At 31.8% G+C, this 126,860-nt stretch overlaps 2 protein-coding genes and 1 long non-coding RNA gene across 7 annotated transcripts; 1 reads left to right on the forward strand and 2 right to left on the reverse strand.

The window, feature by feature from the left end:
* Nucleotides 1–51,955: 51,955 nt before the first annotated feature.
* On the reverse strand, nucleotides 51,956–74,824 carry LOC146997622 (ASNSD1 upstream open reading frame protein-like). Of its 3 annotated transcripts, XR_015040725.1 has the most exons (5): nucleotides 74,652–74,824; nucleotides 58,144–58,197; nucleotides 54,904–54,979; nucleotides 52,352–52,482; nucleotides 51,956–52,093 (listed from the first exon to the last, which is right to left on the reverse strand). XR_015040725.1 is itself a non-coding variant. In XM_085815269.1 (4 exons), the coding sequence occupies exons 1-4, from the start codon at nucleotides 74,676–74,678 to the stop codon at nucleotides 52,041–52,043; spliced, it is 210 nt and encodes a 69-aa protein (XP_085671395.1). In that variant the 5' UTR covers nucleotides 74,679–74,824; the 3' UTR covers nucleotides 51,956–52,040. The 3 variants fall into 3 exon arrangements, 1 of the variants encoding a protein (XP_085671395.1); XM_085815269.1 differs by lacking the exon at nucleotides 52,352–52,482; XR_015040724.1 differs by lacking the exons at nucleotides 51,956–52,093; nucleotides 52,352–52,482; nucleotides 74,652–74,824 and adding an exon at nucleotides 74,092–74,578 and having other exon boundaries at nucleotides 54,900–54,979.
* Nucleotides 74,825–74,884: 60 nt separating this feature from the next.
* On the forward strand, nucleotides 74,885–106,886 carry Ogg1 (8-oxoguanine DNA glycosylase). Of its 3 annotated transcripts, none has more exons than XM_085815266.1 (8): nucleotides 74,885–75,019; nucleotides 87,872–87,953; nucleotides 90,485–90,877; nucleotides 91,067–91,349; nucleotides 94,484–94,628; nucleotides 99,993–100,042; nucleotides 103,290–103,381; nucleotides 103,666–106,886. In XM_085815266.1, the coding sequence occupies exons 2-7, from the start codon at nucleotides 87,880–87,882 to the stop codon at nucleotides 103,344–103,346; spliced, it is 1,002 nt and encodes a 333-aa protein (XP_085671392.1). In that variant the 5' UTR covers nucleotides 74,885–75,019; nucleotides 87,872–87,879; the 3' UTR covers nucleotides 103,347–103,381; nucleotides 103,666–106,886. The 3 variants fall into 3 exon arrangements, with proteins under 3 accessions (XP_085671392.1, XP_085671393.1, XP_085671394.1); XM_085815267.1 differs by having other exon boundaries at nucleotides 75,018–75,156; XM_085815268.1 differs by lacking the exon at nucleotides 74,885–75,019 and adding an exon at nucleotides 75,167–76,764.
* Nucleotides 79,732–121,614, reverse strand: LOC146997623 (uncharacterized). Its single transcript, XR_015040726.1, has 4 exons — nucleotides 121,534–121,614; nucleotides 92,855–92,980; nucleotides 83,951–84,026; nucleotides 79,732–79,838 (listed from the first exon to the last, which is right to left on the reverse strand). It is a non-coding gene; the product is annotated as an uncharacterized LOC146997623 (long non-coding RNA).
* Nucleotides 121,615–126,860: the final 5,246 nt, after the last annotated feature.

A 126,860-nucleotide genomic window follows, 5' to 3' on the forward strand; every position in this document is an offset into this window, starting at 1 on the left:
TGAGAAATATAAGAAATACAGCTGAATAAACAATAAAACCCACTTTGCTCCTTTTACTTACTCGATAACTTTGCATCTCCCTTTTTCTTCCTAATTTTCTATAAACCTATTCCAAATAATAATAGTAGAAAGTATAAAAGAATTCAAAAAAATTTTATTTCAGCTGGTTTCTTGAAATATAGTCATTCAGCCTGGATCATAAATGGATGCTACTTTACTAACAAATAAACTAACTCTAAATCCATTTCCTCTATTTTTTAAATAATTTAGTCTAAAGTCTAACTATTATTATCTCCTTACTATGGCCATAGTACGTAATGTATATAATGTAAATAATATAAGACCATGTTCCTTTTCGTTTCTAAATTTGTATTTGATTTGATTTGTATTTAGTATTTGATAGCATTTGATTTGTTTTAAGTTACTTATTGCAATTATTGCTTAGGTTGTTTGTTATTGTAATGTTTATTATTACATTGATGCCTTAGTGTAAGTTTGGCTTCCTGTCCAGGGATTGTACTGTCCGGGACGTGCAGTCCCGGACAGGAAGGAAGGGGACAGTGTTACGGATTTTGTATTTAGTCAGCTATTTTTGTAGAATTGTAAATAAAATTGTTTTATATCGCCGTCCAAGGCAGCACGAGCCATATTTTAAGAGAAAGCTACGCCGAAAAAGTAAAAATACAGATACATCTGCATTTAACATTTAATAACTAGATATCTCGTAATTTACATTTAAATTGAATAAATGTAATTGACTACTATGTTAACTGAAACCGTAATTCTACTCTTCTGCTTTCTAGAAATCTCGAGAAGCAAAAGAAATTACTAGAACTCTCTCGCGACCGATTAAATGCTTTAAAAAGCCGGAGAGAGACATCTCAGTTCAGTTATTGTTTAGTTAACTAATGTTATTATTGTTAATCGGATTAGCTTTCTCTCTGCTGTGGATTGCGTTCTATTTGACATTTTTGCTAGTTTAAAGTATAACTACTGATGATATTGCGATATTGTACGAATATCTCTGAGGAAAAATCCAGCGTTTTGTTATATTTCTTGTGATAAGAATAAATTTTATTAACCTTTTTTCGGACTTGTGCATTCAATCTATTATGAACGCAACATTACGATATAAGAACCTCTTTCACATCGCATATAGTATTCAAAGTTAAATTCCAAAAGATTCTCAAAATTCTGCGACTGATTTTCCACTTCGGCGTAAGGTTTCTACTACACGCTCAACAATTTTTATTTTTTACCATAAATATATATACTTTAAAATAGAATATAAATATTTTATTTATTTATTATGCTAATTACATGTATTGTTACATAAAAGAGAGACACTGAAAACATTCATTCATTATTTTTACAGCAGTTTGTTAAATTAATAAATTAAGAATAGTAAAATCTGTCGCAGATTAATGTTCAAATTTTCCTTTCGTCAAAAGAAACTTCTTTTTCTTTTGTCCTTCTTCAAAGAAGTTCATGCTGATTTATTAACCCAAAAGGGACGTTATAGTCTCGAACCGCCATTTTGCGTTGCATCACTATAAACAGCGTATCACTTTTCAAATTGTTGCCACCGAATATTATCGACCTATATTATATTTTAAAAAAATAAATAATGAAGAACCTGCATAAATGTATGTATGTTTCTATGTTTCTCTCACTGCGAAAAAACAATATCTAGAACCATCAAATTTTGAATAACGTAGTCTGTTGAAAGTCAATAAAGATATCGCCTTAAATTTATCTTTTGTGTAATGGCAACAAAATATTTACTTTATTTTTGAATTTTTTCATGGCAGTTGAATAAAGATCTGAGCCTGTTTTAGTTCCGTTTCTTATTTAATTTAGCCCAACACCGTAGTATTTAAAACATGCGAAGTGAAATTTTATTATTTTACGGCTATTTCGCCACATTTTGGCACTCGAACAGTGGACTTTTAAATAAATATAAGTCTTAATTTGAACTAAAATGTTAGGTTCGAATCTGATTCGAACTCCGCACTAAGATTTTGGAACGGCAAGCATTACGTCCGGTTTTTCACCCGAGAATATAATATACTTAGTGATCTGCTAAGATGTGAAGTTAAAGATAAAGGTGAATTTTGGGACAATTTGAATCTTTTACTGTAAAATTCGGAAAATCTCAATTCTATGGATGGCAAGATATATCAAGACCTGCTTGTGAAAGAAAATACAACAGAAGGCAAAATTGAAGAGGAACTGATTAAGACAGATGAGTATACTCTTAAATTTTATAAAATTAGACAATAAGTTCAGCCTTTAGATAAATGTGAAAATGATTCTAGAAAGCCTCAAGTTCGATTGCCTAAAATTGAATTACAGAAATATGATGGGAAGTTTAAAGGTTGGACCGGGTTTTGGGCTCAATTTTCCAAAATTCATAATGATGAATCTCTTACGGCTAAGGATAAATTTGATTATTTATTTCGATGCGTGAAACTAAATTCATTAGCTTATAAGTGATTAGAAGGTCCACTCCCTCAAAAGAGAATTATGGAAAAGCTAAAGAGTTTAAAGTCTAGATGCAGCAAAGAAGAATTTTTAATCGAATATTATGTTAGAAAACTCTTTAGTATTACAAAATCTAATGGGGACACCCTTCCTTGTATGGCCTATCAAATTATAAGCATTTTTTGCTGCATTTCATTTAAACTTATTCCCTCGAATTTCATTAAAGATATATTTCGCATTCAGTTAACTCAGTTCTCACTTCGCGGCAAAGCAAAAATCCATAAAAACTCAAAACATCTTCATTAAAAAATGTAAAATGCAGAGAAACATAAAACACCAAACCTAATTATACAGTTAAAAAAAAGACAATTTTTACAAATAAAATTAGAGTTTTGTAACAGCTTTAATATCGTTATTAATCTCTCGTGCATTTGAAATAGATGAATAATAAATAATGTACTTACTGGCAATATTGAAATGCAGGCTCGAGAGCTGCATGCATTTTCTCGCCCGAAGCATGTAATTATTTTTTTTTTTTAAATAAGTTTATAGAATATGTTTTCTCTTTTTGTTTTGTATGTCGCCATTTTTTCAGTGTTAAATAAAAGTTACTGCTGTGTTCCATCATTGAAGTTTCTTCATATCGCCGAAGAAGTATTACAGTCTTAATTATTCTGGAGGCACCGACCGAGATCGAATAATCGTGCGTATTTTTATTTTATTAGTTCATCACTGAACATAATATTAGTGATACCAGATTATTACTTCCTGTTCATAAAGAATTGCTTTATTTTATTAGTTCATCACTGAACATAATATTAGTGATACCAGATTATTACTTCCTGTTCATATAGAATTGCTTTATTTTATTAGTTCATCACTGAACGCAATATTAGTGATACCAGATTATTACTTCCTGTTCATATAGAATTGCTTTATTTTATTAGTTCATCACTGAACGCAATATTAGTGATACCAGATTATTACTTCCTGTTAATAATAAATTGTCTTATTTTATTACCGTATTTGATATTATATTTAATATTCATTTTAGTTATCCATACGGTAGATATATATATTGCTCTATGTTATTATTCTTATTTTAATCACAATTAATGTGGTAGAGAGAATGAACTTCATATAATTTAAATATTTCATTTTTGAGCTATTTTGAGGAAATATAGGAACACAGTGTTCGTTAATTTTAAACATAGAAACAATGTCTTACTTAGGAAGAGCTCGTAAGGAAGATTTTCAAAATCTCGCAGCTGAACTGGGAGTTCATGTGACTGCAGATTTGAAAATAGTTGATTTAAAACAGAAAATTGTTGAAAGTAGAGATTATGACGAAGTCTTCGTCAAAGGAGTTTTAGACACAATAATAGAAGAACGGAGAGAGAGGGAGGAAAGGGAAAGAGAAGAAAGGAAAGAGAAGGAGGAAAGAGAAGAACGGAAAGAGAGGGAGGAAAGAGAAGAACGGAAAGAGAGGGAGGAAAGAGAAGAACGTAGGAGACAGGAAGAAGCAGAAGAGCGGAGAAGGAACGCACAGTATGAATTAGAGAGATTAAGACTTGAAGCAGAGACAAAGTCTCAAAATACCGGACAGATCCGGCCGAAAACGGAGCTGCGTCACCTTATGCAGAAATTCGATGACAAGAAAGGAGATATCAGTCTATATTTGCTATTGTTTGAAAGGCAAGCAGAATGGGCTAAAATTGGTAAAGAAGAATTTGTATCTCATTTACTAGGACTACTTCCTTACGAAGTAACCCAGTTAATAGCTAGAGAACCCTCCGATAAAGCCAAAGACTATGAACACGTGAAAAATTTATTGTTAAGACGGTTTAAACTAAGCCCGGAAAAGTTTAGGCAGAAATTTATGAAACATCAAAAAAGTACCGAATCCACATGGGTGGATTTCAATTATGAAATAGAAAATTACTGCAAAGAATGGGTGACTGGTCTAGGAGTTAAGACTTTTGATCAGTTGCTAGATTTGATGGTGCTTGACCAACTTAAACGTCGAGTTCCTCCCGAAATTCGAGATCATTTTCTTGATGAATGGGTAGAGATGATTTCATCTAAAAAATTAGCTGAAAGACTTGATGCCTATGAAAACGTTTGCGGAAACTTTCAAAAAAGGCCTGTAGTGAATCGGCAGAAAGAAAGATACAATGTACTAACTCAAGGTAAATTGTGTTCAGATAATAAAAATAAAATTGAAAAAAAAAAATTGTTATCAGGATTTAATTCGCAAAGCTGGTTTCATAGACCTAGAAGTCCACGTCCAGATGATAAATATGAAAAACGAAAAACGCCACAATGCTATCAGTGTGGGTCCTATCAACATTTAAGACTCCAATGTCCAAAACTTAAGAATAGTACTGAATCTCCTGCTAATCTTAACAGAATTAGTGCAAAACCAGAGGATAAATTTCTATTACCTTATACTAGTATGGGTTACGTAAATGGTCATAAAATTCCTATATTAAGGGATTCAGGTGCTAGTATTGATATAGTTTGTCGCAAATACATCACGCCAGAAATGCTGACAGGTGAAAATGTGTGGGTGCAACAGCCATTAGATTTGAATCCAACCTGTTTACCATTGGCTGAGATCGAACTAAATTGCGATCTTGGGCGAGTAATAACTAAGGCTGCCATTATTAGAAATGAACTCGACAAAGGAAGGTATTTATTAGGCAATCGAACTTTTGCACTGTTGAATAAACAAGGAAAGGAACCTGATAGTTGTCCTCACCAGGTTAATGCTGTCTCTACTAGAGCTCAAAAGAAAAGAGAAATAGCCGAAGAGAAGATCTTGGAACCGATGAAGGAAGAAAATAAAGCATCCAGAGATGTTTTTGAAGAAGAAGAAAATTTACCGGAGCTAAATTCGGAAGATGAAACTCTCATGAAACTGGTAAACATTGACTCAGAAGAAATTGCACAACTTCAGCTTGCTGATAAGGAACTGTCTAAAATCATCCAAGAAGTTAAAGAAGGTACATGCAAAAATGAGAACTATAGTCTGACAGGAAAAGAACTTTTAGTTAAAAAAACGACGGATAAAATGGGCTTTGAAAGACAGCTTGTCGTTATACCTGAAAAACTCAAGCCGTCAATTATAAAGATGTGCCACGAAGGAACTTCTGGTCATTTGGGTGTCAAAAAGACCAAAGACAGACTTGCTAGATATTTTTACTGGACGAGGTGTTACAAAGAAACTGAAGATTTTGTAAGAACCTGTGATGCTTGTCAGCGCGCTGGAAAAGGAAATGACAAAAAGAAGGCTCCAATGACATTAGTACCAGTAATTTCCGAAATATTCACTAAAATAAATGTCGATGCCGTTGGTCCGCTACCTATTTCAAAGACTGGAAAAAAATATATTATTACAGCTCTGTGTATGTCGTCCAAATATCCAGATGCTGTAGCGGTGACAGACATTTCTTCGCCATCTGTGATTGATGCTTTCTTACAGATTTTCAGTCGTATGGGTTTCCCAAAAGTGATCCAAACAGATCAGGGGACCTCTTTCGTCAGTGCTTTGACAAAGGAATTTTTGGAGCGTTTCGGCATTAAACATGTAAGAAGCTCTGTGTATCATCCGCAGAGTAATCCCGTTGAGCGATTCCATAGAACGCTAAAAAGGGTGTTAAGAGTCGTATGTATAGGAGCGACTTCGGATTGGGAGAATTATCTACCATCAGTTCTTCTTGCTCTCAGAACAGTCACACACGAAAGCACTGGTTTTACACCAGCAGAATTAGTTCATGGCAAAAACCTACGAACGCCAGTCACTTTACTTTATGAGCAGTGGCTAGAACCGATTGAAGAAAGTAATAATGTTGTCAGTTATGTTTTCGAACTTATTAATCGAATGAAGAAATGCCAAGAACTTGCCGTGGAAAACATGAAAGAAGCTCAACAACGGAGGAAAACATGGTACGATCGAAACGCAGTGAAAAGAGAATTTGCTAGAGGAGATTTAGTTCTTGTTTTATCAACGAATCGTCAAAATAAACTAGAAGTACAGTGGAAAGGACCTGTAAAAATAGAGCAGAAAATTTCAGAAACCAATTATATTGTAAGTTTCGAGGAACAAAATGAGCCAAATCAAGTATATCACATTAACATGCTTAAACCATATTACAAAAGATCAGAAATGATTAATATGATAACTGAAGTGGAAGGAGACTTAGAAATGGACATTCCTCGTTTACCTTCCAATCCAAGTATATTAAATTTCTCGGACATCATAGAGGAGAATTAACTCGAGAAAAGGTTGAAATCTGAGCAAATAGAAGATTTACGAAAGATTTTATGGAAATATTCTGGTTGTTTTTCAAATAATCCTGGACTAACAAACTTAGTTTGTCACGATATTGAGCTATTAAATAACGAACCAATACAAATAAAGCCATACAGACTTTCACCCCGACAGACTGAAATTCTCAAAAGGGAAATACAGAAAATGCTCGATCTTAAAATTATAGAGCCGGGAGAATCGGACTATACATCTCCCATGATTTTGTTAGAATCTTCATCAAAGGATCCTCGGCCATGTATTGATTATCGTAAACTCAATGCTGTTACTAAAACTGAATACTATCCTTTGCCTAATATTGAAGAACGTATCGAAACTGTAGCAAAAGCAAAATATATTACCCTATTAGATTTATCTAGAGGCTACTGGCAAATTCCGTTAACAGAAAGAGCCCAAAGATATGCAACATTTGTAACTAGTTTTGGAAGTTTCAGGCCTCTACGTTTACCCTTTGGATTAAAAAATGCCCCATATTTTTTTAGCAAAGTTATGACTAAAGTCCTGGCTGGATGCGAAGGTTTCGCTGTACCATACCTGGATGACATTGCCATTTACTCAGAAAACTGGGAAGAGCACCTTAAAAACTTAACTTCTGTTCTAGAAAGAATACAGAAAGCAAATTTACGACTAAAACCATCAAAATGTAAATTTGCACAAGATCAAGTGAGATACCTAAGCCATGTTGTGGGACAAGGACAACGAACCCCGGATGAAGTAAAGATCCTGGCTGTAAAGGAGTATCCTACACCTAAAACCAAAACAGAAGTACGTGCTTTCTTAGGACTGGTAGGGTATTATCGCCAGTACATACCGAGATTTTCAGAAATTGCTTCACCCCTCACGGACGCTTTGAAGGGGGTAACAAAAAAAGGAAATATACAATGGTCTGAAATATGTGACAAAGCTTTTAAAATTTTAAAAGAGTTGCTATGCAAGAAACCAATTCTGTATGCTCCCGATTTTGATAAAAGGTTTATTATACAAACCGATGCCTCAGACAATGGCATGGGTATAGTACTATGCCAATTAGATGGTGAACATCCTATCTTGTATATAAGCAAAAAATTTACTAAGTTTGAAAAGAATTATTGTACTACTGAAAAGGAGTGCGCTGCTATCATCTACGCTATCAAGAAACTGCATTTTTATCTGGATGGTCAGCAAGAATTCTTGATTCAAACTGATCATAACCCTTTGGTCTGGCTACAATCCAACGCCAAATGTAACTCTAGATTGATGCGCTGGGCACTCTCATTACAACCTTATAATTTTAAGGTCATTCATCGCAAAGGAACTTTGCACAAGAACGTAGATGTTCTGAGTAGAATTAAGTAATATAAATATATAATAAGAGTATATACTAATATAATAAGAGTATGTAACCATGTCTAGAATTTATTTTATTATTTAATGTATGCTCAACTGATGTATTTGAACGATCTCCATTTCTTTTTTTTTGTAAATGTGGTGTAAAAGTATTTGTTTAAAACTTTAAATTTTTGACCTGAAATTTGGAAACTTATGAGAGAAGTTACCTTTTCTCTTTAAGCAAATGAGCAAGCCGAGCTTATTAAACTGTCAAATTTTACAGAACTTTTCCCTTCGGAAAAAGTCTCTCCGTTGGGAGAGAGGTTGTAACAGCTTTAATATCGTTATTAATCTCTCGTGCATTTGAAATAGATGAATAATAAATAATGTACAGATTACTGGCAATATTGAAATGCAGGCTCGAGAGCTGCATGCATTTTCTCGCACGAAGCATGTAATTATTTTTTTTTTAAATAAGTTTATAGAATATGTTTTCTCTTCTTGTTTTGTATGTCGCCATTTTTTCAGTGTTAAATAAAAGTTATTGCTGTGTTCTATCATTGGAGTTTCTTCATATCGCCGAAGAAGTATCACAGTTTCTACCCAAAAATAAGTAATTCAGCCAGCGGGTAAGAAGGCATATTTTTCGGTGCACAAAACTTAGTTTACTTTTGGTCCCGCTCGGAAAAAAGACGATGAAGGTGCAGAAACTGACTTAAATTACTATTCTACTGAGTTTCAAATGTTAACAAATGGCTGTTCCTTAGGCTTAACTCGCCAATTAAACCTTTAAATTATTGATAATTCTACAAATATTGCATGCAGATTAACTTAAAGACATAAAAACCTTAAATGGAACATAAAAGCCGCAAAATTCAATCTTTTTTAAAACAAAAAATGCACTATTTACCAACATATAAGAATAAAAACTAAGCTAATCGAGCGAGTAACAGAGTGGCTAGCTTTTTAACATTCCTCTTACTTATAAAAAATATATACATATATATACATGGTGTGATTCAAAAGTTTCAAGACTTACCTCAGAACTAGAAATTTATTGGACATTTAAGTACAGCGGACTAAAACTCTTCAAAATATGACCCTTCAGCATCAACACAGCGCTGCCAGCGCGTATTCCACTGTTCGCAGCTCTTCTGGAAGGCCTCGGGCGTCATGCTGTCAAGAGCTCTCGTCGAAGCCTGCTGGATGGAGTCGAATCACTTCCCTTTTAGGCCTGTCTTGATTCGGGGGGGGAAGAGGAAAAAGTCACTTGGAACCAAGTAGAGGCTGCGGCAGTGTTGTCACGTTGAATTTGACCAAAACTTCGGTGGCGGCGCGACGTGTGAGCGGGCACGTTGTTGTGGTGGAGAATTCAATTGCCCTTGATCGCCGGGCGGATGCGGCGGACTCGATCCCTCAAGCGGCGGAGCACTCCAGCGTAAAAGTCATCTGTGACAGTATGTCCACGAGCAACAAACGCCTTGTGAAACACTCTTTTACCATCCAAAAAAAGCAATCAACATGCACTTCACACGCGACTTTCTCATGCGAACTTTCTTGGGCTTCGGCGACGAAGCAGTGTGCCATTCTGAGCTTTGATGCTTCGACTTAGGATCGTACTCGTAGACCCAGGTCTCATCACCAATAATCACTTTCTCCAGAAGGTTCAGATCAACATTCAACCGCTGGAGCATTTCCTGGGAAACAGTCATGCGCTGTTTCTTCTGATCCTCCGACAAAACTTTTGGCACCAGTTTGGCACACACTTTTCCCATCATCAAATTCTCCGTCACAATCCTCCACACCGTACTCTGACTGAGTCCCAGTTCATCGGCAATTAATCTAGTACCAAGACGACGGTCACTGATAAAAGTTCCCACACTCTATCCACATTTTGATCCGTTCGGCTTGATGATGGCCTCCCAGAGCGGTCGTCGTCTTCAACATTTCCGCGGCCATCTTTGAAACGTTTGTGCCACTTGAAACGAAAACCATTGCACGGGACATGGCTTCTTCCTTAAAGGCCTCTTGAATCATGCCGAGAGTCTCCGTGGCGATTTTGTTCAGTCGCACGCAAAACTTAATCGCATAACGTTGCTCCAAGTGCTACTCCATTGCTCCAAGTGCTGCTCCAAGACGCACTCAAGCTGAAGGTGATGCGCATTTTCCAGTGTTCCGGTGGTGTTGGTGTGTTGAGTTATGGCAAAGCACACGAGGGCTATCTGCCTAAGGGAAGGGATGTCTTTGTGGAGGAATTCCTAAGGAAAATGGCTCGTATATACGTTACACATGGAGAAAACCACGAAAACGCCCATGCAGCCAGCCCGTTCGCGGGATTCGCACCTCGGACCGAACTACCAGTGTTCAGCGACTTTACCACTCGGCCGCTGGTGGGCTTCCAGAGGCAAGTGCCGCAGCGTCAGTTCGTTCCCTGAGACCCTCCACTACTTCCTCCACGCGGCGGAAACGGTCCGTGCGCGCTTCCCTACTCAGAAATGAACCAGTCTTGAAACTTCTGATTCACACCCTGTATATATACATATATATATAATTACAAAACAATTCTTTTGAAAACAAAACACAAACATTCCTAGTATTTTCGGGCATTAAGCTGCAGAAAAATTATGATTAAAGACATAAAGTAAGAAATTTAGAACTAATATTTCACAAAGACCAGAAATTGAAATTCATAATTAATAAATTTCAAATAATCATATCGGCCGATTGCAACCGAAAAGGGAAGTGCAAAACTACATGTTATAGCAGTCCTATATACAAAATTTCCACGTTCTGAAGCTACTCGTTTTTGCGTTATGCGAGGTACATACATAAGCACGTATGTACGAAAGTTAGTACAGACGTCACACACAAAAAAAAAAAAAAAAAAAATCTCCTCTGAATCCATTTTACAATCCGCTTTGGGAAAGAGTTATTTATTCCGTCCTTACACATAGATGCCACACAAAAACATCGTTAAATTGCATTCAATAGCGGTCAAAATGTATATTTTCGTTGAGGTATGATACTCGAAATTTTTCGCGATTACAATACTTCCTTTACTTCGTACAAGGAATTAAAATGAAATGCACGAAATCTGCGTTTCTGTTATATGATAGTTTAGAAGCTCAACTGAGAGCATTAGACTCTTTGCGTGTGACAAAAAGATAAGTTCTCAGCTATGCTATTTCGTTTAGTCGAATCGGCGCTGAAATAACATTTTTAACTTAAAATCGCTATCGTATTTCTAATAATATTTCTATCATAAATATTTCGGATTGCATTGCAGAATTACTTAACTTTTTAAGACTTCAAGCAGAAAGTGAGGAAAGTTTAAAACTTAGAAAATGTTACTTTAATGACGAAACAAAAAGTAATTTGAGAATTAACAGCAAAAGATATTCCAACGTCTGCTGCCTTAATTTCAACAGAGAATCATATAATTAAAGAAAGATTTTGCATCTTTTGTGATAGAAAAAATCATAATTCACAAGACTGCACTGCAGTGCTGATTACTTAATTTGTGAACGCAATAATGCACAAGACTAAAGAAAGGTGCTTGTTTTAGATATCTAAGAGCAGGCTATATGCGCTCAAAATGTCGAGGTTCTGTAGGACGCGTCTTATGTAAAGGTCAGTATTACTCCATAAAGTTTCCAAAATTAAAAGCAGTGAAAACCATAAAACGTCACGGAATGAAACTGAATCAGAAGTAGTTAAAACTTTATCTATTTCATCCAAGTATTCGATTTCGTATTTACAAACTCTGATTGCACATGTTGCTGCTGATAATAAAACATATCTGGTGAGAGTATTATGTGATTTAGGGCTGTCAGAAAAGGTATATTAAGAATTCATGAGCAAAAGAATGTAATTTGATGGCACACGACAAGGTAACGTTATCGCAAATTTTGTTTGGTGGTAAGAGAATTGCGTTTTTACCATATGATGTGTACAAAACTATTATCAGGTACTGATTCTCAGACTACTTTTGAATTTGACGTCATCGGATCTGATCAAATTTGCACTAGCGTACCAAAATTCAGAAATGAGGTTTATCAAATTCTTAAAAGTAAAGATATTGAAATAAGTGATTATTTCAGAGGTCGGCAACCTTTTTTGGCCGCGGGTCAAAATCAACCAAAATGCGAGTATTAAAGAGACGTTTGGGTCAGAGATATTTTCGTATTAAAACAGCATTTTAGTAAATAATAAGATATATTTTATTAAGAAAATAATTACAAACATAGTTGAATAACTTTATTTATAAACTTTCTCTGCGATATCAATGGCTCCCCTGATGTTGAACTTGTGACGTCAATTTAGTCAAGTCTGGTTTATAGTTAGTCGTTTTAAATCGAACACAAACATCTGAATTTTCAATAGTTAACCTGCTTCTGTTTTTGCTTAAAATAAATTTCATTTGTGAAAATATTTGCTCACATTTATAAGTGGACCCGAATGTGGACAAAATGGCAAAGGCAATTTTTTTTTAATGATGAAAACCTCGTAGGAAGTGATGCCCAACATGTTGATATCATGAGAAAATGATTATCTTCTGTATTTTCCAAATCGTTCCACAATTTCTTGAATTTATGCGTCCATAATGTTGAACTTTTAAAATCAATCATTTCTAAACTAAAATTGTCAATTCTTAGATATTCAAAATACTGCAAATTTATAATATTTTCTTCTATTTCATCGGGCTTTATTATAAATGTAAACATTTCTCCATGTTTCTTAAGACTTTGAAACAGACTTTCCATATTCACTTTTAATGACCGAAATCCAAGTTTCGAACATATTTAGATTGCGTTCATCGATATCTTCTTTTTCATGTTCCCTTTTTTAGCAAGGGAAAGAAATGAAATTTTTTAGTTTTTATGTCAGTTTCAAATAATAACAATTTTGAAGTAAAACTCTTATATTCCTCATACATTTTCAAAACTGTGTGGTTATTTCCTTGGAGTCGTACGTTGAAATCATTATAATGGTTCATTATGTCTGTTAAGAACAAAAGTTTTAAAAACCACTGTTTATCATTGAGTTCGAGATCATTTTCACCGATTTCGTGAAGAGATATTTATATATCATCAAAACACTCTACAAATCTATTAAGAACTTTGCCCCGACTTAACCATCGTATTTCAGAATGTAATAACAAATCTCCATATTTCGATTCAATTTCCTCCAAAAAAGCTTTAAAGCGTCTGTTTATTAATGCTGATCGCGCTATTATCATGTTTACGATCTTAACAACTTTTTCCATTATATCCTTTAAGTTGTTGTGTAGATGCCTTTGCAAATAAATTTTCTTCTTGTATGATACAATGAAACGATAAAAGTGAACGGCCAAGTTCATTTTCTATTACTTTTACAAATCCAACAGTTTTTCCTCTCATACTTGGAGCACCGCCAGTTGTTATAGAAAACAATTTACATTTTAAATCCAATACTTGCCCATTTTTGAAAATTTGTAAACTCTTGTACTTGGCGAAAAATATCAGTGCCTTTGGTGGTGTCATTCATTGAAGCAAGAACGCATAGTTTTTCATTGACATTCGAGCTATTTATTGATGCAAATCTAATAATTATTGCAAGCCTACCAATACTATTTATGTCGGTACTTTCGTCAACTGCAATGCTAATTATGTCACAAGATAACAAATCATTTTTGACCTGTTCATCAATATTCTTGGCCATATCTTACACGCGACGCTGGACTGTTCTAGCTGACAATGGCATTTCTTTGATTCTCTCAATTATTTGTTTTTTATTTGCGAAGTCATTAAATAAGTGTTCGGAACAATTTATGAATGCGTTTTTCAAAAACTCGCCGTCTGTAAATGGTTTTCCGTTGGTACCAATGCTAAGAGCTACAACAAAGCTGGCAAACGTAGCGTGATTGTTGCTTGTAACAAAACTCTGAATTTTAAGAATTTATTTTGTTTTCCAAAATTTAATACACGTTTAGCAATGTATTCAGATTTATTTTCATTTGCCCTTTCACTCACATCTTTATGTTTTGAAGAAAAGTGCCGCTCAATATTATAAGTCCTTGGCGGTAATTATATCTGTACATAAAATACATATCAATTTGTCACCATTTTCGATACACCCATACTTTTCTGTCCACACATCTTGATATAATCTCTTTTTTGCTTTTTGTTTGTTCGCGGTAATTTTTTTAAATAATAATATTTATTTCACTAGGTCACTAGGTCAATATTATTGTGCTACTGTACTACATGTGCTATAACTATAACTGACATACAACTGAGATAACGACGCGCGCGTCCAGGAATGGTACAATTTGTTCAGACAATTTCGCTGCATTCCGCATACTATCGGCCGATTTCATATCCAGTCAGGCGGAGGTGGAGCTTTAACTGATATTTTTATATGTTATACTGGATTCAAATTTGGTACGTTCATAACTTTGCGACAAAAAGTTTTTGGGAAAAAGAAAAAAATGTTTGTATATCTTATATTTTATTTTTGGAACTAAAGTGGGTCACTTGAAATTACCAAATGGGTCATTCGGTGACCCACGGGTCATAGGTTGCCGACCTCTGGATTATTTTATAAGGTCGCAATTAATAATTTAATTTATAAGGTGGCTGCCTCCCGCCTTCTTGGCATGCCTTCGTGGTGTAGTGATCTGCACGCTCAGCGCGTAATTGAAAGGTTCGAGGTTAGATTCCCGGCGAAAGCGTTACATATTTTTTATCTTTCCTGCTTCCAAAATACTTAATGTCTCTACAGTGGCGCCCGAACTAAAAGGATGTTGGATGATGATTTTCCTCAACCAGGATTTGGCGATTGGGTCTCCTAAAAACCCTAGTCGCCCTTTAAAAGGCGAGTATATAAGGTATTTCTCCCGCCTTCTTGGCATGCCTTCGTGATGTAGTGGTCTGCACGCTCAGCGCGTAATTGAGAGGTTCGATTCCCGGCGAAGGCGTTGCATATTTTTCATCTTTCCTGCTTCCAAAATACCTAATGGCTCTACAATTTAAAAGATAATCAATATTTGGAAGACATCCTAGTATTATTAGGTGCTGATGCTTGGGCGAGAATTGTAACACCTGATGTGGTTTCTCTTGAAAAGAACTTAGGACCATTGTAGGATGGACTCTTTTAGGCAGTAGTTACGACTCAACTTCTGTTTTTTCCAATTTGCTTATTTCTATGATATGCTCAGCTGAAACATCGAAATTCTGGAAGTTAGAAACACTGGGCATTTCAAATCCTGTGGAAATAACTGCAGAGGATGAAAAAGATAAAGAAGTCGTCAAATTTTTTTAGAATACTACTAAACGAAAGGAAGGTTCTGGTCGTTATGTAGGTACGGCTTCTACGGATTGATGATTGTGTCCTTCGTTACAATTTAATCGAAATGCTTCTGAAGAAAAAACTACACAATACAACGAAGAGATTGAGGAAATGTAACAAATTTCAAGACTACGAAGATGTAATTAAAGACTGGTGGAAAATGGGAATAGTTGAAAATTACCGGAAATAAACGTTCATGAAAGGTCTCATTACTTAGCACACCGAGCTGTTTTTATAGAATGTAGCACGAAACTTAGGCTGGTATTTGATGCATCAAACAAAGATGAAAATGGAGCTTCTCTGAACAACTGTCTGTGGAAGTTGGGCAAAATTTAATAGATTTAATTCCGATAGTTTTAACTAATTTTAGAACTTGCGTAGTTGCTTTATCTTCAGATACAGAAAAGGCCTTTCTACATACTGAAATTAATCCAGCATATAGAGATTTCCAACGTTTCCTGTGGAGGGGAATAGAAATTATTGTTCACTTTTGGAACCTGCACAGCAGTTTTTTGGTGTTTGGTGCTCCCCATTTCTTCTTTCAGCATGCATAAATCACTTTTTAGAAAATCCACCTGAACATTTAAGCAAGATCGCAAAAACGTCACGAGGCATGTTCTACATGGGTAATTGTCTTACTGGTGTTCTGAAGAGGAAGAAATTGAATAATACATTAATGAAGCTAAAGAACTGACGTCTTCAGCTGGGTTCAACCTTTGAACTTGGAAAAGTAGTTTAGATTTAAATGAAGGTCAAGGAAATGTGTTATGTCTTCAGTAATACCGCCCATCGGATGAAGTGGGATGCCGAGTTGCATCTTGGACTGAAGCTACCACAAGACGAATCTTACTTTCATGCATTCCGAAATTTCCTGATCATATATATTCCCTCACCAGCCCTTCTTATTCCAAAGATTATTTTGCAGAAGACTTGGAAATTAAAGTCTGACTGGGACTAAGGATTACCGGTAGATATTCAGAAAGAATTCAGTAAGTGGGCTACAGAAATAAATTTTTTTAATGACTGTCGAATCCCAAGAAGAATCTTAATTAAGTCTACAAACTCCTTACACATCTTCTGTTATGCAAGCAAATTAGCGTATGGTGCATGTTTGTTTCTAAGAACAGAAGAAAATGAAGTTTTCTTGAGTCTAGTCCTCGCAAAGTTTAGACTTGCACCTTTGAAAGAGATTACTTTACCACGGTTGGAATTGATGGCTGCACTTCTGGGTGTAATGTTATATCAGTTGACTGTTAAAAGTTCGAACAGTATAAATATGAAAACTTTTTTCCGGTCAGATTCTTCAGTGTTTTGGGCGTGGCTAAAGAAGCGAAATAATTGGTCTGTTTTTGTAGAAAACAGAGTCAAAGAGATTCAAGATTACAGCAAAGCAGGATGTTGGAAACATATACCAGGCATCTTAAGCCATGCTGATTTATTGTCAAGAGGATGCTATCCATTGCATCTTCTTAAATTTCAGTGGTGGACACGACCTGAATTTCTGAAGAAACCTCCAAAAACTTGGCCAAATGATCATGATTTTGATATGGAAGAAATCAATAGAGAACGACGTCGAACTGTCATTTCGGCGAAGAATTCAACCGTTGAAACCATTCTAGCTAAACTTGTATCCAGATTTTCGATGTATCCTATAGTTATAAGAACTATTGCTTGAATATTAAGATTTCAACGCACTTACTTGAAAACTGAAAATCGTCGGGATAATACATCTGTTGAAGAATTCGAGAAAGCAGAAAAAACTATTTTGCCTTACACAGAAAGGTGGTTTTGATGAATAATGAAGGAAGACTGATCTGAAAAATCTTCAGGTTTTCGTTGATAAAAACGATATTTTGAGAATGAAATCTCTTTTAGATTCTCCGGATTTACAGGAACACACATTCCCTATAGTGTTACCTTCGAAAAATATAATTGTGGAAAGAATGATTGAGCAATTGCACTTAGAATATAAACATCCTGAAATACAAACACTTCTAATGATTCTGAGAGAAAGTTTGTATTATCAAAGGTAGGAAAACTGTTCGTTCTGTAGTAAAAAGATGAATCACATCCCAGAGACACGCAGTTAAGGCCTTAGAAGTACTTCTTCCTCCTTTACCTGAAGACAGAACGAAAATGGTGAAAACGTTCCAAGTGATAGTAGTCGATCTCGCCGGCCCAGTTTTCTTGAAATAGAATTTAAAAGCTTTTCACTTGTGAACTGTTTAGAGCTGTTCAGCTTGAATTAATCACTTTCATGAGCACAAACACCTTTATACATGCGTTTAGACGTTTTATTTCACGAAAAGGTCGATTTGAAGTCGTATATTTGGACAACGGTTGGCATTTCAAAGTTTTAAATAAAGCTACGAATCATCTGGATTGGACTGATATCGAACAGAAATGTATTTTAATAAAAATAAAATGAAAATTCAGTTCTTTCATAGCGTCATGGTGGGAGGGATTTTGGTAAAGGCTAATAAGAATTTTAAAAGACCTTCTCCGAAAAATTTTGAGACACGCTTGTTAGGATATGAAGAGTTCCTAACGCTTCTGTGTGACTGTGAAAGTTTAATGAACAACAGACCTTTGACATACCAGCCCGAGGAAGGTGGTGATTTGACATCTTCAATATCCTATATGCTTTTACAAAGCTAGCTGGTAACAAAGTATATGATCTACATGAAATCCATTCTGTGTGATAGTAGTAGTACTTTGTAGTAGTGGTACTAAAGGTTTTCAATTTTTGTTTACATGGGTACGCGTTATTCAAAAGGTGTAAAGTCGCTCTCCTAGAGTTGTACTTAGGCCAGTTAAGCGCCTCTTCTCTCTTGAACTTACTAGACAGTTAACTTCCTTTCACAACGAGTCATGTAGAAAACAACCAAATTTCTCAAATCTAACAAAACCATCAAAAGACTCAATCTACACCCTTTAAAGAACAGGTATTAAAGACTTTTAGAAAAACTCGTCTTGGTAGAGAAATGCATCTTCCACAAAAACTAAATTTGTAAACTTTATTGATAATCTAGAATTTTGTGAGCTTTATTGGTAATTTAAAAACTTCGTGAACTTTATTTGTAGTTTAGAACTTTTTAAGTTGAATTTAATGTTGCAAAATTCCCATTTTTCAAGGAGGGGAGAATGTTGTAAATGAATAATGGTATCCTCGTAAATTTATCTTTTGTGTAATGACAACAAAATGTTTTACTTTACTTTTGAATTTTTTCATGGCAGTTGAATAAAAATGTGAACCTGTTCAAGCTCCCACTCTTTTTTTTATTTATTTATTTAATTTAGCTAAACACCGTAGCATTTAAACTTGCGAAAAGGAATTTTATTATTTTAGAGATATTTCGCCACACATATATTTACTATATTTTAACCTTTATTGTATTACGCCTGTTTAACCTTCTGAAAAATATGAAGCTGTAAAATTTGAAGTACTTTATCCCATCTGGTTCATCAAGTTTCAGGAAAAACTAAAGTTTCCGCAAAGCCTTTTTATTTATTGTTGGAAATTTTTTAACTAAAATCGAAATACTTATTTACCTTTAAATGCATTATACAAACAATCTTTTCCTACATTTGCTGTTCCTCTCATTTTACTAAAAATATCATAAATAGTTTACAGACAATAGACTAAAAGCTAAAACTGTATGCTTTACAATAAATTTCAGAACGTATTATCGCTGATAATACTATAAGAACAGCCTTCGGAATAAAAACTGAATTATATCCAATGTTAGACATTTGCTCCTACAAACGAAATAAAATTTTAATTCAAAATAAAGAAAAGGTATCAATCGTTAAAGGCAACAGATTATTTTGGAAGGATACCTTCAGTATATTTTTTATATGTGTATAGTTTTAACATTATAAATATGAAATATATAAGTATTCCATTCTCTGCTTTTTAATAATAGATATGCATTTTAACTACACCTGTAATTTGTTTTCCATGACTAAAATTTATTATGTTTCTCCTCCACTGAACTATGCACAAATACGCAACAATTACCTAGTTAAAATAGCTCGTTTCTATAAAATTTATTTAACTCGCAAGTTTAAATAAATTTTATTCAAAGTTTGAAATTATTTTTACAGCCGAATTACGAATTTAAAAAAATTAAATCGTAGGGTATTTGCATATCAAACATAGCAGAAAAGAGCTTTAAGTTTAGTTAATTATTGTCACATTAGATGGCAGCACTAAATTCAAGTTACCAAAGCGAATTAATGTTTCTAAACCGGGCCGAAATTCGCATAATATAGCTTTCAGACCGGCGCGATCCGAAACTGTTTTGTCCCTTCTTTGACATTTTCCAAATGAGAAAAGTCGTTAGTCCCCTCCATGGATGCCTTTCCTACCTTCATGATGGATGCAGTAAAATTTACGTTTGTCGGACGCTGTCCCATAGTAGATAGGTTGCTAGATTTGCGATTTTTTCGATGATTATTTTGCTTTCATTTAAATGAAGTTCTAAATAAATAGGATATAACTAAACTTCTAATAAACTGGATATCCATCCAGGGCACTATTAAGTTAGAACAAATGTATGCAATGTTTATATTTCATTTACTATTCCTGATCAATCTCGGCAATAATTTGTGAATTTTATAACTTTGTTTCCACACTTCATTTACTATATTCGCATATTTTCGTATTAGAAATTAGAAAACGAAAACGAAATTTTACAAAATATAATAAATACGAACTAGCTTTGTAGGTCTGCAGGCTGGAATGCGATTTTTAATAACATATTTTCATTAACAAAATAATGGTAATGACTAATTTAATGAAATAATAATAATAAATTCGTTAATAATATTTATTACTATTAGATGATTAGAATGAGATTCAATACAATAAGATTTTGAGATGAACTTATAAATAATAAAGCTTAAGCAATAATAAAGCTTTACACAACAATAACAGAGCTTTAAATCTGCTTTTTTCCATAATTTTGTTATTATAATATAAAAAAGAAAATCAGAGATACATTGGTTGCGTTTCATCATTTAACTTTAACAAATAAAGTCAAAAGTCGTTAATCCGGACTCGTCGGGACTTCGGCGATTCCGGATTATAGATCATCAGTTTAAATCTGGTAAGATGGCATGCAGAAATTATAAAATTAAAAATATGAAACCGTAATTTATGAAATAAAGACCAATTATGATCTAAAGGGTATCAAAATTTACAAAAAAAAGCTTAATATTTATTTGTTTACTTTATTAAACTAATGATGAGGAATTTGATTTAAATCATATCAAAGACGGAGTACATCGAGATGAAATGCTACATTTAGTAAGGAATTATAAGCCAAATAAAATAAAAACATCTGCCCTGACGATAAGGATACTGCTGACAGATCAACTTTCAATTCATTGCTCGCCGCAGCGTTAAAGATAAACAAAGTTTAGATAAACAAACATTAAAATTTAGATAAACAAAGGATATGCCTTTATCCATTTTTTGCAGCAATTCCACTTTTTGTTTAATGGACTTCGAAACATACTTTCGCTTTGTAGATCCTTTACATATTAGTAAATATATATCAGAAATTCTATTTGACATAATCGAAAGTTCAAGCTTACTTTTATAAAATTGCTCTAACAGTCTGCAAAAAATAATAAGCCGGATCCAATTCGAAGATTAAGGAACAATGCAATCTGCAACATTAACTGAATTAGATAATTTTAGCTTAGCTTATACCATCCGTTATACATTAAACGCGCATTGGTAAACGTATTTTGCGCATGCGCACATGCATATTCGCAGCCGTAAAGGTCTTACGAGCATCCGTCAACGCGACGCATGCGCAGAAATTTTGTATCTTTGAGGTCCGGATTATGGGTGTCTGAATTAACGACTTTTGACTGTATTACATTGGACTATCGGACAAAGGAGGTATATCTTTAACGAGAGTTGTAAAATTCTTTGTAAAATTGGCTTTTGTTTATGTTAGCAAAGAAAAAAAATCTGTGACCTATATATGCAATCATCAAAAGTATTTTTCAGAACAGTTTTAAATGCTCATGAAGAAATTATACGTCAGTTTCCTTTCATAGGCAGAAATTTCGTCTAAAACCATAGTTATATCCAAAGGTTGAAGTCTATTGCATTTTCAACGAATATTCTATTTGCACATAATATATTTTCTAATTTCTTTCAGAAAGAGTAATTTTTCACGTTTTCAACAGAATAAGGACATACTGGGTGTTGACACTTACAATGTAGTAAATGTGTTTTTCATATTTCTTCCAGTAATGAAAGCAATTACCCTGGAATATTTTCAAAGCAAAATTAAGAAAACTGTCTGCGCCAAATTTTGCATAAAGTATCTCCTCGTGTATTTTTATTTAAAGTGTGAAATTTTCTCCTTGAAAAATAAAAAATCATGAACGGAGCAAAGGTAACTCATGAGAAATAGCTTTGAAATGCAATAATTCCATCATAATATGAAATAGTGGTGAAAAATGCAATACAGTTTATTTATTCACAAATAATCCCCTCATATGCCTAATTTATGTACTGTCGATTGAGAAATATAGGTTAGTAAATTAAACCAGTTATTTCAATACTTTTTCTTTATAAATTTTTTTACGGGCCCTTCAGTAGAGCGGTAAAGGTGGCTGAACACTTGTAGCTCACTCGGGTTTGAATCCCAGCTAAAGGGTTGGATTCATGGTTTTTGTGTAACATAAATACAGGACAGCTTCCCTTAGAAAGTCCTCCGCGAAGACATCCCTCCCCTTATACAATAATTACTTACCTTATACAGTGCTTTGATGTAATTCAGTAAGCGAACAAAATTAATCCAATCAAACCCGAAGAATGGGTTGATTACATGTGGAATTTTCCACCAGGAACGAAAATGCGAGCAATTTTCTCTTAAAAAAGGTTTACACGAAAGCCTCCATCTCCTTAAGCAGATAGCATTTGTGTGCTTTTCCATAATCCAATCCTAATTCTCATACATTTAATGGTAAGTTGACATACACCTTATTACAAATAAAATAACAACCTTTTTTAAAGATAATTTTTTTTATTATTATTAACTTGTCTGAATTCCCTTTATCTCTTGAGGAGTATAAGAATTTCAGCAAATAAAACTGGCCAAAATTTTATACAATGTAACTGATGTTTTGATTCAATTTAGAAGTAATGTGAGCTTTACTGATATTTAAATACTTTTTAGCAGATCTCATCCTAAAGGAGAGCCTAAAGATAAATTGAATTTATTTAATTTTCAATCAATGAAAATCATTGAAAGCAATCATTGAATGAATGAAAATCACAAAAACTAATTTGCATACAATTGTCTCTTATTTATCTCCTGATAAATCAGACAAAATTGCCTACATAATTGAAGCACTTTGAATGAGTTAGCAGTGCTTAAGGGTTTTATGCACTCCAAAAAAAAAGTTCAAAATAAAATCTTATTATTCATAAGTATAAAAAGGAAGTAAATGATAAAAGCGGTTTTACCTATTTTCTAGAAGGGCATTAAATCTAAAATATTAATCTATTCTTATTTGCTACGATTAAAAAGCATTAAATCTGGTAAGCTTAAACAGCATGCAAATCGCTGATGTCTTAATCATAGCAAAATTTAGTACTAAAAAAGTTAGCACTAAAATTATGAGAGAGTGCTCTAACGTTTGAGAAAGAGATGGCCTCTATTTGATTTTCAAGTACAGTAAGACCCCGCTTAACGCTGTTTCGGTTTAGCGCTCTTTTATTTCAACCCGGGGATTCCACGAAATCGCTCGCAGCATACGGGGATTCCCCGAAATATTATGCAGCGATAGGTTTCAAATACATTTCCGAAAGAGTGTACTTGTATTTCTTGTTTGGTGCGGTATTGTACAGACATATTTTGAAGGGGTAAATGTGGAAGATGTCGAAGAAATAATTCAAGAAGCAGCGGCTAGTCTTTCTAATGATGAGCTCAAGGAATTAACTGAACAAGAAGAAAACTAAAATGTTGACAGCAGTGATTCAGAAGAAGAGCAAAAAGAACTTTCGATGGCGTTTGTAAAAAGGAGTTTGTCTACCATAACTGAAATAATGGATCAATTCATTGAAAATGATCCGAATTTTGACAGGAGCTCAAAAGTAAGGCGTGGTGTTAGAGATGCTCTATCCGTTTATGAAGAACTTTTATGAGAACAACGCAAAAGAAAAAGGCAGACAACATTAGATGCTTTTGTCACAAAAAGGCAGAACACTGAAAACGCGGAAGGCTAACTAAATATGACTGACTTAGAATTTTATTTTTTTTTTTTTTTTTTTAAGAATTTTTTAAGAATATTCATAAGAATAATATTTTTTAAGAATATTCGTTTTGTTATTTATATTTTGTTTTTATTTTTGCAAGAAATAATAATGTGGTATTAATTTGGGCTTTAAGAAATAAATGTTTGGTTTTATTTTTATTAAAAAAATTAAAACTTTTTAAATTTAATACCTAACCAATTTCCTAGCCATCTTTCCCTAACCCCAATATTTACATGTAAAGATAGCCTCGTTTAGCGCTGTTTCGCATTACGCTCTACTTTGATGGAACGTATCCCCCGCGTTAAGCGGGGTCTTACTGTATATTGGCGCGAGACGAAACCTGCGGTTTTGGCAGGGATAAATAGAAGGGCTAGCTCATTTCTTTGTTCGACTCCTCGCCGACGCAAGCCTAATGGGGGGACGAAACAGGCAATAATCTGACGTCACTGTGATGCCACCTGTCCTGATTTCCCGCGTTAAAAACAGTAGTTTCATTGAGCTGCGAGACGATTTTCTAGAGGTTACATAACCCAAATTAATTTTAATAATATATATATCTAAGACACAATAGCACGCCGAATAAATACTAATTCAGAAGTCAAACAACAAAAATCAGCGTTATATTTACAAAATTTTCACAGGACTAGTTTCGATGGTTTTACCGAACCACCATCTTCAGCTGCAAAACCGCAAATGAACCAGATAAAAATCTTCCCATTGTAAACATCAAGCCAATAGTTAATATTTCTAATGTTAGTCTTTCAGAAGAACAAGAGAGAATTCTAAAATATAATTTTAACTTCTCACAAACCTGTAAACCCTCGGTTCCAAAGATTTTGGCTCCTATCGAAAAAGCTTTCAAGTTCAGTAAAGTTTCAGATTCACAGAAAGAAATGATTAGGCATCTTATCGCTCATAATGTGAAATTCAATAATTAACCTTTGAAACCAAATCTAACTGCGAGAGAAAGAGCTACATTGCGTGAAATTCATTCTAACCCGGATATTATTATTTCAAAGGCCGACAAAGGTGGCCAGATAGTCGTCATCGATAGGAACACTTACATCGATGGTGTCACTAAACTCTTAAACGAAGGACCATATAATCCGATCCCTAAAGATCCTTCACCTTCGGACTTGTCAAAAATAAAAACTGCGATCAAATCTTCGCAAATCATTTCAGGCAACTTAAAACATTCACTTATCCCATCTGTTGCGAATTGTGCCAGATTATATGCTCTTCCCAAAATTCATAAAAGTGGTATTTCTTTCCGCCCTATTGTATCAAATTTAGGTACTGCCTCGTATCCATTAGCTAAATATTTAGTTTCTAGATTTTCAACTCTATTAGACAATAACATTTACACCATAAAAAATTCAACAGAGTTTGTAAAAAAAGTTAAAAACATTTCTCCTAGTAATTTACTCATTGTTTCTTTTGATGTAAAATCATTATTCACCAATGTCCCAGTGGAGGGTGCATTAAGATGTCTAGAAACCAGACTTCGCGAATTTCATTTCTCTTGCATCGAAATTGATGAGCTAATTTCTCTCACTCAACTCTGTTTGAAACAAACACATTTTGTTTTCCAAAATAAATATTACAAGCAAACTGAGGGATTAGCCATGGGAAGCCCCCTCAGTCCCATCCTGGCTGATATCTACATGCATTATTATGAATCAAAATTGTTTGAAACTTTAAACTTCCCGGCATGGTTCCGCTACGTAGACGATACTTTTACTCTGTTTGAAGGTAATAAAGATGATTTAAATAAAGTTCTTTCAACAATGAATTCTATTGATCCTGCTATTCAGTTCACTTTTGAACTTGAGACTTGCAATTCTCTTCCGTTTCTCGACATTCTGGTCACACGTAACACATCCAACTTCAGTACTACGGTTTACCGTAAACCTTCATCGCTTTGCCTTCCACCACACTTTAAATCATGTCATCCGACTAAACAAAAGTTAGCTTCATTTTATTCCTATGTTTTCCGTGCTCTTCAAGTTTGCTCCTCCAAACTAGCCCTTGATGAAGAACTAAATTATTTAAAAGCAATAGCTTTTGACAGGGGCTTTCCACCCAACATTATTAACACTTTGACTGCCATGGCTATCATATGTGATATCCAGTGATATTTCCGTTGAGACACTGGCTATCCGATATGATAGCCATGGTGTTTCAACACTTCAGGCCATGGCTATCAAATATGTTATCAGTTACATGAAAATCGTATTGGAGCTTGATCGTTGGGCGCCCTACGATGTGTTAGGTATACGTGGTTTGCGCAAATTGGTATATGTGACGACTTTATGAGCTAAGTTTTATGAAAAATTAAATATTTGGAACATGCAACAAAAAAGGGAATATATATAAATAGAGTATGTGATAAATATATATAAAATATATTATAAATACATATATTTGCAATTTGTGAAAGTAAAAAGAATATAAATACATCATGTTATTGCCTTTATTTCAGGATAAAGTTACATTCAGTGTTTAGCATTGAAGCAATTACGACACATTTGAGGCTGGTCAGGACAATTGTCACAGTATGTGGAAATTAGCTTTGCTTTTCTTCTGGCTTGTTCACGACCCTCTGTCTTAGAAATATTGATATAGCATATATGGCATTTACGTCGTACCTTTTTACCATTTTCATGGATCCTATCAATCAGGTGGTGCGTTTTTTTACTTGTTTGCTCATTACGATCAGGATCTATAGCCATACCAAGCAACTGGAAAACTAATCTCTCTCTAAATTTACGAATTTTCATTTTGGATTTTGTTACATGTCGATATACAACCCATGCGTTAACTACTGCAACGCCTAACAACAATTCTAATCCTAGTTTTCTGTACCACTTAACACCTTTTCTTAGTGTTGTGGCATAAGCCCCCATCTGATCTGACAAATCTATGCCAGCTTTGCCTTTATTGTATGCCAATATGGCTTCAGGTTTTTCTAAAGCCCTTCGATATTGTCTATTTGTTTTTGTGCTGGTAGATGGTTGTTCAGATAATAAGTTGGTTGAGGGTATGACTGCAAATTGATTTGCGCTGGTTGATGGCATGCTTGTAGAAGGCTTTGGCTTGTTGAAGTAGTTGCAGCATGTTGATTTGTATTTTTCCTTTGCTCCATTTGCAATGCTCGTTTTTTCCTAGGTGCAACTGAAACAAATATAGGTGCATGTTTTGTGCTCAATATCCGAACATCACGGGTGTCCTTCCATTTTAACACAACAATGCCATTCTCGTCTTCTCTGGAAATCATTTCTCCTTTCTTTAAGTTTGCTTGGAGGACTTCCTTTGGGATATCTTTTTTATTTGCTCTTAGTGTTCCAACAACATGCGTTTTTTTTTTATCTAGCAAACACTTTGCCAAATCATAACTAGTATAAAAATTGTCTATATAGAGAGTTCTGCCTTGATTGAGAAGTAATTCCGCTAGTTCCAAACACACACTTTTTGCTAATCCGGTTTCACGCTCTCCAGATGCAGACTTTCCAGTATAGACTTTAAGACCCCATGTATATCCATCAACTGAACACAGCTTGAACAGTTTGACTCCATAACGATGGGATTTATTTGGAATATATTGCCTGAAAATTAGGCGCCCTCTCCATGGAACAAGAGTTTCATCTATAACGAAATCTTCTCCCGGGTAAAATAGGGCTTTGAACTTTTGTTGTAGCATGTCAACTAGGTGCTATATTTTTCGCAGCCTGTTACTGGTATCGCTCGTTTCATTGTTATCAAAATGAAGCATAGTTAGTAATATCTGAAAACGATTTCGTGACATTATCGCACGTGGAATTGTCATGTTGTAGACTCCATTTTGTGACCAATAGTCTTCCAAACGACCTAGTGGTACCAAACCCATCCACATCATCAATCCTAAGAATTTTTTTCATTTCTTCATGATTTGTTTCATTCCACCGATTTATCCTGGAATGCTTCAATTTTGGTTGTGATGAAATAATTTGCCCTGCATATCTGTTTGTTTCAACAACAATGTGGTTAATGATCTCTTCATCAACAAGTAGTAAAAATATATCCAATGGTGTGCTTTGTTGTGAAATGTCTGATTGCAAACCATGCTTTCCGATAAACTCAAACACTTTTTGTCTGCCCACATATTCTGTCCATCCATCGGTGGTGATTATATTATTCTCCTGGTCATAACTGTCGGGTAGGTCTGTCAAATCCTCAAATTCTTCATCAGATACCACAGCTTGAATAACGTCTTCAATAACATTATCAATATCATCGTCCATATCAGTTTCGTCAGATGAGCTTTCAGGGGAATATGCAGGATCCGCGTCAGAATCAAATAAATCAAAGTCTTCATCATCCCATGAATCATAGCATCTCATAGCCGCAGCTTCAATTTCTTCCAAAGTTAACTTTCTCTTGCTCATTGTAATAAAAATTCAAATAATTCTAACCTAAACAAAGTAATAGAAATAAAATCATATAAATAAAATAATAAAAAAAACCTGAAACTATAATCTTTTAAGCTCATTCTTTCATATATTTGAATTTAAGATATTCTACTATAGAAACATAAATCTAAATAAAAAAGTTTATTGATAAATGACGAATTTAGCTGGCTATCAAATAAGATAGCCATGGCCACGCATGGAAGAATTTACACTAACTTTCGTGGTGTGCTTTGGCTATCATTTTTGGTAGCCAGGATGAAAATCTCCCCATGTGTTACAAAATGAGTCAGATTGAAAAATATTGTTTTTATATATAGTTTTATGTTGAAAAAAATACAAATTACACAAAAAAAAAGTTTGGCCCCGTGGTGAACATTTGCAATTTTGGCTTGACAGTCAAAGTGTTAAGCAAGCAGTTAAAAAATTCTCATCTCAACACGCTAAAAGGCACACTCTTGTTTTAGGAGATTATAAAAATTCTGTTGTCATTCCCTTCTTTCCATCAATTAGCTATAAAGTTGCACATATTTTGCAGAAATTTAACTTTCGGGTTGTTTATCTCCCATCAATAAAATACCGAGTTCCATACTCAAGGACCCCATTCCGGATATGAATTCCTGGGGTATTTATAGGATTCCTTGCCAGTGTGGTTTAATTTACATTGGCCAAACTAAGAGAGTCTTAAAATTTCGCGTCAAGGAACATGAGGCATATGTTAGAAAAAAGGAAACACAGAAGTCTTCTGTTGCTCATCATTGTTGGTCCGAAAACCACACTTTCAGTTTTTCTGCTGACAAAATTATTCAAAAAACATCTTCCATTGGAGAACTGGATTTTCTAGAGGCATTTCACATTCATAAAAATCTTTCTGTTCTAGTTAACGATACTAATTCCAATCCAAATTTGCCTTCGGCCTTTAAAGAAATTATGCTTTAGTTCTGGTTTCACCAACAGATGGCGCCACTTGCTTATTCTTGTCCAGGCTTTCTTATCTTATCTAATCATTATTTCCTATCTGGTTCATTTGCGGTTTTGCAGCTGAAGATGGTGGTTCGGTAAAACCATCGAAACTAGTCCTGTGAAAATTTTGTAAATATAACGCTGATTTTTGTTGTTTGACTTCTGAATTAGAATATATATATCTGTTTTCTAATAATGTATATATTTAAAATAATTTATTTCCTAAACAGTATTGATTAATTGATTATATTATCTCCTAAGTTTAATTAAAGTAGAATTATTTTAAAAGTGTGCATCCATACTGGTAAGTTATATTTTGAAAGATGTTTTGAAGTAATTTGAAAGCAAAATGTTAATAATGTTTTAACGGGGACTGGAGTTAAATCATCACGAAGAATAATATTACAATTGTAAAAGTAAAAATTAAAACATGTAATTATTGTCATTGATCGGAAATTAGTTGACTTTTCAAGGGGAACAAACCAACTCCCGTTCAATGATCAATAATTGATAAAAATACGTAAATATGAAAGTGTTTCGTCTTTACTCGAGTTATAAGTTAAAGCCAAACCGGCAATTCTAGTCAGGCCAAATATTTCCACGAATAGTTGTTACTCAAAGAACTTATTCTCATGAAGCATTTTAGTAAATTCAATTTGGAGTAAAAATCAATTACTGTAGAGAAATCCTGTAAAACTCGAGTAACCGTCCCCGACACTATCATCTTTATGTATTTGAGTACTATATTATTTGTAGAAATTAAACATTGGAAATTGTCATTATGAAATTGAAATCAAAGTAAAGTTGAAATAAACATAGAAGATTATAAAAAAGATAAATAATGCAAACTTTGTAAAAACAAATCAAAGAGAACATAAAAATAATATAAAAATAAAATAGAAAATAATATAAATAAGATCAGTGAATGTACATGAAGATATAAAGGCCAGAAAGGTATTAAGTAACTTACATTCTTTCTAGTGGGGGAGTTGGCAATGTGTTCTCTTCGTGTCTGACTCAGAAGTGTAGGGTGTCCGAAAATTCTTAGCGGCAGTAGGGGCTTTGAATTATATCAGTCGGTAAGACTTGGGTGAAGAAATTTATGGTAGTGGGTGGGACTTGGAATTCTTGAGGGATGTATTTTGTGGAGTTCTTATCTGAGAGAGACCGTCTGTTAAGATTTTTTTAAAAATACTAGTGAATGGAAATTAATTAATTTCTGGCTAATTGTCGTGTCGAAATGATTAAGAATTTAAGAAAGGAAAAAGGCATTTTCGCTGTCCAAGAGCTAGTAGACAGTCTAAAGGCAGGAAATAGGCCCATTTTTTTAGTAACAGCACAGTAACAGTATATGTCTGAAGACAATTAGCTTTTTACAATATATACAATTGAGTAATATTAACAATACAATATATACAATTGAGTAATATTTTCTAAGGATATTATTTTGTTCTTCAAATTATCAATATATTCTTGTTTATCTTTACACTTAGGGCACTCAGGGATATTGTCCCATTGTCACTTGTGAGTTTTATTTCAAAATGATCCACATTTGATTTATTATTGTCAGCTTCAATTAGCATGAAATACAATATCTCTTCCTTTCGTATTTCTATAAGTGTTACGGCACGTTGCAACAGCACAAGAAGCCATATTACATAAAGGATACTTTAAATATAGAATTTAAAAGGAAAACTGACTAAAACTATATATACACAAATTATTTTAAATATTTGCATTATTAGAAAACAAATATGTATGATTAAAATTAATTTGGGATATGCGATCTCCAGAAAATCGTCTCGCAACTGAATGAAACTACAGTTTTAAAGGCGCGAAATCAGAGCAGGTGCAACAAAGATACGTCAGATTACTTCCGGTTCCCCCCCCTCTATGAGACTCGCGTCGGCGAGGAGTCGAACAAAGGAATGACCTAGCCCTTCTATTTATCCCTGCTGATTTCCCGCGTTTAAAACAGTAGTTTCATTGAGCTGCGAGACGATTTTCTAGAGGTTACATATCCCAAATTAATTTTAATAATATATATATATGTTTTCTAATAATGTATATATTTAAAATAATTTATATATATGTAATTTTAGTCAGTTTTTATTTTAAATTCTATTTTGTAAAGTATCGTTTACGTAATATGGCTTTTTGCGCTGCAGTAACGTGCCGTAGCACTTACAGAAGTATGAAAGGATGAGATATTTTATTTCATGGGACCAAAGGATCCAAATGAGAGTTTGCTTTTGACGAAAGAATGGATACACAAATGTCAAAGAGAAGATTCTATTAATGTGAAGAGCGGAAAAATCTGCAGCGAACATTTTCTGTGCAGTGTTTATGAAGATGATATGAAAAATCTCTTGTTTGGATAGCCACAAAAAGAAACTGTTGAAATGGAATGCTGTGCCGAAAGTAAATGATGATGACAATAATAAATCGAAATTGATGATGACAATAATAAATAAAATTTTAATGATTTTGAAATAAAACTCACAAATGAAAATGTAGATCATCCTGAATGTTTAAGGATAAACAAGAAAGCATTGATAATTTGAAGAACAAAATAATATCCTTAGAAAATTGTATTAAATTGTATTAAAATATTGAAAAATAGAGAAAAGAAAAATTTTAGAATGTTTGTTCAGCGACAAAGAAGATGGACGACATCTAGACAGAAATTGGTATCAGAAATTAAAATCTCAAATAGCGAAATTTGGGGGGGGGGAGCACAAATCGGAGAATTTGGAAAAATGTCTAAAGCCTATTTTTATAAAGACGCAGATTAATGCATTACTGAAAAAGAAGAAAAAAAAAAAATCAGGTGGACTAGTGAAAATATTTCACGTTGCATTGTCATAAGAGCTCTGTCATCCTAAAGCTATGATTTTTGGAAAGAAAAAAAATTAAGAAAAAAATTGGAATATCTTTACCTAGTATTATCAAATTAAAGAAATGGTGTTTTTTTTTTTTTTTAGTGTTTTCTAAATTTTAGTGTAGTCCAAGAATTCAAAGTAATGTTCTTACTCTAAAGAAGGAAAGAGGCGAATATTTGTATTGTGTAGAAAAAATATGCGTTTTCAGTTTCGACGAAATGCATATATATTGAAAACTCTGCTATGTCTCTAAACTGGACTAAGTTGGTTCTTTTCAAAATGTGCAGTTTGTTATAATCATAGGTCTCATTTCGCGCTCTGCCTCAAATTACTGAGAAACCGCGTTTTAGATAGAGGATTAGTTTTAGAAGATGTAACTGTTTTAAATTTTGATATTATTAAAGAGGTTTTAAATAGAGATTGAGAAGAAATCAAATTGTGTCACAAACTAAAACCAAATTATTTAATGGTCAAGGGAAACGAGAGACAAAAAGTCGCTCCAGAGAAAACATTATTTTCAAAAAGTACCGCAAAAGGTATACTCTACCCCACAGGAAATCAGAAAGCATCTGACTTCTATGAGTTAATCGATAATATCTTCGGTATTATGAATAGTACCAAAATAGTACCAACAAGAATAACAAGTATTTAACAAACTAATTTTGTTAAGTACTTGTTAAAAGTTATTCTTATTGTATCCTATGTAACTAATTATTGATTAGATTTTGTGCTAGATTAGCATTCTAGATAAAATATAATAGTATAAAACATCAAAGTAATTGGCATAAAAAGACCTGCTTCCTTTACTCACACTTTTGAAAAATTAAATAACTGTTTTAGGTACTCTGAATAAAGCTATTTTGTCAAAATTAAGGTAACAATCTTATATACATTTATTTAATTGTAATATAGATATAAGTATAAATTACAAAATTATTTTAAAAATATCTATTATATTGAATCGGAAGAGAATTATAACAATGTAAAATTTACAATTAGGCAAAAAATCAAACGTAGGTTAGCAGAAATGTTGCCATATATGTCATATATGTTTAAACCTATGTCAATGTAAAGTTGTTTTTTGAGTAAATTTAAATAGCTGCTATTATAGTTATCTTAGAAGCAGTATAAAAATTCCTTGAGTTAGCATGCAAATAAAGAAATGATTAGAAATAAACGTGCATTAAATAAAAAAACCTGCAAATAAAAATGAAAAAAAAAAAAAAACCACGGAACTTTATGTTAAAAGAGTAGCACATTTTATCTATTATTTTAAAATTGAGTAAGCATTATTAAATTTTTTAATGGTTCAGTCTAAAATGCATAAAGCAGTAACATTGCCTCTTCCAAATTATAGCTATCTTTCACACACAGCTAGCTCATTTTAAACGCTGGTTCAAAAACGCTAATTTCCAAGCTGTGAATTATATTGGCGCGCTCAGTGTCATCATGGCTACGTCATCACTTCTCACTTTCTGCTTCAGGGGGAAAAGCTCTATGAGTTAGCCCTTCTCTTCTAAGTCCTGGGTTTTTGCCAAAATGTAGCTAAACTGATAAGAAGAGGGAAACAATGCGTAGCCAGCGGCTATTCTGAACAGCGACAATAGACCACCCAGAGATCTACAGATAGGCAATTCTCTAAAATAGGTAGGGGAGATGGCTGGTACGATAGTTGTACCACAGCTGCCATTAAAGAAAGTCGTTTTCCTGGTACAACTGCTGTACCGACGGCTTCAGAAAGTTAATGCACTTATTAGATGTATCTTAAAATTTTGATCACATCTATCTAAAATAAAAAATGCAGACTGGCGATTTTAAAAACTGATTTTAACCAAACTATAGAAATAAATTACTTATGTAAAAATTAAATCAATAAATAAGTCAATACCACTTTATCGACTGAAGAAATTTCGAACATTAGCTCCAATTTTACTAATTTTTATCTGAAGAGTATAGATTTTCGTTCAAATCCTCAAGCAAAAAAATTCAATTTTTATTTAGTGAGAAACCAGATTAAATTAGGCTTCACCAGCAGTATGGAATTATATCTCACTAACAAAACAATTGAAGGACATAAGATGTTCACTCATTTATCAGTTTCCTTTCAAACTGACTGACTGGACAATTTTTCTACTTTTACATTTTCTCCTGAGGCAATTTTTCTGAATGATTTTAAATTTAGAAACACTGAATACGTTTACAAAATTATTATATTCAGGGCCTTATTAAGCCAGCCTGTGGCTCTACGCACACCGCCTTTCCAAAGACTCATCAATGTTTGTTTATTAAAATGAAAATCAAGAACTAGCTTGTATGCATTATGAATCATAAACCACCTGTACAGCCCATTGACTTCTAAAATCAACTCCCCCCAAATGATTTACGACTTTTAATTTGTATACAAGTGCAAGTTTAGAAGAACGTTAAATTCTGTTGTAGGGTGAAATTCTAATAAACAAATAAACATCCTTTTCGGATAATTTTCTCTTACCTTGGTGATTAACCTTTTCCCGGGGGCTGGGACATACATACCGGGGGCTGGGACATGTATGTGTCCCGTACTAAGGATACAGCAACTGGGGGCTCGGGACAGTTTGCCGTTGGTGGCAGGGGTAGAAATTCTAGCGCTTGAGGCTTGATGACTATTTTACAACACCCGGCAGACTGCGTTCTTTTGTGGGTTTTAAATTGTCTGTGTTTTTAAACCCACATGGCTTGTTTGCAAATTCGGTATCTTCCAAGAAATATTTTGTTGAGAGGAGAAAATAAAAAGAACAGTTTGCTACTTCGATTCTCACGCATTTGCGTTTTCAGGTCTTTTCCTGTACAAATATCAAAGAAATTTTATTTTCGGAAGATCGGCTGCTAAAATTCTTCGGAAATTATTTTAAAACCTTGAATGTATTTAAAATTGCATAATTTTTTCAGTTATTTCTAGTTAAATTCTTTTTAATTTGGTTTCAATTCGAATTTGAAACTGTCTTCGTTTCATTCTTTTAATAAGTGTTTTTATCACTTTATTCCAATTTTTAGTATAAGGCAGTGTAGTAATATAAATGTTTCAGGTAATGAAAATTCTAAATGACATGCATTCCACGACTATCGCTTACTTGAGTGAAATTTTAGTTTGTTATGTTCTAAATGATAACTAGCGGCCGAGCGAATAATATTTCTTTAACTAAATGAAATACGCATTTTTATTAAAGCAGTTATTATAGAACATTTTCTAATTCAAAATTTAAAAAAAATTCAAAACTTATTAATTTATCTTTTGTTATATGATTTGGGTCTATGTCATATCTGTATCAATTTGTTAAGAAATTAGATATGTTAGTTTAGGTTAATTGAATATGGGAAAGCACACGAAGTCTGCCTACCTAAAGGCAAGCATGCCTTCATGGAGAACTTTTAGGAGAAATTGGCTCGTAATCACATAGGGGAAACAACGAAAACCAACCATGCAGCCAGCTCAATCGCCTGACGTCGAACCTATGTCTAACTACCAGCAATCAACGGCCTTAACCTCTCAGTAACTTGTAGTGTTCAGAAAGTAATTAATTTTATGTAAGAATCGTGTTTTGAAGGGAATCAACAAGATATTGGAATACTAAGCGTGTATACAGGAATTCAGATGTGTACTACTTTTTTAGTTCCCTGAATTTAATCCTCAGTGCGAATCCTCATTAATATTCATTAACTCAGTACAAATCTTCATTCCCAGCTTTACTACTTCCATAGAAAGCAACAGTAAATAGCTTGAGATCTGAAAATTTTCGCATAACAGTTTGATACCTCAAATGCGATTTTAGCATTCTGAAAATGTAAATCATAAAAAACTGAAGAAATATTTCGCCATTCGACAAAGATGTTTACATTTTGAAATTTCAATGCGTACCTGTATATACAATTTTGCATTCAAAGAAAAAAATGGAGTAGCAATATAAATCATCGAACAACCGTTCCCTTTCTATTCTAAGGTAAAAGTAGTATCTTATATCTCTAAGTGATAAAACTAAATTTTTGAACACATTAAAACTCAACAAAGATTTTATTTTCTAAAGCTCAAGGGTCTGCATCTGCATTTCTTTCTTGAACCAAAAACTATGAAGCGATTAAAAAAATTAAACATCTTATATCCCTGATGTAAAAGCAGATCAACTCTGGGACCGCTATTTTCAATGCCACATGGGAAAAATAAATAAAAAAAATTCTTGACTCATGCATTGTAAATTTTTCTTAGTGCATTGTTCAATAATAATTTAGTGCAGTACAAACGCAGTGAGCAAATTCTATTTCTCCAGGAATGAATATTACCAGAGGTGTAAAAGTATTAACACTCATTTTGGAATCCGAAAATGCTTTTTAAATGGCACTTGTAATAAATAAACTCTTTTTAATTTGCTCTTCAACATCAGAATAATAATACTATTAAAAATGAAAATGCATATATTCTTTGAAGGAAATGTTTGAATATATTAAATCACTGAATTTTCGATACGATGACAAGTGAATATATTGACTACTTCGCTAGTTTTTAGTACATAATATAGGTGCACATTTAAAAAACTATTTTAATCGTAAAATGGAACACTTTTTAGAACAAAATTTCTAATTATAGCATACATTTCATTTGAAGGTAAAATAATGCTCTTTTTTTTTTCGGGGGGGGGGGGGGGAACTGTATTCATTTAACTGCAGTGTGAAAGTGATTAGAGTACATCCCGCATTCTAACGCCTTGAGCGTTGGAACTAGATTGAAAGGAAATCCTGAGCGTTTGCCTGCCTGCCGACAAAAGAGCACTAATCACCCACTCGTTAAGGACTCGATTTGATAATTTTTACCCCTTTCCATAACTGCTGAGCCAAGAGCCCCCAGTGAAGGTACACAACTGTTTTTCGAGCCCACGGGAAAAGGTTAATTCAACAGGACAAAATTCTCTTTCCTGTGCATACAGATATAAGCATCAATTGTGTGCTAATACATTAAATATACTGCTATCCTGATAACAAATACATCATTAACATGAGCACCAACAATTTGGCTTCTTCTGAATTATGATATATCCAGCCATTTATGCACTGTAATTCTCCATATTTAATATCAGTATCTCTCATGCTGTTGAAAATTAAACTTTTCTCTTTGCTGCGGATGATAAAATTTAAAATCATTACGAGTCCTAAAGTAATTAATTTTATGTAAGAATCGTGTTTTGAAGGGAATCAACAAGATATTGGAATACTAAGCGTGTATACAGGAATTCAGATGTGTACTACTTTTTTAGTTCCCTGAATTTAATCCTCAGTGCGAATCCTCATTAATATTCATTAACTCAGTACAAATCTTCATTCCCAGCTTTACTACTTCCATAGAAAGCAACAGTAAATAGCTTGAGATCTGAAAATTTTCGCATAACAGTTTGATACCTCAAATGCGATTTTAGCATTCTGAAAATGTAAATCATAAAAAACTGAAGAAATATTTCGCCATTCGACAAAGATGTTTACATTTTGAAATTTCAATGCGTACCTGTATATACAATTTTGCATTCAAAGAAAAAAATGGAGTAGCAATATAAATCATCGAACAACCGTTCCCTTTCTATTCTAAGGTAAAAGTAGTATCTTATATCTCTAAGTGATAAAACTAAATTTTTGAACACATTAAAACTCAACAAAGATTTTATTTTCTAAAGCTCAAGGGTCTGCATCTGCATTTCTTTCTTGAACCAAAAACTATGAAGCGATTAAAAAAATTAAACATCTTATATCCCTGATGTAAAAGCAGATCAACTCTGGGACCGCTATTTTCAATGCCACATGGGAAAAATAAATAAAAAAAATTCTTGACTCATGCATTGTAAATTTTTCTTAGTGCATTGTTCAATAATAATTTAGTGCAGTACAAACGCAGTGAGCAAATTCTATTTCTCCAGGAATGAATATTACCAGAGGTGTAAAAGTATTAACACTCATTTTGGAATCCGAAAATGCTTTTTAAATGGCACTTGTAATAAATAAACTCTTTTTAATTTGCTCTTCAACATCAGAATAATAATACTATTAAAAATGAAAATGCATATATTCTTTGAAGGAAATGTTTGAATATATTAAATCACTGAATTTTCGATACGATGACAAGTGAATATATTGACTACTTCGCTAGTTTTTAGTACATAATATAGGTGCACATTTAAAAAACTATTTTAATCGTAAAATGGAACACTTTTTAGAACAAAATTTCTAATTATAGCATACATTTCATTTGAAGGTAAAATAATGCTCTTTTTTTTTTCGGGGGGGGGGGGGGGGGGAACTGTATTCATTTAACTGCAGTGTGAAAGTGATTAGAGTACATCCCGCATTCTAACGCCTTGAGCGTTGGAACTAGATTGAAAGGAAATCCTGAGCGTTTGCCTGCCTGCCGACAAAAGAGCACTAATCACCCACTCGTTAAGGACTCGATTTGATAATTTTTACCCCTTTCCATAACTGCTGAGCCAAGAGCCCCCAGTGAAGGTACACAACTGTTTTTCGAGCCCACGGGAAAAGGTTAATTCAACAGGACAAAATTCTCTTTCCTGTGCATACAGATATAAGCATCAATTGTGTGCTAATACATTAAATATACTGCTATCCTGATAACAAATACATCATTAACATGAGCACCAACAATTTGGCTTCTTCTGAATTATGATATATCCAGCCATTTATGCACTGTAATTCTCCATATTTAATATCAGTATCTCTCATGCTGTTGAAAATTAAACTTTTCTCTTTGCTGCGGATGATAAAATTTAAAATCATTACGAGTCCTAAAGTAATTAATTTTATGTAAGAATCGTGTTTTGAAGGGAATCAACAAGATATTGGAATACTAAGCGTGTATACAGGAATTCAGATGTGTACTACTTTTTTAGTTCCCTGAATTTAATCCTCAGTGCGAATCCTCATTAATATTCATTAACTCAGTACAAATCTTCATTCCCAGCTTTACTACTTCCATAGAAAGCAACAGTAAATAGCTTGAGATCTGAAAATTTTCGCATAACAGTTTGATACCTCAAATGCGATTTTAGCATTCTGAAAATGTAAATCATAAAAAACTGAAGAAATATTTCGCCATTCGACAAAGATGTTTACATTTTGAAATTTCAATGCGTACCTGTATATACAATTTTGCATTCAAAGAAAAAAATGGAGTAGCAATATAAATCATCGAACAACCGTTCCCTTTCTATTCTAAGGTAAAAGTAGTATCTTATATCTCTAAGTGATAAAACTAAATTTTTGAACACATTAAAACTCAACAAAGATTTTATTTTCTAAAGCTCAAGGGTCTGCATCTGCATTTCTTTCTTGAACCAAAAACTATGAAGCGATTAAAAAAATTAAACATCTTATATCCCTGATGTAAAAGCAGATCAACTCTGGGACCGCTATTTTCAATGCCACATGGGAAAAATAAATAAAAAAAATTCTTGACTCATGCATTGTAAATTTTTCTTAGTGCATTGTTCAATAATAATTTAGTGCAGTACAAACGCAGTGAGCAAATTCTATTTCTCCAGGAATGAATATTACCAGAGGTGTAAAAGTATTAACACTCATTTTGGAATCCGAAAATGCTTTTTAAATGGCACTTGTAATAAATAAACTCTTTTTAATTTGCTCTTCAACATCAGAATAATAATACTATTAAAAATGAAAATGCATATATTCTTTGAAGGAAATGTTTGAATATATTAAATCACTGAATTTTCGATACGATGACAAGTGAATATATTGACTACTTCGCTAGTTTTTAGTACATAATATAGGTGCACATTTAAAAAACTATTTTAATCGTAAAATGGAACACTTTTTAGAACAAAATTTCTAATTATAGCATACATTTCATTTGAAGGTAAAATAATGCTCTTTTTTTTTTCGGGGGGGGGGGGAACTGTATTCATTTAACTGCAGTGTGAAAGTGATTAGAGTACATCCCGCATTCTAACGCCTTGAGCGTTGGAACTAGATTGAAAGGAAATCCTGAGCGTTTGCCTGCCTGCCGACAAAAGAGCACTAATCACCCACTCGTTAAGGACTCGATTTGATAATTTTTACCCCTTTCCATAACTGCTGAGCCAAGAGCCCCCAGTGAAGGTACACAACTGTTTTTCGAGCCCACGGGAAAAGGTTAATTCAACAGGACAAAATTCTCTTTCCTGTGCATACAGATATAAGCATCAATTGTGTGCTAATACATTAAATATACTGCTATCCTGATAACAAATACATCATTAACATGAGCACCAACAATTTGGCTTCTTCTGAATTATGATATATCCAGCCATTTATGCACTGTAATTCTCCATATTTAATATCAGTATCTCTCATGCTGTTGAAAATTAAACTTTTCTCTTTGCTGCGGATGATAAAATTTAAAATCATTACGAGTCCTAAAGTAATTAATTTTATGTAAGAATCGTGTTTTGAAGGGAATCAACAAGATATTGGAATACTAAGCGTGTATACAGGAATTCAGATGTGTACTACTTTTTTAGTTCCCTGAATTTAATCCTCAGTGCGAATCCTCATTAATATTCATTAACTCAGTACAAATCTTCATTCCCAGCTTTACTACTTCCATAGAAAGCAACAGTAAATAGCTTGAGATCTGAAAATTTTCGCATAACAGTTTGATACCTCAAATGCGATTTTAGCATTCTGAAAATGTAAATCATAAAAAACTGAAGAAATATTTCGCCATTCGACAAAGATGTTTACATTTTGAAATTTCAATGCGTACCTGTATATACAATTTTGCATTCAAAGAAAAAAATGGAGTAGCAATATAAATCATCGAACAACCGTTCCCTTTCTATTCTAAGGTAAAAGTAGTATCTTATATCTCTAAGTGATAAAACTAAATTTTTGAACACATTAAAACTCAACAAAGATTTTATTTTCTAAAGCTCAAGGGTCTGCATCTGCATTTCTTTCTTGAACCAAAAACTATGAAGCGATTAAAAAAATTAAACATCTTATATCCCTGATGTAAAAGCAGATCAACTCTGGGACCGCTATTTTCAATGCCACATGGGAAAAATAAATAAAAAAAATTCTTGACTCATGCATTGTAAATTTTTCTTAGTGCATTGTTCAATAATAATTTAGTGCAGTACAAACGCAGTGAGCAAATTCTATTTCTCCAGGAATGAATATTACCAGAGGTGTAAAAGTATTAACACTCATTTTGGAATCCGAAAATGCTTTTTAAATGGCACTTGTAATAAATAAACTCTTTTTAATTTGCTCTTCAACATCAGAATAATAATACTATTAAAAATGAAAATGCATATATTCTTTGAAGGAAATGTTTGAATATATTAAATCACTGAATTTTCGATACGATGACAAGTGAATATATTGACTACTTCGCTAGTTTTTAGTACATAATATAGGTGCACATTTAAAAAACTATTTTAATCGTAAAATGGAACACTTTTTAGAACAAAATTTCTAATTATAGCATACATTTCATTTGAAGGTAAAATAATGCTCTTTTTTTTTTCGGGGGGGGGGGGGAACTGTATTCATTTAACTGCAGTGTGAAAGTGATTAGAGTACATCCCGCATTCTAACGCCTTGAGCGTTGGAACTAGATTGAAAGGAAATCCTGAGCGTTTGCCTGCCTGCCGACAAAAGAGCACTAATCACCCACTCGTTAAGGACTCGATTTGATAATTTTTACCCCTTTCCATAACTGCTGAGCCAAGAGCCCCCAGTGAAGGTACACAACTGTTTTTCGAGCCCACGGGAAAAGGTTAATTCAACAGGACAAAATTCTCTTTCCTGTGCATACAGATATAAGCATCAATTGTGTGCTAATACATTAAATATACTGCTATCCTGATAACAAATACATCATTAACATGAGCACCAACAATTTGGCTTCTTCTGAATTATGATATATCCAGCCATTTATGCACTGTAATTCTCCATATTTAATATCAGTATCTCTCATGCTGTTGAAAATTAAACTTTTCTCTTTGCTGCGGATGATAAAATTTAAAATCATTACGAGTCCTAAACATACCACATATACAGGTTTGAAATTAGGAATGCTACATTAACCAAGTCATCCCACTTACAAAGTCACAGTTTTCAAATCCTAAGTGTATTTCAGTATTTATCCCATACAGTTCTGAAATATCTGTTCCACTTTCAGGATCACTCCAGTTAACAAAGCCAACATATCTACTAAGTTCAGAGTTTATGCACTTTTTAGGAAATCTTCCTACAAGTGAAACCATTGCTAACTTACTGTTGTCTAGGTTAAACTACCAGCATTCAACACCTTATCCACTTATATGCAGATGGCCCAGAGGGTAACTCTAGAATGCTAATTTAGAGTTTATAAATATACAGAAAGAATGTGACATGTATGGATACAAAAGATTTACACCACACATTTTTATTTCCTTGTGTGAAATTCTATTATTGCAAAAGCAAAAGGAAAGGAAGCATTATTAATGAAAAAAATTTTGGATATCATATTTCAATTGAATTTTTTGATAATTCCTGAATCCATTTGCATGACATTTGTATGTATAGACAGAATAAAGGACTCCTTTTTTTGAAAATGGATTGTAAAATGAATTCAAAATAGTTTTAAAAGGGATTTGGGGGGGGAACTACTGAATGTATGTATCCCAAAAACAATAATCCAGAGAATGTGGAAATTTTGTATATGGGACTGCTATAATGCAGGTAGCCTTCCTACAACACAACATCCTGTAACACGATTTTGTTACAACACGAATCATAAATTGCGAGAACCCTCCTACAATACAGCATCCTATAACAGGGTTTCACTCTAACACAATAAGAAAATTGCCCAAGCAAGCCCAAAAAAACTTAACGAACTCTGCACGAAGTTTTTTCATATTGAGCAAAGCACCAACATAGTCCACTTTGTAGACAGTAACCGAAATATAGGCCAGATTTGCAGGGTCTCAAAAAGTAACTCTGACCCAAATATTGGTCAGAGAAATTCTGCCTGCCTCACCCTTAAGGGTGCTGGGATAGTCATGGTCCGACAACCTTCCCTGCCACTCGTCCGATGACCTTTGCCCTTGTCTGTTATTTGAAAATTAACAAAGGCAATCCCCTAAAGGAAGGGTTTCAAAAGAGTAGTAGTTTCACATTGAAATGTAAAACTAAAAAAGTCATAATAAGTCCTCCACAAAGACATCCCTCCCTTAAGGCAGATAGCCCTCGAGTGCTTTGCTGTAATCTAATAAACCAAGCCAAACCAAACCACTATTGTAGACAATGAATGACATGAAGTCACAATAAGAACTCCAAAACACACAACCTGAACGTTCAGGTTCCAAAATTCAAATCCTCATCTATGTCGCCTGACAACAAAAGTGTTTCACCCTGCTGGTTGTCAGTCTGCATGGAACCACAGTGTGTTAAAGAATAACTTTTTTGCATTAAGAGATTAAGTTTCAGTCCCAAAATATGTCCGATAAAGATAAATAAACAATGTTTAAGAGAAAATTTACTTCTTTATAAGTAAAGATACAAATCTTGGATTGCCTTTTAAAAGGAGAAAAGGCATCTTACATTGGAAAAAATCTTAATTTGAATGAAGCAACAGTCCAGACTATTAATAAAAATGAAAAAGAAATAAGAAGGGCAGTTGCTGCAGGATCTTTGACATCCACAAAACCTACAGCTCGTCCCCGGGTGCCAATAATTGAAAAGATGGAAAAGGCACTCAGCATTTGGATTGATGATTGTTGTCAAAAAGGAATACCACTGAATCGTAATATCATTCAACCAAAAGCACTCAAAATTTATAAGCACCTTAAAGAACATGGAGAATCCTCTGTCAACCCAGATTTTGTGGCAACTAAAGGTTGGTTCAAAATTTTCAAAAAGCATTTTGCCATTCATAGCATAACAATCCAAGAAGAATTAGCATCGGCTGATTACGAAGCTTCTAGGATGTTTCTGGAAAAAAATTCAAAATACAGAACAGCAGAGCTACACAGCAGATCAAGTTTTCAATGTTGATAAAACTGGGCTGTGGTGGAAAAAAATGCCCAGTAGGACCTTTATATCGAAAAAAGAAAAAAACTACACCCGGATTTAATGCATCTAAAGATCGTCTGATACTGCTTTCGTGCAGTAACATGTCAGGGGAATTTATGACAAAACCCTTAATAGTTTACAGATCTTTAAATCCTCGTGCACTTAATGGTGTAAATAAAAACACCTTACCGGTATATTAGAAAGCAAATCCAGAGTTTGGGTAACTGGAAATTTATTTAAAGACTGGTTTTTAATTTGTTTTGTGCCAGACATTTAATGTTATTTACAGCAGAAAAATATGAGCTTCAAGGCACTAGTACTATTAGATAATGCTCCATGTCACTCAGAAGATTTGTATCATCCCAACATGAAAATACTGTTCCTACCACCTAACACTACTTCGTTACTCCAACCACTGGATCAAGGTAATATTTATACCTTTAAAGCATACAGTAGAAAGTCTGAAATCCAAACGTCCATTATCTGGACTTCAAAGTCGCAAACTTTTTTTTTTTTTTTTTTTTTTTTTGTATGCTTTACCCATGCGCATTTGATTTTTCCTTCCAAAAATAAAACATGTGGAGATTTTTACTTAAAAATTCCGATTCTTAATTTCCCTTAGGCACTAAATAAAATACCTCGTTATGGAAAAACAATCATGTAGGCATAAATTTGTGAGATTAATAATCTGGCTCCATAGTTGAGTATCTGCTTGGCATACATTTCAAACGTTCCATTCAGTTTACCACTGTTCGCCAGGCTTACGCTGTTCCCCATGCTTGCCGAAACATTCACTTAATTTATATCCCTGACGAATCATTATTTATTATTATATTTTGCTTTCATCACCGCATGTTTATCAATACATGACAGTTTCAGTAATAACTCATGCAGTGATGTCTAAACTTTTTTTTTTTATATTAGTAATTGAATAACAAGATTATGGCAATCTTTTATGCTAACATTACACTTGGCGTTGATTATAGATTTTTAAATGCTCTAAGAAATGTTGACAGGAAAAATTCAACAAAAATTTTTTTTCATATTCTAAAAATAGATTTTCTTAATGAAACTCATAGGATAAAAGATTACATTTAGTGCTATTTTAATTAAAAATAACTGATATGTTATTCACCATAAACCCAGAAGCTGAGGCAGAACATGTCAGCACTGAACAGCAGAATTTAGGGAAGATGAAATTGGAATTTAGGGGAGCACCGAGTGGAAAAATTAAGGGATGAGAAGTTTTTTAAGATTTAGGATGAATGCAAAGTTTAGGTGCGGTGAAAATTTAGAACTTAGGAAGATGCTTTGTAGCAGAATTTAGGACCCGTAGAGACTGAACTATGCGGTATTTAGCATTGGCCCTAGATAAAGTGTTAAGATATATGGGAGCTTATTTATTCAGGACTCAGATGAGTTTTAAGCATGTGCAAGAAATAAATGTAGTTATAGTAAATAACTAAACTAATACAATTCAGGCTTAATTCAGTACACAATAGCAGAAAGACAAAATTTAGCAAAACAACTTAGCTTTCGTCGCCAGTCTTGTGATACACAGCCAATATTGTATAACAGACACTATTACGCTCAGCTAAAATTATGTTTACTGATTCTAAGGCATTTCAGTTAATGTAGCGGACTGCACTGCTCCCTAATCTTTTAGTTTGATCCAGCTTATTATTTTTTCCAGACTGTTATTATTACGGCAATTTCATAAAAACTAAGCTTGAATTTTCGATTATGTCGAAAAGAGTTCCTAATTCTGGAGCTGCCAAAGGATCTACAAAGTGAAATCATGTTTTGATATCCATTAAACAAAAAGTGAAATTGCTGCAAAAAAATGGATAAAGGCATATCTGTCTCAAAATTATATGAGGAGTATGGCATTGGAAAGTCAACTGTATATGACATAAGAAAAAGGAACTTTTTGAATTTTTTGTGGAAGCAACTTAAACAACTTACATTGAAAGAAATGTTTAATAAAATAAACAAATAAATATTAAGCTTTTTTTTTTTTTTTTTTTTTTTTTTTTTTTTTTGTAAATTTTGATACCCTTTAGATCATAAATGTTCTTTATTTCATAAATTACAATTTCATATGTTTAATTAAATAATTTATGCATGCCATCTTACCAGATTTAAAGTGATGGTCCGAAAAAATGCAAAATCCGAAATCCGGATCCTACGAGTCTATATTTCGGACTTTGTACTACTGTATTACAAAAGAATAGCATCACTGTGGATTTTACACGTAATCAACTCAAAATGAATTAATGCAATGGAAGCTTGGAAAACCTTTTCAATCTTTTCATTGTCACTGAAAGAACTGAAAACATCAACGTTACACACGTGTTAAAAGAAGATATAGCCCTCTTCAGTTGAAATAGAAATCGTGAGTCAATCGTCAGAAAATGAAATTGGTGGCAAATTAGAACTTGCTAAGTGAATCAAGTTATATATGTAACTGTAACTGTATCTATTATTATATTTAATCATAACTGTAAATGAGTAATGTAGAATAAACGATGTTTGTGTACATCTTGTAATCATCACTGAGCACCTACCCAACACATATAAAATACAACACATGGTGCAGCCTGTTGTTGATTAAAAAAGAAAATCTTTCTTGAAGAACCAAGCAGCCTCCCTAATGATGTTCTAAACAAAAACATCATGGGAAGTTGTTTACCATGAAATCGAAACTTATATCCCTGGTAAGTGCGTTGTTTATTTTTATTGGAAGTGGCTAAAAATAGGTATATATATAAACTATTTAAAGTCCTAAATTAAATATGGATGGATTAAAGCCACCAAGTAATCTAAGTTTCGAAGGAAATTTAAGCGAAAATTGGAAGAAATGGAAACAAAAATTCCAAATTTATATGTTAGCTTCTGGTGGTATTACTAAATCACCTGAAATTAAAGTAGCTATTTTATTGCATATTATTGGTGAAGAAGCACTTGAAAAATTTAATACTTTTAATTTAAGTGAAGAAGATAAGAAAGATGTTGACAAAGTAATTGAAGCTTTCGAAAATTTTTGCATACCGAAAGCAAACGAAAGTGTTGATAGACATATATTTTTCTGTCGAACACAACATGTAGGTGAATCGTCTGTTGATTTCTTAACCGATTTAAAGAAATTAAGTAGCAGCTGTGGATTTGGAGAATTAAAAGATAGTTTAATAAGAGATAGAATAGTAAGTGGAATTCTAAATAAAAATCTCAAAGATAGATTATTAAGGGAAGATCAGTTAACATTGGAGAAATGTATTAAAATGTGTAAAGCTTCTGTATTAGCAGAACTTCAGCTGAAAACTTTAACTGAAGAAAATAAAATAGAAGCTATCAAACGTAATAAATTTCGACCTTCAGAGGAAAAAAGTCAGCCTTGTAAGAAAGACTATCATGTAAAACAAAAGCAACAAAGTACTAAATCTTCTTCAAACTATCAAGGAAATAAGTACAATAATCCAAAACCATGTAGAAAATGTGGAACTTTTCATAAGTTATACAACTGTCCTGCTTATAATAAGATTTGCTTGTACTGTAAAAAGAAAAATCACTTTTCTAAAATGTGCACTTATAAAAATGTTAATCTTGTACAGAATAATTTAGAGCATGAGTTACATAATAATGGTAATGAATATATTTTAGGGTCAGTAGAAGATACAAATCCATTTTCTAAAAATAAAACCGAATGGTTTGAAAAACTAAAAGTAAACATATCTAAATATTTATTTGTTAAGTTGGATACTGGAGGTCAGTGTAATGTGCTACCATTGCCTAAATTTAAACAATTAAATTTAAGAGATAAATGTTTGACTAAATCAAAAGTTACTTTAAATAATTACAATGGTACTACAATTGATGTAGTTGGAAAATGTAAATTATTATGTGCAACATCGAAAGGGGACAAAGATGAAATAGAATTTCAAGTTGTAGCATGTGATAAAACTGTTCCAGCTATTTTAGGTTTATCTACATAGCAAAAATTAAACCTAATACAAAGGATTTGTACAGTAAATCCTCATTCCAATGAAAAGTTACCAGAATCTTTAAAAGAATAGCAAGATTTGTTTAAAGGAACTGGGAATTTAACTGGATATACATATCATATTAAATTAAAACCATAAGCTGTTGGTAAAATAGAACCCTGTAGGAAAATTCCACTTAGCTTATTAAATCCATTAAAAAAGGAATTAGCAAGAATGGAAAAAGATGGTATTATAAAGAAAGTTAACCAACCAAAAATATACTGAGAGAACATTATCACATACCAACCTTTGAAAAAATTTCATCTCAAATGACAAATGCAAAGGTCTTTAGTATTTTAGATGCAAACAAAGCATTTTGGCAAATTAAACTGTCAGATTCAAGTTGTGAATTTACAACATTTAACACTCCGTTTGGTAGATATTGTTTTTTGAGGTTGCCATATGGACTGAGTTCATCACCAGAAGTTTTCCACAGAAGTTTTTCTGAAATTTTTAGTGATTTAGAAGGAGTTCAAATATATATAGATGACTTATTAGTTTGGGGTAAAGATAAAAAAGAACATGATTCAAGATTAAAGAAGTTGTTGGACAGAGCCAGAGAAAAGAATGTTAAATTTAATTTAAATAAATGTAAATTTGGGCTGAATGAAGTGAAATATATGGGACATATATTTTCTAAAGATGGTTTAAAACCAGATGAAGACAAAATTAAGGCTATTCTAGATATAAAACCACCAAAAAATGTGAAAGAATTAGAAACTTTCCTAGGAATGATTACATATGTTTCTAGATTTATACCTAATGTATCAGAATTGACATCATGTTTAAGAGATTTGTTGAAAAAACAAGTTATTTGGAACTGGAATGCAACACATGAAAAAGCATTTAGAAGACTAAAAGATATCTTAGTAAATAAACCAGTTTTACAGTATTATGATATAAAGATGCCAATAGTTTTATCTGTAGATGCATCTCAAGAAGGACTAGGAGCAGTCTTACTTCAGAATAATTTACCAGTAGCATATGCATCTAAAGCATTAACAGATACACAGAAGAATTATGCTCAAATTGAAAAGGAAACTTTAGCTATCGTATTTGCATGTGAGAAATTTCACCAGTATATATTTGGAAAAAATATTACTGTGGAAAGTGATCATAAACCACTGGAATCAATTTTCAAAAAGCCATTAAATAAATGCCCTGTAAGACTACAAAGAATGCGTATAAGATTACAGCCATATCAGTTTGAGATAAAATATAAACCAGGAAAAGAACTTTTTATAGCGGATGCATTATCAAGATCATTCACTGATGAAGGATCTGATTTCTTTGAAGGAGATATAGAAGCTCATGTGGGACTGGTTGTAGAATGTGTACCAATGTCTAATGGTAAAATGAAAGTTTTTCAACTGGAAACAGATAAAGATGAAGAACTACAAGTTTTAAGAAAATTAATTAAAACTGGATGACCAGATGAAAAATGTATGCTTCCAGAACTGGCAAAACCATATTTTAACTTTAGAGAAGAACTATCAGAAAAAAATGGATTAATATTTAAAAATTCCTGTGTTGTTGTACCAAGAAGTTTACGAAAAGATATGTTAAGCAGAATTCATTATGGTTATTTAGGAGTAGTAAAATGCAAGATCAAAGCAAGAGAAATATTATATTGGCCAGAAATGTCGAAAGAAATTGAAGATTTGGTACTGAATTATCAAACATGTTTAAGTTTACAAAAAGCTAATACTAAAGAACCAATGATATCTAAAGAAATACCTAATGGTCCATGGGAAGTATTGGGAACAGATATCTTTTACTTTCAAGGAAGGGATTATCTAATAGTTATAGATTATTTTAGCAAATATGTTGAAATTGGACATTTGGAAGATTTGTCAAGTGTAGCAGTGATAAAGCAATTGAAATCACTTTTTGCGAGACATGGTATTCCGAAAATTATTTATTTGGAGTATATTTGGATAATGGTCCACAATATAATTGCAGAAAATTTAAAGATTTTGCAAGAAGATGGAATTTTGAAACCAGAACTTCAAGTCCAAATTATCCACAATCTAATGGAATGGTTGAAAGAGACATATTCAAACTGTCAAGCGAATGTTAGAAAAAGCTGTAGTTGACAACAAGGATCCATATTTAGTATTACTGGAATATCGTAACTCTCCTATTTTAGATGAAGTTAAGTCACCTTCAGAATTGATGTTTGGAAGAAAATGAATTGATGCCTATAAAAGAGAATTTTGTCCAAGCTAAACGATATGAAGACCATAAACAACATTTACTGAAGAGACAAACCTTACAAAAAAGTTATTATGATAGGAATGCAAGACCATTAAAACCACTGAAAACAGGAGATCATGTTTACATAAAAGAGAAAGGGAAAAAACTAAATGAAAGAGGGAAAATTATAGAAGAAGCAGAAAGACTGCATTCATATAGGATTATAAGAACAGATGGAAGAATTGTAGAAAGGAACAGAAGAGACCTTCTTAAAGGAACTAATCAGGAAGAGTTTGCAATACAAAAAAACTATGAGAATGAAGTTATAGATGAACGTGAGATACATGAAAATAGTAGGAGCACTACAAATTTATATATGCCTGTAAAACCTTCAAAATCTAACAGAAGTGTTGTGTCACCAAATAGTAAAAGAGGTATAGTATCATCAAATTTTTCAAATGGACATAACTACATCACTCGATCTGGTAGAACTGTTAAGAAACCTCATTATTTAAAAGAATATGTTTAATTTTACTACTATTATTATTTTTTATAAAAAAGGGAGATGTTATATATGTAACTGTAACTGTATCTATTATTATCTTTAATCATAACTGTAAATGAATAATGTAGAATAAACGATGTTTGTGTACATCTTGTAATCATCACTGAGCATGTACCCAACACATATAAAATACAACACAAATCGGAGGCGAAGGTTTCCTGGATATGTCTATTGAGGACGTTCAAGATATATTAAAAGAAGAAGAAATTGACAAAGCAGATTTGATGGAAATGTCATCGGAACCAGTAAATCAAATAGATTCTGGGGACACTAGCACTGATGAAGATTGTGCAGTTAATAATTTTACAGTAAAAAAAAATTAAAAGAAGGCCTGAGCTTAGCTAAAAATAACAAGTCATTTTTCTTGAATGCAGACCCTCCGCTAAAAAATTCAAAAATTCCTCTGAAAATTCAAAAAGATGCTGCAAAACTGTCTACCTCCATATCGAGAAATTTACAATGACTTGGTAAGAACTAGTAAGCAAATTCCAACGAAAAAATGTTCTCATTTGATTATACTGAGCAATGACAACAAAGAAATTAATTAAATTAAAGTTGCATTAAATTAAAAAAAATATTTTTTGCTTTGTGTTGTACATACATTTATATTTTTTATAAAAATTAAAGTTATTCATGTAAAGTTAAAAAAAAGTATTTGGTTTTAATAGGTTTTCGGAACATAACCCCCCTTCTCGTATTAGCTCTGGGTCTCATGCAACACGGTTTCACACAACACTGCATTTTCTAGGAACCTATTTACCATGTTACAGGAGGGTTACCTGTATAAGGAAATGTTTTTCTCCCTCAGAGAATTTTTCAACCTACACTTACAACCATATTACTGCCTACTGACTGCAGGGTATCTATCACAAAGCCTCAATAAAAGTCAAGTGATTGTCAGCATCAATCTATTAAATCAGCAGATTTTACACATACTCTAAATGCATAATTCATTATAAAAAGCTGTATTAATATTGAAGTTGATTCTGATTAAACTCATACTGACACAGCATTCAAAGCATTGTACTAAATGCATTAATCAGATCAATAAATACAAAGAATTTATTTTCGAACGTCTTCAAAGTTTTAAACAGTTTGAAACAAAAAACTAGTTACAAAGCATTTCATGAAATCTTTTCTTCATTTCTCCCTGACGATTGAAGTTGGTCCAGTTTTCCTATGAATAGCAAAACAATAGTAAGAAATAATGTTTTCAAAATTAATAAAATTCTGTTCAAACTTACAGAAATAAAATACCTATCATTCAGTACCAAATGTTATTTTCAATTTTGCACGTGCAAATAGAAAAATTTCAAAAGGATTTTCAAGGAAGTTGGAAGGGGAAAAAAATTGTTTTTTAAAGAAGCTGGATTTTCAACTCTTCTAAACCCACCCTCAACACACATACACACAAGCTAAATAAACACATAAATACCTTATATGAAAATTCCTACGAGCAACCTTTTAAACATGCAGATATACAAATTTTCCTTAAATTGGACATGAGGGAAAAAACAATAAGACATTTTAAAGATTTCATTAATATTATGCTTCTTCATGATGAACCTAACAATATAAGGAAAACAAAAGAAATCTTAGTCATTTGTAAAGGCTTCAAATAAATATTTAATAAGGTGAGAAAACTAAGCAGTATAAATTAATTTGTGTACCAACTCAAGCAAAAGTGATGAAAGATAAATATTTCAATGAGGTATACCATTTTAGGTCTTAACATACATATTTGTAAGGTATTCATAGGAGTGAGAAAACATCATACAGTACAGTACAAAGTCCAAAATCCGTACTCGTCAGGACTTCAGAGTTTCCGGATATTAGATCATCAATTTAAATCTGGTAAGATGGCATGCAGAAATTATACAATTAAAAATATGAAATAAAGAGCAATTATGATCTAAAGGATATTAAAATTTGCAAAAAAAGCTTAATATTTATTTGTTTACTTTATTAAACATTTCTTTCAGTGTATGTTGTTGAAGTTGCTTCATTTTTTGTGCTAATACTTTCTCTTTAATTCTATAAACAGACATAATTTCTTGTTCAGTTCCACTGTTCAAGTCCTGTAATCGCTGTATTGAGAATACCAACTAACTTGTCAATCGAATTTTTTTCATTTTCAATAACCTCTGTCACTTTCTTCACAATTGGTAGCGGTATTTTCTGGATCATACTACAGATTTCGCCGTCCATTCATTGACTGATGATTGGAGCATTGTCATTGCAATGAAAAACTTCTGTTATATCATCTTCATTTATTACCGCTTCTCCACATTTCTTTACAAAATCCATTAACTGGAAAATTTCACCTTTAGTTTGTGATATCCAAAAACCTTCAAATTTGCAGCTATCATCTTCATTGTCCTCACCATGAAATACGGTAGCTGGCCATAAATTATGCCATTAATTTTTTAACATATCTGGAGACACATCCTTCTACCATCTTGTGATGCTACACATAGCAGATTTTTATGCTAAAATATTTCAAAAATTTTTTAATAGTCTTACCATTGTTCAAGAAATTTAACATGGATTTTAAAAATGCTACTTTATATTTGCATTTCAGTACACGCACTGTTTCGATATCCATAGGCTGAATGACAGACGTACAACTTTGAGGGAAGAATAATACGGATACATTATCTTTCACTAAAACTTTTAAGTGAAGTATGAGCCGAACAGTTGTCTACAATCAGGACTATTTTTGAGTCATCAGGTAAACCTACTGAATTCAAATGTTGCTGAGGCTCGGGTATAACCAATCTTTTTATTAACACTTGTGTCATCCATACTCTATTTGCACGATATATAACAATATAAAATTGTTCCACCTTTAAATGCTTGAGGTAGCACATGTTTTCAGATTATGAAAAGTTTGCATTATAAAAAACTTCTCAACCTTTAATTTTGCCACTCGGTGCTTCCCCAAATTAAAAAAATTTTGTCTTTTCTAAATTCTGTTGTCTTGTGCCAACATATTCTGCCACCACTTTCGAGTTTGTGGTGAATAACATATTAGTTATTCTTAATTAAAATAGCACTAAATCTTTTGGCCTATGAGTTTCATTAACAAAATATATTTTTAGCACACGAAAAGAAACTTTTGTTGAATTTTTCCTCGTCAGCATTTAAAAATCTATAATCATCACCAAGCATAATGTTAGCATAAAAGATTGCCATACTCTTGTTATTCGATTACTATTATAAAAAAAAAAAAAAAATGTTTAAACATCACTGCATGAGTTATTACTGAAGCTGTCATGGACTGATAAACATGCGGTGATGAAAGCAAATTATAATAAATAATGACTCGCCAGGTCGGCGTCAGAGATATATAATAGGGGAATGCGTTGGTTTGAGATGTATGCCCAGTAGACACTCAGCTAGGAGCCAAATTATTAATCTCACAATTTTATGCTTACATGATTGTTTTTCCATAACGAGGTATTTTATTTAGTGCCTAAGTGAAAGTAAGAATCAGAATTTTGAAGTGAAAATCTTCACATATTTTATTATGGAAGGAAAAATCAAATGTGCATGCGTAAAGCTTTCAAAAAAAGAAAATGTTTGTGGCTTTGAGGTCCATTTTAGATCATTCCGGATAATGGACGCCCAGATTTCAGACTTTGTACTGTACAATTTTCCTAGAGATTTTGAATTTAGTATTGAATACTACTAGTTATTTCAGTAGTTATTATTTTTTTTTCAATTAGTTTTTATCTCAACATTTTATAACTTACTTTCTGGTATATTAACATATCTATTGATTATATGAAGAGAAAAATTTATTTTGAAAACACGATCCAGTTAGTTTTTATCTTATTAATTTATACTTCTTTTAGCTTACTTTTTAATTACCTGTCATTTAAAGATTACTTGAAGAAAAATACTTATTTTAACAATGTAAATAACTGAGCTCAATTGCTTAGAAGAGGGAAATACAATTATATGATCAGCCTAAATTTGACTTACTTTGAACTTCAGATTTTAACAATCCAACATGAGTAAGAAAATATACATTAGAATTCTGTTGCTGCTTATATACTTTCTGCAAAAAAAAATATATTGATTAAAGGCAACTGATATGAAGAAAATACAAAAACGTAAATATGTATATAACTTTTATTAATAAAAATATCAATAAAACAAAAGGAAAAAATCCCATAAAGAGACAAATTCTAAAACATTTCTATAACTAAAACGAAGAATACATATAACATATCCTCATATGTATCCTAATAAAATTTTTTTATTAAATATATTTTCATTAAATAATTAAATTATGTATTTAGAGTACGCATAAAGTCTGCTGATTTAATAGACAAAAACTGATGACAATAACTTGACTTTTATTGAAGCTTTGTTATAGGAACCCTGCAGTCAGTAAGCAGTAAAATGGTCGTAAATAAATGAATATAATTATTTATTTTATAAGTAACTTACTTCTAAAAGAAACTGATTGAAATGAGGATTAATGGTGCTACATCACTTAATTGCATTACAAAGTAAAGAAGTTTCTGAAAATAAATCAATTTTGAAGATTTGAATTAAAAACTTTCTAAAACCTTTGTTGATAATGTTTAGTATCAACATGCATTACTAAACATGCATAATGTTTAGTAATACATAAAAGAGAAATATAGCCTGCAGGTTTATTACTAAGCCACACAAATATCAGTTGAATGAATGAAAAACTTACAATTTCACATGAAAGCAGGCAATGACTTAGATTAGCACATACACCAATATATCCCTTAATAAAATATCTCTTATTTCAACCATATTCTACAAAAATGTCCAATATCTTAGCTGACAAGTTTGAATTATTAAAAAAAAGGGAGATTCTGGCACCCGAAATCACAAGTTTTAGGGAGATTTTTGTGGTGCATGATAGTACGATTTCAAAAGAACTTTAAATTGACTTTAAATTCATTTTTAATGAATGAATCAGGTTATTCAGCCATTTATAACACAATCCTAAACAATGATAAAAATATATTAATATTAATTTAATATTATAAATTTTATGCTCTTTGGATAATTTCATTTTGTAATTTTCTTATACAGGGTGCGGCAGCGTTCATAGCGTAATATGACTTGCGTAGTACAATGACATACTGCATGAACGTGCGCCAGCTCATGCCGCATTCGTGTACTAATGAGCTGCTATTTCGAGTGTGACAATGATAAGGATCGTTGGAGTGCACAGCATCGTGCCTTTGCTGTTGAAAGTTATTTAAAAAATAACTACTCTGTTATTGACACCCAGCGTTTATTTCGGCAACATTTCAACTTGGGATGTCATGGGAAAGTTCCAGATGAACGGACCATTGCAACAAACATTTCCAGGTACAGTAATTTTGCGTTTTGGAGACATTTCCTGGCTGCCTCGCTCACCTTATCTTTCATATGCAGACTTTTTCCTTGGGGGCCACCTGAAGCAAGAAGTTTTCCGAACATGTTGTGCCACCATTCCTGAGTTGAAGGATCACATCAGAACTACCATCGGCAAAGTCCCATGGAATACGTTACACCGAGTTATGGCAAGCTTCCAACGCTGCCTAGATGAATGTGTTGTGCAGAGGGGGCATCATATTCAAAAAGTAATCCACGCAATGGACAATGACTTACACATTAGCAAATTGCATACCTTTAACTATTAATTGACATAAGAGGTAATAAATAAATTACAGTTACTGCCTTATGGTGTGTTTTTAATATCCTACTATGAATGCTGCCGCACCCGGTACTTAAAAAAATCTTGAATAATGAAGGAAAGCTTTCATTTAATCAAAGTATTTTCAAACATGATGAAAATAAAATTAAATAATTCACATACATCCATTGTCAGAAAAATTCCAAGACAAAGGTCGTAAAAAATAGAAAATTGCATTTACCAAGTAATGATCCTAGCCGCTATCAAAGTAATTCCCTTGGATATCAATACACAACTGCCAATGTTTCTGGAGATCTTGCAAGCAAGCAGAGAAATATTCAACTGCAATGCTTGTAAGTTCATTTTGTCACAGCCTGTTGGATGTTTGCAGTAATCTTGATGAAGCTTTGCTTTCAGTCACCTTTTTACTAATGGAAACAAGAAAAAAGTTGCAATAATGTTTGACGAAAATGTGGGATCACATCTGGCTCTATGTAATAGTTTAGCAGAAATTCTTCATCTTTCCTCTTTCTGTTAATCTGTTCGTGAGTGAGGGTCAATTCTTGCATTAAGTTTCCGTTTCCCTAAATTTTCGTGTAAAAGCTTATGACACATATAACAGTTCAAATTCAGTTCTTTTGATATCATACACGCAGTTACATGACAGTCTTCTTGCAATAACAGCCTTACACGCTCCATGTTTGCATCGGTATGTAAAAGGCACGTGACCAGCTCTGGGATCATCTTGCACTGAATCTCTGCCTTCACAAAACCTTTTGTGCCACTCAAAGACACGACTTCTTGAAATTGCCTCGCCTACATATGCTTGCTTAATCATGTTCCATGTTTCACTAGGGGGTTTCTCAAGCTTAAAACAGAACTTAATATTTACTCTTTGCTCACAATTAGCATCCATTGTGTCACCTTAACAAATACGACAATAATCTGAACAGTGGTGGCACAGCCCTGCCACCTAGCAAGATTGTGTGGAAATATGGCCAAGGTCATGCCAAGTAAGACTACATACCAGGTAATATAAAAACAACATTTGTTTCTTTTTAGTACTGCAAACTCAGAAATTGTCCTGGGGAAAAAAAAATGTCCTGGAACTTTTCTGACAAGGGATGTACATGAAAGTGTGTGAATAAACTTAGTAATGTGCCATATATTGGTGTAAAGCAAAATTAAATGTACATATTTAGTGATTAAACATTGGTTAAGTCTTCACATAAAGTTCAATGTTCCATACCCATAGTTTGAATACAACTGCTCTAGTACATCAATTTTAGCTCGTTTATAGACTAATAATTTTGCAAATTAAAATGTACAAAATCTTAAAGATTGTCTAATTACAATGGCAACTACTTATAAGCTAAAAGTTTATGAAAATAATTAGCCGGGAGATAATTTCTTAAGTAGTTTTTAGGACAAAAAAATACTTAAAATAATATAGAAAAAATAACAGTACATCAAAAAATGCAAAATATTTGGGAAACAAGAATATACTATAAAATGCAAAATATATAACACATTTTCAAAGATTTAAAGTTACTTACTGTATTTTTCTTGACTGTATTTAGTTCATACAAAATAGTTTCAAGCTCTCGAACCTTTAAAAAAGCAAGAGCAAAATCACAGTAAAAATTTAGATAAAAGAACTAAAATCAGGAATGCAATAAAAAACCTGATTATTAAATATATTTATCTTAAGGAACAAAATTATCTGGCAAATGACTTGGGCAAAAGCCCTCATCTACTTTTTACAAAAAGCTGGATTTACTTAGAACTTACAACCACACAGGTAGAATTACTTATTGTTATTATTTATGTTTTTGGATTCAGAATTCAGAGATCTGCAAGTCTATTCAATGTATAATCATTTATATGCAAAATGTGTTACGATTCCATTACAACAAGATAAACTAAACTGTACAGAATATTGCAACAACATACAAAATTTATGCAGTTCAGTAAATTTAAATATCTAGAAATATTTACTCTAATATAGAGCAGTGATTTCAAACTCATATTGCATGCTGGCTGAAAGCAGGATCTAAAAACAATCAATAGGCCAGACATAATTTTTTTTTTAGTAAAATGAAAACTTTTTATCAAAAAAATTAACTAAATTTTAAATACTAAATATTTATCAAAATATACATAAACAATAATAATAAAGCAAAGGAATAAACATTTGATACCTGCAAGATATTTTTGTTGGTTAGCAACTAAATATTAATATTTCAGACTGACATTTATTTCAGATAATTGTAACACATTTAACTAGGTAATTACATATTAGTACAACCATCTTGGTGGAGTTTGACTATTTTTTGCAGAAATAAAGGTGATTAGGTGAATTTTAAGATTGCAACTTACAATGGACATGGTTACCTTTAAAGAACTGTTATGCGCATGCCTGCTACTGTTCGACGACTTCTACCAAGGTAGTTATGATAATACACAAGTACCTTTAACTAATCATTAAATACCTTATTTATATTAAACAAATTTTAAAAACTTTACAATTTTTTGGAGGAAACTTTTCAAGTGAGAGAAAACTTGATAATTAAGAATGACAACCTAGTCTCTTTCTCTTATTTATCAAATGTTTTCACCATAAATAAAAAATAAAAATATATATACAATACTTAAAACTTTTGTAAGTAAATGCAAAATTTGTTTGTATAATGTCTGTGCAATGGAGAAAAATTACTAGAAATTATTTCCATAGAGGACTGCAGGTGCTCATAAATTCTCAGGGTTCGTAAACATTTCTGCACATGGAAATTAAGTATTTTTAAGGACCATTAATGAAAAAAAATGAAGGATCTATCAGCAAATAGGAGCTGAATAAATTAAATTCAATGAACTTATGTCTGAAACTTTCGTAATAACACTCTAAGAATAAAAAAAGAGATCTTTAAGTAGGATGCATTCTTATTAAGCATAATTTAATACACATAACTAACTATAAAAGAAATTTGAGGATAAAATTTACTTTATAAAATTTATCAAGTAGCATTAAATATTTTACATGTATAATAGTTGGACATATTTGAAAGAAGATTAGAGGCATTTTATTTATGCTTTACTAACAGTTAGCCTTACACTGATTTTTTCTTTTATGTCTCATTTTGCCACATACTTACTCAGTCTAGAGGTTTAGTAAATATCAGGTAGATTTTATGTCAAATGGCATAAGTTAAATTGAGAAATAAAATCATAATCAGCATGATCCGTAACAGAAGATTAACTGTTGCCAGTACTACTGCTTGCCTAGGGAGAGACCTGTTGATCAGAACAAACCTGAAAGCCTGATGTAGGCATGGTTGGCAAGTTTTGAAAGTTAGTTGTGCTCTGGTTGTCTGACACAGTTAATATTGTAGGTTCATGTAGAATTTCCGAAATTGTAACCCAGTTAATATATTTTAAGGTTCCAATAAGCCACTAATTACCACAGGTGATAAGTTGTTTTGTAATATTTTAAGTCTCACTAGATGTAAAGAATACGTTTTACAATAATTTTTACATTTTTGTGCTGTATCTTGTGACCACAGTAAGGATTAACAAAAGGCAATAACTTGCTTTAATATGCAGAGATAACTTTTAAAGGTTAGCAGTTAGTTACAAATAATTAAATTAGGTAGTTAAATACCCTTAATTGATATAGATTTACATGACCACTATTTAAATTTTATTTATTTTTTAAAAACATTTAAGGAAAAGGCACTAGCAAAATCACAATCTAATAACATTTCACAGTTTAAACAGCATGTAATTTTAAATTAAGCAGGCTCAGTAACTCTATCGTCGTAACAAATTCAAATGTTAGCGGCGGTAACACAAAGATGAATAATTACAAATTATCAGAGCTGGCAGAAACTAATGCAACATCCATCCAAGTGGAAGGCAAAAACACTCTGTCTTTCAGTCTCAAAACCTCAGTTTAAAAACTATCTGGTTTGCATTATGATGAGGAAACGGAAAGGGGAACTTATAGTAAAGGCTAAAATTATAAAACATTGGTTAATTTGCATAATAATAACTGTACATATCATCAAAGAATAATTTTCTTCCTCTTTATGTATTCAATTTCTTTCTTCAATTCCTTTCCTCTTCACTTTAGAATTTTTTAAATTAATTAAAGATTTCTGTTATTCTAAAAAACCAAATGCAGTTAGAATGTAAAGAAAAAGCTGATAATATGAAATGATGTATATATAGTAAGGGCTGGTTTCAGAGCTGATGAGGCAGAAGTTTTAGAATTTAGTGACACATCGAGCAACAAAATCTAGAAATGGCAAAACTTTTAGAATTTAGGGCAGGCAGTGGGAGCAGAATTTAGGATCCACGGAGATTGCATCAGGTGGGAAAATGCCTTGCGTCAGCTGTGTATGATCCATTGAGACATATAAGGTAAATCTTTTAAATTGTCAGTTTTTAATTTCTTTATTAATAGAAAAATTATTTTTTATAAATGTCTATCCATGCGAAAAGATTAGAAAGATTTTTGATATTTTCCATACTTGTGTCTAGTGAAAAGTTGATAAAATAAAGGGAAGATAAATATGTTAAGAAAAAGACTTCTAATATCAGAAGTACAACATTCAAATATTATGATTTCATTGTCCTTAAAAATCCATTATGTTTTCATTGTCTTTTAAAAATTCCCCAAAATGTAGGAACTTCATCACAAACTTTCTGTAAAATACATCCATTATGTGTTAATACAATGAAGACATTTTCATTTTGTCAATTTTTTCTGCAGCCTTCTAGAACTGTGGGTTTGTAAATCTTGCCTTAAATCCTACAAAACTTTCCAATTTGCAATGTCTAAAATCCTAAAGAAAAATTAGTCCTACCAATTCTGCTAGAGGAAGGGGGGCTAGAAATAGTTTGAAAAAACAAAAATCAGTGGAAAAAGTGGAAAATTAATTTTATAGAGAAAACTGACAATTCTGATGAGAAAAATTCTTACCATGAAAAAATTAAAAGGAAGAAATTTTTAATTAATTATATAGCTATTTTGCTTTTGCTATGAATTGTTTTGTAAACTGTGCTTTATGAGCATTTATTACCTTGTTTATTTTTCAGATTCAAAATACTATATAGTCGGCAAAATGGAAAGTAATCTCACTTTATAATATGACAACAAAAGAAAATAAAAATGTTTTATTTTAATGTTATTCCTTAAATGCAATTTCAATATATTACCATTATTTTAATTAAATTTATCAATGTTATAATGTTTAAAAAAAAAATCATCGAAAAAATCCCAGGTCTCCGAATTAAAAATTTTCTATAGAAATTAATCTTAAAATCGCTAAAATGTTAATAAGTCACCAAATTTAGAGCCGTTTAATAAAAGAATTCACATCCCAAAAAGCAGAAAGTTGTTTAAATGCTCTTCATTAGAAAAAATTGAAATAATTCTGAAATGCTTATGTTTGACTCCTTGCTCAGAAACTCCAGTATCCCACCCACCCTTAATATTAGAAATAGGAACATATTATAACCCATGAACCCATTCAAAAGATAAATCATATTTCTCAGTTGAATTGTCAAAAATATTCCTCCATAATGATAACTCACACTCAAAACAACAGTCATAAAAACAAGACAGAAATTTCAGATGATTAAAATTAAGGACCTTCTGCTGATTTTGGCCAAAATTAAGGACTTTTTAAGGACCAAAAATCAATTTTAAAATCTAAGGACTTTTAAGGACCGTTCAAACCCTGATTCTTTTTCATTAATTTCTTTTCTTATTAATGTTCAACTGTGGGGGAAAAAAAAAAAAAAAAAAAAAACTTTTTCTAGTCCAAGCATGAGTTTCTAATAAGGGAAGGTAAAGCAATTATTTTTAATGCAAAATTCATAACTGAGAGTATTAATGTCTTTTTAACTAAAATTCATAACTGAAAGCATTAATTTCTTTTTAACTATGTTTCATAAATTAGGATGATACTCAGCTCATTATGAAAAAAAAATAGCAAGGGTAATTTATACAAAGTGGCAACAAATCCTAACAAAGAGATCAGAGCAGTCAAGTCATTCATTGCTCTAGATCAACATTTTTTTAACCTGAGATCCTCAAAGCCTGATTTTGTGGTCCTTCCAAGATTTCTCCCCATCCTCCAAAAAAATTCAGTTAACTGCATATACCATACTATACATGAAAATCAGAGAATTTGAAAATTACACATTGCATTTTTTTCTCCCAAGAATAACATTTTATGAAATCTATTACCATTTACTCTGCTTACATATTTCCTACTTTTGTATTAATAACAAAAGAAAGATTTAGCCTCTTCCCTCCCAATATTGAGAGAATGAGGTTCCCTTGTGTGGACATGATCTTGCAGTGTTGAACGTCACATACATAAACCTAATAAGCCTATTATGCATAACGTATTCTTGCATATGATGTTTAAATGTTATTTCTTATAATATAAGTAGAAAATCACGATACTTAAAAATTCAGATTAAGTACAGTATTAGTAATAATGATTATACTTACGTATTTAAACTATTTCTGTATAATATTGAAGTAAAAAAAACTTGAGAATTTAAATGGCAGTGCTTATTATATACTAATGCCAAATTTGCTACAAAATTTTAAGCACTTGCACTACATGGAATATTTCTAAATTATGAATGCATGTTGTCAGCATGGCACATTTTGCTTTCATAGAATAAAATCATAAATAATATTCATTACAACAATGCTAACTCTCCAGAGATTCTACAAGAGATTCAGTATATAGAGTACCAATATTCTGACATAATTTATGCACATTTAAAATTTGAAATAAAATGTTCCATATTAGCATATCAAATATGATACATTGGGCCATCAGTAAAACTTCACTCCCATATCAAATTTGATACAATGGACACATGGAGGGAGACTTAGCCATATCATATATGATACGCTTGAAATGAAGAAGTTAAAGTGTTGTGGTGCTTCTTATCAGCATACATACAAACATAGAATAGCTATGAAAGAATGAGTACTCATAAATTTCATTGATATGACTAGAGTACTCATCACTTTCATTGATATGAATATGAACACTGATTAATATTTTAGTTCATTAGGTTATCTAAATTGATAAATTTAAATAAGAAAACTGAAAATAAAATTTTTGGTAATTTTTCTCAATTAATTTAGTTACTTAATACTAACATAAAGTTAGTTCCAATCAATTATATTTTAAAAACATAAGTATACTGGTGACAACAGATGCTAAAAAATTGCTTTTGAAAAGTACAAGAGTAAGGTGTCACAGAAATTCTAATTTATAAAAATGGTCCCCACTTGGAAAAGGTAAGCAAAACTCTGCTCTAGGTGAATAAAACAAATATAGACAGTAATGTGAGGACTGGTGCATATCTAAGTAGAAAAATATTAAAGAATTTTAGAAACCTTTACAGAAAAACAAGGAATACATACATGCAATAACAGCTTGAGTAGCCACCCAGACAGTATAGTGGTTAAGAAAGCCTACTGCAATACATACCAAAGGTCCCGGGATTCGAACCCCATAAAACGCATAGATGTTTGTAAATGTCTTTGTGGCATAGAGGCCCTCTAAATATGTGGCAAGCCGAAAGTCCTCTCAAGACATTGGTGATATGGGAGGAGGGTTGGAAGACCATCGGACCCATCCACCCAGGATGCTCTCAATCAAAATTGGAGGCAGAACTAAGTGAAGTCTTACTGTAACATGTGTGGTTCTCAAGGCTCTTGCCAACGACAGGCGCAATCTTCCTCTGCTTGCCATGATGAATTCTGTGGCTTTTCTGATGTTATTGTCACACAAGTGCGATAAGTCACAACAACAAAGCTTGAGTATCCAGAAAGCTTGGAAAACGCCAAATCCCAGATATGCGAAAATTCCAGATAATTAAGCGAAAAATGCAATTTATGGTAAAATGGAAGAACAAATGTCTGGTCCAAATTTATAAAAAAAAATTATTTGTTATCAACTTGAATATCAAATACTTACATCAAAATTAGTGAAAAGAAAAAAAAGGCATTTCAGACATAAGCACCAAATTAAAACATTGTATTTGACTATGTAATTCTATCAACCATGAAAAGGCCCACCAGCGGCTGAGCGGTAAAGTCGCTGAACACTGGTAGTTAGGTCCGAGGCTCGAATCCCGCAAATGGCCTGGCTGCATGGGCGTTTTTGTGGTTTTCTCCATGTGTAACATGTATACGAGCCAGTTTCCCTTAGAAAGTCCTCCACAAAGGCATCCCTCCACTTAGGCAGATAGCGCTCGAGGCTTTGCTATAATCACACACACCATCAACCATGAAAATCAGCAGAGATCTCACCAAACTTTTACCAGTCATTTTAGCAGAAGTTCAAAGAAACAGATCACTTTTTATTTAGTTAATCAACAAATACAGTACAATACCATACAACACTACAAATACAGTACCAAGATCTGGACTCGTTTGGCTTTGGCAGTTCTGGATTTAGAATTTTACCACATATTAGATCTTCAGTTTAAATCTAGTAACATAATATGAACCTTTTATGAAATAATGAAGCATTTATGCCATTAAGGAAATCAAAATTTGTATAAAAACAGCTCTATATTTATTTATTTGCTTAATTAAAACTTCCTTTCAATGTAAGTTGTTTGTTTCATTTTGGGGTTAATACTTTTTCTTTAATTCTACAAATAGATATAATTTTTTGTTCATGTACAAAGTTCCACTTTTCAAATCCTGTAATTCTCGTGCTGAGAATCTCTCCTAAATTGTCAGTCGAAATTGTTTTGTTCTTAACTAGCTCTCTATCGCTTTCTTCACTATTGATAGTAATATTTTCTGGCTTTAGAACCATACAAATTTCACGATCTGCTAGTTGATTGATAATTAGGGTAATCTTCTGTTACACGTTAAATTATTACCACTTCTCCACAAAATTCAAAAATTTCACTTTCTGTTTGCAGTATCTAAAAACCTTCAAGTTTGTGATTATTATCATAAAGCTAGTGTCCATTATGTAGCATGAGATTGGCAACTATACACGTTGCTAAATTTTAGCCTTCCTTCTATCATATGCTGATAAAATTAAACTTAAATTACATTAGTTCAGTTATTTATTCTACTTATGCATATTTTCTGCATGTATACTTAAGGTTCATCCAGGGTTGGCACTAAACATTTTGCAGTCTCTACATGGTCTAAATTCTATTGTGTAGCACTTCCCTATATTCTTATTTTGCTGTCCCTAAATTTTGCATTCCAGCGCCTAAGCCTAACATACATAAACCTAATATGCCTATTATGCATAACATGTTCTTGCATATGATAGCCTAAATTCACCAGTGCCTACCCTAAATTCAAAAGTTTTGCTATTCCTTAATTTTGTTGCTCAGTGCTACTCTAAATTCTGATTCAAACTTTGATCAAAATCGAACTTTGACTACTATAATAGCTGTAACCTTAAATCTACTCTTTTGCTTTCCAGAAATCTTGATAAGCATAATAATCTTGATAATCCGATTCAAAGCTATATAAAGCCAGACAGAGAACATCTCAGCTCAGTTGTTTAGTTAGCTGTTATTGTTATTATTGCGAATTCACTGTGAGATCGAATTAGCTTTCTCTTTGCACTGCATTGTATTTTAATCCTTGTAGTACTTCAGAGTATAACTACTGGTTATATTGTGTGATATGTTGAAGATTTCTACGAATATCTCTGAGGAAAATTTCAGCATTCTGTTATATTTTTTGTGATAAGGAATAAATTTTATTGTTTGTGCATTCAATCTATTACGGACCCATATGCATGCAACAATATCTTATCTGGAACTCAAACTTAAATTTTCTGATATGATACTTAACACCCCATTAACTCGTATATCATCTAGAACAACTACTAAGCTAAGGGCATTGTTTATAGTTAGCTTAGAACAGCTTATTACAAGACACCCAAAATTATCAAAGCACATTGCCACCACATTGTTATTGCCAACTTGAAATATGACAATTTGTATATACCAGTAATACATCTTCAGAAGGACTCCAATGGTAAATTTAATGTAAAACTTAACTGTAAAACTTTCATCATTTAGCTAATCAGAATATGATTTTGATATTAAATATACATCAATTTAAGATTTAATTCACTATTTCAAATTAAAGTTTTATTTATGCTTATTGTCTATTAATTAACGTTGATTGGCTAATTGCATTCAAATTTGTAATTTTCTTAAAAGTTTATATAAATGAAAGACAAGGGAGGGGAGAAAACTTATATTTTACAAAGTGCTTTCAAATGCAATGAAGTTAATAATTAATGTACATATAAGCACCAGACAAACTTAATAATATACCACTTACAGATTTCAATCAAAATTAAATATATATATTTGCCTATTAAACATTACTTACTATTAATGACAATGAGCCCCCAATAGAATAGCAGGCTTTTTGTTCTAGTACTCTTCAGTTATCAGGATTAGATTTAAAAATACAGTACAAAGTCCGTGACTTCAACGATTCCGGACTAAGGGTTTTTCCGGATTATAGACCATCAATTTAAATCTTATAGGATGGCATGCAGAAATTATACAATAAAAAATATGAAATCGTAATTTATGAAATAAAGAGCAATTATGATCTAAAGGGTATCAAAATTTACAAAAAAAAAAAAAAAAGGCTTAATATTTGTTTACTTTATTAAACATTTCTTTCAATGTAAGTTGTTTAAGTTGCTTTGTTTTTTGTGCTAAACGTGCATGCGTAAACATTAAACGCGCATGCATAACATTAAACATGCATGTGTAAACGCATTACGCACACGCGTAAAGCATATAAAAAAAAAGTTTGTGGCTTTGAGGTCTGGATTATACATCATTCCGGATAATGGACATCCAGATTACAGACTTTGTACTATATATGTATGTATTCCTGCATGAATGGAAGGATGTGTTCATGTGTGCATGCATATCTGTAGATACATATGTATGTGTATATAAACACTCACATATGAACACATACATACATACATTTTGGAATCCAGCCCCTTTAATAGATAAATACCATTGTATCTTCATAAAATGCTGTTTCTTTAATTTAAAAAAAAAAAATCTCTGCAATGGGTTAAAATAGATCAAACTATATAAAAATTATGGTAAAAATCATCTGAGAAAAAAAAAAGTACAGTAGAAGTTCAGAAATCTGCAAAGCTTGGGACCAGACATTGTGCGAATTTTAGGATTTTGCGGATTTCAGGACAGAAAAGATAAATCATAATATTCAGACTAAAAGTACAAAATAAATAAGGGTGCTACTTTGGTAGACGGTTGCACGGATTTTGGCGATTTATACGACTTAGGGTAAACCCATTGCTGGATAAGTTATTTATGGTAACTAATACTTTGTTGTCATTTTATTTTTAAATTAATGCGTGTTATTATGAATAAATTCTGTGTTTTAAATATTATTTATGGCTTCTAAATATTAAAAATCAATTTAATTTTGCATTTTTATTTGAAATAAAAATTTCATTGTTTATGATATTTTATTAAATTTTATGCTATGGATGACGTAATCAATGACGTCACGGTTGATCTTTGGATTATGGTAACTTCGCGATTTTTTGGAGAAAATTTGGCGACCAACTCTGCTACAGCAACCCTCTATTTTTTTTTCGCCGCCATTTTGTCTTCACGAAGTAAACACGTGTTTCTTTTCTTTTTATTTACTGAACACTTTTTCCAACAATTTACTAGCCGAATTACACTTATGCTAGAAATTTTATGTAACAAAACTGCTTAATCATGACAAATATTAACGGCAAAATTGGAAAAAAGTGCACAATCGCAAACTCCTTGCACGTTTTTCAGAATAGCACATACACATAAACCATTTACACGTCAACTTATTTTTACTTAAAAAAAAATCCCAGAATTACACAAAAATGGCATTGCACACACTCTTAACTTTATCCATCTACACTGCTATTTTCTCATAAATTACAAAAATTTGCACGAAAATGCAAAAAAATTCTGTGAATCTTTAAACATGGTAAAAAGCACAGATATGAAATTACCTGATCACGAAAAAGTATATACCCTTTCCAAGAATAAAATAAATAAAATATCCAAAAACTTTTACCTCTTAATTATCTATTATATTATAAATGTCACCAACGAATTCATACCGCAAACATTACAAATGGTTACAAATACTTAGTGTCAAACACTCAAATTATTTCCATGCACGTTTACTTCAACTGAAACGTATACCAAATTCCTACAAACATAAAATTCACAAAATAACTATCATTTAATTAAAATATCACTAAACCATTTACACGTCGACTTATTTTTACTTAAAAAAAATCCCAGAATTGCACAAAAATGGCATTGCGCACACTCTTCACTATATCCCTGTACACTGCTTTTTTCTCATAAATTAGGAAAATTTCACGAAAATGCATGAAAATTTTGTGAATCTTTAAATCTGGTAAAAAGAACATATATGAAATTACCTGATCACGAAAAAGTATATACCCTTTCCAAAGATGAACATTTCCATGTATAAAATAAATAAAATATCAAAAAACTTTTACCTCTAAATTATCTATTATATTATAAACGTCACCAACGAATTCATACCGCAAACATTACAAATGGTTACAAATACTTAGTGTCAAATATTTAAATTATTTCCATACACGTTTACTTCAACTGAAACGTATACCAAATTCCTACAAACATAAAATTCACAAAATAACTTTCATTTAATTAAAATATCACTAAACCATGTACACGATGACTTATTTTTACTTAAAAAAAATCCCAGAATTGCACAAAAATGGCATTGCGCACACTCTTCACTATATCCCTGTACACTGCTTTTTTCTCATAAATTAGGAAAATTTCACGAAAATGCATGAAAATTTTGTGAATCTTTAAATTCGGTAAAAAGGACATATATGAAATTATCTGATCGCGAAAAAGTATATACCCTTTCCAAGGATGGACACTTGCACGTATAAAATAAAATATCCAAAAACTTTTACCTCTAAATTATCTTTTATAAACGTCACAAACGAATTTATAACAAAACATTAAAAATGATTACAAATACTTAGTATCAAATACTTAAATTCTTTCCATGCACATTTACTTTTACTCAAACGTATTCCAAAATACTACAAACATATAACTCTCAAAATCACGATCATTAAATTAAAATATAATTAAATTAAAAAACACTACTTAAAATATAAATAAGCACATACATTAAATTAATAAAAATTAGCTTACAATCCTAATTACTTTAAACTAAATCATTGCTAATAACAATTTTCCAATAATACCATATTAATTTTACTACTTACATTTAGAACAATGCATAAAAATAATATCCTCAAATAATTAAAAATGCTAACTTACTTAATCTTCTACAGAATCTTGAGTGCATGGCGGTTCACAAAATGTCCATTTTCACCAGGTTTCTTGCACCGCCATTTAAACTATCTGTAATATCCTTTCTTTCACACAATCTCATTTCATTCCCACATATCGGACATTCATACTTATCCGCAATTAAGCAATTCTTTTCAATTACACATGAATGCAATAAAAGTTTCGGATTTACTTTATATACGGCCAGGCGATCCAAATATTAAACAACACTGTTTCACAGAGCTGCTATAAAACTACTGCTATAAAGTACACCGGATATTTTTACAAATATATCCCCTTTTCCGATTAAAGAACAATGATTCGTCCATTAATGTCACATATCTCATATCTCATGATCTCTCATTTCCCTCACACAAAATAATGCGTAATCGGAATTCAGTACTTCTCACATTATTCCCAAAGTCCTAGGTAGTAACCTTTATCGCCTCCAAAATTTCGCCAAACTACCTGTTACCATATTCCAAAGATCAGCCACGTCACCTTACTTTAAAAGTAATTGGTTTTAATATCTATAAATTTAATCTAATGTTTTAAACATTATTTATGGCTGTTAAATATTAAAATACAATTTAATTTTTCATTTCTTTTTTAAAATGATTTTATTATGTATGATTATTTAAATAATATTTATTCTAGGCGTGATGTAATCAGCTCTCTGATTGTTTATAGAATATATGTGCATTGACGAGCTATAATCAGCTCCCTGACAGGTTGCTTAAAATTTGTGCATTACCGTGCCATTTTAAAATTTAATTCATATCTTTGAATTCCTTCAAAAATGTCTCTTTCAAAGACGAATGTTGTTTTTGATACGTACCAAGAATTATTCGTATCGGAATCAAAAAATTGTCCTTTGAGACCTTATTTTGGCCAGCCTGGCTTTCCTAATCAAAGATTTATTTATAAATTCTTACAAGGGTCAGAGGAAATTTATTTTAAATTTTTGGAGGAAACCTCGCTAATTGCTTTGCTTCTTCAATGAAGTGCGAAAATGTAGATCACAGATGAAGATCGTTAGAAGAGCCGATTCTGTATATATATATGTATATACAGAATCGTATATGGCTGTATATGGTATTGCGGTCATGTTGGAAGAAATAACCACTGTAACGGTAAGAAAAGTATTAGACATTCCTCCTTTTTTACCAACAATAAACTAATTGCTGTTATTTTAGCTCTAGTGTACAAAGCGTTCTTATTTATTATTTTAAGGTATTTAATTTAAGTAATATTTTAATTCTTTTAAACATTGGTATGATGGTTTATAATTCGATATTCAATTTACGTAATATTTTAATCCAATTAAACGTTGGCACAATGTTTTTATAGCGGTATTTTTATTCTATTTCTGTGCTACATAAAAGTAATAATTTAACCTTTCTTTAGTATTTTATACTCGTAGTAAATGTATTTATTTACATTTGCTTGCCATCTTAAAAAACAACGTTTTCAACAAAAATTTAATCCATTATTTTTAACGATATTTATTTTTTTAAGTTTCGAATACTTTACTATGCAGAAAATAATGTAAAAACAGCGTTTTTCAAGATGGCTGACGACTGTAAAAACTGCGCCAACAATTGTGCCAAAGTAAATTGCCAAAAATCTGTTCAACCGTCTACCAAAGTAGCACCTAAATAAGGCATATTAGATGCATTTAATTAAATTATTATATACATGATTACAATAATTAATTATATGCATTAAATTACTATTACATATATAAATTGATTATATTATTCATTTATACTTGGCTCCTCTTTTTTAAATCAGCATGATTCTGCTTCTCCTTTTCTTTCAGGAGTGGTCCTGAAATTGGTATCCCATCGCTCCACTGCTGCCGGAATCACTCGTACAAGACAGCATCAAAGTTTGCTGATTTTGCCTCATGCAAAGATTTCCGGTTTCGGATTTCTGTGTTAGAATCAGTGTTGCTGTAAAATTTAAACAGCTTTACTTTATTTTTCCGTATATCATACACAGTCCCTGTCGCAATTCCATACGATTCTGCTATAAACCAAAGAGTAGCACCTGCCTCTATCTTTTGCAGAATTTCCACTTTTTGCATTACCATCAATGCAACGTGTTTATGTTTTTCAACGTTTCAAGCAGTAAAACCATGAGTGCGTTTCTGATCTGTCACTGTATTAGAAAGGGCCGAAATTTAAAATAATCTTAATTTATTCACAAAATATCCGGATTAAAAAAAAATTGGCAGCACTAAGCAATCTCGTGAAATAACAAAGCTCAGAAAATACAAGAATGTGAATCATGAACTTGAAATAAGAGTTGAGTGAATTGTCTGCTTTTTTAACTTGATGCAGATTGGAGAGGAAAAATCTTTTATCATGATGTCAATAATTTGATATGTCCATTATGACTCATTATTATTTGGTAATTATGACGTCATTATTCGGTAAGTATTTTTTCTTTGATATTTTGTACTCCATGTTGCGGTTTCCGAAACCTATAAACTTAATGTTTATATTTTGAAAGGCAAGATGGATTTCAGGTCAGCAGATTTTTGGTATTTGACTGTACTTATATAATATCCTGTTGACCGGCCAAGGAGTGTGCCTTAGTGTCAATTATGGATGACCATGTCCTTGAGAATTCCACAGTAATGATTGGGAGGCAACTGTTCCCGAAATTTCTGACAGCAGTCAACAGGATAATATATAACTACCACAAAAATTAATCTGTATATAATTAGAACTTCATTTACAGATGACAATGACACATCATTTTAAGAATTATCTTAAAATGTCTAAGTTTTCTAAAAGCCTTATTTTCAGAATTTATCACCAAAATTATGTTTTTCATAGCACTTCCCTTTCTGTCAAATGGTTTCAAAAATAGTTCTTTTAGAACTGTGTTTGAAAGAGATGATCTAAATTCAGATTAAAAAAAAAAAAAAAACTGTGGAATGCAAATTGGGATTATATCAGCTTTATAAAAGGGTTGGTAGTTATGGTATACCCTGAAAAATTTTATCAAATTAGCAGCTTAGTATTAATCTGATGACTATTCAATGCAATATAGGTACATCAGACATGAAATCAGTTAAATTTTCATTTATGTTGCTTAAAATGCAAGTAACCTTTATTTGCTTTGAAGTCTGTATTTAATATCATGAGAGTATTGCTCCAAATTTCATTACCACTCCTTCGGATATAACACGCAGCCAGTGCATCTGCCTATGATCAAACTCCAGTATTCAGCAGTCTTCACCATTCAGCCATTGGTAGAGCTTACAGCAATAATAAGCATACTTCAAATTTCATTTATAATAGTTATAACTTAATTTATAACTTTATTTATATATTTAATTTATAATTTCATTGTAACTTCTTGCTCACCAGTGGCTGTGGCATGGAAGACCAGTAACATGAATTAAATTGCCAACAAAACTTTCCTGTTATTAGAACCAGATTCGGAAATGTACACATGTATGCATGTACATACTTATGTATGTGTGTGTATACTGAAACATATATGCATGCATACATACATTTCTGAATCCAGTCTGGATAACAGAAAAGTACCTTGCCAGCACTGGATCAAAAGTTTTTGTAGTATTCCTCTGTATGTAAATAATTATGCTTATCTTTTCTGTAATATGCTCATAACTTATCTTTTCTGTAATATGCTTATAACTGGTACAGAGCTTTAAAGTTAAAAGTTTAAGACTTTCACTTCTAATTTATTTGCATTAATCTTTCATCCAATGTTTTTATACCCACATACAGTATTCACAATATCCAGTAAAGATGTAATAATTACATACAAAGCAGAGGTAGCCTCATATTCTTAGATATTACAAAATATCCCTTTTGTCTTCTGCCGATAGCATTACTTTAAGCTTTAGTTTTCAGCATTCAATCGGAAAAAAAAAGAGACCTTTAGTTGAGTTCATTTAAAAAGCAAAAATTCTCAAGTTTTTAAATATTCAAAATGAAATAATAAAAAATATACAACTGAATAAAAATAAATTCAATGAATAAATATACTTATTCTGCAACAGGTGAACTTACATGAAAATTATCTCTTGCATACTTTCATTTTTAGCCATTCCCCATCTTCATAAAAACAAGGATCAACAACTAATAGAGCAGTTCTTTTGTAAAAATAATAATATAAAACTGCGCAGCTTCTTTGTAGTATATATAATACCAATAAATTTGTCGACCACGTATACGCGTCTGGATCGTTCCAATTAAATTTTACATTCCAGAAATGCCAAGCAATTGTTATGGCTAAATATGTGAAACAAGTTATCAGAGTAATACGATATCGCGAAATTAAAATTCCAACTAACCCTGCACGAAACACATAAGTATTGGCAAACATTAAAAACAATATTATAATATTGCAAATGATTGCGATATCTTGGACAACGTGCAAAACAAGCAAAACTACAAATGATGAACGCAACAAATCCACAAATGCGTTCAGTATCAAATCACAGAATAACAGAATATACTGTAATAACAATACAGGAAAATACCTAGAGCTCTTCATTAGAAAACAAATTTTAAATATCACATTATGACGAGCATACAACGAAAGAGGAAAATATTGCGTTGTACATTACCTCACGTTGCTTGTTAACGGTTTCCATGGCAATAAACCAATACTGACTGGCCAACCGACTGGTAAACTAATAAGTCCAATAAACCTTGAACTATAACTGTAACAAATCTCCGGCCAGTATGCGAAATTCAAATGTTTGCATAAAGTCTTAATGATATGAATGATTTAAATTATTATTGATTAAAAAGAAAACTAACATCCAAAAAGCCCTGGGAGAATTATAAAAATCCAAATAAATCTTTTCTTATACTTTGCCACTTTCGATTTAAAATAGGAAATCTAACTGTATTCGTGTCTGTTTTGGAAAAATTTGCCGCATGTTTTCAAATACGGAATTTCGTATATTGGGTACTTAACTATACACGAGCGGTAATGAAAATGGAAATATTGTTCAATCGTAGAGAAAAATTAAGAAAAATATTTAAAATACAAGACTTTTATATCTTCTTTTCTCAAATAAGTGTTTTGTTTTTAGTTATTATGTATTAAATGTTTCCACTACTTCAGTAAGTAGGGCATTACAAAAGAGTTTTCAAATTAGTCTTTTAAAAAGTGTTAGGAAGTTAGGCTTAATTAAGCTATTATAAAACTCATAAAATTGTTTCTTCTAGCTGAAGGTTATTCATCTGTATTGAACAAATGCATCAATTTCTTATATAGTCTCCTTGCTTTTCGTCGCACATATTCCAGTGGACCACAGATTTGTAAATTTTATTGAAAAGTGGGTTTAGGGCTGATAGAATAGCCATTAAACCAAAGCAAACCGTTGACCAAATGATCCAAAAAATGTGCAGATTCACTTCTGATGACTCATTTATTAGACAAAATTACGTCTTGAGCTTTTTTGATCTTCACATAAGTGGAAGATATTTATGCGTATTTTAGCTCCCATGTCATATTTCAAACTTTTCCAGGCTTTTATTTAGGCATACTCCTATACATACATGTCCATGCATCAGACATGTATGTATGTATATACCTTTTGCTATGTCTGAATGAGTTTCAAACCAAAGAAATCAAAGCTACTGTGTATTCTTTGTTGTGCATACTGCTAATATAGCATTTATGTTAGCTTCTTTATAGCAGAAGAAAGTAAAATGGAGCACTTAGATTGAAACTTAGTATAAGCTCAAAAGTATAACACTGGCAGTGTGCAAACCTAAAGAAATGTAAAATGGAGCAGTTAAAATTGAAACTTAGCAGTACAACCACAAAAGTGTTAACCTTGGCAGTGCTAAAAAGAGTTACAATGAAAGTGTCGTTAGTTTGATTTACCCATGTATTTTCTCTAAAACAAATGCATTTTTCTAGTTAAAAGTTTGATGGATAAATTAGATGACAAAGTTCTATTTTATGTCTCATTGTTAAATTTTGGATATTTTGATAGATGTATGAGTAAAATGTATTACATTTCTGAAATGTTAGTTGTAATGCTATGCATATTTTAAAATGCTTATAAAAAAACTGACTCTTAGAGACTTTATAGTTTTGTAATTTCTTACATCTAATTTCTACTATTTCATTATATATTTAGATGCATTTAATCATGTTTATATACAACTTGTAACAGATAATTCATATTTAGTGTGTTATATAAGGCTTGAAGTTTTGGCTGATCTTTAGAATATGGTAACTGCTAGTTTGGCGACATTTTGGAGGTGATAAAGGTTACTACCTGGGACTTTGGTAATAATGTGAGTAGTACTCAGTTCCGATTACGCATTATTTTGTGTGAGGGAAATGAGAGATCATGGGATATGTCATGTGATATTAATGGACGAATTACGGTTCTTTAATCGGAAAAGGGGGGAAATAGGGAAAAAATCTGGAAATTTTGTATTTGGCTTTATTCTGTGTTGTGTGAAACAGTGTTCGTTAATTTTTGGATCCCATGGCCCTAACTAAAGTGAATTCGAAATGGGTATTTAGTGGGATTGAAAGGGGTAGTAATAAGTGTTTCTTTAAGGTTGTGCGAGATAGAAGTAAAGATGTTTTATTAAGTTATTTATTTTACCTGGTACCTTGCTGTGAACTATTAGTATGATTTTAAAGATCCTGAAACAGAAATAAGAAAAGTTTATCGGGCACGTAATCAAGATTCTGAAGAAGATTAGGTAAGTTAGTATTTTTAATTATTTGAGGATATTATTTTTATGCATTGTTCTAAATGTAAGGTGGAAGTAAAGTAATTTGGTATTATTGGGAAAATTGTTATTAGCAATGATTTAGTTTAAAGTAATTAGGATTGTAAGCTAATTTTTATTAATTTAATGTATGTGCTTATTTATATTTTAAGTAGTGTTTTTGAATTTAATTATATTTTAATTAAATGATAGTTATTTTGTGAATTAAATGATAGTTATTTTGTGAATTTTATGTTTGTAGGAATTTGGTATACGTTTTAGTTGAAGTAAACGTGCATGGAAATAATTTAAATATTTGACACTAAGTATTTGTAATGTTTGCGGTATGAATTCGTTGGTGACGTTTATAATATAATAGATAATTTAGAGGTAAAAGTTTTTGCATATTTTATTTATTTTATACGTGGAAATGTTCGTATTTGGAAAGGGTACATACTTTTTCATTATTAAGTAATTTCATATATGTTCTTTTTAACGGGTTTAAAGATTCAGAAAATTGTCATGCATTTTCGTGAAATTTTTCTAATTTATGAGAAAAAAGCAGTGTACATGGATATGGTGAAGAGTGTGCGCAATGCCATTTTTGTGCAATTCTGGGATTTTTTTTTTTTTTTAAGTAAAAATAAGTCGACGTGTACATGGTTTAGTGATATTTTAATTAAATGATAGTTATTTTGTGAATTTTATCTTTGTAGGAATTTGGTATACGTTTTAGTTAAAGTAAACGTGCATGGAAATAATTTAAATATTTGACACTAAGTACAGTCAAAAGTTGTTAATCCGGACTCGTCGGGACTTCGGCGATTCCGGATTATCGATTTTTCCGGATTATAGATCATCAGTTTAAATCTCATAAGATGGCATGCAGAAATTCTAAAATTAAAAATATGAAACCGTAATTTATAATTTTAAATAAAGAACAATTATGATCTAAAGGGTATCAAAATTTACAAAAAAAAAAAAAGCTTAATATTTATTTGTTTACTTTATTAAACATTTCTTTTAACGTAAGTTGTTTAAGTTGCTTCATTTTATGTGATAATACTTTCTCTTTAATTCTATAAACAGACATAATTTCTTGTTCAGTTACAAAGTCCCGCTGTTCAAGTCCCATTAATTGCTGTGCCGAGAATACCGACTAACTTGTCAATCGAAATTTTTTCGTTTTCACTAACCTCTCTGTCACATTCTTCATGTCTTTATCCATTTTTTGCAGCAATTCCACTTTTTGTTTGTTGGACATCGAAACATACTTTCGTTTTGTAGATCCTTTGGAAGTTCCAGCATCGGAAATTCTATTTGACATAATCGAAAGTTCAAGTTTACTTTTATAAAATTGCTCTTACAGTCTGCAAAAAATAATAAGCGGGATCCAATTCGAAGATTAAGTAACAACGCAATCATTAACATTAACTGAAATAGATAATTAGATAATTTTAGCTTACACCGTCCGTTATACATTAAACGCGCAGGCAAAAACGTATTCTGCACTTGCACACATGCATATGCGCAGTAGTCAAGGTCTTACGCGCACGCGTAGAAAGTTTTTAGCTTTGAGGTCCGGATTATGGGTGTCCGAATTAACGATTTTTGACTGTATTTGTAATGTTTGCGGTATGAATTCGTTGGTGACGTTTATAATATAATAGATGATTTAGAGGTAAAAATTGTTGGATATTTTATTTATTTTATATGTGGAAATGTTCATATTTGGAAAGGGTATATACTTTTTCGCGATCAGGTAATTTCATATATGTTCTTTTTACCGGGTTTAAAGATTCAGAAAATTGTCATGTATTTTCGTGAAATTTTTCTAATTTATGAGAAAAAAGCAGTGTACATGGATATAGTGAAGAGTGTGCGCAATGCCATTTTTGTGTAATTCTGAGAGCCAATTTAATTATCTGGGATGTTTTTTTAAGTAAAAATAAGTCGACGTGTACATGGTTTATGTGTATGTGTTATTTTGAAAAACGCGTAAGGAGTATGGTATTGTGCACTTTTTCCCAATTTTGCAGTGAATATTTGTCATGATTAAGCAGTTTTGTTAGATAAAATTTCTAGCATAAGTGTAATTCGGCTAGTAGATTGTTGGAAGAAGTGTGCAGTAGATAAAAAGAAAAGAAACATGTCTTTACTTCGTGAAGACAAAATGGCGGCGGGGAAAAAAAAATAGAGGGTTGCTGTAGGAGAGTTGGTCGCCAAAAAATCGCCAAGTTACCATAATGTAAAGATCAACTGAAGTTTTTTTTTTTTTTTTTTTTTTCCTGGAAAGCAAGTTTTAAATTTAATAGGAATAGTTTTCATGATTGAAAAATAAATTGTATTAAAGTAAAAAGTTAAAGAAAAAGATTGAATTGACCCATATCTTTCCCAATTGATAACAGTTACTGCTTCATATATAATTTCCAAAGTGGTGCACTTACAGCACAAAGTCTGAAAAAATCCGGACATCCAATACCTGAACTGATCTGAAACACAGATCTCTAAATCACCAGCAACCTTTTTTTTTTTTTTAAGCCCAAAGGGGTGTTGGCTAGAAGGATTATTAGTCTAAAAATGACATTTTGTGTTGAATCACTATAAACGGCTTGGTACTGCTCTCTTACCAGGACCGGATTCAGAAATGTATGGATATGTATGTTCATCTATGTAAGTATGAATATGTGAATGTACATACATATGCATATAATATAACAAGCATTCTCTATTCATAAAAAGCAAATTAAAAGTTAATGAAATTTAATAATTAATTTTAATGTCATAAATGATTAATTATTCCTGCGAACTAATCTACAATATGTAAATTCTGAGAGCATATGTAAATCAAGTGCAAGTTTCAAAATCCATGAACAAATATATAATTTCAAAAAAATTTTTAATCCTAAAAAATTATAAAAATGCATAAGTGAATAATTGTTGAACAGGCAGGAGACAGAATTATCAAGGCGAACTTGCTTCCAAACCTATCTCTTCAATTATTCAATTTGTGTTTCGTCATTCATGTAGCCAAGGGTAAAAGTAAAATCAAATGCCATGAATTACTAAAAAGAAAAAACAAGTTGAATTTTGAGAAATTAGTAAGTAAATGACTAGAATTAAAATAAAAAAGTCTTTTAATTGATTAGTCAATTAAGAGTATAAAACCAAATTTTTTAGAAAACCAAAGTAGTTTAGAAACTGTTGCCTACGAAAAACTTCCCCTACACAAATATCCATATAAATCAAAAAGAAACTAGATACTATCTATAAAAAATACATAAATAATACTAAAACAATTAAACAAAAAAGGGCAAGTAAATAGTAAGTTTTAATTTAACTTACCAACTATATTTATATTTGGAGAGTGGAGCAGCATTTGCTAAACTTAGTGATGTTAAGTAGCGTGTTTATGCTAACTTTATAAATAGAGGGTGCTAATATAAAGTTGAGTGTTAAGCTGCTATATGCATATACATACACATGTGCATACATCCATACATTTCTGAATCCGATTCTGATAACAGAACAATACCAATGGCTGTCATGAATTACTAAAAAGAAAAAACAAGTTGAATTTTGAGAAATTAGTAAGTAAATGACTAGAATTAAAATAAAAAAGTCTTTTAATTGATTAGTCAATTAAGAGTATAAAACCAAATTTTTTAGAAAACCAAAGTAGTTTAGAAACTGTTGCCTACAAAAAACTTCCCCTACACAAATATCCATATAAATCAAAAAGAAACTAGATACTATCTATAAAAAATACATAAATAATACTAAAACAATTAAACAAAAAAGGGCAAGTAAATAGTAAGTTTTAATTTAACTTACCAACTATATTTATATTTGGAGAGTGGAGCAGCATTTGCTAAACTTAGTGATGTTAAGTAGCGTGTTTATGCTAACTTTATAAATAGAGGGTGCTAATATAAAGTTGAGTGTTAAGCTGCTATATGCATATACATACACATGTGCATACATCCATACATTTCTGAATCCGATTCTGATAACAGAACAATACCAATGGCTGTCATGAATTACTAAAAAGAAAAAACAAGTTGAATTTTGAGAAATTAGTAAGTAAATGACTAGAATTAAAATAAAAAAGTCTTTTAATTGATTAGTCAATTAAGAGTATAAAACCAAATTTTTTAGAAAACCAAAGTAGTTTAGAAACTGTTGCCTACAAAAAACTTCCCCTACACAAATATCCATATAAATCAAAAAGAAACTAGATACTATCTATAAAAAATACATAAATAATACTAAAACAATTAAACAAAAAAGGGCAAGTAAATAGTAAGTTTTAATTTAACTTACCAACTATATTTATATTTGGAGAGTGGAGCAGCATTTGCTAAACTTAGTGATGTTAAGTAGCGTGTTTATGCTAACTTTATAAATAGAGGGTGCTAATATAAAGTTGAGTGTTAAGCTGCTATATGCATATACATACACATGTGCATACATCCATACATTTCTGAATCCGATTCTGATAACAGAACAATACCAATGGCTGTATCACTTTCCAAATTGTTGCCAGCAAATATTATTGCCCTGTATTAACAGGGCGATAATATTTTTTTAAATTAAGTAGTGAAAAAGCTACATTGAATGTATGTATGTTTCTTGCACTGCAAAAAAAACAATGATACCCAGAGCCATCAAATTTTGAACCATACTAGTCTATTAGTTAACTGATGATCGGAGCATTGTCATCACAATGAAACACTTCTGTTATATCATCTTCATTTATTACCACTTCTCCACAAATTCCAAATTGGAAAATTTCACTTTTTGTTTGCAATATCTGAAACCTTTCAAATGTACATCTATCATCATAATGCTTAGCTAGTGTCTGCTATACAGTATTGGTGATGTATGGTCTCGAACCTTGATCTCGGGCTTTGTACAATTTGTATATATATATAATTGATACATGAGACCAAAGAACTACTACTGTCAAAAGTCGTTAATCCAGACTCGTTGGGACTTCGGCGATTCCGGATTATAGATTATCAGTTTAAATCTGGTAAGATGGCATGCAGAAATTATAAAATTAAAAATATGAAATAAAGAGCAATTATGATCTAAAGGATATTAAAATTTGCAAAAAAAGCTTAATATTTATTTGTTTACTTTATTAAACATTTCTTTCAGTGTATGTTGTTGAAGTTGCTTCATTTTTTGTGCTAATACTTTCTCTTTAATTCTATAAACAGACATAATTTCTTGTTCAGTTCCACTGTTCAAGTCCTGTAATCGCTGTATTGAGAATACCAACTAACTTGTCAATCGAATTTTTTTCATTTTCAATAACCTCTGTCACTTTCTTCACAATTGGTAGCGGTATTTTCTGGATCATACTACAGATTTCGCCGTCCATTCATTGACTGATGATTGGAGCATTGTCATTGCAATGAAAAACTTCTGTTATATCATCTTCATTTATTACCGCTTCTCCACATTTCTTTACAAAATCCATTAACTGGAAAATTTCACCTTTAGTTTGTGATATCCAAAAACCTTCAAGTTTGCAGCTATCATCTTCATTGTCCTCACCATGAAATACGGTAGCTGGCCATAAATTATGCCATTAATTTTTTAACATATCTGGAGACACATCCTTCTACCATCTTGTGATGCTACACATAGCAGATTTTTATGCTAAAATATTTCAAAAATTTTTTAATAGTCTTACCATTGTTCAAGAAATTTAACATGGATTTTAAAAATGCTACTTTATATTTGCATTTCAGTACACGCACTGTTTCGATATCCATAGGCTGAATGACAGACGTACAACTTTGAGGGAAGAATAATACGGATACATTATCTTTCACTAAAACTTTTAAGTGAAGTATGAGCCGAACAGTTGTCTACAATCAGGACTATTTTTCAGTCATCAGGTAAACCTACTGAATTCAAATGTTGCTGAGGCTCGGGTATAAAATAATTTTCAAACCAATCTTTTTATTAACACTTGTGTCATCCATACTCTATTTGCACGATATATAACAATATAAAATTGTTCCACCTTTAAATGCTTGAGGTAGCACATGTTTTCAGATTATGAAAAGTTTGCATTATAAAAAACTTCTCAACCTTTAATTTTGCCACTCGGTGCTTCCCCAAATTAAAAAAATTTTGTCTTTTCTAAATTCTGTTGTCTTGTGCCAACATATTCTGCCATCACTTTCGAGTTTGTGGTGAATAACATATTAGTTATTCTTAATTAAAATAGCACTAAATCTTTTGGCCTATGAGTTTCATTAACAAAATATATTTTTAGCACACGAAAAGAAACTTTTGTTGAATTTTTCCTCGTCAGCATTTAAAAATCTATAATCATCGCCAAGCATAATGTTAGCATAAAAGATTGCCATACTCTTGTTATTCGATTACTATTATAAAAAAAAAAAATGTTTAAACATCACTGCATGAGTTATTACTGAAGCTGTCATGGACTGATAAACATGCGGTGATGAAAGCAAATTATAATAAATAATGACTCGCCAGGTCGGCGTCAGAGATATATAATAGGGGAATGCGTTGGTTTGAGATGTATGCCCAGTAGACACTCAGCTAGGAGCCAAATTATTAATCTCACAATTTTATGCTTACATGATTGTTTTTCCATAACGAGGTATTTTATTTAGTGCCTAAGTGAAAGTAAGAATCAGAATTTTGAAGTGAAAATCTTCACATATTTTATTATGGAAGGAAAAATCAAATGTGCATGCGTAAAGCTTTCAAAAAAAGAAAATGTTTGTGGCTTTGAGGTCCATTTTAGATCATTCCGGATAATGGACGCCTAGATTTCAGACTTTGTACTGTACAATTTTCCTAGAGATTTTGAATTTAATATTGAATACTACTAGTTATTTCAGTAGTTATTATTTTTTTTTCAATTAGTTTTTATTTCAACATTTTATAACTTACTTTCTGGTATATTAACATATCTATTGATTATATGAAGAGAAAAATTTATTTTGAAAACACGATCCAGTTAGTTTTTATCTTATTAATTTATACTTCTTTTAGCTTACTTTTTAATTACCTGTCATTTAAAGATTACTTGAAGAAAAATACTTATTTTAACAATGTAAATAACTGAGCTCAATTGCTTAGAAGAGGGAAATACAATTATATGATCAGCCTAAATTTGACTTACTTTGAACTTCAGATTTTAACAATCCAACATGAGTAAGAAAATATACATTAGAATTCTGTTGCTGCTTATATACTTTCTGCAAAAAAAAATATATTGATTAAAGGCAACTGATATGAAGAAAATACAAAAACGTAAATATGTATATAACTTTTATTAATAAAAATATCAATAAAACAAAAGGAAAAAATCCCATAAAGAAACAAATTCTAAAACATTTCTATAACTAAAACGAAGAATACATATAACATATCCTCATATGTATCCTAATAAAATTTTTTTATTAAATATATTTTCATTAAATAATTAAATTATGTATTTAGAGTACGCATAAAGTCTGCTGATTTAATAGACAAAAACTGATGACAATAACTTGACTTTTATTGAAGCTTTGTTATAGGAACCCTGCAGTCAGTAAGCAGTAAAATGGTCGTAAATAAATGAATATAAGCTCAGCGGCGTTTTCCCCGCTGAGCTGCGTGAAATTGATAAACAGATTTCAGATTTCAAAACATACTTTCGCTTTAGATCCTTTACATATTAGCAAATATATATCGGAAATTCTATTTGATGTAATCGAAAGTTCAAGCTTACTTTAATAAAATTGCTCTAACAGTCTGCAAAAGATAATAAGCCGGATCCAATTCGAAGATTAAGGAACAACGCAGTCTGCAACATTAACTGAATTAGATAATTTTAGCTTAGCTTATACTGTCCGTTATACATTAAACGCGCATGCGTAAACGCATTTTCGCAGCCGTAAAGGTCTTGCACGCACACGTAAATGCCTATGCACATGCATCAACGCGACGCCTGCGCAGAAAGTTTGTAGCTTTGAGGTCCGAATTAACGACTTTTGACTGTACATAACTTTGGTATTGGTTCACAAATTTTCATCTATAGAATTCTATCATTGGAATGCAAAAATGCCTATGCACATGCATCAACGCGACGCCTGCGCAGAAAGTTTGTAGCTTTGAGGTCCGAATTAACGACTTTTGACTGTACATAACTTTGGTATTGGTTCACAAATTTTCATCTATAGAATTCTATCATTGGAATGCAAATTGTAAAAATTGAATTATAATATACCTTGCTTCTTAGTAGCTGATTTTATCACTTATTTAGGGTGTGAAAAACCATTCTTAAAAGTTTTGTAACCCACTACCTGCCTTTCTGAAATTCTTGTTCTTATTTTTCATTTATAGCAGATTTCTTTTCCATTAGCTATCTATACTTTTTAATCTCCAGAAGTAAAACTTAAGAACTGAGGTTAAATATAATTTTGAACTTGAAAATTTTTTAATATTAATAAATTATATACTTTTCCATGTATAGCAATGTAAATCATGCTCTAAGTTTTTGCTGTAAAATTTTAAATTTCTGTAAAGCTTTGTGTAGCTAATCTTTGGAATATGGTAACAGGTAGTTTGACGACATTTTGGAGGCGATAAAGGTTACTACCTAGGACTTTGGGAATAATGTGAGAAGTACTCACTTTCGATTACGCATCATTTTGTGTGAGGGAAATGAGAGATGAGGGTACTTACGTATTATCGCAACCAGGTTGGCACGATTTGTAAGTTTGAGTAAAAAAGTATGAATAGAAAGAAAATGTACATTTATTAATTACAGATAATTTTTAATACAGTTTTTTATATTATTTTGTTTTAAAATATAAAATAGCAATTAAACCCTTCCGGTTTCGAATTTGAATAAATTGCAAAATTATTTTTTCGGCGGAAATCTTTTGGCTATTGCTTTTAGCACTGATTAAAAACCGTATTCGCCATAACCACGTACACGTCGACTTATTTTTACTTTAAAAAAATCCCAGAATTGCACAAAAATGGCATTGTGCACACTCTTGACTTTATCCATGTACACTGCTATTTTCTCATAAATTACAAAAATTTGCACAAAAATGCAGGAAAATTTTGTGAATCTCCACATGCTCTTTTTACAAAACTACGTATAACACGTAGGGTTGTCGTAAGTAGGGTCGCCAAATTTGGCAATTTATGCGAATTTTGGTCTGGTTGCGTTAATACGTAAGTACCGAGATGAGATATGTCATGTGAAATTAATGGACAAATTACAGTTCTTTAATCAGAAAAGGGGGTAAAATTTGGAAAAATATCTGTAGTACTATATTATTTTGTATTAAGCTTCATTGTGTGTTGTGTGAAAGAGTGTTGATTAATTTTTGGATTGCATGGCGCTATCTAAAGTGAATTCTAAATTTTTAATGCGTTTATCTGATAATCCAAAAGAATTGGTTGAATGGTGTATGAGTGTAGGATTAATTGCGGATAAGTATGAATGTCCAAGATGTGGGAATGAAATGAGCTTGTGTGAAAGGAAGGATATTACAGATAAGTTTGAATGGCGGTGCTAGAAATCTGGTGAAAATGGACATTTTGTGAAACTGAGTGTAAGGAAGGGTATGTGGTTTGCTGAAAGTCGTTTGAGTATGGCGGAAATTTTATTAATTTCTTATTAGTGGGTGACTAGAATGCCAGTTGACTACTGGATTATTTAATCTATAAGAAAAGTTTATCTGCCACGTAATCAAGATTCTGAAGAAGATTAGGTAAGTTAGTATTTTTAATTGTTTGAGGATATTATTTTTATGCATTGTTCTAAATGTAAGGAGTAAATAAAGTAATATGGTATTATTGGAAAATTGGTATTAGCAATGATTTAGTTTAAAGTAATTAGGATTGTAATCTAATTTTTATTAATTTAATGTATGTGCTTATTTATATTTTAAGTAGTGTTTTTAATTTAATTATATTTTAATTAAATGATAGTTATTTTGTGAATTATATGTTTGTAGGAATTTGGTATACGTTTCAGTGGAAGTAAATGTGCATGGCAATAATTTAAGTATTTGCAACCATTTTTAATGTTTGTGTTATGAATTTGTTGGTGACGTTTATAATAGATAATTTAGAGGTAGAAGTTTTTGGATATTTTATTTATTTTATACATGCAAATGTTCATCCTTGGAAAGGGTATGTACTTTTTCGCGATCAGGTAATTTCATATATGTTCTTTTTACCGGATTTAGAGATTCACAAAATTTTCATGCATTTTCATGAAATTTTTCTAATTTATGAGATTTACATGGATATAGTGAAGAGTGTGCGCAATGCCATTTTTGTGCAATTCTGGGATGTTTTTTTAATTAAAAATAAGTAGACGTGTACATGGTTTAGTTATATTTTAATTAAATGATAGTTATTTTGTGAATTTTATGTTTGTAGCAATTTGGTATACGTTTCAGTTGAAGTAAACGTGCATGGAAATAATTTAAATATTTGACACTAAGTATTTGGGCTGATCTTTGGAATATGGTAACAGGTAGTTTGGCGACATTTTGGTAAGGCGAAAAAGGTTACTAGCTAGGACTTTAGCAGTGTACATGGATAAAGTCAAGAGTGTGTGCAATGCCGTTTTTGTGCAATTCTGGCTTGTTTTTTTAAGTGAAAATAGGTCAACGTGTACATGCATGATACCGTGTATGTGCAATTCTTAAAAACACGGCAAGCAGTGGGCGATTCTGCACTTTCTCCCAATTTCGCACCTAATCTTCGTCATGATTAAGCACTTTTGTTCCATAAAAGTTCTAGCATAAGCGTAATTCGGCTAGCAGATTGTAGGGAAAAAATGTTGAGTTAAAAAAAAAAAAAAAAAGTGCTTTTGCTTCGTGAAAACAAAATGGTTACAAACAAACAAAATCTAGCAGGTTGCTGTAGCAGGGTTGGTTGCCAAATTTTCGCCAAAAAATCGCCAAGTTACCATAATCCAAAGATTAACCATTTGTGTATACATGTAATCTATAATTGTAAATTTAAAGCTTTTTTTTTTTTTTTTTTTTTTTTTTTTTTTTTTTTTTTTTTTAACTTCTTCTCCCATTAGTAATTAGAATGTGGACGAAATTACCATGCAATTTTTTTGAATTAAACCTTGATGTAACTCTGAGCGGTGGACAGTCATTCAGGTTTGTTACTATCTATTTTATAGTCTAAATTTTGTTTATCTTTTAATTAAAATGAAATGATTGACAATCATGATTTTTATTATAATTGTGTTAGTGCTAAAAATTGTACTAAGGTCTGGAGTTATAGTCAAACTGCAATTTAGCTTATACTATAGGCATTTTCTGATTTTAAAATTTTTTATTTTTCTAAGAAATATTTTGTTATGTAAAATTATTGATAATATTTAGTTGTAAGGTCAAACTTCATTAAGTGATAATTTTCTATTATATGGTGTTACGTTAATTAATTATATTATTAGGATTACTGCTAAATCCGGTACTGTTCCGTTTGGCCGGCGCAAATCTCGCCAAGTAGACTTTATTGGCGACAACATACAGTATACACATAAAAAATATTTAAAAAAATGTTAGTTCTAAGAATTCTTTTTTTGAAGGCATAAACATTTTAATATCGCTTAAAATTTTATAAAAAGCCAATAAATAAAGACAATAAATTTGTAAAAAGACATTAATTTAAGAATTTACCATGCTTTCATGGTTCAACATCTTGATTCGCCGGTTTATATCACGTGACCCCAAGCGATCTCATCTCACGTAAACTACTCTACAAAAATCTAATGCTCGCAGTAATTATCTACATTAATTTCAAGATAAATCTTAATTTGGAACACAAGTTTAAATGCAAGAAATATTTCAATTCGTACGAATAGCTTACTCAGAAATTATGTAAAGCTGCAGTGTTTTACTTCGCTAATGCATTCTCATTAGAATTGATGAATTTAACCCTTGACTTACATTTTCTATATTTTCAGCTTCGGGTAAGCGCTGTGATTGCATCCTGATTGACTTAATTACCAAAAATGGCCTTAGACATAAAACTGAACTATCTGATAAAAATTCTATGTAATTACATGCCACTATTGAAAGAAACAATCAATCTGATAAGAAAAAGCTGCGACTTGTTTTGAAAATGAGGCGTAAAAGGTTACCAGCCAGAATATTCCGTTTGACATCGGTTGTACCATTATTGGCGACTTTATCGCTTGCGCCGGCAAAACGGAAAAGTACCCTAAATCCTTTTGCTTTATTTTTTAAACTGCAATCGAGATATTATTTTGTTTAAGTCTTTTTATTATAAAAGTAAGTTATACTTTTTTATAGGTAAAATAATAAGACTTATGAAAAAGGAAAAGGCTGATGTATAATTTATTACAATTGAAAATAAAGTCCTGTGTATATAAAAATTTGAAATAGAAATGTAATGTTAAAATTTTATGAAAGTGAAAATTTATGGAATCATGACTTTTTTTTTTTTTTTTTTTTTTTTTAATGATTATGAATTTTTAAACGAATTAGTCCAGTCTGATGGCATATTTTATTGTGATTTTTATTATTATGCTTATGGATTTGTATCGTGTAGTAGAGATATGCTATATGGTCCCTTAATTTAATATCCCTTTGTATACATTAAGAATGAGTCATTTTGTCTTTGGTATGTCTGCCATGAAGGCATCCTTTTCTAGACGGATAGTTGTGAAATATGTATCGTAAAGTAAACAGCCAACCCTGAATTTAGTTTTAAAACATTGTTTCAGTGTATGCATTACATATATGTATCCTTAATGTGAAGTTGCTGTTTTTGTATAGCAAAGCAATTAGGACTTGTGGTGATTGTAAAATTTTGGTACTTGTCATCAGGACCAGACTCAGAAATGAATAGTCATGTATACACACATATACATACATATGTACATACATGCTACTAAATCTGTTACTCTACTAAATATATAGTAGAGTAACAGAAGTAACAGATTTAGTCGAGTTTCATTTCATTCAAAGTCATTGCTGTCTTGGGACTAATGTTATATTCAGCATCTCCTTCACTTCTGTTTTCAGTATCACTGTCTGCCTCTTCTATCCTTGTGATATTTGAAATATCCACATCACTCAATCATTGATAACCCGGCTAGGTCAAATCGCCATTCTTCAATGTTTCCCCCCCCCCCCGATCTACATTTTCAAAGAATTTTAGATTTTGAATTTTTTGACATACAATTCAGTTACTGCCTCAACTTCTGCACAATTAGATAAATCTCCAAATTCTATATTAGGAAGACTCTTTGTTCATCATCAAACCAGCATTATTAGTTTTACTTTCTAACAAGGTTTAGCTTCTCTATATATGGCATCGAATACAATCAGCTTTTTCCAGAATTTCATTTAATCACCATCTTATTCAGTAGTAGCAGGAGAAGACTAGAACAGTAAAGTTGTTTCATAGATGATATTACACCTTGGTCCATCGGCTAAATTAAACTGGTAACATTTGGCAGTAAATGTTGCACATACGTGTTTTTTACTCACTCTCATACATAGCATTGAGTGTACCTGCATAAATAATTAGCACTTGGGCAACCAAGAATGCACTGTATTTGGCAAAAATTATCTCTTTATTCTGTCTTATGACCATTTATTGTTTTAAAACATTTTTTGTGTCCTGATTTATTGATTTAATTTATTTTTAATATTAGATGGAAGGTAAAAAATAACAGCGAGTGGCAAGGCGTCTTTTCAGAGCTAGTATGGACACTCAAGCAAGACTCCAAAGGCAATATATTGTACTTTGTGCATCACATATCTGAAAATGAGTCAAATTCTCCTTCTGTTAAAAAAATGAAAACTTCAAACTATAAGAAAGGCTCTCAAGGAAAAGATATGACTATGTCTTCTGAAAAACTGGATGAAATGTTGAGGGATTATTTAAATTTACATGTAAAATTAGAAGATTTATATAAAGTTTGGAACAAGTGTGATGAAAATTTTAAAGAAGTCTCAAGGAAATTCAAAGGCATTCGAATTTTACGCCAAGATCCTGTTGAGAACCTTATCTCTTTCATCTGCTCTGCAAATAACAACATACCAAGGTATGCAGTTGTATCACACAGTAAAATTATAATGATTCCATTAGTACATTTTTTAAGGACACTGTTAGATGTGAAATATGGAAAATAAAGTTTTTTTAAAAAAAGTATTTTTGTTGTTATATTAAACTGAAGCAAGAATTAGGAAATTTTGGTAAAGATTTAAAATACAAATATATTTTCTGTTTCCAGGATCACTAGTATGGTTGAAAAGCTTTGTAGAAATTATGGCAAGGAATTATGCAAAATTGATGGTCAATTATATTACAGTTTTCCTACTTTAGAAAGTTTATCTGGAAAGGGAGTAGAAGAAAAGCTACGGAATTTAGGATTTGGTTATAGAGCAAAATATATTAATCAAGCAGCAAAGGTTTTGCATGAAAATCATCCACCAGGGTGGCTTGAAACACTCAGAACAGTTCCCTATAAAGATGCTCATAAAGCTCTGACAAAGCTACCTGGTGTTGGAGCTAAAGTATAATTTATTTATAAATTTTACTTGCTTTAAAATCTTATCAAAACTAATACTATATTTGATTCTTTATTTTTTCTGCTGTATGTGTGTATATACATATATACTAATGGATTATTTAGTATATTATCTCCTTTGATAAAGATAGTAGAATTTTATTATATGTGTAATTACTTAAGTAACTTATTACTTACAAAGTATTAAAAAATGTTTGTATAAGTTTATACATACCTGTGTACATGCAAAAAGATTTATTTTAAATTTAAAATCATGAAGTCAAGAATTCTTTTCTGTTATATTTGCAAACAATATATTATTATTTTATGAATATTGTATATCATGAATGCTAAAATGGGCTGAAATTCTGTCACTGAATTTTCAGTTAGATTCATAGTACTCTCACTCTGTCACTGTATCAATGTACTTCAATAAAAGTATGAGATCGGTTCAAAAAGAAACTGAACTTTAAAATTAGTTTAACATATCAGTATAGTAGTCCTGCTGTAATGACATCTTATGGGTTTACCTTAATTTTCACCTGTTCTTTTCTTAAGAATACCACATTGTTTTGTCTCTGTTTTATCAACAACAGGGTGAATTATTTACATTTTAAAAAAATAAAAGATTTTGAAGAGCAATAAATTTGTCTGAAGTTTTGCTTAAAACTGGAAAAAAAAAATCTATTGAAACATTTCAGGTGTTGCAGCAAGCTTATGGAGAGGATTGATTTAGTCAACCCCAGAACAGGCACTAGGCTTTTTGCTGCCTGGTGCAATCTCTGTGATTTCCAGATTCTGAAGTCTATTGCTTCTAAATTCTGTACATTTTGCTACCCTCTATGTCTGCATTGGTTCTGGTCGGCCTATTATGAATGGTATCGATATTTCAAATTGGGCAGAACATCCACCAAACACAATCTGGGCACCTTTCCACATCAACAGGCAATCTTTCCTCTGAGGAAGTATGTAGTACTTTGATTTGTGCAAATCATCACTTAATTACCGAGATTGCTGAAGATCTAGGCATCAACAAAATTTCAGTCACAAGTTTGACTGAAAATTTGAGACTGTTTGCATTTTAACAAAATTTATGCTACTGTCTAATGATTTATGAGTAAAACATTAAACATGTCACGGCTAGTCAGGAGTTGTTATATCATTCAAATGCAGACCAAAACTCTCAAAAACATGTCATGATAGGTGATGAAACACATATTTAAAAATATGACATTGAAACAAGGAGTTAATTGTTGTAGTGGGTGTGAACATTGTTACCTTGACTGAAAAAAGGGTATTAGAGCAGATAGAAATCTAGCATACATATTAGAGTAGATAATGTTGATCACCTTTTTTTTTTATTGGCAGAAAATTATTTATGATGAGTTTGTTCAACAAGTTCCAAACAATCATCATATTCTTTTACTTAGATCTTATAAGATGAAACAATGCAACAGAAGGGGCCAGAAGTTTGGAGAAATAAGCCTTGAATGCTAGATTATGATACCTTACCTGCATGTTCGTCACTCCTTATCTATGAGTTTTTGGCCAAACAAGATGTTACTGTCATCCTGCATCCTCTTTACTTTCCAGATTTGACCCCTGCAGACTTTTTTAATTCTCAGTATATAAATCCACCTTAAAAAGTCAACAATTTAAAACAATAGAAGAGATGGAAAAAAAAATTGCTGAGAAACTTACATACAAATACAGAAAAAGGTTTCTACGAAGCATTTCAGCAATGAAAGGTGTGTTGAAAGGGCTGTACAAATAGAGGAGAAAAGTATTTTCATGGGGTAAAAGGTACTTTTGTGAGTTTCTGAATTTATTTTAAAAGTTTGATTTCTGTTTGTCTGTTGAAACAGATACTAGATCTGAGAGTTTTACATTAAAGCATGACAGTCATTGCTAAACCAAAATCTTAGCAATAAATACAACCTGAAACAGTAATAGCAAATGACTGATACACATCACTACTCAAAAATGTTATCCTTCTTGAATATTTGAGAAAAATATAGTTAACATGAACTGTTTGTAATCTTTTCTTCCTTTGGTTTGATCATTGGCTTCATTGCCATTAGATTGCTGCATTGTCACTAAAACATAATTTCATTTTGTGATAATTTGAACATTTTTTCTTAAAAGTAATTATTTGTTATGAAAAAATAAATGGCTGACTCTGTATGATATGGCTATTTCCAAATTGTAAATTCTATCTTGGTTCTTTCCTTAAAAAGTCAGCAGTAAGTCAAAATCTTGTATGAGCGTGTCTGGAATGCATTATGTGGAGTTATAATATTTGATGAACTTTATAAACTTCACATCTTATAATTAAAAGTTAATTAAGCAAATGAATATAAATGTAAAAATTGCATGATTTATGGTAAAATACATCAATACTAGATAATCTAGACATGTTTTCGAATAAAATATTAAACACAGTTCTTGGTTTCTTCTCAAAAATGTGTGCATGCAAAGCTATGAATATATAAGAATTTTCTTTTATGACTTATGTCCTGGAAAAAACTAAAGAAAATACAAAAAATTCTAGTCAGCCACATTTGATGTTGCAAATCAGTAAATTAATAGAAGTGTTTGAGATAGGTGAGAAGATGGAGGGCCATGACTTATATACAGCATATCTATAAAAAGTAGTTATTAGCTTTATTTTTTATTGCGTTAATCTTAGGTCCTTACTTTCAGTTACAAATTTTCCCAAAATCTGTTATCTCTTTTGTTTCTCAGTTTCAGATGAAGAATATTATGAGAGGAATTTCAGTATTGGTAAAGAACAATTTTAAAAGTTCAAATTTCAATTTTTCATATGGCCTCTTTAAAGCACTCATGCCTAGTTTAAAAAATATCATTATGCCTTAAAAGATCAAGTAAAAAAAGTTTGAATTAAGAATAAAATGAATTCCTTATTTGTTTTGTGATTTTTCTTAACTTCTTTAATGAATATACCTTTTGTAATGTTGATATTTTATATTTAATGTTTACTTACTTTTATATCTTTTTTTTTTACCTTTCAGTTTAGTAACAGAAAAAAGTTTTTTTTTTTTTTTTTTTAATTTTTATTCCATAGTAATTATGTTTCATTTTATAAAACAATTGTGAATTTTTCTTTTGAAAATACTTTAGGTAGCTGACTGTGTGTGTTTAATGTCTCTTGATAAATACAATGCTATCCCTGTTGATACTCATATTTGGCAAGTCACTGTAAGAGATTACTTACCTCATCTGAAAGGTGCCAAAACATTAAGTCAGAAAGCATATCAAGAAATAGGTATTAAAAATAGTACAAAAATTTTGTCTTATATTTATTTAAAATTTTTGCTTGAAATATTAGACTTGCATTAAAAACCAGCGAGTGGGTTTCATTGTACTTAATTTATAGTCCAGTACATTCCCGATTATCCATGGAATTGGGTGGCTCGGCCGCCGCGGATAATCCGAAAAAAGCTAAAAACTGGTATAGCAAAAGAGAAAATAGTCATTCCAACTTTGAAAAATCGTTTTATGTACAATAAAACGTAAAATAAACAGCAGGAAATGTTTAACTAATGCTTAATATTTTAGTATATCACTTAAAACTAACCTAAAATGCATTTTGTTAATGAAAACAGAAAAGTGCTTTGTACTTACGAGAGTCCTCAAGGATACACAGAAAAATTAAAACATATGTACTGTTTTAATACCGTAATGTATTATGTAATTACAAGAGCATAACTGTAAAACTACACCTTTTAGAAGAAATCAGTCATTTGTATTTGCTTCTTGCTTTGGAAGCATTTTCTCTTGATCCGAGATTGCATTTTTCGTAGCATAAGTTTCTCGGCCAACTCCACGTCGTCTTGTTCTTTCAAGCTCAGCAGTCCGTCGACTTGTTGCAAAGCCGCTTCGTGAGTCTTCCGCATCTGCACAGTGGGCTCTTCTTCGCCTTCACTTCGCTCTCCTTCATTCTCGGTCTCTTCCCTTGCTTTCTTCATAATTTTGTCATCTGTCAAGCGTTCGAAGCCAGGTTCGTTGACATCACACTCCAACCACTCGTTAATGTTTTCAGCATCGACGTTCTCACCACCCGCAACTGTTTTCAGCATCGACGTTGTCACCACCCGCAACTGTTTTCACCATATCGGCAAGAGTTGCCGTGGACATGTCTACATCTTCATTCTCTTCTTCACAACTCAAAGGGGTTCGGTTGTTGTTGGCTTCAACATTAGGCATGAGTTTTCTCCATGATTTATGAGGGTTGACGGTTTCACTGAGTCCCAAGCAGATGGAATATCGTAGATGCTGTCCAAGATTGTGTAGTGTTTCCCAAACTCTTTCATATCATAACCTTCTTCAATTTTGGTCATTAGCAGCTTGGTTCAGTATGTTCTCTTTATTGTTGTAATGACTCCTTGGTCCATGGGTTGGATTAGCACAGTAACGTTTGGAGGGGGGAGAAACGTTGCAAAAATTTGTCCATCAGAAGACTTTAGCATGCTTGTTGCTGGGTGAGAAGGTGCGTTGTTGATCAATAGCACAGCTTTTTCAGGCAGGTTTTTCGATTTAAGATGTTTACACTCTTGAAGAACAAAGATTTTTTCGAACCATCTTGAAAAATGTGTCGGTTCATCCATCCTCCCCCACTTTTTTTTTTTTTTTTTTTTTTTTTTTTTTTTTTTTTTTTTTTTTTTTTTTGTAAAGTAATCAATGGGCAAATTTTCTATCCTTGTGCCTTTAAAAGATCTCTTTTTTTTTTTTTTTTTTTTTTAATTTTTACTTTCTAATGACAACAAGTCTAAGTTTATGTCCACCGGTAGCGTTACTGCAAGACATGATAGTGATCCTTTCCTTGCTGCTTTCATGACCCTCCGCTTTACTTTCACTTTCAGGTGCTAAAGTGCGAGTGGGAAGGTATTTCCACAAAAGTCCCGATTCGTCGGAATTGTAAATTTGTTCAAAAGATAGCTCTTCTTTTAAAACAAATTCCTCAAATTCATGGTGGATATCATCGGCTGCTTGTTAGTCACCACTAAGTTTCTCCCCATGAAGTCCAATTTCTTGAATTTCATGTTGCTGTTTAAAACAAGTCAGAACCTTTCATAGTTTTTCGCGTTTTCATTGCAAAAGCACTGTCTGACATTGATGCAAAGTTCACCAGTTTGTCTTTTTGCTTTAGAATGTCATGCACTGTTCTGATTCCGTAATCCAATTCCATCTGCTGCCTTGTAGCACCGTTTGCTACTTTCGAAATTAATTTTAGTTTCTGCGCAATCGTCAACACAATCTTCTTTCGTTTTAATGACATTTTAAATCGGTAACGAAAAACACAAAACCAAAAAGCACAAGCACTGAACACAATAAAAGATAAGAAATTAACTCCGACCGGTTCGCAAATATTATCAGGCTTAAATTGACAATGGCGAGTGGGAGGAAGTGGACATATCAGTAAGATTAAGACAAGAGAGGGCGGCGGAGCGGGCACTGCAAAGGTGAGTAAGAAATCACTTAGTCATCAGAGGGGAAGGTTCTGAGAAGGCCTGGGATATTTTTGCTATAAATAAGCACGATGTTTAGCAAATTTAACGTTTCGCTCAGTTTTGTGAACATTTTTATTTTCTTTGCTTCACACATGTAAAAAAAAAACTTTGTGCGGCAGGCGCGGATAATCCACTCCGCATAATCCGACCGCGGATAATCGGGAGTCTCTTTGTATTTCCAATTTATAAAGCCCTGTAGAAGATTAAAAAAGTAATTTTTAAATAGATATACAATACTAATTCAGAAGTCAAACAACAAAAATCAGCGTTACATTTATGAAATTTTCACAGGACCAGTTTCGATGGTTTTACCAAACCACCATCCTCAGCTGCAAAACCGCAAATCCTCAACATACACAATATATACAGTCGATTCCAGTTAATTGGACCACATCGAGAGGCGATCATTTTGGTCCTAATAACCGGCTGGTGCGATTACACGAACATGGCTTATGTTGTAAGACGGAACGTGCTATATGTAGCAAACAGTAAATGTACCTGCAAGTCATGTTCTAAAATGTAATTATGAACTTGGTGGTGCGATACACACGTATTGTGAACATACATGTACAAACAAGAACTACAGTCGAACTTTTTTCATTGAGAAAATTAATTAACCTTTTGAAGATGGGATGGCCATTATAGTGGCCGTAGAGTCCTCTCTTTGAAAAGACGGGGTTGTCCACTTTAATGTCTTTTTTCTCCATGTCTTTTTCCTCCATTTTCCAGGCTGAAAAGTGGGGTGACATGTCAAATTTGACGTCCCTAGGGTTTTAACCACTTATCTCTTTCAAAAGTCTTCCTTTTGCAACATAGATGCACCCCTCTGAGAATCCATTAAACTACACACAAGAATCTTTGTTGCAAATAGGAGGTGATTTCTTAAAAAGGGGAAAGCATTCGGTTCAAGATTCCCCGTCCTTTAGTAGCTTTTACTGCTGCCAAAGCCCCGGCCTCTAAAGGTTAAGAAAAAAATTCTGAGAAACAATCTCCACAATACTCAACATGCGAAGCAAATAAAAACAATTTCTTACCAAGTTCCAGTCAACATTTGAAGAACTTATCCAATGTGATCTGACGCGTTCTCTTGACGAATCGCACATGAACGAAATCACCACAAACATCTAATGCAGCAATGGGACTGCCTTCATTTCCCTCCTACATGAAATACCGACACAAAGTTTCAGTGCATTTCCTCGCATCCTGTGTTGTCACTTGCACCAACTTATTATGCACCATCATCATCATCACTTTCTTGGTCTTCCAATGATGTCGTGTGTTTTGCTGCAACGATTGCAGCGTCGTAATCTTCATTTTCATCATAGCACTGAAGCTCGTTGTCAATGGATAAAAATTCTTCGCAATTTTGTACCTATTGAAGTTCTACATGTAAATCATCATTTTCACTTTCAATGAGCATGTCCACATCCATCTCCAAAACCAAGTGCTAAGCCACAATGAGAAAAACAGTTCTGATTTGTCTCACTGCTCACTTATCGCCAGCTGTCGGCCACAAATCTAACTGCTTGTAAGATGGTGACCTTTGCACTGACTTCGCTGGCTTTTGACGATGAGGTCAACAAATTTTCTTCAATTGCTTCAAGGATGTAATTAACCAACTTTGCACAATAAAGGGTCTTCAAATTTTTTATGATGCCCATGTCCATTGGCTGGACCAAAGCTGTGGTGTGTTCACCTCCCACCGGTTTTGCTTTTTTTGTGCACTTTAAGGAATTCCTGACCTTTGATAAAGCATTTTTTCCTGGAGAGCCGCAACTACAGATCCTCCCATATGTCGCAGACCACCTGTACATTGGGTGTAAAAGGCTGACTTGTGGCTTCTGTTCCTTATTCACTCTCACATTTTTTGGTCCAAATAAATGAATAATATTAGGCTTATGTACATAGGATTTGTTTCGGTTCTTTAGGATTTGGCCCAAAAAAGTGGCTGGTCCGATTATCCGGTGGTCCAATTAACCGGAGTCGACTGTATATATATGTACAAGATTTGTTATGACTTCCTTTTCCTGCTTGCAAGAAATTAAAATATTTTATTGGCTGCCAGAAGTGCTTTGGTGACATTTTAAATTAATTTGGCAAAAACTAAAAGGAATGCCATGGCAACCTTCAAATAATGAAAATCTGCAAAGTATAAGGGAAAATGACATTTATCTATCTTTATAAAAGTCAACTCATTAAACATTTGGTGCTGTTATAAAATACAATATTAATATTTTCTGAGTTTCATCTAAATTCAACTGTTTGTTACACCATCTGAAAAAAGTGCAAAAGTATATGAAGTTCTGAACTGGTAGAAAAGGAATCCTGGAACCACAAAACAAGTTTTCAACACAAAGACCTTTCTCCCTCCTGCAGTTTTTCGCTTACCTCTCCAAATATTTTACTTTTCAATAAACCGTTAGCCATATTTGCACTTCTGCTGATTATACAAAATTCCTTGGTCTTGAAGAAAAAATTAGCCGCTGCTTCTTTCCAGTTGATGCTGAGTTAAATGTAATTAACATTTTAGGGGAAGGGATAATAAAGAATCAAAAAGAAATATCCTGAAAATACTACTGCTAATTTTTCACGTAACCAAAAGTTAAAAGTGGTCATCATTTTATAGAGGAAAAAGTAATGAAAGAATAATGCCATGCAGTCTAAGGTCAATGTGAAAATCAAATATGTTGCATATTATAAATTATATCACAAAAAAATTACTCTTTCTTTTCCAGCTTATTATAGATTAAAAATAGTAAATACTGTAGAGGAGGAAAAATATTGAATTGGTGAGATTACATGGACAACTTTATAGTCGAAACATTCTGTAAATTTAACATCAAAACCTGCTGATTAAATTTGTTAATTTTGTCAATTAATCTTTGCATTTTGGTAGCTGAGGTGGCTGCTTTGATAAAGGGGTATAATTTTTTTTTATTCTTAACTCTCCAGAAATAATTTAATGATTAATCACTTGTATAATATAAACTGTGAACAACAACTTATTATATGTGTATACATTAATGTGCTGATTTAATTATCATTTGTTTTTCATGTATGTATATTTTTCATAATATTAAAAGATAATATTTAAATTTGTAATAACATTTTCTTTCCAGGATCTTTTTATAGAGAAAGATTTGGAAATTATGCAGGATGGGCTAATACGGTACTCAGTTTTGTTTTAGATATTCATTAAGCTATAAAAGCAAAATTTTGTATAATCTTAAAACAAGTTTTATATCAAAGATTAGAGTAAAAAATACAACAGTGGGCACTTATTATAATTATTTCCTATGTCTTCCAGAAAAAGGTAATTATAATGTGAGATTGCTATAGCAAAAAATGGATTTATATTATCATCAGTAGTGTTATCATTCATTTTGTTATAGAAAGGAAAATAAGGTATCAGCAATTTAAAAGAATGTTTTTTAACTCGAATATAAAAAATAAGTTGTTGCTTTTTGTTTGTTTGTTTATTTCGTTTTTTGCCTTTAATTTGCTGAACATGTGTGGATTCTGCAGGTTTCAGCATGATCAGTGTTAATGGATTTTTTTCTGTAAATATATTTCATACTGCTATAGTGATATATAAATGCTAATAGAATATTCACTTTGTAAATTTTATCATTGTTCAGTGCAGAAATGGTTTTTCTCAATAGAAGTTTCATATAATTATGTTTAAAACTTAAGATGACACTTTCATTAAAAGGCTGAAAATACCACATAATCTTTGGTGACATATATTCTAGTGTTTTCCAGATGGGCGTTGTAATTAATAATTACATAATCCATCGGGAAATCACTACTGCTTTCCTATTTTTATATATCTTTTGTTCAAACAATGCAACCTTTCCTCATGAGTATTTGCAATCCTCTATAAATTAACATTGTTTCTGCAAATTGCTATTATGATTTTAATATGTATGAAATATTGAGAATTTGTATAGGCATTTTTGTATTACCGCATGTCAGCAATTTATTGCTGGTATAAATTGAAGTAAAGTAATGACCTTAAATTGTTTTGTAAAAATTTGTTTAGAACCACAGTTCAGCATTCAGAGTGTTAATTGCCTTACATACTCATGTTCTATTTTCTCTGTCTTTACACAATTTTATGTAATGCTTGATCATTATGAATTTGTGGAACTTACCTTAAAATGAAATAAAGTCTGTCTGCTCTTTGCAGAATATAGCATATTTCTAGAAAACAAATATTGCAATCTTTCACATCTAATAAATTAATATTTCAATAAATAATGCATTTATTGGAGTGCAATATTCGCATATGTCAGAAAAGTGTTAAAATACATTTTAAAAAATTTGATTCAAAGGAAACCCCCATAACATATGCAACAGCTTTATGATTCATTAATTGCTGGTGTGAGGAACGAGCAGCTGCCAAGTTCTGCCAAAAGCAACTAGAAAAGGCAGGCAAAATGATTTGTTGATTGAAATAATTATCTACAGGAACTATGCCTCTTTGAATTGGTTGAAGCAGGAAATGAAAAAATTAGTAGTAGTATCTAATACATTGTGGAGTTTCACAAAAGCATGCTCACAAGAAATGAAAATACTTCTTCTAAATCTTAGGAGAATACTTCCTCCCCAATTAGTATTTTTTGGTATTTATCAGGAAACAAGAGAAATTTTCTTGCCATGGTCCCTAACTGTAGTGCTACCGCATTAATGAATGAAATAAAAAGACACATGAAAGATGGAATGACTATTTTTTCCAACTGTTGAAAGGGGTATAAAATGAAAGAATTGGAACAGTATGGTTATATTAATTGCCAAGGGAAACACAAATACAATTTCATTTATCCTGAAACTGGCAGAAAACATGTGAATAATATAGAATTCATCTGAAGAGCTGCAAAATAAAAAATATTGAGAAATATCTCACCATCATCTCAAGTACTACTTTACAGGCCCGCAGATTTTATGTGGAGGCGCCCCCCCCCCCAAAAAAAAGCATTCAGTTCTTCATCACTCTCAATCAAATCCAAATTTTTAATGATAATAAGTAATGAGCTTTTTGAGAATCATGAATGTTTTAACAGTATAAGAATTGAGTATCAGTTTTTGGTTCCCCTGAATTCTTCATCATACTTAATCAAATCTCAGTTTTTAATGATAGTAAATAATGAGCTTTTCGAGAATCATGAATGTTTTAACAATATGAGAATTGAACATCAGTTTTTGTTTCCTCTGTCAAATTTTAGTTTTATATGTAAAGGACCACATTACTTTTATTTGAGACAGTCATCTTGGAGAATATGAAGAAATGAGTGCTGCAGAGCTGAGTTTTACCATAAACTTAGTGTTACAGATCCATGTTTCTCTCATTCTATTTTCATCGTAATGAGATGTCTGTCAATTAGTCAATATTTAGTACTAACTTCTAAATCATAATTGAACCCATTCAGACCCAGTTTTTGAAAATCAGAGTGAGAAGTTTTCAGTTCATGTGAGAAAAGCATTGCATCTGCCCAATTCTAAAGCTGCATACCTAATTCATCAATGAGAAAAGCTGGATTCAGGTGTTATAGTGGAATAAATGATTCTGGCCTGTTATTATATGAAATATAAAAATAACAAGGCATAAAAAAAGGAAGGACTTGAGCCTTTTTGCAGCAGTTGGTATAATGGAGTAGTTACAATAATGAAAGATCATTGTAGTGAATGTTAATTGTATGCTGCAAATACTTCAAGAAATAGTCAGTTTTAATCAGTAATAAATTTGGATTTCTAATAGAATCAAGAAATGGTTTAAATGATATAAAAGGATATCTGCTAATTTTTACTTATCTCTAGTTCTTATGTAAAGCAGATAAGGGAAACAAAAAAAAAAAAAAAAAAAAAAAAAAAAAAAAACTGAATTCCTTTATCAAAAGTTCATAGTTGAGTATTTCCAAATTAACTCAAGTTAATATTTTCATTCTCTTTCTCTGCTCAATCTGTAGAATTCTGCTTTTCGATCTTTGTCAGTTGCTAACTTTTGCTGCAATAAGTGCAGTGGAGTTGAATCGAGAGGAAAAAAATATAAGCAAGTATTTTCATAAAAAAATTGCTGCAAGTTTAATTTTTTGAAATTTTAATTCTCATATTCATTTAATAATGTTTTAAAAAAAACGTTTTGCAACAAAACCTAAAACTAGCAAAGCAATTTATTTTTTTATTATATGTTTCAAATTTATAATAGAAAAAGTCATTAGTAAGTAAAAAAAAAAAATAATTTTCTTAAAATTCACATTTTTGCAATATTTAAATTTCATTTTAGAATATATTTATATAAAAGTTGAAATAGATATTTTCTGTTCATGCTTTCTTAATTTGCTATCCTTTATATTTATTTCCACTATTTCTGTTTGAGTAAAATATTAATTCATTTATGCATATATATAATATTACAGATTCTGTTTGCTGCTGATCTGAAAAAATTTAAAGATGGAATTAAAGCCACAGAATAACTTTTATTTTAGTCATCATGTATTGCTTTTATAAAGTAAGCATCACTGTATTTGTATAAAATTTCTGATGATAATGTTTACATTTAAAAAATCATGCTTTTTAATTTTTGTGATTATTTTGTAAAAAAACATTGCAATAGTTGCTTAAATTCAATTTATTTCTTAATATCATTAAATTTTGTGCTTATCTTTGCTATTAAGTGAAAAACTGACTAATTAAATTTGTTTTTAATTAAAAAATGAGGAAATACAGCTTAAAATGACAGATATATGTAAGAGTACCCAAAAATAACTGCAAGCGAATATTTTGTAATTACAGATTGTTCCTCTAGGCCTGGAATCAGCAACCATCTACACTTACTATGCCAAAACTTTCTTACAGCATTCTGAAATTCTGCATGTCACTGTCATAAACCACTTATCGTTCTACAAGAAACAATGCTTACCACTATGTTTCTACAAAAAACAATGCTTATAATCAACATTTATTAATAAGATTGGCAAGAAGCATGTTTAATTATTTATTTACCTTAATTTTGTTCTTGCTTCTCTTTGCATAGTTGCTATATGTCAGGACTGGACTTCAGCAATTTTTGGCTCGGCATACACTTCTGAATGATAAGTTGTTTGGTGACATCTGTGTAAATTCAAGACATATTTCACGTGTGAAAAAAAACTTGCTGACATGTGTAGCTCAATGTGAAAAGAGAAAAATGAGCAAATGCTTCTTTCTTCAAACACATGAAAGTTTCAAGCATAGATGCCGAGCACTGTAAGATTGCTGTAGAACTATTTGTACTGTCATGTTCAAGACATTGATCCTTAAGTTTGGAAGGCTTGCCCTCGTAATATAAGCTTTATTTTGAGTGCTTCTACGATATTGCAAGAGCTCATCTATGTAAAAGTTCATAATAGTTTAGCGATATTTAAGAAATACTTGTAATTTCTATTGATAATATCATGCTTAACTATTTGTAATTTTGATATGAATCTGTCAGCATTAGTAAAGTTCTAATAGGTTTTTGCCTTTCACCTTGAAAATGCTTGTTTAATACATTGAGATGTACTGTAATATCATCAGGAAACCTTCATCACTAAATTCTGGAAAATGTTGTTATTTGTTTATCAAGGAACAAGATTGCATCCAAAAATGACACAAATACATCCAGCATCTTACCTTGGCTAAGGCAGCGAATGTTACTGTACAGAGGGGAGGATTACCATATGAGCTCTGTATTTTTCCAGTAATGCTTAATTGTTTGTGAGTCAATGCAGAGAAAAACATTATGAAATTCACTGTTTAACAACAGCTTCCATTACAGCATATAGCTGACATGCAGAGCTGCATTTAGCTCACACACAAATTCTATGTATGTATAATGCAATGTAAGCACAATACAATATGTGATGGCCAGTATGATCTCCAAGAAGTTTTACAAAACACTTTTTAGTGCAAACTAAACCAGAAGCTCCATCTGTGGTAACACAAAATATTTTTAATATTAATATTTTGCTCTTCAAAGCAATTGAGAAACATGGAAACAGTGTCCTCTCCATAATTGTGCCATGAGGTGGGATGAAGAAGCCCAGTTCATCTTAAACTCAGTCGACGAGCCACTACAGCAACTACGACACATCATTCACATCAATGGTTTCATCATCAGTGACACTGAAAGCCGAAGTGTTTTGTTTATTTTTCTTCCATTTCTATTATATGCCTGTCCACTGATCTGATGAAGCAGTTATTTCCCGAATATGAGATAAGCTTATTTGTTTGTAAGATTAATCACTAAGTTCTGCCAAACTTGTTAGTATTTCTTTAACAAATTCTGCGTTTTTCATACCAACTAGCTGACTAATAGTTTACTTCTGATACCTGGAAACAATCCTGTTGATGGTTTTGGGTTTCCCCTTGGAATTTGCTTAATGTTTGGCTTTCTGCACTTGATGTTCAAATCAACACACTTTCACAGCCCAGAGAACAAAAAAAATGTTGTGTAAATATGTACTCACTAATCCAGAAAGCTTTAGAAAAATCAATATCTAATTTTGGTTTTTTAGCATACATCTGTTTGCTTTTAAACTGTCATAAGGACAAAGCACAAGGAAATGCTCATTAGAAGACTGAAACTCAGATTCATGTCTGTCATTGTACTCATAAGTCACACTGCATCAGACTGTAACTTCCTTAAAAACAAGCATTCCCAAACTGTTGCCTGCAAGCAGCATATAGTAACTTGCAGTGTTTGAAAACTGTACTGTTATTAACCCCATATATTTTGACTTAAAAAAAAAATGAAGTTTATGACATTGTGGATGTCTGTTGCCACATTTCTTCAAATTAATAAATATGCCTGACATTAAAAAATTTTACACTTTTTTAAAATCCTTTTTTTTTTTTTTTTTTTTTTTTTTTTTTTGCTATTATAGATAGTCCCCCATGCCACATACAGTGCATGTTCCTGGGTTTACCAACCCCTTCTGTAGGCCTTGTTATCTCAAAACTTCTTGCATCTATTTGTCAAGTGGCATCACTCTGAATAGAATGGTTTTCCTCAGTGTTGATCTGTATGTGATTCTGTTTTCAGCATCCTACCATTTTGTGACATGTGGCCACAAAGAATAAAGAGTTTGAGTGAAATTTTGTTTTCTGTAGAGGAAAACTGCAACTAAGACTTATAGTTTGGGTAAACCTTTAAATTTGATATTTTGAGTAAATCAGTTGTGATTTTCTAGATTCAAAACATGGTAACATTCAGATGTAAACTGTTACATCTTAGGCATCCAGTGATGAGAAAAAATGAAGGAAACATTGAGAAAATGTGACAGGCTACTAATGAAGTTCATTGAAAGATTGTTCACCAAATTATTAAGAATTGTTCCATCCAAGAGGGAAGACAACATGAGACTTCTCTCTCACTCATACTACTTAACAAATCTTCCTGCCCTGGGCAACTTTTCCCTGTATTCACAGATAGAGAAAGTTTTCAAAAAGCAGTTTATAAATAATGTGGCTGAGGTGTGAGAAAATGTGCTATTTGCCTTATTAATAATATTCTACATCAAAAGTTCCAGAACTTTTTTTGTGTTTACTATCATGGGCAAAATATTTGGAAAATCTATCAGTGCTAGTGGAGAGTACTAAAATATGCAGTAAAGTATAGTATAGTTGCTTAAAATCAGTCCAGGTTTTTGTTGATATCCTTTCGTAATCATCTTGATATGAATTTGCAAACCTGATGAATCACATGAAGAAGAGAAGAAAAATTGTATAATGGTTGTAAATATAGCATATGCTTATATAGTATTTAAAAACATTTACAGGAATGTAATAATATATAATGGAAGAAATATTAGAGAATTTGACTATTTCCAGATTATAAGTGTCATAAGAGCCAACTGCTGATCTTTTTGAATTTTTATTTTTTATTGTTGTATACGGTACTACTTCAATCTATCATTCCTGCAGTGATAATTTTCCCATATATATCATTCACCAATTTTATTCTTAAAGTAAATAAACTTATTTTTTCTGCATTCCATCCTTACTCAAACTATCTTTTCTGTTCAGCATTTTCCACATGAATTGTTTAGGGGGGAAAATATGTTTTAAAATTAGATATATATTTATAATTTGCATTACCTTCTATTTGGACTATAAATTGGACAACATTACTATTGTACTAATACTTCACATGTGATCCTGAGTTATGTAATTACATTATTAGCATCATTTCGAAAGTTATTTCATTGCAAGTTACATTAATTTTATTTCTGTGGCTTCATTCATTTCTATTAGTTTCCAGGGTTTACATTTCAGTTTTCAGTTTGGCTCTACAAGTAGCATGAAGGCTAGAGGTAATGATGAATAAGAGATGAAGCTAAGTTTAATTAAAATCTAACAAGTTTTATAAAAAGTTAAAAAGTTTCTCTGTGTGGAAATTAGAAGTGACATAAATTGTAAAAAGGATTTTAAGTCTCAAAAAATCATATTTTCAGTAGAAACAGAATTCACTAAAGAACTAAAAGACAGAATATAAATTTTTATTTAAAGTAGTTTAATAAGTGCTTTCATGTTGAAAATATTAAATGTTGTTGATTGATAAAATATTATATATTTTTACTCTTGGGTTGTTTTAAAAGTCATGATGCTTTTGTTCTATTTCTTTAGTGGTCCTTTATTTATATAAAGACTAATGATCAGTCAGTAGTATATTGCTTGTTTTGTTGAATAATATTTTGCTTTCTTTTAATGAGCTTCATAATTCTTTATTCACAAAAGAACCTAGCTTTATCAGTGAAAAGCTGAACAAGGTGCTGATTTACGTCCTCATCTGAATTGAATGTTATACCACAAAAGAAATTTTGAAGAGAGTGATGCAGGTAAAATTCTGAAAACACATTATCAGGAGAGTGTGATACATGTGGCAAAACTTTTTATCCAAACTCCAATAATTTTTGTCCTATAATTAAACTTGGGTGTGGTCATGTGTCGTCGGGATAAAATGCAGTTCCTATAGGATTAATGAGCTGTGGAAGTTTCTGGAAGATGGATTCATTGATTGTCCAGTTGACAACACACATTCACACTGATTTGTTGGCTTGTCGGTAGGAGCTTGGAAACAAGACCACACACAAGTTTCATTGCTAATAAAAATTACTGAAGTTTGGGGGGGGGGAAATGTTGCTATATGTATCATACTCATCTAACCTTGTTCCCTCAGACTTTTACTTGTTTCAATCTCTTCAAAACCTTTTTAATGGTATAACATTCAATTCAGATGAGGCCGTACATCAGCACCTTGTGCATATTTTCATTGATAAAACTAGGTTCTTTTGTGAATGAGAAATTACAAAGCTCATTAAAAGAAAGGAAAAAGTTATCAAACAAAATGGGTAATGTATTGACTGATCATTGTTCTTTATATTATAAATAAACGACTTTTGAAGAACATAAAAAAATGGACTTTTCAGACAACCTAATATGTGTAATAAATTTGGTTCCCTTCATCCCATTAAAAACTAAAAATCAAGGTGCCACTGCATATCCACCAAGATTATATGAAATATACAAAATTTTCTAACCAAAAGAGAAAATGTAGCTATAAATTTGCCCCCCCCTTTTTTTTTTGTCATTTTCTGCATAGAAATTAAGCTTAAATGAATAAATGCAGCCAGTAACAATTTTAAAAAAAAAAAAATTTGACTTTTAATTTGTCATCTTCATTTTGGATACTGGCAGTCTTAAAACAATAAAATCATGTAGAAATAACTGAACTGAAAGTTAATTATTGCACACGGAGTAAAAGATTCTTTCTTAACTGTAATGAGAAAATTGCTTCAGAGCTTCAGAAACATTCAGAGCCAAAAGATAGTCGAAAAAATCATCAGCACCATAAACAAAAGTTCAAAAGCAAAGCATCAAATATCTATAAGTGTAAAAATCCTGAATTGGGAAATATATAAAGTTTTAGACAATCTACTTATGTATATTATTGGAATTCTTTCTGCCATCATTATCCATCTAGGATTTCTTATTCTTCATGAATTGTATGTCTTTAATCTTTATGTAAAACTTCTAAAATAATATTTTTGAAACATAAACATATGTGGATGGTTTATTACAGTCAAAAGTCGTTAATCCGGACTCGTCAGGACTTCGACGATTCCGGATTATCGATTTTTCCGGATTATAGATCATCAGTTTAAATCTGGTAAGATGGCATGCAGAAATTCTAAAATTAAAAATATGAAACCGTAATTTATGAAATAAAGAACAATTATGATCTAAAGGGTAACAAAATTTGCATAAAGAAAAAGCTTAATATTTATTTGTTTACTTTATTAAACATTTCCTTCATTGTAAGTTGCTTCGTTTCATGTGATAATACTTTCTCTTTAATTCTACTAAACAGACATAATTTCTTGTTTAGTTACAAAGTTCCGCTGTTCAAGTCCTATAATTGCTGTGTTGAGAATACCGACTAATTTGTCAATCGAAATGTTTTCGTTTTCAATAACCTCTGGGTCACTTTCTTCACTATTGGAAGCGAATTATAATGACAAGGAACTTGATTTAAATCATATCAAAGACAGAGTACATCGAAATGAAATACTACACTTAGTAAGTAATTATAAGCCAAATAAAATAAAAACATCTGCTCTGAAGATAAGGATAGTGCTGACAAATCAACTTCCAATCCGCGGGGTGAAACTGATAAACAGATTTCGGATTTCAAAACATACTTTCGCTTTGTAGATACAAATTACATATTAGTAAATATATATCGGAAATTCTATTTGACATAATCGAAAGTTCAAGCCTACTTTTATGAAATTGCTCTAACAGTCTGCAAAAAATAATAAGCCGGATACAATTTTAAGATTAAGGAACAACGCAATCTGCAACATTAACTTAACTGAATTTGATAATTTTAGCTTAGCATATAACTCCGTTACACATTAAACGTGCATGCGCACAAACATATTCGCAGCCGTAAAGGTCTTACGCGCTCTCGTAAACACCTGTGCGCATGCGTGAACGCGACGCATACGCAGAAAGTTTGTAGCTTTGAGGTCTGGATTATAGATCATTCCGGATTATGGGTGTCCGAATTAATGACTTTTGACTGTATTTTCTTTTCTAGAGAACTAATGATGAAAAATATTGCAGTCACCTCTTGGAAGTACCATTGACATTTTGTATAGTATGAATGCACATACAGAGTTGCCAACTCTCCCGATTTAGGCGGGAGACTCCCGATTTTCAACCACTCTCCCGCCAACCCGATTTACAATATATTTCTCCCGACTTTTTCTTATTCTTAATATTTCTCACGATTTTTATGCAACTTGGCTTAATACTTTGTTATATGAATAAAAAAAGTGCTTTTGGACGTCTGAAAGCAATTGAATTTTCTCTACATTATATCTAAAACAAAACCTTGTGAATCAGATAGCTTCTGCTTTGTGAGTGAGAGCATTATACGTATCCAGAAACGTCATTCTCCAGTTCTCCAATAGGCTTCGAGCTCCACTGCGTGTCAGCTGGCATATATTAGCCAATGAGGACAAAGCAAGTTGTTATTTGGACGTTCTTTTTAGTTATTTCGTTCATTTTGTCCTGAGTTGTGTGAGTACACGTGGCTTAGGGAAATAGTTTTAGAAATTATCATCTTTTGTTACGTCTGCGAGAAAGGTGAAATACTCGTGTACGTTTCAAAAATCGTACACAGTTGACTTTCCTTCCATTATTTCCTCAAGGAAATGTAATAAATTTGCGATGTGTACCGCCTGTCGTTGCGAGTTTTCGATTTCGTATGTTGGAAGGGCAGATGTTCTCAAACGTGCATACACAAAAACACAAGGATAACATGAGTTGTTTTGAAAAAAACGAAAAATTAAATTTTTCTTCGGAAACAAAGGACCAAAAAGTTATTAATGCAGAATGTCTGTTCTCTGCCTTTTTACTGGAGCACAACCTGCTACTGAATGCATCGGATCACGCTGCAGTTTTATTTAGAAAAATGTTTCCCGATAGTGAAATCGCCAAGAAATACTCAAGGTGCAAGAATCAAAACAGGTGCAATTGTTAAAGAAATGGGTTTGAAAAATAAATCTTCAGTTATTGATTGCATTAAAACAGCTCCGGTCTGCCTCTCTACTGATGGAAGCAATAATACCGATTCAAAACTGTATCCAATTGTTGTTTCTTTTTTCGATCCAGAGTCTTCAGAAATTGAGTACAGTTTACTTTATGTTCCCACTTTATAAGGACATTTGACAGGCTTTAATATAGCACAGCTAATTATTAAAACTTTAAAAGAAAACTGCAGGCACTCTGGATAATTGCTTAGCACTTGGTGCCGATAATGCACCAGTATTGGTAGGCTTGGAAGGCTGGTGTTGCAGGCATCTTAAGAAAGGAAAATTCAGATTATGAGGTGCACCTGTCACCTCTTAAATTTAGCAGCTGAAAAAGGGGCAACTTCTTTACCAATAAATGTGGATGAACACATTGTTGATATTTATTATTATCTTGAAAGGAGTTCTAAAAGGAAGGAAAAATTAAAACAGTTCCAACAGCTGCATAACAGCAGTTTACAATTAGAAAACTTGGATGAAGTTATAAAATCAGCTACGATTGACACCCAGTGGAGTTTAATTGCAAAACTGAAAGGTGCTGATGGAATTTTAAAATATAGTGAACTGTCTAGAATTGTGTTGGTCATCTTGAAAGTTCCCTATAGTAATGCAGAGTGTGAGAGGATCCTCAGTGTTGTTGCAAAAACGAGGACTAAATTTAGATCTAATATTAGAGATAGCACATTAGAAAAACTTTTATCAGCGAAAGCAGGCCTACGTGGCAATTGCTGTGAACACAATGATAAAGTTTCTTTCTTAAAGAAAGCAAAATCTGCCACTGTTTATAACATTTGTACAAAAACTGATTAAAGAGGGTTTTTTTTTTTTTTTTTTTTTTTTTTTTTTTTTTTTTTTTTTTTCTTAAACGATGCGTGTAGTAAAAATTTTTTTTTATGTGTAAGGTATTTTTGTGTTGCTTGCATTTAAGAATTAGTTACTACTTAAAGTTCATTCATTATTAAAAACTATAATTTTATCATTTAAAAAGTCTTTTTAACATTGTGAAAAATCTCCTGATTTCTTAAAAAAATCTCCTGGTATTTGAGTGTCATAGGTTGGCAAGTATGCACATGGAATTACAATAATGATGCATGTCATTAAAGGGAGGATGTACTACAAAATGTTGCAGTAAAATTGTTAAACATAAAATTCCACACAAATCACATCTTGATTTTTCTTTCAGTAATTTGCAACAAGGATTTTGATTATCAATTTGTTTTATAAAATTCTAAGCTACTGGACTACAAAAATATACATTTTAGCAAAATGTTTATGTTATGTGTAAAGAATGATAAATATCTTAACGTACGTTTAAGATATAACACATTTTAAAGCTCGATTTCCTCATAACTAGTATAAATGTGAAAACTTTTATACTTCTTTCAATGCCCTTTATTATGTATCTGCTACTTTTATTTTATGTTCCAAATATTAAAATGTTTTAAATAAAATACATTTTTTATCGTCCATATAATACCGTAATGACACATAATACCAAAAATGAAAAATTTTAAATATACAGTAAACTCTCGCTACAACGATACCCGATACAACAATAACTCCCTCTACTACAATAATGTTTTGTGGTCCCAGTGATTTTGCATATAAACTAATGTTAATCTTCCTTCAATATTGCTATATTCTCTAGAACAATAAACCTCTGTAAAACGTTTTTTTCAATCTAAATTTCAATATTATTTTCTCCCTTTATAATAATATTTTGATTTTCAAATGCCCCCCCCCTTTTTTTTTTTTTTTTTTTTTGTTATTTTTTCCGTCTATTAAGACTCATTGTGGATATTCAGCTTATCCCTGAATAAATAGCTATTGTTCAGATTTCAAAACAGATGAAGACCACCCTTTTGGGAATTGGAGTGGGTGAGGGGGGGTGAAGTGTAAATGTATGCCTAGTCTCATTTCCCAGTAAGCTTTGGAATTCTGATAAGGTTTAAGGACATCTAGACCTGTCTGGTCACCTTGTCACAGAACAAGTGCCCTTTGTTAGAGGAACAGGGGGAGATGGAGGCGGGGTGTTGTTAAGTGACGTACTGAAAAGTGAGTTCAAAGGTTGTTTTATAGTCTTTATTGATTTTGAGTTCTACGCGAAACATTTGGTTTAAACTTTTCTTTCTTTCACGCGATATTGTTCCCTAAGATGGCAGGGCGAAAGCAACTATCTTTTCGAGATAAACTGAACGTTATAAATGATATTGATGAGGGAATGAAGCAGATTGATGCGGCTAAGAAACATGGATTATTGCAATCTACAGTTGCAGCATTCCTAAAGAAGAGAAGGCAAATCGAAGATGCTGTAACTTCAAATGAAATTAACCCAGAGCGAAAACGACTGAAAGTTACGACAAATGAAAACATTGATGCTGCTGTTTTAAAATGGTTTCAAGAGATGAGAGCAACAAATATCCCAATAAATGGACCTTTATTATGTGCAAAAGCACGGAAATTTGCAGCAATGCTAGGGAACGAAACTTTCAAAGCTAGCAATGGTTGGTTAATGCGTTTTCAAGATCGTCATGGAAAAACTTTCCAAGAAGTTCACGGAGAGAAAAAGTCAGCCCTGATAAACGAGAAAGAAATCTTAGAAAAGTATGCTCCAGAAGACATTTATAATGCAGATGAAGCTGGGCTGTTTTTCCAACTCCTACCCGATCGAACATTGACATTCAAGGGTGAAAAGTGTTATGGAGGGAAGAAATCAAAGCAGAGACTGACTGTTCTTCTGTGTACAAATAGCACAGGAACGCATAGAATACGACCTCTCGTCATTGGTAAATCATTGAAGCCAAGATGCTTTAAGAACGTGAAAAGCCTTCCCGTGGAGTATAAAGCAAATAAGAAGGCTTGGATGACGTCTAAATTTTTTTCCGAATGGTTACAGAAGTTAGACAATGAAATGAAGAAGAGAAAGAAAAAAATCGTTTTGTTGATAGATAACTGCAGTGCTCACACATCATTTCCAAAGCTACAAAATATCGAAATCGCTTTTTTCCCTGCCAATTGCACTTCAATTTTACAGCCTCTTGATATGGGCATAATTAAGTGCTTCAAAGGATATTACAGAAAACGGTTGCTGGACTCCGTACTTGTAAACTTTGAAAATAAAGTAGAAGACCCTTTCAAAGCTGTAAATGTCAAGGAAGCGTGTGACAATATTGCTGGAAGTTGGTGGGAAGTAACAGAAAAAACCATTCGGAATTGCTGGAAAAAGGGCCGGTCTTTGTGTTATGAAAGATAAAAAATCTGATAATGATGAAAATTCCATAGACAATGATTTCTCAGATGATCAAGAATGTGTTTTGCACATCAAAAAATCCGTATCCCAACTTGAGAAAACAAGCGGTAAAAAGTTTGGAATTAGTATAGAAGACTATTTAACAGCAAATGATGATCTTATGGTTTTCGCAGGAGTTACTGATGAAGATATTCCCTCTGAAATTACTGATGAGATAGAAAACAATGATGAAGATGATGATGATAATACAGGTCCATCGCAGTCCTTATTGTCATCCCAGGAAGCTCTTCAATCTGTGAATTCTCTACGGACATTTTTTTCAAGCCTTCTGTCGACAAATGAAGAACATTTTCGTGCACTAGACTCAATGCATACAGTATTGGTGAACTTAACAGTTAAAAAAATCAATAAACAAACAAAAATATTGGATTATTTTCAATAAAAAGTGTTTTCAGGTTTGTGAATATTTCTGCGCTTATTTTCTGAATTTATCTTATTTATTTATTTTTTTAGTATTTAAACCACTATTATTAGTATTTTACAAATTGATTTCTTCTAAATATAGACTTAAAAGTAGTATGTTATGCACCTTAAACTAATAATGATAAAAAAAAACTCTTATTAAATGCTCAAAATATGTGGGCTCTGGATATAACAATATGCCTCTCTACAACAATATATTTATTTGGTCCCTAAAATATTGTTGTAAGGAGGTTTCACTGTATATGCACTTTTTAATAATTTTTAGGAGAACGGCATAACAGTTGCTCATTTTAAACTCATTTTATTTTTATATAACTGAAAAATAATCACTTTGCATTTTTATAGCTTAACTAAAAAATGTAATTGCCTTGTAAATCATGTAATCTTTATTAAAAATAATAAATTTATATGCCAATAAGTCAACTTTTCCTTCATTTGTAACCATATATTTGTATAACATCGTAGACAGTAACATTTGCCGACAAAGTGGAAGTCCCATGTGTGGTCAGAGTAATGTGAGCATATGAACATGCAACTTCATTATGACAGCTTATTAAGAATTTGAAAATAGGATGATCCATGAAGGTGAAAACCTTTGTGTATTCTGTCATAGGATGTCCTATCGTGAGTGGTTCTCTTATTGATTCCAGATTGTTAAATGCTTCCCATGGAAGTCTTTACTTTACTTTGACTAAATACATAAATATTTATTATACTATTTATAAATGTAAGGTGCAGTGGCTAGCGCAGCAGCACCACAGGTCCGGGATTTGATTCCCGGGCTGGACAAGGTCAATTCAGCCTTTCATCCCTTGATTTCCATCACTTGGATAAATAAAAGGAGTACTAAGTTCACTTGGGGATTAAACACTGGGGTTTCTGTGACAAGCTGACCATTTGTCCAGGGCATACGCCTACGCACCCCGTGGCCCACTGTCAAGAAAGCAGATTTTCGGGCACAAAAAGCCTTAGCTCATTAGGTCTGTTACGCCACTGAGTTTAGTTTTTATTTATAAATGTAATTAGAAAGGAAGGATTTATTCATTCATTATATTCCTGGGAATGTGAAGAAATCTAGTTTTTAAATATTATAAATTTATAATGATTATATATATTATCTAATTATATAAAGATCTTAACATTTATTTGTAAACATAAGATGGAATTCTGTAGAATATATTTATAAAAATCTTTAAGCAAGAATTGTTCATACTGGAAAACGATCTATTTGAAAGTGTTGTAAAGCACAGTCTATGAGATGTGTACTTAAAAGCAAGTAGTAAAGTAGAATTTTAAGAATGTGTATTGTTGAAATCAAGGGTTAAAAAATTTTGATTTAGTTTGAAAAGAAGTATTTCCTTACATTTTATAATAATTTAGTTACAAGTCTTAAATAATATTAACAATTCCCCTTTTTTTTTATCCCTTCAGATATATTCATAGAAAGTTAAGTACATGAAAATCAGAAATCAGCAGCAATATTTAACATATTTCACTGTTAAAATAAAAGTTGCTCTAATTTGAAATGAACCAAACAGATGATCAATTATAGAGTGACTATGATTTTTGATTTAAAAGATGTCTCAAAAGCTGAAAATCATAGCATATTTCAGAAAGAAGCTCTGTAACTAGAAAAGAAATAATGCATAATTTTAATATTAATAATAAACTTTTTTTTTTTTTTTTTTACTTTTTGTAATCGTTAACTGAACAAAATCAAATTGCATCAAATTTTCTTTCTAATGTAAGTACCAAAGACCTGTGAAAACATTTCATTTAAATTACAAACTGTTCTGGGAAACTATAGCATTTAGTTCTATTCAGAATGAAATGTTGTTTAGACAGAGTCGTAGGTAGGGTTTTCAGCACCCAGGGACAACTGAAGATTTCGCGCCCTCTACTGCTTGCCAAGGATGGAAAACATTTAATTCTAAAATGTCATAACATTAGTTTGGCGCACCTTGGATTCTGCACCTGGGGACAGATGCCCCCTTGCCCCCCTCTAGCTACGCCCCTGTGTTTAGAAATGGAGTCTTTCACAAAATTAGGACACAGAAATATTGTAAAAAAAAAAAGAAAATAGATAGATTTATTCTTATATTTACGATGTAATTACAAAATGTTTATCTCCGATTTTGTCAAAAACTATTGATCTTAATGGCAACCAGTTCAGGCTTCTTCGTTTCCTACCTCCATGGCTGCAACTAACGAAGTAGTGGAAAACTTCCAGATGAAATTAAAAAGAAATTTTATTTAGTGTCAGAAATTATTTCTGTTTAGTATGTAATTACATTCTACATGAATTTTCAAGTAACAGTGAAATAATTTTACATGCCAAAGTTGCAGATGTTTTTCTCAAGTAACTGCAGTGTTTTTTTTTTTTTTTTTTTTTTTTTTTTTTTTTTCCCTAATAGAAGACATTTTTAATAGATTTGGAGTTGTGCTTTGCTTAGTTTTTCAAAGAAGGTACTGTTATTGCAACAGATAATTTACACTCATAATTTTGCAATTTATATTTAGAAAAACTAGAAGTTATAGAAAAAACAAAAATAGATACTTAATAGAGTATAATCAAAAAAAAATGGCAATAGAGTTTTAAAGTATAGTGAATTCTTTAAAATAATGCTAGCCTTCTTAATAATTTCCCACAGCAATGCATAAAATGAGAGAATTTTTAGTATTATTATTAAAACAAAAACTACATTCAGATCTAGCATGAATCTTGATACACTGAAAACAATTTTACTAATAAAAAACAGACTAGGGGGCAGTTGTTGGGCAAAATTATGATGCTTGTTTCTTAAAGAAAGCAAAATCTGCTACTGTTGTTAAAAATTATACAAACATAGTTTAAACTATTATTTTTCTATAAAATAATTCAAATAGTAAATATATGGATGTTTTATTGCACTTTCATATATTAATTAGATAGCCTTATTATGTTTATTATTTAGAAATATTTTTGTCATTGGAAAAATATTCCTGATTTTTCAGTTTGGCACGCCTGCAATTCTATTAATGCATGTCAAGCAGTGATAGTTTGCAGTTTCAAGACTTCCAAACTGTGAGACCAAAAGCTTTTATATCTTCTAACATTTCTAAAGATCTATCATTTTTGCCTCTGGCATTAATATAAAAACAAAATATAGCAAAGGTACTATCTATAAATTTTGAGTGAACCTGATAAAAACTGAGAAGCTGAAATTCTAATTCTTTACCATCTCCTTCTTCAAAATAATATTTTTTTGTATTATGGCTTGAAACAAATATAAGATATTATAATACTACAGCCTTAATTGTCTTCTTAGTAAGACTGAAAATATCTTCAAACACAACAAATAGATCTGGATTAGTAATGGAACAATTATAATAGAAATAAGAGGTGTATTGGAAGGGTAAAAAATTAGCTCTGAGGTTCTAGAATAAAATAGAAATCCATTCACTATGCTATTGCAGTTGATGTCTTTATTGCTCTTTTTCATTTTGCATATGAGAAGCACCAAAGTCTTCAAGAAAATAGTTCTTAGGAAAGGTGCTAAAATAAAAATTTGTATGTGAGTTTCTTGCAACTGTAACACATATAGGTACAAGAAATACACGTAAAATTCATTTATAGTTATTTTTGTCATCTCTATACCAGCACTGTTTCGTAAATCCCTAATGACAGGAAAAACTGAAGCTAGATGTTATTAAGCTTAACACGAGACTACTTTAATCGGTTTCCTTTTCCTAATTATTACTTAGTGTTTTATGAAATGCCTAAAAACCATGTATCAGTTCCAAGATTCTTCATTCATGTTTACTTAAAACTAGGCAATATAGCAACCTTGTGTTTGGCATAGATTTTAATTAAAACTCTTATCAATTTCAAATGTGAACAGGTTAAGGTTATGCAGTTTCCCCCCCCTCTGAAAAAGAGAGATTTGTGTCTGTTTTCCCTCAAAATTGATAAGTCTTAATTAAAATGTACAACAAACAGAGAGTTGACTTTTACATAATTTAAAATTTTTCTCTCATATATTTTTCTTGTCTCTTGGTGTAATCATGTTTTTTACCTCCCAAAGCGAACAAACTTATTAACATGTGTAAGAAAATAAACAAATAACAAAAATGAAGAAAATTTTATTTCATGAAAAATTGCCCATAGCAGAATGCATGTTCCTTTCAAAATTGTGAAAACCTGTTGAACAATACGAGACCCAGCCGATCAAATGTAATTCATAACATCTAAATTCGAGAGACATTCAAAGTAAAAATAAACACACCAGTCATTTGACCAGAGGTGAACACTTTTGCACATGGTCATTTTTTGGCTGTCTAAACTTGTTTTTTTCCCATAACATCTGGTAAGGTCAAGGCTGTATTCCAAAATAAATCTTATATCCTTGTAAGGGAAATTTTTAATCCCTTCATTACCTTTCAATATTGCCAAACGAAATATGAAACCAAAAAATCTGCAACGGTTGTACATGTTACTACTGTTGTTAACAATTGTAACAAACATGGTTTAAACTATTATTTTTCTATACAATATTTCAATATATAAAATTTAAATATATGAAAGTTTCTATATTGCACTTTCATATATTAATTATATTTTTTTTTTAAAAGTTTTTACTACTCGTATTTAAAAAATTACTTTTTTTTTTCACAGGGAAAATTTTCTTATTTCTTAAAAAGAATCACCACATTTTTTTAGTTTGGCATGCCTGCAATTTTATTAATGCATGTCAGGCAGCAATAGTTTGCTGCTTCAGAACTTTCAAACTGTGAGACCAAATGCTTTTATATCTTGTAACATTTCTAGGGATCTATCATTTTTGCCACTTGGATTACTATCGAAACAAAATATAGCAAAGGTAATATCTATAAATTTTTTAGTGGTGCTGATCAAAGCTGAGGAGCTGAAATTCTAGTTCTTTACCCCCCATCTCCCTCTTTAAAATAATATTTTATGGCTTGAAACAAACATCATATATTATCATACTACAGCCTGAGCCAGGGTTATCAATAATTGTCTTGTTAGTAAGATTGAAAATATCTTCAAACACAACAAATAGATCTGGATTAAAGAGATGTTTCAGAAGGGTAAAAAATTAGCTCTAAGTTTCTAGAAAAAGTAGAAATTCATTCACTATGCCATTGCAGTTTATGCCTTTATTGCTGTTTTTCATTTTACATGTGGCAAGTCTTCAATAAAATATTTCTTAGTGTAGTTATATACAGTCAAAAGTCTTTAATCGGGACTTTGGCGATTCCGGATTATAGATCCTCAATTTAAATCTGGTAAGATGGCATGCAGAAATTATAAAATTAAAAATATGAATCCCTAATTTATGAAATAAAGAGCCATTATGATCTAAAGGGTATCAAAATTTACAAAAAAAAAAAAAAAAGCTTAATATTTATTTGTTTACTTTATTAAACATTTCTTTCAATGCGTGCATGCGTAAAGCATACATTATGCATAGTCGAAGTTAGAAAATTGCAACCAGGAAACTATTTGATGTGTATTCGTGGTATTTATAATGACGAGGAATTTGATTTAAATCATATCAAAGACTGAGTACATTGAGATGAAATACTATATTTAGTAAGGAATTGTAAGCCAAATAAAATAAAAACATCTGCCCTGAAGATGAGGATAGTGTTGACAGATCAACTTCCAGTTCATTGCGCGCCGCGACGTGCCCCCCTCCCCCGCAGAGCAGCGATAAATAGATTTCGGAATGGTTAGAGAAACAAAGGATATGCCTTTATCCATTTTTTGCAGCACTTTTACTTTTTGTTTGATGGACATCGAAACATGCTTTCGCTTTGTAGTTCCTTTGGCAGCTCCAGAATCGGAAAATCTTTTTGACATAATCGAAAGTTTAAGCTTACTTTTACAAAATTGCTCTAACAGTCTGCAAAAAACAATAAACTGGATCCAATTCAAAGATTAAGGAAGAACGCAATCTGCAACGTTAACTAAAATAGATAAGTGTAGCTTAGCTTATAGACGTCCGTTATACATTAAATGCGCATGCGTAAAAATATGCATTGACGCACGCGAAGAAAGTTTGTAGCTTTGAGGTCCGGATTAAAGACTTTTGACTGTATATGTTCTTCCAAATGTAACACATATAGATAGTAAGACAACAGCAAAATTTATTTATAATTATTTTTGTCATCTCTGTACCAGCATTGTTTTGTAAATCACTAATGACAGGAAAAACAAGTTAAATGTTATTAAACATAAAGCAGGACTGCTTTAACAGGTTTTCGGAACTACTCTTATATGCGCCCCCAGTTCGGCAAACATTTTTGACGAGAAACTCCACGGTGCCATATTAATCTCTAAATTTTTTGTCTACATTTCAAACTTTAAGCCTAAAATGTCTCCAAAAACGCATTTTTCACACATGTGAAAACCAAGTTTTGAACATACAATTTAAGCTAAAAATCCGAAACAAAAAATTTAGATAGCAAAAACGTAAAGTTTCTAACCAAAAATATTTGACAAGAATCCATGAACACCGTGATATGTTTAAACTTTTAAAAAAATCTACAAATTGCACAATATAGGCAGCAAAGGAATCTACTACACACACCTCACTTTAATAAATTAACTTGACAATAAATTTCAAAGAATACATGCATTCTGTTTAAACTTTTAAAAAAATCTACGAATTGCACAATCTAGGCACAAATCAACAAAATTAACTAAAATAAATTACAAATAATTCAAAAAACAACAATACCAACAGAAATTCATAGTAAAAAAACAATGAACATGACATTCTACAAAATAAAATAAAATGCACTTACCATAATGGATGTTTTTTTGGACAGCAGAACGTAGCTTTAACATGCCGCCACGTACTCTCTATGCTATTTATATGACAGCCATCCGAAAAAATAGCTGTGTAAGGCTCAATCAATTTTATCACCGTTTCCTTACTTCTATCATGCACAACTGCTAAAAATAATCTCCCAGACCCTCTTGCAACCATGTCTCTCATTGCAACATAGGCCATTTCAAAACACGCACGACATGAACCATCAACCAATTAAACCAGTCCAGCAAAAAGGTTGCCATACAACACGCAATCACACCAAAAACCAGCGCAGAACACATATCACCACATTTGGTGATCTTAGGGCACATATATGAGTAGAGCCAGGTTTTCTTTTCATGATTATTACTTAGTGTTTAAATAAAGACAAGTGTTTGATGATATGACTAGAAATTGTGTATCAATTTCAAGATTCTTCAGTTATATTTAATAGTCATGTTTACTTAAAATTAGGCAAAATAGCATCCTTGTCTTTGGCACAGATTTTAACTAAAACTCTATCAATTTGGAGGGCTAACAGTTTCAGTTTACAGTGGATGCTGCTTTATAAAATGAACCACTTAATTAAAATCAAACCCAAGGAATGAATATAATATCATTATAAAATAACTGCTTAATAAAATCAACACTACTGCTTATAAAATAAAATTTCTTTTAAAGCTGTGAAGTCAAAATAACAAATTTATATTTGAGGTTTAGTGCTTTAGTTCAAAGTCTATTCACTTTTGCACGTGGAGGTGCAAATGTTGGAATTTTCTTATCTGGAATTCTCAAAACCCCTATGTGTGTGTTTCAAAGTCGATTCACTTTTACATGTGAAGCAGCAAATGAATTTTCTTATCTGGGCCAATCCTGGGGAAGGGGGTTAGGTCACAAGTGATATGTCAGGACTGGCTCAGACCAGTTGGGTGAAAGAGGAAACATTAAAAAAAAGGGGGGAGGAGGGAATCTATATAAAAAATAGTATTTTTTTTTTTTTTTTTTTTTTCTCCGCCAGTTTGTTCAGTTCACTTAGCCACACTGTGCTTTTGTTGTTTGGTCATGCTTTAAAATGTCCAAACACAAGGGCTTACGCTTAGAAGATAAAGAAGAATTGTTGAAGCACTGTGAGGCTTTACCAAAATGCAGCCAACGTGAAGCTTCTATACAACTCAGAATTTCACAATCTGCATTATGTTCATTGTGAAAAGAAGAGAGGCAATTTCGAATGAACTGATGGCATATGTAAATGTCTCGCAGAAGGAAAAAGTCTACTGAAGAAGAGACTGCCCTCTTAGAGTGGTTTTGAAATGTCAGGAACAACAACGCCACAATGTTGCAAATATCAAAAGGCAACAGAATTCACCAAAATGCAGGGATAGGCTCACAGGATGGAAAGAAAGGGAAAAAAAAGTATCATTTTCAAAAAATTAAACGAACAGAAACAAGATGCAGACTCTAATGAAGCCGAGAAAAGAATTTAGTTGGACTTTTGCAAGAATACAAACAACATCAAATTTTAAACACTGATGAGACTAATTTTTATTATTGAGCATTACCTCAGCATGCTTTGATGTTTAAAAGTGAATCGTCGGACTGATTGTAAAAGAATGAAACAATGTGTTACTCTGTTATCTGTAATATAGATGAAACAGCTAAAGACTCCATTTGAACAATTAAAAACCCTCACTGTTTGAAGTGCGACAAGCATTTGCCTGTGACTTATTACAAGAATAAAAATACTTAGATGACAAGCAATATTTTTAGATATTTTATTATGAAGTGTGATAAAGAACTTCAGCACGAAAAACTGGCACTCTTATTAGATAACTGCACTACACATTCAACTGATCTCTAGTTAAAGAACATAAAATTAGTTTACTTTCCTCCTAATACTGCTTCATTCTTCAGAATGTTATAAACGCATTCGAGAGTCATTACAGGAAGGAAGTGGTTCAAAATGTTATTAATGAAATTGATGCAGTTTGTTCTAAGGAAACTTTCAAGTCATTTTGTGTCTTAGATGCCATGCATGTTACGTATTTTAAATGCATGGGATGAAGTAACTTTGCAAACAATTTCAAATTGTTTTAAAAAAGCTGACTTCCATCCAAAGCAAATTTCTGGAAATTCTCAAAATGTGCCAAAAGACAAACGATGTAGAAATGCATAATGAGACTTTCCCCGAATATTTGGGAATCAAAGAAAACATCTAGACTTGCTACGAAAAGAGTGATGCAGAGATAAAGTTATCACAGAAGACAAAGGAATTAGTGAAAATGAAAGTGAGTCTGAAGATGAAAATCCCAATCTTGTACCAAAAGCACCAGAGTCTTGAAAATTAAAAATTTTGAAAAGAATGTTTGGAGATGAAGATAGAGAAAGTTGCAAGCAATGTCGTTTCTCAGAGCCCTTCATTGAAAAGCTACTAACAAGAAATATGCAACAAATTCAAAGGAATAAATTTTTAAATAATATGTGATATGTTTACATATTGTATTGATATGTGTTACATTTTGGAATAATTAAAATTTTTCTTAATTTAGATTGCTTTTGTCATCCATGGAAAGAAATAATTAAAGTTTTATTAAAAAAAACAAATGTATGTGACTTACATATTAAACAGCATATTGGAAAAGAGTATTATTTTCTCAACAGCAACGAGACAGAAGTTCAGGTTTGTGCACATTTCATTCATAAAAATTCATTGAAATCTTACATAATATATTTTTAAAAAATTTTATACTCCCCCCCCCCCGAAAATATACAACCTTGTATCCCTAACCAAAACGAAATCCTCCAGGCAGCCCAGCACTGCATATAAAACTCAACCACTTCATAAGATCAAATAAAGTTGGAACAGACTTGATCATATTGAGCAGTACCCACTGTAAGCAGTATCTTTTTGCTCCTGACAAAGAGAGACATATATCTGTCTGCCTTCAAAATTGATAGGTTGTAGGGTTTATATTTATTTTAAGTTTAAACTATCTTTCCTGTCAAGCCTTACTTTCCTCTGGAATTGCCAATGCCAGAGTATGTAAATTTTAGTAGAACGCGCAAAGTATTCAAATTGTCGGCGGAAGTAATTTGAGTTAAATAGAAGGGAAACGAGTTCGTAAGTGTGTTTTCTTGCTTCACGAGTGTGAAGGTTGCTAGGTAAAAATTGAAGAACCGCGTCTTTCGGCCTGTGTGCTTGCCTAGGCAGATATTTGAATCTTTCAACTTAATATTCAGAAAGTTTGCTGAAATATCAGCTGTATCTTAGAACGCGGTTAGGTTAGTTACGTTTAGAGAGCCTCGTAGGTAGTAACTTGTTATTATTCATTTTTAGTTTCTTATTTTTATTTTACCGCCGGGTCGGCGTAGTTTGTGAGCGTCAAGTGCATGCATCTGTAGCTTCTAAAGTAGAATAAAAAGGGAGTTAAACCCTTCTTAAGAGTTTTGTGTACTTTCCAGTTCATAGCAGTCACTACTATTGTTGCGTGTAGGTTGGGGCCGCGCAACACCACAAGGTCTTCATTAAAAACTACACCAAACACAAGATTGCCTTTTGCCTAATTTTAAGCTTTACTCTGGCATATTTTTCTTTGCTCTTGAAGTGATCATGTTTTTTACCTTCTAAAAGGAACAAACTTATCAACATGTGTAAGAAAATAAACAACATATATGAAGAAAATTTTATTTCGTGAAAAACTACTCATAGCAGAATGCATGTTCTTTGGACAATGCAAGACTCAGCCAATCAACTGTAAATCATTACATCTAAACTCAAGAAACTTAAAGAAAGAAATAAGTAAATGCATCAAACATTTGACTAGAGACAAATGAGGGCTACACACAACCTTTTTACACATAGTCACTCTTAACTGCATAAATTTGTTTCTGTCTCCATAACATCCAGTAAGATCAAGGCTACATTCCAAAATAAATCCCATACCATTGTAAACGAAAATTTTAATGCCTTCATTACCCTTTAATATTGCCAAGCGAAATATGAATAATGTAGAACGAGGTCTTTTCTTTTTTTAGTTAGCTGCAAAAAAATTAAAATGATTCTGAACTTTTTAATGTTTCATGGCATTAGTTATATATTTAGTGTACAAAATTTGTTTTCTGCTTAAGAGGATCAAGTTCACAAAAGAATATTTTTTTGTTAAAAAAATATATCAACTATGTTTGCACAGAATTTGGAATTTGGTTAAACGGACCTTTGATTACCTGAATGCAAAAGTCAAATAAAACAAAAAGAATTTTAAATAATAAAAATGCAATTTATTTTCTATCCTAAAATACAGTTATTTATGTAATATATTTTTAGTATTTTTTCTTTCATATTTGAAATTTCTGCTAAGATAGGAATTTCTATTTTATCTCCGAGATTTTCTCATTAAGGAAAATCAAATATTTATGTTGTTCTTTCATGAGCAGGTTTTGTAAAAGTTTTGCAGCTACTAATGTAAACGAAAAAAAATAAATAAATAAAACTTTCATAATTGGAGAAAATAAAAAAAAAAGGCACTTCAAAGTTAAATAAACTTGTTTGAGACTAATTATTTTAGTAACATAACAACTCATAACAAATTTCTGTTTTATTTTACTGTAAGAGCATTTTCTAAAGGCAGCCATAAAGTATAATATGCCATCTACTGGAGTGAAATTTCTTTATAAAGGATACTCTAAAGCATGGGTGTCTAAACTATGACTATTTGAGGGCTGCATTGCAAAGGAAAAAATTTGCGGGCTCAGACATACAATATTTTTTAATAAATTTAATTACAAATTAGATCTATGTTGTTTTATTAAAATAAATCAACTTCTTTTTATTATTATTATTTTTAATTTTAATTAGATGTGTATGGGTACATATTTAGTATTAATTTGTAAAAGTTTCGTTTCATTTAGTTTGGATTTCGTAAAGATGGAAAAAATTCAAATTAATGAGATGAATGAAGCAAATTCATCCATCTCATTAATTTGAATTTTCAAGATGTCTGTCAGTGATCTTTGTCCTATTTTTGTTTTTTGTATGCTTCATTCTTGAAAATAATTGTTCACAAATATAGGTAGTGCCAAAATCTGAAGACATTATTACAGCATGATTGTGAAAATTAGGATATTTATCGTGGGGTAGGTAATCTTTATAAAACTCCATTCGAATTTTTTCTTTCAGTTGAATGTCACGTTGCAGTTAATACATCATGACATACTAAGATGTTTTGTATCATGATGTAGCAAAGCACATTAAAAGGGATACAGAAACGTTTTTCCCTGCTTGTCATTTATTTTTTTCCTTTCAACAATTTATTACACAGCTTC

This window comes from Stegodyphus dumicola, chromosome 4, assembly GCF_044657685.1.
Source record: "Stegodyphus dumicola isolate Sdum_Otavi_A_Nest chromosome 4, ASM4465768v1".
NCBI classification, from domain to species: domain Eukaryota; kingdom Metazoa; phylum Arthropoda; class Arachnida; order Araneae; family Eresidae; genus Stegodyphus; species Stegodyphus dumicola.

Excerpts from the sequence above, each read along its gene's own strand:
- LOC146997622 (XM_085815269.1), bottom strand. The coding sequence starts at position 74,678 with ATGGAAACCGTTAACAAGCAACGTGAG. Across the intron at positions 58,198-74,651 it reads CCGTTAACAAGCAACGTGAG|GTTCGAGAGCTTGAAACTAT; the intron begins GTAATGTACAAC and ends GCTTTTTTAAAG. Across the intron at positions 54,980-58,143 it reads ATACAGTCAAGAAAAATACA|AAAGTATATAAGCAGCAACA; the intron begins GTAAGTAACTTT and ends TTTTTTTTGCAG.
- Ogg1 (XM_085815266.1), top strand. The coding sequence starts at position 87,880 with ATGTGGACGAAATTACCATGCAATTTTTTTGAATTAAACCTTGATGTA. Across the intron at positions 90,878-91,066 it reads GCAAATAACAACATACCAAG|GATCACTAGTATGGTTGAAA; the intron begins GTATGCAGTTGT and ends TTCTGTTTCCAG. Across the intron at positions 94,629-99,992 it reads GAAAGCATATCAAGAAATAG|GATCTTTTTATAGAGAAAGA; the intron begins GTATTAAAAATA and ends TTTTCTTTCCAG.